The following is a 141,943-nucleotide window of genomic DNA, read 5'->3' as shown; positions in this document are numbered from 1 at the left end:
GGTATACATGGCACAAGGTAGCACGTTCTGTAGGTAACTCTGCTGTATTCGTGCAGTCATAGCGCTGACAATAGGGTCTATTACTCTAGGGCTGTGGCATTAACACAAGACAGTGGACTGGACGACATGTGTCCAAAGAGGGGACAGAAGACAGAGGGGAAGGAACACAGGGGCAGGCAGAGGGTGTCTAGTCATTGCTTTATTTCCAGCTTCTCTAGTCGGGATGATTTTCTCTTCGGTTTTTCAAACTCTGCTGTGTGAAGCTGGGGCACCTGGTCCTTACGTGACTGTAATGGATGTAGTGACCAGTCCCAGCTGGGTGGGGCGCAAACACTAAATGGCTTTGCTTTTCTCCACTCTCTGGCCCCATCTGGACAATGTCACATCTCCCCTGCCCTCTTTAACCCCTTGGCCCCTTGGGAAAAATCCAACGCAGCTGAGATCTCCAGTCTCATACCCAGTGCAGGGCTCCCCTCTCACTTGGTGGGATACTTGATGTCCCTTGGGTGGCCGGCCCTGTCCAGACACTGGCTTTCATGGGGGAATATGAGTGCAGGGATAGCCCCATGGCACAGCTCCCTGGCATGGTAGAGCTGGCTCTATTCAAGCCTGTCCAGCCCGAAGCTGGCCCCTGGGAGCAGGTCATCTTATGGCCTCTGGCTGCCTGCCAGCGTCCCCTCTCCTCCAAGGTGGCTGTCTCGGGTGAGGAGGCAGCCAGAGCTCAGCCCTCAACACCGTGCTCCGTGCCCTCCTGGCCTGTGGGTGACTTGCGCATGCCCCATCACGCACAGCTGGCTCTGCGTCCTCTCTCGGCCACTGTCTGCCCTCTTGTTCTCTTTCCCCTCCCCAGAGAGGCCTGGCTGGGGCAAGGCAGCCAGCCCGCTGCCCAAAAAGATGACCGACCAGGAGAGAGAAGCTGTGGCAGGCAGGTGGGGGAGGGAGGAGGTCACCTCCTGCTGTTGCCTGGGGTGAGGGTCAAGGGCAACCGGGCTGCTGCCAGCCTCTGCCTCCCCGAGGGGGGACTCTGGTCCTCGCCCAGCCAGGATCCTGCAGTAAGCAGCATCCCATGCAGGAAGGGAAAGTAACGCTGGGACGTTTCACAGAGGTGTGAGCCGGGTTAAAGGAACCCACAGGCACCTTGCCACACTGGGGGGCTGCAGCAGCGGGAAGCTGGGAGCCCCAGCTGCAGGGCGAAGGGGCTGCCTGACACAAGCTGCAGACATTCGAGGACAAAGCTGAGAAAGCCAAGAAACACCCCGGCCTCTCCCTCCACCCGTGCCCCCATCCCCAGTCGGGGCTTTCACTGGCTGGACCCGACAGGAAGTCAGAGGGTAAGACTGCCCAGAAAGTGCAGGCTGTTGTCCCCTGGGCCGCAGAGCAGGACAGAGAAGGGCAGAGAATGGACTGCAGCAGGGGCAGGTGGTGGCACATGGAGAAGGGTGAGCAGAGTCAGTCACCGAACCTCCGGATGGCTCTGGGCCTGGCTGCCAATACCACGGCATCAGGAAGAGCCCTATTCCGTATCCATGACCTTCCTACTTATTTCAGAAAGACCCTAGAGACGGAGGGCCTGAGGCCACCATGCCCACTGGCCTCTGGGGTGGTGTGAGGACCCTGCCGTGCTCAGCCCTTGGCTGGGAGCCACCGGTGGGAAGCCGGGCCTTGGCATTGTTGCAAATGCAGCAACGATGGATTCCACAGCACTGCAGGGAGTGACGGGAGGCGTAGATCGATTGAGCCCCCTGAGATTGGAGGCCTGCACGGTGCATTCCTGCAGGCCTCAGATAGTAAGGCACATCTCCAGGCCTGTTGCAAGGATTATGATGAGTAATGACAACATTCACTATTTATCTTGCACCTACTGTGTGCTACGAGCTCTTGTGGATGCTGCCAAGTTATTCACAAAAAGCACAGAGCACCTGTCACATGGTAGGCTCCAGATCCCCTTTCCAGCAGGATCCTTGCAGTCCAGTCGAATTTTACACTGAAAACGATGACCCCTGACAGCTCGCATGGTCCAAAGAGAGTGAGGTCCTTGCCCCACTTGGACCACCACCTGCAACGGAGGCTGCCCAGGCCTAGAAGAGACCATATTTTACCGGAAACATCTAGGGCCATACTGTTCAGCAGCTGAGGGAGGGGGCTGACTGGCCCAGGGCCTTCCAGCCTGTGGGCAGAGCCGGGGAGAGCCCCTCCATCCTGGGCTTCCCTTTGCCGGATGGCTCGGTTCCCGCTGTGTGGCCAGCACAGCTGTCGTTTCTGAAGCCAGTGGTGGACTCTGGGTGATCATTTACAGATCCAGAGGGGGAGATAAGGCTGTCGCTGATGCCTGTTTATGTGCCCTTTATGGGTCATAAAGAGAGGGCACCACCGGGGGCCACACTCTAGTGCCAGCCTCCCCCTCACTGTCTCCTTCTGCCTATCTTTTATTGTCCACTCTTATCTCTCTTCTTCCCCATGCCCCACCCTGGAGCGGGTCCCAAGACCATAACCTTCTCCGAACTGCTGCTGGCTTCTCCTGACCTTCTGCCCTAGGCACAGAAGGTAACTTTATTAGTAGGGCTGGTGAGGGCTTGGCTGGGGCCCCAGCCCAGGATGGCCAGAGAGGAGGAAATTCTGCCAGCACAGCAGAGACCTAGAGCTGCCCAGCTTTGTGGAGAAAGGGGATTAAGGAATCCGATCCAGACTAATAACATCCTGTCTACTTCTAGCGTATTCTCCCCCTGTCCACAGCCCCTGCCCCTTGCGGTTGGGAATGGGTGTTGAATTCTATCCATTCCTCCTTGTATGTCCTTTCCTTGCACAGAGACAGCTGCTTTGATCAGACAGCAAGGCCACTGACAGGGACAGGCACACCCACATCATCAGGCACTTTTGGGTCTTTGTCTTTGCACATTAAAATGGATTCAGGCCCTGGCTCTGTGTCTAAACCTTCTCATGATGGTGACAAGGATAGTTGCCCATGGATGTGGGCAGCCCTTCCCAGTTGGAGTGGAATCAAATGACTCAGGTGTAAACTGGAACCCACTGTTCACCTACACGGGGACCAAGCCTCATGCCCTCATCCTCCAAATGGAGCCATGATCCCTACCTCACAGCCACCATGAGCGGGATCAGTACATTTGCCAAGAGGACTCTTCACGTGCAGCCGAGTGGACAAAGGGCAGCTCGGGAATCACAGAGACCTGGGTTCAGATCTCGGCATCACCATTGGGCAAGTCCACCTCTCTGCACTCTGGTTTCCTGTTTGCAAAATGGGGGCAGCGAAGCCTACTTCTTGGGTGTTGTAAGAATTGAAGCAAAGCATGTCCTTGATGGTGGCAGTTGCTCAACAAGTGGCAGCAGCTGGTACCAATGCTGAGAGGAGATGTTAGTGTCCTCTTTTCACAATTGAGGAAACTGAGGCTCCAGGAGGATGGACAAATGGTGGGACTGGGTCAGCCCCAGCCTGTCCGATGCCCATGCATGCCTCGCTCTGTGGGCCAGTCTCAGCCACAGGCTGGGGGTGAGCATGGCTGGTGTGGCACCTGCCTTCTTTCCCTGAACCTTTAGTGACAAGGTTACAGCCATTACCCAGGAGTCCCACGTTTCACCGCCAGCAAGGGAGAGATGTTGATGGCATCCCAGGGGACAGGTCTCGGGCATTCTTCCCCCAGCATTCGGACCAGCTGTGTGGGCCTAGGGGTGTTGGGAGGGCACGGGGCGGGTGGAGGGGTGCATTGCCTCCCTCCAGCCCTGGTTCCCTTGAGTCACTCAACTCTGGTGCCCCACCCATGTTTGTTTTGTCTTTCTGGGTTTCAGCCCTTTGGCCAGCGGGAGGTTAAAGATTACTGAGGCGGCTGACAATAAAAGTGCCCGGCACACTGGCCTTTGACCGCCCACTCGAAGGCAGCGGGATCGCACTCGACAGCCGCTGCAACGGCGAAAGTGGCGAGGGTGTGGGCGAGGGGTGCGCCCTCCTCGTATTAATATTAAGAGGACAGTCACTCCTGCCTGGGCAAGCAGGCCAAGTTTCCCTTTCATCTGAAGCCAGGGCCACAATGTGGCATTGTTCTCTGTCTCAAAGGCCACTGTGTGGCCCCAGAGTGGACCCAGACGGACTCCACCTGGCAGAGTAAACACCCACCCAGAGGTGGCCGGTGGCACTTGGGGAGAGGAACTTTCTTTTCCTCCAGGAACAGATATTTTCCTTCCAAATGAGTCTGGGAATCAGAGACCTCGAAGTGTCATTAAACCTCCTTCTGGGCCTCAGTTTCCTCCTCTAGACCATGGTGGTCAGCTTACACTCCACACCCAGCCAAGGTTCCTAATCGTTTCTGTGCTGTGGAGCTGGGGACGTCAAAGGACCTTCTTCTCAGAACTATGTTTTCTTGAGGCATAAAATAGAACCAGAAGGTTATGAAGGAAACTGATAATATTGAAATATAGTTATCGAGATATTTAAAAACAAATTTGAGATAGAGAAATATGAGCGCTTCTTTATGAATGCATTTAAATAGCAAGATCTAGCCGGTTCCAAGGTCTACCAACTACAGTAATTTCAAAGTAGTGAGGAGTGGAATTAACTTGTAAGAGATCTATCACGGCAAAGTCGCAGGCACTTCCTGGATCTCTGAGGTTGTTTGTTTTGCTGTTGTTGCCAGTATTTATTTTTTTTTAATTTTTATTTTGAAATAATTATAGACTCACAAGAAATTGGGACAATAGTGGAGAGGTCCCATTTATCCATCACGCAGCTTCCTGCCGTGGTGAAATCCGACATACTCATGTAAGTAGCAAGACTGAGAAATTGGTTGGCACAATGTGGTGAAGTAGGCTAGAAACATTAACTTGGATTTCACCAGTTTTTGCATGCACTGGTCTTTTGGGCCTGTTTTTGAGTATAAACCTATGACATTTTGTCACACGTGCAGATTCGTATCACCACCATCACAGTCAAGATGCAGAACTCCGCTCGTGACCAAGGATCCCCTCATGCTGCATATTTATAGTCCTACACACCTCTTTCTTCAACCTCTCAATCCCACTAATCTGTTCTCCATCATGTACAAATAGTAACAGTTAAGGTGAGCCAGGCACCAACCAAGCCCTTTCCCATGCTCTAAAGCAGTGAAAACTGAGGCTCAGAGAGGTCGGGTGATTACCTGAGGTCGTTCAGCAGTAAGTGGCAGGTAGGTGTCACTTGCCTCCTGGTCTTCTCCCTTTGGCCTCACCCACGAACCTCACAGTCTCTAGAAGAAACATCTCAGATACAAATCGGGAAACCTGGACTCAGTTTCCAGCTCTATCTCCTGGTAGCTGTGTGATTTGGGGCACGTTCTGAACCTCTCTGAGCCTCGGGGTCTTCACTTGGAAGACAAGCATTTCAGTGTCCGGGTAACTCGAAGGGAAGGTGTGATAAGCTCACCTTGATGAGGATGCGCGCTGGGTGGACTCGGTGGGAACGGGCCTCCCACTTTGGTGGAGTTCCAAGTATGCCCTCAGGGTGAGCTACCACCACCCAGGTGTGTGTGCGTGTGTGTGTGTGTGCGCACGCCTGTGTGTGTGTGGTGGTGGTGATAGTGGGGGTTCAGAGCCAGAGCCTCCTGGAAAAGCTTAACTCTGCGCACACACATACAGGCGATGCTTGGGGGCAAGGTCATCCTTACTTTCCCATCATCTCACATGTCGCTTGCTGCCAGAGCACCTGGCCCGAGGTCCTGACAGTCACAGGAGGCTGGAAGAAGGGCCGGTGGAGATGATATCTGGCAAAATCTACCAGTTGCCTGAGGAAATTGGTGAAAAACTGCCTGTGTTTAGTCTACAATTGATTGAACAAATAAATGAATGAGTGAACTCGTATCTTCGAAGTAACACACCGCGAAGAGTTTTCTGAATTAGTTGAAATCCGTTTGATTGCAAATGACAGAATTCCAACTTCAGTTGCCTTATGGGGGAAAACAGTGTGATTTATTGGTTCCTATGATAAAACACCCTCCAGGGCAGGGGTACAGCTGACCTCAGGACCCCTGGAGAAGGAGGCTTGGACAACACCGCTGACTTTGTCTCTGTCTCTTTCATTCTCTCCATATTCTAATCTCTGTTCCACCTACACGCTGGGTGCAGAGCAGACCAGGAAGGAGTTTATGGCCTCAGGCAGTTCTGGAATCACATTCTTCCAGCTTAGCGACTTGAGAGCCAAGATGACTGTTCTTCATCAGGAAAACATTCTGGAGAAGGACTCCACTGGCCGCCTTGCATCCCACTGCCAAATCTGGACCAATCACGGTGACAGCAGGCTCTCCCTGGGCTGTGAGCTTGTCCCCATGGCTAGGGGGTGGGATCTGTTCCCCAAACACCTAACTGGGGAGCTGTGCTGGGCTGAAAAAGACAGCGGCAAGGCAAGAGTTGTCAAGAAGGCAGATGGGTGTCCAGGGAATAGGTTGGGAATGAAGCTCTTCAAGGACAAGGGGGGAATTCTGGGACCGCCAATGAGTAGCCAACAACAGCATGGATCCCTCAGGGAACTCTGAGTGCAAGCTTGGAAATGGTTGCTGAAGTTATTTAAGGTTTTGTCCAAATCGTAGCTATAAATCCAGACTAAACTAGCAAAGACGTATTATATGGCCTCAATTTAAAGAGGCCAGGCCAATAGACTTCATTCATTCATTCATTCATTCATCCATTCATTTGTTCATCAAATGTTTGTTGAGTATCTGTGATGTGCTAGGTGTTGGATATAAATTGATGAGTGAAACAGACATAGTTTCTGCCTCAATTTGCTTGATAGTGTCACTCTCCTGCTCAGGAACCTGCCAGGGCCTGAGGATAGAGTGGAAACTGCCCAGCCTGGCATTTAAGGCATCAACCGTCCAGCTCCAGCCTCTGGATGGCAAACCTCACCCATCGCTCCCCTCATGGATGACTCATGGTTCCCTGCATTCGTCATGCCTCTGCGGGCCTCCGTGCTTTTGTTCCTGTTGCTGGCTCTGCTTGGAACGCTCCCCCCAGTCTCTCCCTAACCCCACCTGAAGCCCTCTCCAAGGTCTGACTCATATGTCACCTCCTCTCTGAAGCCCGTGTTCCCCCAGCTCTTTGCTTATAGGGAATAGAGTGTCACGGCATGAAGATGCTAGGGGTCAAGTGGGCAGAGCACAGGGTCCATGTGGCACCGAACGATGGCCTTTCCTTGGAGCTGGATTCATTTTGAGCCCTGGAATGCGGGCCTTCATGTGTGTCCCCACTGCTTTCTGAGGTGTTTGACCCTGGTTCCTCACAGCAGAAACATTGGTTTACTGCTTATTTTCAAAACTGTTAGCGCATTTGGTCCTTCTAATAATCCTGAGGGGCAGGGATAGTAGCCAATTTTAAAGACAGGAAAACTGAGGCCCAGGAACTTCTATTTCTGGCAACACAGTGGACCAAAAGGACAATTCTCTTACTGGAAACAATTAAAATCTTGGATTGAAAAAATCTTAAAAGCATCCATGGGCTGGTGAGAAAATATTGTATACCCAGCCAGGAAATAAGTGAAGACGGAGACTCAGGAAGGTCAGCAGAGGACTAAAGCCAGCTTTTGACTTGGGGACATTTGTTGAACCAGGTGAAGTTCAGTATTGATTTTTTATATCCCGAGGCGAAGGAGTAAGAGGACTTAGCTCAGGACCTGCCCAAGATGAGAAGTTCGACATGAAGCTAGGAACACGAAGCTAGGTATACCCTCCATGTAAGAGTGAACTGGAGATTGACACCTGCCTCCTGAGACTGCGAGGAAAACTGCCTGTCCTGGACCTTGGGGCTGGCGAAAGGGGACATGAATGTTCCTCAGAGAATTTGTAACCAAGAATAGTTTGTAGCCTGAATTCATCCTGCCTGGGAGCCTGAAGAACTTCAAGACAAGACTTAGCTTAAAGTTGTCCCTCCTGGTAGTGAGCCCAGGTGCCTGACAGAAAAGAACTTAAATTCTCTCAGGAGGAAATCACTTTCATCCCAGGCTTTAAACACTTTCCACAGGGAAACTTCCATGGAAAATTAGCAACTCTGATTTAAAAATCGCTAGACACACAAGGAAACAGAAGAGAGAGAGGGAAAAGGAGAGAGACAGAGAGAGAGAGAGAGAGAGAAGAAGCAGATATTGCATAATAAGTCTTTCAAAAACTTCAGATATTAGGATTACATAAAGAATGCAAAAAATTATGTTTAATATATTTAAGAAATAAGAGGAGGATTACAATGAGCGGGAAGCAAGTAGATAAGAAAATGAACTCCTAGAAATGTAAAAAATATATAATAATTGGAGTTAGAAACTCAATGGATGGATTTATAGCTGTTTAGACAAAGCTTAAGAGAGAATTGGTTAATGTGAAAATAGAAACAAGGAAATTATTGATAATGAACCCAAAGACACAAAGATATGGAAAAGAAAGACAGGAGTTAAGAGGCCTAAAAGGTGGAGTGTGACAAGTTCAAATGTAGTCTAAGTGCAGCTGCAGAAGGAAAGGAGAGGAGAAAAGGGGACGATAGAAGGGGAGGAGTGATGGGAGACAGGGAGAGGGGAGGGAATGGAGCATAGCCAATAATGCGAAGAGATAACAGCTAAGAACTTTCCAGAACTGAGAAAAGAACAATCCTCAGAAGTCCCATAAATTCCAGGGAAGATAAATTAAAAAAATAATAACACATTGAAACTGCAGGGCACCAAAAATAGAAAAGCTTTTATAAGCAGGAGAGAAAAGATAAATTATACATAAAAGAAGGACAGACAGACGGTTGACTTCTCAACAGAAACACTAGGAGACGGAAGATGTGGAACAGTATCTTAAACGTGCTGAGAAAAAGTAATTGTCAACCTGGAATTCTATACCCAGTGAAAATATCTTTTAACAATGGGAATTAAGAACACTCATTTTCAGATAAACAAATTTCCACCAATAGACCCTTACTAAAGGAATTCTAAAGAATATACTTTAAGAAGACGGAAAATGATCCCAGATGGAAGGTCTCGGGTGCAGGAAGGAATGAAGAACGAAGGAAATGGTAAATTGTGAGCAAAAATAGTTTTTTATTGAATATATCCAACAGAGTAGGGGAGCACCTGGCATGTGCATATCGAGTAGGTTCTGATAAATGGTAGCGAGGATGATAATGATGATGATAATCATGACAGTGAACACAACTTGCAGGATGGGTATATAGAAAGAGCACAGTATTAATATCAGAAAAACTTAAGTTTGATCATAAAACTTCCATTTATTAGCTGAATAAGTTTGAGAAAATTACTTCAACTCTCTGTAGTTTTGTTATATATTAGGGATAAAAATAGGGTTTTAGGGTTTTTGTGAGAAATTAGATAATGCATACAAAACACTAATCACGGGGCTTGGCACATAGTTGGAACCTTGATCTCAAAATTAGAATCTCTACTTCTCAGACAAAGTCTGGAAAGGCTGAGGAAGGTGGGAAGGGGACCAAGTGCTCATGAATGTTACTAACAAACGCTACCATGCGTTGAACATCTACTATACACCAGGCTCCATGCCATGAACTTTGTATACATTTTCTTACCAAATCTTTACAATATCCTTGTGAATAGGAAGCAGCATACCTAGTGTATTTAACACCTGAAGCAGATGATTTTTAACACTTTTCCTCTCAATATAATAAATTATTTCCAGTAACGATCATACAATAATTAGTAATAATCATTGTTTCTTTGATTGTTATTTAGTTCAAAAATAACAATTAAAAGAGAAATAGCAATGTTAAATGTACAGTCATGTGCCGCATAACGACGTTTCAGTCAACGATGGACCACATACACAACGGTGGTCCCACAAGGTTAGTACAGTATAGCCTAGATGTGTAGCAGGCTATACCATCTAGGTTTGTGTAAGTACACTCCATGATTTTCACACAATGGCAAAATCACCTAAAACGCATTTCTCAGAACATATCCCTATCGCTAAGTGACACATGGCCGTTTAAATTTAGTAAAATATTTTTTTTTTTTTTTTGTGAGGAGATCAGCCCTGTGCTAACATCCGCCAATCCTCCTCTTTTTTTGCTGAGGAAGACGGCCCTGGGCTAACATCTGTGCCCATCTTCCTCCACTTTATATGGGACGCCGCCACAGCATGGCTTACCAAGCAGTGCGTCGGTGCGCGCCCGGGATCCGAACCAGCGAACCCCGGGCCGCCGCAGCGGAGCGCGCGCACCTAACCGCTTGCGCCACCGGGCCGGCCCCATAAATTTAGTAAAATATTTTATTTATAAACTAAAATTTGTACTTATCAAACAAAAATACTACACCTCTCAGTTTGCAAGCTTGAACGATTCCCAATCATTACGAACTTGTTTTCCAAATGAACACATGTAACTGAGTTCATGTATATTGGGTACAAGCCATTTAACTGGGAGTTCTTTGAATTAACTTCCCTAGGATACAGTATTCAATAAAGGGTGAGTAATGAAAATGTGCTAATTTGAAACTTGCCTCCATATTATTAAAACTCAAATGTAATAGCAGCATTTATTTAGAACTTAGACCAACAAAAGATTTTTTTTCCAGGAGGAGTATTTTATTGCTAGCATTATTTACAATGGCCAATGCATAGTGTTAATAAAAAGCATATCAACTTGTAGTTGGTTTTACTATTGTTTTAAAATTATCTCTAGACAATTGCCTGCACACAGGATGGATTACTCTCACGAGCCCACACTTGATATGCCAGGATACACCACTGCCTTAAATATTTCTTTTGAAATATTTCATCTTGGTTGGGACTCTCTCTTTTGAATTTCAAATTTATTGTATCTTTGTGCTTCCTTCAAAACTATCAATTTAATATCTATCTTTCTATCTATCATCCATCTAAAACGTATGTGTGTGTATACACACACACACTTAATGTATAATAAATAGATCGTTCTAAAATTTAATGTCATGCTATATGATTTTTTTTGTTATTTTCCCTTAAGGTGTCTTGAGGAGATTTTCAAATTAGTACATATAGGGAAAGTTATCTCATTAAAAAAATGGTTACATGGCATTTTATAGTGTACATGCACCATAATTTTTTAGGTAACTTAAAAGATTGAAGTGCAACATACATAAAAAATCATACACAGACTACAATTGTACAAATTAATGAATTTCTTGAAAGCCAGCCCATTTGTGTAACCACCACACATATTAGGCAATAGAAAATTATCAGCACCCCAGAAACTCCCTCCTGTCCCCACGTAGTCATTGCTGTCCCTCAAATGTAACCCCTATCCTGACTTCTGTCCCCATGGCTTATTTTGCTTGTATTTGAGCTTTGTATAAATGGACTCATACAGTGTGTGGGTGTTGTATCTGGCTTCGTGAGATTAATCCACATTGTTGCATATATCAATGGTTCATTTTTTTTTCTCATTGACCCATAGTATTCCATATTTTGACCATATCACAATTTAAGTATCCATTCTATGATTGATAAATATTTGTGTTGTTTTCAGTTTGGGGCCATAACGAAAAATGCAGCTATGCACAATCTTCATCCTGTCTTTTGGTGCCCATATAGTCACATTTCTGTTGAGGAGTGCATGACAGGGTATGCATATATTCAGTTTTAGTCAACATTCTTGCCTTGTTCCTAACCTTAGGGGGAAAGCATTCAGTCTTTTACCATTAAGTATGATGGAGGAGCTGTAGTTTTTTGTAGATACCCTTTATCAGGATGAGGAAGTTTCCTTCTGTTCCTAGTTTGCTGAGTTTTTAATCGTGAATGAGTGTTGAATTTTTTCAAATGCTTTTTTGCGTTTTTTGAGATGATCATGATCCTTTATTCTGCTAACATGGTAAATTTAATTGATTGATTTTCAACTCTTATACCAACTTTTCATTCCTCTAATAAACTCTACTATAACTGTGATGTATTCTCATTTTTTATATATTGCTAGATTTGATTTGCTAATATTTATTAGAGAATGTTGTGTATTTTTATAAGGGATTTGGTTTATAGTTCCTTTTTTTTTTTTTTAATTTTCCCCCCAAAGCCCCAGTAGATAGTTGTATGTCATAGCTGCACATTCTTCTAGTTGCTGTATGGGAGACGCGGCCTCAGCATGGCCGGAGAAGCGGTGCGTCTGTGCGCGCCTGGGATCCGAACCCCGGGCCGCCAGCAGCGGAGCGCGCGCACTTAACCGCTAAGCCACGGGGCCGGCCCTGGTTTATAGTTTCTTTTTCTTGTAATGTCTTTGTCTGATTTTGGCATCAGGGCCTCAGAAAATTAATTAGGGAGTATTTCTTCCTTCTCTATTTTCTGGAAAAGTTTGTGGAGGCCTGGTATTATTTATTCCTTAAAAGTTTGATGTTATATTTGCCTGGGCATTGTTTTGTGTGAGAGAGTTTTTAAATTACAAATTCAGTTTCTTTAATAGTTATTGGGTTACTTGTTTTCTCTTTCTTTTTGAGTTAGCTTTGGTAATTCATTTCTTTCAAAAAAATTGTTTATTTCACCCAAGTTGTTGAATTTATTGGCATAAAGTTATTTACAGTATTTTGCTAAGAATTTTTATGTCTGCTTTTGTGCGGGGTATTGATGTATGGAGCCGGGTCTTAAAGGCTCACTAGAGTCGACTGTGAACGTTTCTTCCCAACATTGCACAGCTTGAAAGCAGCCACAGAGGCAGTATTTACAACACGGAAACTGGCAAACGCTGCACATCAAACCATGATCCCCCTGCTAGAGAGAGCTGGTTTACCTGCGCGACACTGCTCGTTATCTTTTTAATGTCTATGGGATCTGTGGTTGTGCCCCCTCTTTCATTCCTGAAATTGATAATTATGTTCTTGATTACTCTAGCTAGAGGTTTATCAATTTTATTGATCTTTTCAAAGAACCAACTTTTAGTTTTACTTAGTTTCTCTATTGTTAGCTTTTTATTTCATTGATTTCTACTCTTGATTATTTCTTTGATTCTGCTTACTTTTGCCTTATTGATCCTTTTTTTTTTTTTTTTGCTTTTTAATATAGTAGCTTACAGCACAGGTTTTAGGCCTTTCTTTTCTACTATACGCATTTAAAACTATAACATTCCCTCTTAGCATCTCTTTATCTGTATCTCACACATTTTCCTGTGTTGTGTTTTTCTATCATTCAATTCAAAATAGTTTCTATTTTGATTGCAATTTCCTTTTTGACCCGTGGGTTATTTAGAAGTGTGTTGTTTAATTTCCAAATACCTGGGGCTTTTCTAGGCATCTCATTGTTATTGATAACTAATTTAATCCCATTTTAGCCAGAGCACATACTTCGTAAGATTTCAACCTTTTGAACTCTGTTGAGACTTATTCTAAGGCCTAGTATATGGTCTATCTTGGAGAACATTCCATATACACTTGAAAAGAATTTGTATTCTGCAGATGTTGAGGGAACTGTCCTATAAATAGCAATCAGTGAATGTGCTTGATAGTATTGTTAAATCTTCCCCATCTGTGTTGATTTTTTCTCTTGTTGTTTTATCAATTACTTTAAAACTATATTTTAACATCTCCAGTTGTGATTGTTGATTTCTCCCTTCCTCCCTTTAGTTCTATCAGTTTTTGCTTTATGTATTTTGAGGCCCTGTTTTTAAGTGCACATATATTTATAATTTTCACATCATCCAGCTCTATTGATTCTTTTATCATTATGAAATACCCCTTTTTCACTTAAGTAATACTTCTTTTTGTAAAGGCCATTTTGTGTAATATTAATATAGCCACTCCACATTTGTTACGCTCACTGTTTGCATGCTGTATCTTTCACCATCATTTTGCTTTCAAACTGCCCATATCTTTGTATTTAAAGTGCATCCATTGCAGACAGCATTTAGCTGGGTTTTGCATTTTTATCTAGTCTGACAATCTTTGCCTTTTGATTTTAGTGTGTGATCCATTTATATTTAACCTAATTACTGATTTGGAAGGATTTAGGTCTATCATTTTGATATTTGTTTTCTATGTGTCTCCTCTTTCTTTGTTGTTGTTCTGTTTCTCTTTTTCTGTCTTCTGTGTTAATCAATTTTTTGATGTTTTATTTAAATTAATCTATTGGCTCACAGCTATATATACTAGAATTATTTTTTAATGGTTGTTCTAGAGATTACAATAGACATTTTTACCACTATTTATCTACTTAGAATTTATCTACTTATTATCTACTTATCTATAATATACTTATATTTATTTACTTAGAATCTACATGGAAATGCTTCAGATAAAATGTAGGAGGCTTGCAACAGTGGTTTCATTTAATGCTATCATCGTATATATCATATCTATATTCGTTACAAACTCAGCAATACAATGCTGTAAGTTTTGCTTTAAACAGTCATATGCCTTTTAAAGACATTTAGTTAAGAAAAAATATATATTCTAAAATTTATCCACATATTTGCCATTTCTGATGCCCTGTATTCTTTCCTAAAGATCCAAATTACCATCTGGGGTCATTTCCCCCCAGCTTCCTTGGGCATTTCTTACAATGCAGGACTAATTAGCTCATTTTTTTTTGGTCTTTATTTTGCTTTCATTTTTAAAGGACAGTTTTTGGTTGACAGTTTTATTTTTCTTGGTATACTTTGAATATGTAATTTCAATACATTCTAGTCTTCACTGCTTCTGATGAGAAGTCAGTATTTAATATTATTCTTTTTCCTGTCTATGTAATGTGCCATTTTTCTGGACTGCTGTCAAGAATTTCTCTCTATCTTAGCTTTCTGTCTTTTGAGCATGGGGTGGTTAGGTGTGATTTTCTTTGTATTTGTCCTGCTTAGGGTTTGTTTAGCTTCTTGGTCTGTGCCTTAACATTTTTTGCCAAACATAGAAACTTTTAGACCCTTATTTCTTCAGATATTTTTTTCAGACCTTTTCTTTCTCTGCTTTTCTTCTGAACTCCAGCTATATGTATCTTGGACTTCTTGATATTTTCCCATAGTTGTCTGATGTTCATTTTCCTTCAATCTTTTTTCTCTCTGCTTTGGATTGGATAATTTCTATTCACTTATTTTCAAGTTTACTGACATTTTTCCTTCTGCCATCTCCAATCAGTTGTTAGGCACATTTAGTAAATTTTTCATTTCAGGTTTGTACTTTTCATTAATAGAATATTCATTTGACTTTTTAAATAGTTTTGTTTTCTCTGTTAACATTCCTTATTTGTTCACTCATTAAGACCCCATTTTGGGTTAATCTTTTAAAATACCACATTTCCTCTTGTTTCTCTTAAATATTTATAAGAGCTGCTTTGAAGTCTTTGTTTGCTAATCCAACTCCTGTGCCCCTTTGGAGTCAGATTCTATTGACTGCCTTTTTTCCTGAGTATGCATCACATTTTCCTGTTTATTTGCATGTCTAGTACTGTGGTTTGTTGAAAACTAGACATTGTAGACAATAAATTGTAATGATTCTGGATTCTGCTATGTTCTTCCTAAGAACTGTTGGTTTTTTGTTCTAGCAGGCCATTAGTTTGCCAGGACTCAATCTTCAAACACCACTTCTTCCATCTTTAGTTTTTCAACGTCTAGCTATTGTAGTTTTAGCTTGGATCTCTGCAGTATCCCCTGCACCAGCGTAGTTTGGTGGTTAGCCAAGGATTTGGATAGAGTTTATACCTACATTTTGGCATTCTCTCCTTTTCTGATGTTCCGGTTTCTATGGTTTCTCTCTTAAATTTCTGGCTGTTCTACCAACCCTGAGCTCTGATCTCTAAAGCCAATAAGGATTCAACTTCCTGCTGCCTGAGTCTGTATGCTGGGGAATGGCCCTTAGTCAGAAATGCAGCAAATTTACCAATCTCTTCCAGTTCAGTCTGTCTTTCAAAGGTAGAGTCTTCTCTGATTTCTTCCTGCTTTTTCTCTGGTCTCCCTGGATTCTCCTCTGTGCATGTACAAATTAGCAACTAGCCAGGGATTTGGGCAGAGTTTACACTCAGATTTTTGAGTCTTCTTCCTTCCGTTGCTCTCTTGTTTCCAGGATCTGCAGCCTGCGCCCCAGCTGCCCCCCCACCAATAAATTTCCAGCTACTCTGCTAGGCCTGAAATGTCTCCTCTACCTCCTCAAGCCTGAAAGTCTGAGGTTTTCTGCCATAGGATTTGTGAGGATTGGAGATCACCCTCGGTCACCTCAGGGAAAAAATCCAGGTATTTGCTATTTTTCCCATGGCAATGGCCATCTTTTATGACAAAAGTTTCCTCTGGTTTCTGCCTTCTTTTGATGGCTTTCCAATGCCTTTTGCATTATAAAACCAAAAAAATGGTCTTTCTTTGAATAAATTTTGTCCAGACTTTACAATTGTTATCTTTGCAAGTAGTTGCCCAAAAAATTTACTCTGCCAAGTTTAAGTGCTATCATTTTCAAAATTTTATTTTCTGCTTGTTTGCTGCTGTTACATAGAAATAAGAATGACAGTTTTATATTGAGCTAGTAGCTAGCAATCTTGCTAACTTCACTTATTAATTTTAATAGTTCGTCTGTGGATTATTTGGATTTTTACATATGCTGTTGTGTTGTCTGAGAAAATGATAATTTTATTTCATTTTTTTCCAATTCTTATATCCTTTATTTTTTTTTCATTCTTTATTGCACTGTCTAGGATCTTCAGAACAATGTTGATATAAATGGTGGTAGCAGGATCCTTGTCTTTTTTTCTATATTAAAGGGAAAGGATAAGGATGATGATAACTGTAGGTTTTTTTAATATATTCTCTTTATCAGAGTATGGAAGTTCATTTCTGTGTTTGCTAAGATTTTTTTTTTTTTTTAGGAAAGGATGTTCAATTTTATCAAATGATAATATAATTTTTCTGCATTTTCTGAGAATGTAGTGAATCAAATTGGTTGATTTTCAAATATTAAACCATCCTTGCATTTCTGAAATAGATCTTATATAGCTATGACATATTATCCTTTTAATAAATCACTTCATTCAATTTGCTTAAATTTAGTTTAGGATTTTAGCATCTATCTTTCTGAGAGGAATTGGCCTGTAGTTTTCCATTCTTATTATGTCTTTTGACACCAAGATTATGCTGGTATCATAAAATTAGTTGGGATGTATTCTCTCTTTTTTTATTCCCTGGAAAAGTTTGTGTAATGTGGATGTTACTTCTTACTTAAATATTTGAAAGAATTCACCAGGCAAACTGTATGTGCCTGAAAATTTCTTTTTAGGAATATTTTAAGTTACAACTTAATTTAAAAATATTTATACACTAGCTATATTTTTAATTTCTTCTTGTGTCAGTTTTGAAAAGTTGCATTATTTTTAGGACTTTACACATTTCATTTAAATGTTCAAATGCTTTGGAAAATGGTCATAGTGAGTCCATAGGATCTGTAGTGATGTCCACTTTTTGTTTCTAAATTGGTAATTCATTCTCTCTCTCTTTGTTTCTTGATTGATTTTTTTTCTCAATATTTGTCAGTTTTAACCATCTTTTCAAAGGAATAATTTTTATCTTTGCTAATTTTCTCTATTGCATTTTTTTTTCATTTATTTCTGCTTACTTCTTAGTTTATTAACTCCTATTTTGGTCTTTTAGCCTTTCTTCTTTTGTAACATCTGTTTGTAAGGCTATATATTTCCCTTTCATCACGGCTTTAGTCCTATATCATGTTATTATATGTTGCATTTTTATTATCATTTCATTCAAAATATTTTCTAATTTTGATTTATTCTTGACCAAATGGTTATTAGAAGTGTTTTGCTTCATTTCCAAACATTTGGAGATTTTTTTTGTTTTGTTTTCTTTTTGTTATTGATTTCTGCCTTAATTCCACCATGGTCCCAGAACAGACTTTGAGTGATTTCAGTCTTTTCAAATTCATTGAGAATTGCCTTATGGCCTAGATGCCTTAAAAAAATTTTTTTTTTAACTTTATCTAGATTTTCTACTTGTTCTTAACAGACACATTGGTCTCCTGAAAGCTATTCCATCTTAAATGAAAGCAGAATTCCACTACATCATAATTTAATTAATCATACTTCTACTGGTAAAAAATTCATTAATTTCCAGTCTTTTGTGATATTAAAGATCCTGCAGTGGACATCCTTGTAACGACTTTGTGTGTACTTTTGTGACTCTATCAGAGAATCAGAAGAGCATAGCATAGTGCTTGAGGACATGAGCTCTGAGCCAGAATCCTGAGTTTGAGTGCTGGCCCTTTATCTTGTTAAAAACGCACACTCCTGGGCTCCACCTCAGACCTGTGGAATCAGTATGCAGGAGATCCTCGGGATCCTACAAGTCTGAGAACCACTGCCCGAAATAACAGGTAGGAATGATGATGATACATTAACTGGAATTGCCAAAGCACAGCAGCTGATTCCAACTGTTTAAGGAGGGAGGAGAGAGAGAGAGAGGGAGAGAGAGAGAGAGAGAGAGAAAGAGAGAGAGAGAGAGAGGGAAGGGAGCAGGTATTTTCTCTGCTACCCTGATTTCCCTGGGTTCCTTTGCTTCTTCCCACATTGTTCTCAAACTTGTGGTATAAATCAGGCCTTCCTGGATCTTCCTTTGCCCTCCAGTCATGCCTACGGGGAAAAGCACTGAGTACACTCAGAGATAATATTTAAGGAGTTTTGACTCACAGTCTTGGGTCTTGGTGGGTTCTGGTGGATGCTGGAGAGTTTATTTCTATTTCGCCTTTGGGAACTAAGGAGACCCACGTCTCAGGCATTCCTCCTGGAGTCATGCCAATAGCTGCTTCATTCCTGTTGGAGGCGGGAATAAACTCATCAAAACCAGGTTGAATTAACAGCACAACAAAGCAGGTTCCAGGCACAGGCTGTGGGGAGCGCTCTGTCAGGCTCTCCCCACTAATGTTTGCCATCAAATGCTAATCTTGAGGTCCTCACTGAGAGATGTCTTTAGCTAGAGAGACCTCATTTTTCAGGCCCAGCTTAATATTCATTTTCTCCCAATAATTCACTCAACAAATATATATTGAGCACAACTCTGTGCAAATCACTTATTTAATAAATATTTATTGTTAAAATTCTGCAGCCATCACTGTTCTAGTTGCTGGGGAAGAAGCAGTGAACAAAATCGATCCGACTCTCTGATCTCATGGAGCTTATATTCTGGTAGGTGAAGGCAGACAACAAACAACATAAGTAAAATACGCTACACTGATATGTCAATACCTGCTCTAGAAGAAAATAAAGCACAGGGAGGAGCTAGTAAGGGCCAGGAATGGTATTGCAATTTACCACATTCATTGACAGATTATTTGGCATAATTTCAGATTACAAAAAAGCTACGAGAATAATACAAATACTTCCCAGGTACTCTTCATTCGGACTCCCCAAATGCTGTCGTCTTATTGTGTTTACTTCCTCTCTCTCTTTCCATCCTATCTCTGTTTCTATCTCTCTTTCTTTCTTCTCTCTCTCTCTCTCTCCTAACTATCTAAGACCGAGATGTAGATATGACGACACTTTTCCTCTAAATATTTCAGGGTCGGTACTTCCTAAAAACAAGGATTTCTCTTACATAATCACAGTTCAATCAACAAAATCAGGAAACTAATATTGGTACACAACTATTACCAAACCATAGTTCTTGTTTAGGACTATTGTCCTAAATAATGCCCTTTATACTAGAAGAAAAACCCAGGTCATCTGTTGTACTCATTTGTCACACCTCTTCAGTCTCTTATTTCCTGACACTGCCACTTTTGAAGAGCACAGACCAGTTATATTTTAGAAAGGGTTTGTTGATAGTTTCTCAAATGTAGATTCAGATCAGTCGCTTTTGGCAGGAACAGCATAGAAGTGATGTGTTCTTCTCGGTGCATCATATCAGGAGTCACCTGCTGTCTGTTGGTCCTACTGCTAGCGACGTCAACTTTGATCATTTGGTTAAGATGGCATCTGCCGGGTTTCTCCAGTGTAGTTACTATTTTACTTTTTGTAGTTAAAAAGTATCATGTGGGGAGATACTTTGAGACTATGCAAGTATTCTGTTATTCTTCAAAGTTTTATCCACTAATTTTAGCATCCTGTGATGATTCTTGCTTGAAATTTATTATTACTATTATTACTGCCAAATAGTGATTTTCTAATTATGTAATTCCTTCTACGTTTATTAGTTGGCTTTCTACTGTAAGGAAGAGCTTTTCTTCTCATTTATTCACTTATTTATGAGTCAGCATGGATTCATAGATCCTTACTTTATTCTGTAGGTTATAATCATTTGTTGTCATTATTTATTTTGATGGTCAAATTGCCCCAGATTGGTCCCAGGAAAGCCCCTTCAATCCGGCTCTTGTGCCTTTGTCATGCCTCCATCGTTTTTTTGAGTACTTCCTTATTTTTTGTCACAAGAAGATGTTCCAAGCTCATCTTGTACTTTCCCTGTCCCGGCCCTGGAATCAAACATTGACTCCTTTTAGTGGAGGATGGCATTTATAAACCAAGATGTTGTCTATACAATGCTCATTGCTACTCAGCTTTGTTAGCAGACAGAGCTGGGAAATTTTGCACACACACACACACGCTCATATACATATCCACACATATTTATATTTATATTTATTTCTATATCTAGCTATCTATGTGTATTAAAACCTATGAGTTTACACTAATAACTCCAATTCCAAACAATGTCTCATGGTCTATCTATCTTCCTCTCTTTCAATATCTGTAACTCACTTCTCGACAGTGAAAAACTTGGCTCCCACTATCAACAATACATTCAGTTATTTGTCCCTTCTTAGAATGTGCAGAGAGTAGTTTCAGAATTGCTAACCCATTTCTCTGCAAAAAGCAAGCCTACTAATTAGAATTCAATATTTGTTTAAAGTTCTTTTCTTCCATTGCCTGAGGGCATATAATGCAAATACTGTGTTCAAAAGTTACTGCGTTCTCTCCCTCTGTATAGCTATGTTATCTGTTTGGAATAGACTTCTGGATTCTGTATTCTAATTTAGTTCCCCTCCCCCATCACATTAATTTTGTTTGTTTGTTTGTTTTTTGAGTATGTGAAACATTAACATGGTCAGAATTATACAGAATATTAGAGTCAGAAAAGTGTTATTCCACCATTTCCCATCCCCTCCATTCTTCCCACCCTGTTCTCACTCAAGCCCTATAGGTAACTGTTATGGAGTGAATTGCATCCCCCCCAAATCCATATGTTGAAGTCCTAACCCCGGTACCTCAGAATGGGACTGTATTTGGAGACAGGGTCCTTGCAGAGGTGATGAATGTAAAATGAGGTCGTATGGGTGGGCCCTAATCCAATATGACTGATGTCCTTTTCAAAGAGGAGATTAGGACACAGACAAACACAGGGGGGAGATGACCACCTGCAAGCCAAGGAGAGAGGTCTCAGAGGAAACCAACCCTGCCGACACCTTGATCTCGGACTTCCAGCCTCCAGGCTGTGAGGACACAAATTTTAGCTGTTTAAGCCCCCAGTCTGTGGTACTTTGTGATGACAGCCCCACCAAACTGATAGAGTAACCAACCTCACTACTCCCCAGTTTATCTTTCCTGTTTCTTTTTTGTTCAAAAGAGCAGATGTATGTATGTTTTCATATTTCTCCTTTTCTCTTATACCAAATATAATATGCTATAGATACTCTTGCACTTTCTCACCTGGTGCTATATCCTAGAGATTGTCCACATCAGTCCATCAATTGCTGAATAATAAGTCAACCACACATTCCTAGAAAAAAACCCACTTGGTCATGATGTGTTATCCACTTAATACATTGTAGTATTAAATTTTCTAATAATTTGTTTAGGATTTTCACATATGTGAAAAGATAAAGGGATAAAAGTCTGTAATTTCCTTTTCTTGTAACATCCTTGTCAGGTTTTGGTATCAGTGTTATTTGTCCTCATAAAACAAGCTGAGAAGTATTCCCTCTTTCTCTATTTCCTGGAAGAGTTTGTGTAAGATTGGTGTCATTTCTTCCTTAAATGTTTGGAAGAATTCACCAGTGAAGTCATCTGGGTCTAAGATTTTTGGTTTTGTTTTGTTTTGGTTTGGTTGGGTGGAGGTGGGGAAAGAGGTAGGAGGGGAGAATGGTTTTAAATTGCGGATTCAATCTTTAACAGACACGACTGTTATGATTTTCTTTTTCTTCTTATGTCAGTTTTGATTAGTTGTGTTTTTCGGGAATTAACCCATTTTATCTAAGTTGTCGGTGTTTTAGTGTAAAATAGGTTGGTCCAGGAGAGCCTCATTGAGAAGGCAATATACAAGCAGAGACCTGAAAGAGGGGAGGAGGCACATCATGCAGATATCTGGGGGAAGAGCATAGCAGGGAGAAGAAACAGAAGGTGCAAAGGCCCTGAGGCCTGCGTGTGCCTGGTGTGTTGAAGAACAATAATGAGGCTGGTGGAGAGCAAGAGAGGTTGAGAGTGAGAGAGAGAGAGAGAATGATGGAGATGAGGTCAGTGAGGTACTGGAGCCCAGACCACCTAAGACCATCTAAACCATTGTAGGGTCTTTGGCTTTAACTCTGAGCAATTGAGGGTTTTGAGCAGAACAGTGCTGTGATCTGCCTTATGTTTCAAAATGTCAGACTGTCTGTTTGGAATAGACTCGAGGATGGAAGCAGAAAGACCAGAGAGGAGGCTCCTGGTCCAGGGAGGTGGCAGTGGAGGTGGTGAGAACTGGTCATGTCTGGAAAGACTTTTAAGGTAGAACCACCAGGAGGTACTGATGAATTGGATGTTGGGTGTGGGAGAAAAAGAAATGTCACGGATGACTCTGAGGGTTTTGGCCCGAGCAATGACCACTTACTGAGTTAGGCAATATTGTGGAGGGGCAGATTTGGGGGAGGAAATTCAGAACTCAGTTTTGGAGAGCTCAAGAGTGAGGTGCCTGTTAGGCACCCAGTGAGGAGGTCGAGCAGGTGGTTGGGTGAATGGAAGCAGAGTTCAGGGGATGGGGACATAAATTTGGGAGTTGTTGGCATGTAGATAGCATGTAAAGCCCCAAGGGGGTGACTGTAAATTGAGAAAAAGTCCAAGGGATGAGCCCTGGGGCCATCCTATGTGCAGAGGTTGAAAGATGGGGAGACACCAGAGAAGAGATTGCTGACAGGTGGGATGGGAGGAGTATGTGGCCTCCTCAGAGCCCCCGGAGAGGAGGGAGCGGTCAGCTGGACGCTAGGCTGCTGATGGGTCTCGTGCAGTGAGGACCGAGTGACCCTTGGACTTAGCAACATGGAGGTCACTGGTGACCTTGACAGGAGCAGTTGGGTGGAGCTGGAGAGCCAAAGCTGATCGGTGGCTTCAGGAGGGAATGGAAGACAGTAATTCAACAGAGTGAGTATAGACAACTCCTTCCAAGAATTTTCTCTTCTTGGAGAAATGGGGGGGGTGCATACCTGGGAGAGATGTGGGACAATCCTAGCGTGTTTTAATTACAGCCATTTACTCCATGCCTAGGATGTGTGACTCGTGTGGCAGCCGGGAGACTCAGAGGTGAAGGAGACACCATCCCTGCCCCCATGCATCTCAGCAGCAGTGATGGACCTATGGGGATTTATAGCCCAGTGAGTGATGCACTGTGATGGATGAAGTCCAGGGGCTGGCAGGAGCCCTGCAGAGGCTGACCCAGCTGAGCAGTCAGGGAAGACTTCCTGGAGGATGTGATGCCGGGCTGAGCCTTGCAAGGGAGGTGAAGGGGACTCCACTTCTGGGAAGCCTTCTATGATCTGCCTAGCCAGAGTGATCTTGCCTTGTTTTTGCACAACATCTTCCACCTTCATTTCCTTAGAACTTGCTTCATTCTGCTGGTATTGGTCATTTATCTGGATTCCATTTACATGTATCAGGCACCTTCCACACCTGGATGCTCGGCTTGGTACTTTCGCATGCATTACCTCGGTGAGTCCTCAGAGGTCCTGCTACAACTCCCACTTTACACGTGAGCAAACTGAGGCTCGGGGTGAAGTACCTCGCCCAAGGTCACACAGCAAGGAAGTATCAGAGCTCGGATTTGAATTTGGTTTGGTCTCTACCGAGCTACTCACATCCTCCACCTCACGGGCCTTTGCACACAGTAAGAGCCATGGAGACCCTCTCTGGGTGGCCTGTGTGCTAGGCAAGGCCCCTCTCCCGTGGGGATCCCCACGCTCATCCATGTGGTGCCGTGTGGAAGTGGACAGAGTTCTTTACCGCCTGGACGCCCACTTCCCTCCTCAGTCCCTGGTTTCCTGAGCACCAGTGGCCTTCCTGAAGGACATACCTTGTCCGAGGTGAAGGCTGACCTCTCTGGCCTTGTGCAGGGCATGTGTGGCACACGCAGGAACTCGTGTGGCAACGATACGAGGAGACTGGGAACAGACGGTACGGAAGGGGAGAAGCCCAGATTGCCCCTTCCTTCCCTGATGATTGAAGATTCCCCCCAGGTCCGCCATTTCCCTGTCGCCCAGGGTCGTCCTGGGTGACTGGGAGCCGTGAGCCTTGTCTAAGTCTTTGTCAGGCCTAATGGAGATGAAGTCTTATGGTTTCTCATTTGTTGATTGACAGATGGAAAAGGGATTTGGGGAATGTTTGGGGCCACGGCCATGGGCCTCAGAGTCAGGGGCAGCGACGTCCACCCCCAGGGCTCAGGCACTCCCCCGGGGCTTGTGCCTCCTCCTCTGGCCTCACACTCCCTCCTCAGGTAGGTGGACTGCATCATCTTCTGGCTCCTCCAGCTTAAAAGTTCTCTGTGCTAAATCCATCCATCAAATACTATTTTGAGGGTTTCGAAGTGAAACCTGGGTGTTTTACATTATCCCACACACCTACCTCTCACCTTCCAGAGTTCAAAAATCTCTTTTGATTGGCATGTTGAATGGACACGTTTCTGGACTGGAGAGGCCCCACCTGTGAGCCTCTTTTTCCAAGGAGCTGACTGGTCACCTCCAAATCCTGCAGGGTTTTTCACTCCTGATGGCAAGTTGCACAACCAGGAATAAAGTCTCCTGGATTAAGACCTGTGTATTACCCTGAAGGACCCAGACTTCTTCATGTGATGTGGGCAAGCACAGCGAGAGATGGTTGAAGAAACAGTGCGTCAGTAAACATCAGAGGATGGGGAAAAAACCCCAATGGCTCAGAATAAGAATCCTAAGTCCGGTTATGTAACAAATCAGGCGTGTTGTCACTGTCGTGCAGCCACACTGCTGCTCCCTACATTGACTGGTGAAGAAATTTCTAGTTAAGGCCCATTTGCCCCTTTAGTCAAGATGCTATATCTGAGTACGCACTGTTTCTGGATATGGTGGCCAATGTGCACAGCCTCCAACATTCCAGGCGCTGGTCCAGATTTCCCAGCCTCCCCTGCAGGTCAAGTCACATGACTAGCTCTGGCCAATGGGCTGTGAGTAGAAGTGATGTGTGTCACATGTCACTTCTGGGCTGAGGCAGTTAAGATCCAGTGTAACTCTTCCAGCTCCCTCTTCTGCTATGGCCCTGGAGGCCACGAGGTGTGGTTAGAGGAGCAGGAGGGCTGCCAGCAGGCAGAGCATAGGACATCAGTGAAACTGTACCCTCTCTCGTGTAAACCTCTTAGAGTTGGAGATGAGTTTGTTACTGCAGCACAGCCTGGCTCATCTTGACTAATTGACTATTAAACTAATTGTTTAATAGAAATGAAGAGGATCCACACTGCTGGAAAACTCTGCCACAACTTGCTGTGCAGCAGTGGGCAAGCTGTCTAATCTGGTTTCCCTTCCTGTAAAATGGGACACTGATAGCTAACCGACACGGTGGGCGTGTCAGAAGAGCCGATGTAGAATGTCGGGCCAGTGCCCGGCACGTAGTAGGGACACAGATGGTGTCAGTTCTCGTCTGGAGACTCAGCCCCGTGACTCCACTCCCTCTGGAGGCTCACAGTCCAACAGGGAGACAGTCCCCACGTCAGCTCAGTTACAGCCACTTGCCATATGTGGTCAAAGTTGCAGACTCCTGGGTCTGGGCGTGAACCCAGCACGTCTCAGAAGTGTGAATTCTTCCTTCGCCTCCCCTGCAGCTGCACACACGGGACCGAAGGTGGCAGAGCCATCCAGAGTCAGTCCTGCCGCAGGCCTCAGCTTTCTTAAAAGGGTACGTGGGGGAGACAGGTAAAGAGTTTTCTCTCTGACCTTCCACGTGCAGGAGCAGGGCTGGTTTTGTTTGCCTGAATGATTTCGGGGTGGGAGGGCGTGGAGAGTATTGCATCTTCCTTCTATTACACCCAAAATGATTTTCAGTAAAAACTCAAGAGATCGGGGCCGGGCCTGTGGCTTAGCGGTTAAGTGTGCTCGCTCCGCTACTGGCGGCCCGGGTTCAGATCCCGGGCGCCCACCGACGCACCCCTTGTTGGGCCATGCTGAGGTGGCGTCCCACACACAACAACTAGAAGGATGTGCAACTATGACATACAACTATCTACTGGGGCTTTGGGGAGAAAAAGGGAAAAAAAAGGAGGAAGATTGGCAATAGATGTTAGCTCAGGGCTGGTCTTCCTCAGCAAAAAGAGGAGGATTGGCATGGATGTTAGCACAGGGCTGATCTTCCTCACACACACACACAAAAACCCACAAAAAACTCAAGAGATTTGTCTTTCATCCAATTCCATTTCCCTCAGCACTGTAGGGTCGCTTGCTACCACGACTACAGAGTAGTCAGTTCTTTGTTGTCTGTTGTTTTTTATTCTGTGTTTGGTAAACCCAAAATGAAAATGAAACCCAACCATGCACCGAGCTGACACCTCAAGTGGCTGCAGAGTTTTGGAGGGATGCTGGCCTTATTTTGAGTCAACCTTGCATAGATGCTGAGTGTGTGCTAACTTGGGGGGTGTGATCTGAGGGCCACTGGGCAGGGTCTTCAGCCCCCCACTATTTCCTCCACTGAACTGTTGCTTTTCCTCCAGTTCTGTCATTATAATTGGAGTTAGAAATGTGTGCAAAGTAGCCAGCTAGGACGAGAGGTTGGCGTGGGGTTGCATGAGTGGGGGTTTAGGATGGAGGATGAACTTGCCGTTGTCTTGGCCTAGACATATTTATAGTCCTGTCATTACTTCTCCTTTCTAGGGTGACAAGGAGGGCCAACAGTTCTCGTCAACGTTCTCTTTGCGAATGTGAAACGCTTGGGAGACTTTTCTCAGTGTTTTACTGCCTTGCAGGAAAGGCCTGTGGCCTCTGAGCCCTGGAGGGCAGATCTTGCTCTGCTCCCCTGTGCCTCGCTCACGGCCAGGCACATGGCAGCAGTAGGCATTAGCTTCCTAGAGCCGCCGTAACAGAAGAGTCACAAACCGCGGGGCTTAAAACAACAGATATTTATTGTCTCCCAGTCTGGAGGCCAGAAGTCTGAAATCAAGCTGGTGGCCGGGCCACGCTCCTCTGAAGGCTCTAGGGGAGGATGCTTCCATGCCCTTTGTACTTCTGGTGGTTGCTGGGCATCCTTGGCATTCCTTGCAGCTGCATCAGTCCAATCTTTGTCTCTGGGGATGCATGGTCTTCTTCCCTGTGTTTCTCTCTATGTATCCTCTTCTTTTCTTATAGGGACCCAAGTCATATTGGATTAAGGGTTTACCCTAATCCAGTATAAAGTCACCTTAACTTAACTAATTATATCAGCAAAGACTCTGTTTCCAAATAAGTTTACATTCACAGGTACAGGGGATAGTACTTGAACATATTTTGGGGGGACACAATTCAACCCACCACAGAGCACAATCCTTATTTACCAAGTGAATGATCAGACGCTTGAGGAGCAGAGAGGGTACTGGAAAATGAAGGAGGGCTGGCCGCAGAGAGGAGGGCTTTGCATTTGAAAGGCGCTCATGTATCCAGGCATCGTGGTGCCCTGTGATGCGTGAGGAAGGCGTGGTTTTTAGACAGTTCACCACTTTGCCGATGCCCAGGGTCCTTCTCCTCTAAGGGCCATTGTGCACTTTTGCTGGCCATTCCTTCATTCCCTGGCTATCCTGAGGCCAGTCCCCATGCTGAGTTCTGATGAGACAGAGAAGGAAAAGATGCAGTTTCTGCCCCCAAGGAGCTCCCAGCCAAGCAGGGGAGACACCCGTGACAATGATAATTTTGCTGCCATAGACTAGTGGATGTAGGTGTAGAACTCTAAGAGGAACTTGGGGAAGATGTGACAGAGCAAGATAAAAAAAAAAATGCTGCCTTTTCCTTTTTTTTTTACTTTTATTTTATCCAGGTCAGGATCGCTGATCTGAACAATATTTGCCCTGACGACTGCTGCGGAAAATCCGGGCGCCCTGACTGGGGTTGGGATTTTCTTTGCAGATTCCGGGGCATGGGACCACTGACAAGAAGACTTCCCCATGATGCTCAGGGCTGGAAGCAACAGCATCTCAAACACTGGCTGTGAAGGTTCCAAGGAGAATGTCCTCTGCAGGGAGAACAAGAGCCACCCTGTAGCCTTCCCTGTTCCAGAAGGCTCCGTGGTGAATACATAATTAGGCCCTCTGTAATTACCAGTTTGAATCTGCCTAGGACACTAGGGCTCCCACCCCCTAATTTACCTTATAAATTTATTCTGCTAAAAAAGTCGAAAATGTCAGTCTTCTGTGAAAGCTGCATAAATGAATTATCTCCCCGGCTGACAGAAGGTGGGAAGGAGGGGGAAGCTTCAAGAGGACATTCTTCATTGTGAGTGTCTAAAAGTACCCCACACTGAGCACGTACCCCTCACAGAGCCCAGCCAGGCAGCTTCCAGAGGCCAAGGCCACGGCAGGAAGACTGAGCTCCACCAGGGAGAACAGAGTGAGCTCCCTGTCCCTGGCAGGTGGCGAGAGGTGGCATTTAAAACCAGCCCCTTTGGGCTTTAGAGAGTCCTGCCTCAGTGTGCAGTTTCAGGTGCATTCCCCAAACAGAAGGCACTGAAGAGATAAAACAAGGCAGCTTCTTACAAAAAGTCCCGTCCAACCTCATCCTGCAGTCCTCCTGCACCCAGGATGGTCCCGTATCAGAACAGTGTCCTCCTGTGATCGCATCTCGAGGCTGGATGCCCCCACGGAGCTCGTCACAGCCCAGGGATCGCTCCCTGGCTTCTTTTACAAAACTTCATAAAACATGTATGGCAAGTCTTTGATAACGTTTTAGGAGGTTTGGGAAATAAAGTTCTTTAAAAAGCCCCTTTAATCCCATAATCCTAACATACCAGTGGCCGTCATTTCTGTCCCTCCTTCGACTTTTCTTCATAGGTGGTCTGTTTATTTCATTCAGTGGCCCCCCAGAAGTACACCTACTACTTTTTTTAATTTTGGGGGGAGCTGATTATAAAAGCAATAAATGCTGACTCTGGCGAAATTGGAGACTAAGAGAAGGAAGTGGACAATGACCCTCTGGGCCCCATCTCCGAGAAGATGCCTGCTAACACAGCAATGGGCTTCTTCCTAGCCTTTTTTTCTGTGGGCTCAGCTTTTTCGGTGCCCCCACGCCAGTTTGCAGATTCATTAGCTCTTATAATGAGGTCTAGCTGGCTCATTCCTTGATAATCGACTATGTGCCTGCCACCAGCAGAGGAGAAAAGGCAGACCACGGACGGGATATAGGAGGACGTGGGCTGCAGAGAAAGGAAGCAGTTTGCCTGAGGTCTCCCAGCTAAGAGCAGGCACAGCAGGGACTTGAACCCCAAGCCTCTTGGAGGTGTGCATCAGGCTGTTTGTACCCTGTCCTGCATATCCCACAAGGTTGCCAGAAGGACACACTCGAGCCAGGGAAGTGAAAGGGCGTTGTCCTCTGTAACACTCTGTACCAATATTATTTACTTGTCTGTTCCAAAATTTAACCAGCAGATCCTTCTGTCTACCCCACTCCCTCTCCCTGCACAAGCCCATTTCTTCTGTTCAGCCCTCTCTGAGCCTCAGCATCTCCAGATCCTCTTTGTCTTTCCTCCTTCATCCCATTTCTCTCTGCCTCAATTATTTGATTTCAGAGCCATGGTCGTGTTTTCCTAGATTTTGCTGTTCCAGATGAAAAAAAATCTCTTCTAATCCCATTTTAGACCTTGTTTCTCTTTTGATTTTCTCTTTCTTCCTCGGTGTCCTGACTCTGCGCTGACTTTGTCTTTGCCATCCTAGTTCTACATCTAGTGGAGTCTCCAGCTGCCCACTGCTGCCCTGCAGGATGGCTGGAAATTGAACCTGGGTGGACACCGGTGTTGTGGCTGTAGCTGTAGCCAGAGATGAACCGGAGTGGATTCTAGCCTGGCCTCCTAGCGACTGGCCTTGGCTTCCTTGGGATGAAGGTCCTTCTCTCCCCAGGGTGAGATAAGATAAACTGCCTAACAGTGTCATTGGACCATCTCTCTTTGACCTAGCTGGCCTGGAGGGTCTTGGAAACGTTCTGTAATCTGTGACCAGGACCCCTGCCCCTTACCTCTTTGCTCCCACAGCACTTGGGACAGCACTGCTTTTGGTGGGCTGCATTATAACTACTATAGTCCCATAAGGGTGTCGTTGACTTCTGCTTTACCTTGCACGTTCCTTGGAGCGGGGGTGGTGTGGCAAATTCAGATTCGTCTGAACAAGGAAGCTGGGTACTAACCACCACACATACCGCCATCTTTGGAGGCCAGCACCCCACTTTGCTTGGCACGTAGCAGGCACCCCATCTGTGTGTGTTGTTGAAAGAGTGAGTCACAGTGACGTTAAGAAGTGACTGCTGTGTGCCAGAGACTGGCCTGGGCGCTTTACACAGGCCCACTTACCGCTGCTTAGGCAGTCAGCCCACAGGTGTTCGGAAGTTCGGAAGTCCCTTTTGACAAAGGAGATCACCGAGCCCGAGAAATGAGAGCCCTCTCTCCTCCTCTCGGACACCAGCCAGTGGGTGCCTTTTACAAAGCCTGAGACCCAGGTCTGAGCCCCTGGCTGCACACAGTGGCAGGATTTTGCTGGACAGGGAGAGAAGCTCTCATTGGAAGCAGCAGGCAGCCCTCATGGCTGACAACTGGCCTGGCTGTCAGTCCTGGCAGGCAGGATTTAGGGGACAGATGCCTCCTGCAGACCCAGCCTCCGTTTTTCATTTGGAGGAAACCCTTGATGGGCGCTATGGCTGCGGCTGAGGCTAATTGCACGGTGCTGGGAGCTAATGCAGCTGCCGTAATCCTTGCCACCTCTAACAACTCAGTGGGAGCTTCCGCTGGATTACGCGAGGCGTTTGGGGGCCGTGTACATCAGTGGCCGGTGTCACCATCAGAGGTCAGGCAGGGCACCGGTGCAGCTAGGGAGCGCAGCGCCACCTCGTCATGTCTTTAATTAAAGGAGGACCTATGTGACCACTACCCAGCCTAACGGGTCATTGCCAGTCACAGTGAAAGTTAGCGTTAAAAACCTTGATGGGAAGCAGCAACTCAAAACGGTCCAGCTCATCTCAGGAGGGGGCTGCGTCTCCTACCGGTTTCTGGGGAGAAATTGCCACCTGGCAAGAATATTCTAGCTTTGGGGGTCTCCCGGCAGCCCCCTTCTGGGAGTCTAGGTGCTCCCCTGCATTTGCCCCTTACTTGGGAACTGTAACCCTTAGAGATCAGAAGGAGCATGAGAATAAGACAATTCAATAAACTCACAATAAAACATCCTAAGCCTTTCATACTTTTTCACTTTCTTTAACTCAATTTATTTTTCATTTTGTGGACAGAGATTTAGTCAGGGTATTAGTTTGATTTTTTGCTGAAGGAATTACTCAACACACACACATATAAAAAGGAAATATTATTTTTATCATTTATTTTGTGCCATGTATACCATAGGAGAAAAAAATGGAGCGAAATCACTTCAGTACCGCTGTGTTTTTCATTACAACGTTATTACATATAGAAATTACTCCAAATTATCTGAAATGAATGGAAATTATGAGGTTTAAATTCCCCAGGTTACTGCAGGCACAGCTCTGGAAATTTATTTTGTCATCTTGCTGAACATAATTGCTACAACAAAATTTCTTCCATTTTACAACTGCAGCATAACTTATTTATACCGGCGTAGCTGTAATTTTACATCAATAAGTTGCATGGGAAGGAATACACAGGTGGTAATTGAAAACAATAATTTGTACTGAGGTCCAGGTGGAATGGTTGGCTGAGGAAAAGACTCCCGTCACCGTTGGCAGCAGCTTTGTGTCACTGTGGCCTCTTCCCATCCCGTCAGCCAACATTGGTCAAACCATCCAGACACCCTCACTCGAGTCCCCTGTGGCTGGCGCGTTTACTGCCAGGGCTTGTTGGCCTTCCCATCACGGCCTGTGCATCCCGGTCTGGAAACTGAGGCCACAGGGCCCTGAGGGGAGCCAGGGAGTCCCCTGCCACCTCGGTGCAGCTTCTGTCCTTTCCTTCTTATGCTTTTCGACTTGCCTCTGGGTTGGGTGCATTGAGGTACCGGGAGCTAATTAAGGTGTTTGATAGATTTCAATTGGAGTATGAGTTCTTGCCAGAAACATCGACAATTCGATTCCCCAAACACAACGTGGAGTGTTAAACCCACTAATGCTTTATACATTACTGTGTTCCTTCCCAGCCGGAATGTGTGGTCTGGGTACAATACCAAAATGGTCCCCAAACAGGCCTCCTCACTCTTCAGTTCTCTAATTGTTCCTGTTAAGCAGATACAAATAATGAAACTGCATTTCCAACTGAATCCCAACAGCTGAGGAATCCACCCATTTGAATCCGGAGGTCCAAATTCAGACGTTAAAAAATCGACCGTAAATCTGCCCTGTATTTAGATGGCAGACCATCGGAGACAGGTCAGAGATGGGCGTCTTCGCTCTCACCCACTGTTTCATTTCAGGACACATGTGGGAGAAAGGGAGAGAGAGAGAGAAGAGAGAGAGAGGCAGAGGGGCTTTGTCACAAGTTCAAATGGAAACGTTATTGCCACATCCATATTTTAGAAGCCATTGTTGTTTCAACGATCCCAAAGGCTTAAAAATCACAGTGAAATCATTTTTTTTAAAGGATTCAGATTAAACTAATACCAGAACGCACAGCAATTCAGCGTCTCGGTTTTCCCTGGGCAGCATTAATTATCTTTTGTTGTAGCAAATTGTTTGCCTTGTAAATTGAGCTGAAAGTGTGTCTTCACGCAGATGCAATGTTTTAATACGTGCACAATAGAGCAACTTTTATAATTTCCACGTACTATAGGTATACTATTCCATCTCCAATAATGCGCCCGTGGTTCAAACTTTGTGTTGCAGAAGCTTGTGTGCTTGTCATCTTGCAACATTAACCCTTCTCTATTAAATAGAGGGAACGCCACTTAAGTGTTTTCTAGGATACAAACTACCTTTGTTAATTCACTCGAAAGCATACGTGCCTGTTTCCAAAACTACGAAACAACAGATGAGATCTCCCAGATCCTTTTTTCTTTTCCAGCTCTGGAAGGCATTTGCGAAACAAGGTGTTGGCTGGTTTTTATTTTTATTTTTTGGTAAGTACCGCCTTGCAGCCTTCTCATTAGCCTGCCTTTTGGAGGGATGCTAGCCTGACTCGTGCTTCTCTCTCCTTCTCTGTTCTTCCCTAGGCCAGTACTTCCCCGGATTCTCTTTCCACTGCTTTCTTTGTGGAGCATCACAGCACAGACAGGAGTTCTCAGAGCCTGGGATTGGCGGTGGGGGCAGAGCTTGCAACTGAGTCAGACTTGTCTACAACTCCTGCTTAGCATTTACTGAAACTTCCTCTTTCTCAAACTGCTTAAGGATACAAACTAATTAATCCTCACAGCCTCATAAAACCCCTTGTTAGGAAGGTGATCATTATTGCCTCCATCTCGGCCGCTCCCCGTTTCCTATCACCAGACTCAATGCAGCGCCAGTTCTGACGGCAGCGCCTGACAGCCAGAGTCGGAACTGAAAATTCCCTTCTGCATCCCAGTTCTTTCCCCAAATGAACCATTTTAACTCTCTTTCTCTTCCTTGTCTGTGGTCTAAATAGGGTAGATTGACAGTCACTAGACCCCTGAATTTAAACTGGTGTGTGTGTGTGTGTTGCACTTTTAGTCATACAATTTGGAGACTCAGTGACAAGAGGGAAAGCAGCAGAGAGACTCTTTTGTACAACACACCACACACCACACACATACACGCATACACACTCCCCACAGCCACTCTGATCTCTGTGCACATGGTGGGGTGGGATCTGGTGGAGTCTGATTGTCTTGGTGAACAATATTTCTCCCAAGTCGACCAACTGGGTGATGCCAGTCCCTACCGAATTTGAATTGATGACTCAACTAAAGCATTAAAATTAGCAAGGCAAGAAAATTCCAAATGAGGTGAGAAAGCTGTAGAAATAGTTCCAGATCCCCTAGTACTGAGCCATTCAATATCATTTCTGATGACAGGGACAGAGCTAGGAACAGTCAATGTGGGTGTGAGTCTTTTTCATATACGGAGAGCTGGGTAAGTATTTTTTAAGGAAAATAATACATGAATCAGGAAGAGTGACTTTGATTTAACCCCTTGCAGGCTGCAGCTCTAAAGACAGCAGGCAACGATGCCTCTTAGTTTTTCTAGAGCTTGCCTATGCTTCCCGCAGTTAAGCAATGGTTGGAAATCTACTACTGTATCAAGCCCAAATATTACTTGCAGAAATAAGTAAGGTGCAAATGATGTCATGTTTTAACAAAAGCGATGTTACTAAATTCAGGACACGGAGAGAATCATCCAAACGATTATCAGAAGGCAAGTTTTGTGGTCCTGTCTCTGCTATAAGGTGACAATCCGAAAAACTCCTCCAAATGCAGCAAAGCCTGAATTGAGTGCTTACGGCATTTAGAAATTTGCCGTAATTTTCAGAAATGATATAAAACAATTTTATAAGATATGCCGGGAAGCCCAAAAGGCCTCTTTTGTCTTTTTATGCTTCTGGATTTGATAGCTCCTAGAGATTCTAGAACTGTAAGAAGAAGATAAGGACCATCTCGGGAGCCTTATTAATATGTACATAAATATGACTTGCTTAGTACCTCCATTGCGGTTTCTTTGAAAGTTAAAACAAGTCAATCCACTGATCAGAACGCTGCATTTTATTTATCCTCATTTTCACAGTCAATAGCGTTTATAGATCCTGAGGAGTAGAAATTAGCAGACACAGTTTGCTTCTGAGTCTGCCCTACACCTGTGAATACGAAAAGATTCGCCTTCTCTTTGCACGGATTTTTTTTTAAAGCACCATAGATGAACCGGTTCTGTAAGATGTGCTGTTAAGTTTGTATATTGCTACAAAGTTATTTGACTACATTTTAGAGGATGGATCCATGTTAAAAAAAAAACAGCAAATGAAAAGTCGATTTTTTTCCAGCATAAACGTTGGGAGTTCTCATTTCTACTGACACTACTTATCTTGATTCTTTCCAAATTTTTGTAAAGACGTCATAGAAAATCTAACAGCTCAGAAGGCAAAGATAACATTGTAGAATCGCAAATAGAGCCCACCTCAGCTAAGAGTTAAGGATTGAGAATCCTTCAGAGAATTTTAAACAAGAAGCCTGGCTAGGAAGTCACGTGTCTGTTTAATCTGCCCCCCCATGCGTGGCATGGTACGAGAAGCACACATAGGGAATCAGAGCCCCACACAAGGTTAATAAAAATGCACTCTGATTTGATGCAATGATTTCTGATTTCTGAACTATTCTTCTATAAAGAAATTTAAAGTGACTGAGAATATGGGGGATTATCTGCTGGAATGCACTCTGAAGCTAGAAAAAGAAAAGCAGGGAAATATTTGTGAGTTCAAAAAGCTTTTTGACATCTGCTGTTTTATCTTTTTTTTTTAAAGATAGTGCAGAAAATGTGGTATTTCTTTCCATCTGATTGCAGTCTGCACAAAGCCACAGCCCTGGGCCCAGCACCCAGTAGGTCTGCAGCAGGTGCTGGAGAAATGAGTCTGAAGGATTGTAATATGACTCAGGACCACGTTTGTACTTGTACTTTTTCCTCTTTTATTTTCATATGTTAAGCACCCGCTCCCCCTCACCCCCCCTTTTTTGGGGGACGGAGTGACTTTTATTCTAAACAAAGACTTGGTAGATGAAGTGGTGGGGTGGGGGGGTGTGTGCGCGCGCCGTGACCTTCTCTGAAGAGTACTGGGTCCCCTGTCTGCCTGGGGTTCTGAGGAAAGGGTAGGGACGGGGCTGTGTCCCGGGCTCCCCATCTCCTCCCGCCCCGCCCGCCTGTTGTCTGGGCATCCGGAGAGTGGGGAAACATTAGTGTGGGCCAGCTGCCTAAGCCGGGCGGGGTCGAGGGAGAGGTCAAGGTCGGCGGAGAAGCGGCTATTGATCCGGCTTGGAACGCGAGACAGGGAGCGCAGCAAGACTAAAGGGGGAGCTGTGAGACCAGACATTAACAGCTTCCACCGCTAATGATGCCCGTGCCAGACGGGCAGAGGGAAAAAAAGGAGACTGGAGCGGCAGCTGGGATCGCTTGCTGCCTGCGCCCGGCCGCCTTTCGGGAGAGAGGAGGAGGAGGAGGGCCAAGGGGCCAGCGCGGGCTGGGCAGGGGCAGGGCAGCCTCTCCCGGGCCGCCGCGAGGTGGAGCGCGCCGGCCGGCGGCGGCGTGTCCGGCCCTGCGCCGGCCCGCCCGCGCGTCCCTCTTCCCGCCGTCGGGGCAGCGCGGGGCCAATGAGGAAGTGCTCCCCGGGTCAGTCGCGGCCCGCGCCGCCCCCTGCCCGCTACTTCCTGCTGGGGGTGGGGCGGGGTGCCCCCTCCCCAGACTCCGCCGCCCGAGCGCGCGGGGGGCGGCAGCTGCAGCCGGGGCCCCTGGGCGCCCCGCGCAGTCCGCGGAGGGCCCCCTTTCTTGAAGGCGGCTGCCGCGTTCCCCGCAGCCACAGACCCGGTCCCCCTTCCTTGTTATCATCGCCCCGAGGGCGAGTGTCGCGTGTCGGGATTTCGGGTGCCGGAGCGCAGGCGGCGCGGGGCAGCAGGCACGCGGCGGCGATTGGAGTCCAGACTTGCCCCTTGCGCTGTGTAACCTTGGGCAAAACGCTAACCTTCTCTGGACTTCACACGGCCAGTTCTCGGAAAGAGACCTAACAGCTCTTCCAAATTTAAGAATCTGGGCGAGTTGGGATGACCGGTTTATGGTTTTCTTAAGAAGTTTATGAAAGGTGCGTGTGGGCATTTTTTCTTACTTAGGCCACTTTCCTGGAAAGATTTTCGCGGTGGGGCTAGATGAGAGGAGAGGGAGGCGCTTCTAGACTTTGGACCACGTGGAGGTGGAGTGTGGGTTAGGAGTAGTGGGCAGCGGCGTGCAGTGGTGGGGAGGGGGAGTGCCGACTTGCCCCCGCCCCTTCCACCGCCCAGTCTCCACCCGCTTGGCCGCCGACCCTGCAGCCCAGTCCGCAAAACTGCATGCTGGGGCACATTTTATTGTTATTATTTTTGGGGGGGTGGTTTAGGCAGGGAGCTCTTTCTGGCCTCGCTAATGGGCGCTGCGCTCTGTTGAGTTGCTGGTACGGTGACCCCACCCGAGACCTTGGAGGCGAACAAAAACCCCATGTGCCCCCCAAGGAAAAGGACCCGAGGGAGGCGGCGAGCCCGGAGGCGTCTCGGCCTAACCAGTCGCTCGGGTGAAGCCGCCGGAGCCGGGCCTGGGGGCGGGGTGGGGTGGGTGCAGCTGGGCTCGCCCGCGAAGCCCAGCCCTGAGCCAGGCCCCGACCCGCCCTGGCCGCTTCCCGGCCCAGACCAGGAAACCCTGAGAAGGGAGAGAGGTCCAACCGCGTGGCGCGTCCAGCCCGGGAGGTCAGGTCATCAAATAGACGAGTTGGCCACGGCCTGAGGAGGGACGAGGCTGGGGGCGGCGGAGTGTCCATGCAGACCGCGGCCTGGCCTTGTCCGCGGGCCACGGACAGGCCCCCACAACTCCTCTTGTCCTCGCCGGCTGGAGATCAAACGGCTGACAAGGCAGCTGTGTCCTTCCCAGTCTGACCGGAGATTTCAAGTCCTGCCCTGGGCGGAGGAGCACTGGGGGTGGGGGCGTCACTTTCAGGTTGCAATAATTGTCAGTGAGTGGGAGGGAACTGGGGGACCTGAGGGGATCATCCACAGGAGTGTCTTCAGAGTACCGGCCCCGCCTACTTCTGGGTCAGCGCCGACAACTCCCTCTCCCACGTGGAGCACCCCTGCCCCCTTAGCCCCCACTTCCTGCTGACTCTGGTGTTAGGGGGTGGGGCCCGGATTTGACCCGCAGGAGTTAATGGGGTGAAGTGGAGAGAGCTCACAGATTCCGGTGAGCATTCCTTCCGGAATGGGACTCAAACAAGGTCTCATGTCCCCCTCCCCCAAATGTGCTCTTAATTCTCTCCTCTGTATATCTTTTATTTTGTCCACTTCGCTCTCCCAGAGTTTGTAATATCAGGATTTATATGGAGGTACTTTTTGGAAGTTTAACCCCGACCCCCGAATAAAACAAAAGTAAAAACAACCAAGCTACTTTTCCAGGGAGATGAAGCGACTGACCATGTCCCCCATGTCGACTCCAACCCTCCTCAACGCCGGCCCCCCCCCGACGTCCAAAAGAGCTTTCGATGGGTGGGTGGGGACTTGCGTTAATTCAACTTACTTCCACGCACGCAGCACTCCGCCCCCCTTCTCAGGGGGTCCTACTCCCAGGAGGGGAGGAGGGATGAAGAGGGTTTTCTTTTATTTAAAAATATCCTGCCCACCGTCTCCCCCCTCTTTGCGCTGCCAGTGCACGGGGAGAAGAGGAGCGCACAAAAACGCTGTTTGCACGTGTGGCCGGCCTGGACTGCGGGTGTGCGCACGGGCGAGTGTGTGTGTGTGTATGTGTGTGCGCGCGCGCGCGAGTGTGGCTCTGTGTGTGTGTGTGTGCTTTCTTGTTCTCTTACAGGGTACAATGTTAAAAAGCCACCGCTAGTCGCCCCCAGTGCTCCGACTCTCTGGGTCTTTTTGTCTCTAGTGCAGATTAAACGTCACGTCCGCACTTGAACTTGAATTTTATCCCATTGTACAGAGGCAGCCCCAGCCATAGAGAGACCGAGAGCTCCCAGAGAACCCGGACTCCGCCATCTTCACGTTGCAATCTATAGCTCCCAGTCCGCGCCCGCACCGACCCAGGCGCACTGGGCGAGCCGCCCCTCAGCCCAGCTCCCCCCGGGCCCGCGGCGCCAGGGGAGCGCTGGGGAGCGCTCGCGGGGACCCGGCAGCCTCTCCGGCCGGCGCCAGCCTGCCAGGTGAACTGGGAAGGAGCCGCTCCTGGAGTCAGTCCCCCAGAGCCTCGGAAGGGTCAGTCTCCGAGAAAAAAAACAGGCAGCCCGCAGAAAACCCAGAAACCACCGAACCGGGGCAGCTTTACATTGCTGTGGGTTTTTTGAGGGGGCGGGGTGAGGGGATACGAGACAAGTCCTCAAGTTTTCTTTTCTTTTTTTCCTTTTCTTTTTCTTCTTTTCTTTTTTATTTGTTTGCATTTTTTCCCCTTTTCCCCCCTCCTGGTAGAAGTGCGCTTTCCACCTACCAGACCCTGAAAGAAAGTCTCAGGAGCCGGTGCAAAATCCGGTTTAAGTTCAAGAAGACATTTGGAAGTCCAGGAGGCCAAGCAGTTTGAAGAAGTGTAAGAGATTTTTTTTTCCTTCAGAAGAATATATTTTTAAAGAAACCGGCCACTCCGCGGCAAGCAACAGCATTTTTTTTTTTTGCCTCTTTCTCCTATTTTAGATCGAGAGGTTTTTCTTTTCTTTTTTGTCTTCTGTTTTTCTTTTTGCAAACAAAACAAAAAACAGCATAGAAGAAAGAGCAAAATAAAGAAGAAGAGGAGAAGGAAGAGAGGGCAAGAGAGGAAGGGAAAAAAAAACCAAAACACCAACCCGGGCAGAGGAGGAGGCGCGGCGGCGGCGGCGGCGGCAGCGGCAGCGGCAGCGGCAGCGGCGCGGCGGCGGCTGGACCCCCTCCCCCGGTTCCCCCCATCAGTGCAGCTCTCCGGGCGATGCCAGAATAGATGCCGGGGCAATGTCCCGCCGCAAACAGGGCAACCCGCAGCACTTGTCCCAGAGGGAGCTCATCACCCGTAAGTGTCTGCGGCGTGCGCGCGAGGGGCCGGAGGATGGGGCTCCGGGCGCCCGGGGCTGGGGACGCCGAGCGAGGCGCAACCCGGCCGGGCGCCGAGGCAGCCCGCGGGCTCGCTGAGGCAGCGGCGTCGGCCCAGAGCATGGTGGGGGGCGGGGGGCCATAGGAAAGTTTCTTTGCAGCCCGGGGAGTCGGGGTGCTGCGCAGTCAGATGCGCCTCGGGCTCGGGGGCCTGCGGAGCGGGCTCCCGGCCGGGGAGGGGGCGCGCAGGCTGGAGGAGGTGTGTGTGTGCGCGCGGAGCCCGGCTGGACGCTCGCCCCTCCGAGCGGCGTGTGTGGCGGCGGCGGCGCTGGTGGCGGGGTTTGGAGAGGAGGGGGAGGGGGCTGGGGGAGCGGAGGGGGAGGGGGAGCCGGGAAGTGGGGAAAAGTTGGCTAGCGCGTGGGTCCGCGCTGACGGCGCGGGCGGAGGAGAGCGGGGTGCGCTGAGGGCTGGGGGAGATGCGGGGCGAGGGGCGGCCGCCGGCTTCGAGTACCCGGTCGCTGCACCCGGCCGGGCAGGGCGCCGGCCACGCCGGTCCTGGGATTCCGCAGCCGCCTTTCTCTCCCTTCCTCTTGCTATTTGCAAAAGAATCCAGCTGCGCGGCTGTTTGCCGGGCTCTTGCTCCCCCCCCCCCCCCACTTCCCCACCTCCGACTGTCTCCTGGGATGATCTTGTCTTCTTTCCCCCACTCCAAAAAAAGGTGGGGGGATTGGGGGCTGGTGAAAAATCCCCGCCACGGGGAAAAAAAAAAAGGTTGTCAGCTAGAAGTGCCGAGAGGGATGTGCTTGTAAAATAGTGGGGGGAAAAAAAAAAAGAAAGAAAAGAAAAAAGGAGAGAGTCCTGTCAATCTCTTACCCATCTTTCTATCTCAGTATCTTTCATCTCTATCTAAATAAACAAGGCAGGTCGCAGTGGAAATCCACCGGCTGAAATCGTGTGGATTTCAAGCAAGTGGCAGGGCGGGCAAAGTCAGGCAGCGGGGCAGAGACGCAGCAGCTTCCAGCGCCCCGGTTGGGTTTATGTAGAAAAGGGAAGAGCGAGCGCGAGCGGGCCAGGTACGGTGTTTGCAGGGGAGCTCGCCCCGGGTGCCCGCACAGTTGCCGGGGAAGGTCGGCTCCCAGCGCTCCCCGCCCGCAGCCCGGGGCCGCTGCTTCGCGGCGCGCGAACCTTTCCCCGCGGTCCTTTCTCTCGCGGTGCCTAGGTCGCTCTTGCTTTTTCCTCCTTTTTATTGCAATAGAAATAAAACATCCTCTGGGTGCCATCGAGACTACGGGCAGGTTGTGTTCCTGCGGTCCTCCGAGCACCTCGTCGGGCTGGGGCCGGGCTGCCCGCGCGGGGCTGGAGAGGGCTGCGCGCCCGGCCGCCGCCGAGGACTGGCTGCGGGGCGGCCGAGAGCCGAATATTTATGTTATATTTTAAAAAATTTAAATAAATAAATAAATATATAAAGGGGTTCTCCCCTCCCCTGAAAACCCAGCATAGGAGCCATCTGCTCGGAGCATTTGCTGCTGCCATCTCTTTGTTACCACAGACACATTAGTAAGAATTTGTGGATTTATTATTATTTTTTGGGGGAGTGGAATAGATATGAAAGTGGGGTTCGCCTTGGGAGAGGGATGCCTTTTTGGGGGCAGGGAAGAGGACTTCTTTTTTATTTTTCACCATTGTAACATCAAGAAAGACTCGCTGGTTGCATTTAAAATAAAATGTTTTGCAACCAGCTTTGAGCCTGGGTTGATCAAGGTCCTTTTTGCCAGTTGACATTTTGTCCTTTACCAAGCCATAGGAATTGCTTATCCTACATCCCACCCACCCCCCTTTAGGTGATGGAGTGGTGGTTTGAAGGTCTATACTTGGAGACACCTAATTTCTTCAGGAGGCAATTTGCCCCACATAGCCTCTGTATAATTGCAAGGGTTATTTTTGAGGAGGGGGGATGTTGGGGGGGGGGGTCAGGGAAGGGGGAGTTGTCCGGGGTGCGTTGCCAAGCTGGCAGCAGCGACAGGAGCCAGGAGTGTTTGCAGTTGTGTGTAAGGGGAAAGATGCAGGTAGGTTTCCTTTCTTAGGCTCTCTCCTCTTCTGGCATTCCTGGGGCATCAGGAGAAAGCCCTGGCCAGAAGGACTGGTGGCAGCTGGGTGTGGGGGGCGAGGGGTGCCTGATGCGACATCCTTCCATCCTTCATTTGTTCCACATCTCTCAGCCTTGCTCGAGCGGTGCTGGGGAAAGCCGGCTGACGCTGGAGCAGTGGCGGGGAGGGAAGAGAGAGGCAAAGGAGAAGAGAGGTGGAGAGAAGGAGCCAAGGGGACAGAGGATATCCCACCTGCCTTTCAGGGGCACCCGGAGCCCAGAGCATGTGCAGGGGTTTCAACAGGGAGAGTGGTCCAACCAGTTTCAGCCAAGGCTATTTATTATCAAAAAGCAGCTGGCTTTTCTGTCTGTCCCATGTCACCCGGAGGTGGGAGTGCAGGCAGAGGAAAGGCAGGAACTGGATGCAATTTAGGCTGCATGGCCTGTGGAAGTGCCTCTTTGCAGGGATGCAGGACTCATGGGTTTAGGGTGCCCTGGAGCCCTGGCCAGCAAAATGGGTGCTGTCACAGCCCTGACCCGGGGTTCACATTTTAGATTTTAAATGTGAAAGGAACCACCTAAAACGTGCGTCTTCAGTTGGGTGGCAGCTCGCCGGCCTGTGGAGTAGCAGCCTCTGGTTCCTTAGGGCTGATGCAACTTAGGATAACTGATGGTCTGGGAAACTCAAAGAGCACACAAATAGCATCGATAATCTTGGTGGTGGTGGGGGGGGGGGGTTGGAGAAGGGCTCCATAAGGGGCTAGTTAAATTTACTGACAGAGGCAGCGAGAAGAGGACTGAGGTACCAAAGGGAGTCTGGGAGACAGCTGTGGATGAAAACCTGGGCTTCTGGTTTGTTTCAAAATGTTTGACCCAGATGGAAGTGGCTTCTAAAACCGGAGGACAGACACAGCTATTAATAAACACAAACACAAAACAACACAGTGACAATAGTGAGGAGAGGAGGAAGAGGGGCCAGGACTGACCAGGCAGAGGGAAGGGCCGTGAGTCGGCTGTGCCAGGCGGGGTGAGTGAGGAGGGAGATGAACTCCAGTCCACCAAGGAGCTCTGAGGCTCTCCGAAGAAAATAAGATGTCCATGGTAAATTACACAACCCCAATGAAGGTGATTTTTCAACAACTGACCAACAGGTTTCCTTGGAAGATCAGTAATTTTCCGTGTGAATTCATGATTTTGCAAAACAACTAGAGACCCAAGATTTGACGCGGAAGTTAGCCTGTGTTAATTCCATGGTTGCCTTTTAAATTAGGTTTTGCTGTCGCTGTGTGTTTTGAAGGTGGCTGTGCTCGCAATTATCTTAACTCCCCACGGTATTGTACATCTCCAGTTGTCCAGGTATCTTTCAAAATTGGGCCTCTGATAAATTTCATAAGATGTGGGCCCCTCTTTTTTTTTTTTTGGTAGTTGGTGGGGGGAAGTTTGTCTCCCTTCTGCACAGAAGGGAACCCCATATCATTAGAAGTGTGATATAAGTCAGCTGCTCTGATTCCACGGGAGAATAAAAATGTGTTCATCAAAGGTGTTATGCCAGGCTGATTTTATTCATTTGTAATTCACACCTGAGAGAAAACAGCCGTGAGCATATTTTAACAACCCCTAATATTTTTAAAGGCTATTCCTCCCCTCCCTGAATATTATGTACATATGCATATTTCTTTTTTTGAGGTGGGGGAGGTTGCTATCTGCCTGTGCTTTGGCCTTTCGCAGTTTTTGGCCTTCAAAGTATTTTGTAACTGAAAACGAGTCATTTCTCAAATGCTGGGGTGCATGCCGTTGCTTTGGTAAAGCTGGCCTTAGGAACAGGGACTGAGGCTGAGGTCAGGTTGGATGTGACTCTTTGCTGACCACTGAAGGACTAAATGGGTCTTATTGATGGAAGAGAAGGCCACGTTTGGGTGCATTTGACAATAATTAGCATTATGTCTCAGGTGAGATGGAAGCACGCGGAACAGCCCCTTTACAGATATCAGTTTCCATCCGACTGTCGAATGCACCAGTTTCTAGCTCCTTATCAGAATCCAGCTCTTGGCACTATCTATTAGCTTAGAATACAGCTTGCACCAGCCTTTCCTTTTTCCTTTTCATCTCCTTTCTTGATTGCTTTGCATTCTCTGTTGCTTGTTGTGATAAAATACTTTCCAAAATAAACTTTCAGTTGAATTGGCTTTTGGTGGATGGCAAGGCTGAAGCGCCCAGCCGTGCCTGGCGCCGCTTGGCAGCTAGGGGGAGCCCAGTGCCTGTGTCATGGCTTGGCGCCTTCGCTACGATGGGCCAGGAGCGTCTTCCATCAGCCGCCGCAGCAGTTTACGTTGCTGCAAAATGTCTTAAGTGTGAAGTTGTAATATTGATTTTCCTGCAGAGATTCGAGCAGGGCAAAATGAGAATATAAGTTTGCGAAATCTATTTTCAAGCTATCGGCATTGATTTACGAGCCCTCGTTAGGCAGAGGGGGGCATTTTTCTTTTTCTTTTTTCTTTTTAAACAATTAAAATCATTAGTTTTGAATGGAAGTGTTTCCCCCCATTAGTCTGTGGTCTTGACTTTTTGAAAATTCCATTGGGCTGTTAAGGCATTCGTGATGAGGCGAGAGGGTCTGGGAAGAGTGTCCATCAATTTGGCCGTTTTTGTGCTGCCTGTCACAGACCCAGGGAACAGCTGAGAATAGCTGCATTTGGGAGTACCTAAAACAGCTTGATGAATGGAAATCCTTTTAGCTCAGATTTTATAACACTTGGATTCTCAATTCCATTTGTTAGGTAATGTTCCCACTGTACTAAGGGAAATAGCACCATTCCCCAAAGATATAAAATGCCAACTCAAATAACATGTAAAACTTTGTTTGGAAGGAGTACATGATTGTGAGACCCAGCGTGGCTAATACCCTTCACCCCAAACAGGGCCCTCCATGGATGGTTTTTAACGAGACTATTTCTCCCTTACACGTGTAATTTAGTGCTGGGGAACATGTGCGCTTTTGATCACAGGATTTCTGGATCTATAATGTCTTCTTCTCCAAGTGCAAGAAAGCTGCAGACAGCACAGTTAGCCCTGAGTCTTATGCTCAGGTTCAGTATATGGGCAGAGGAGGTTACCCTGCGACAGGAAAGAGTGCTGTATTCTAACCTGAAAGAGAAATAAATTAGGTCAGACAAAAGCCTCGCGCTGTCATCAGCTGGAGGAAGAACCTTCAGTCTCCATACAGAGGGCCAGCAATTTATCTGATGATTTCTCGACTTCATTTAATGTTTGAATTGAGCCTATTGTAAGCATACCTCGGCAGCGAGCTCGTTTGACAACTCAGAGATGCCACTTCCCAGCCTTGGGCTGGGCAGTGGCCTCTGGCCTGCAGAAAACTGTTAAAAAAATCCACTTTAGAAATCTCCAATCCTTTTCCTTGGAACTTGGGGGAGTTTCATAAGCTGTAACTAAACGTAGACCACAGATAGGACAATGCTTAAAAAATATATATATACATGGGGGAGGGTAAAGATGGGGTTCCTTACCCTTGGGGTTTGTTTCCTGCATCTCCTAAGGCTTAAGGAAGGACCCTCAGGCTGTCTGATTAGGTTTTACCTTTAGCTGAAACTCGCCAAGGTCTTTGGATTCTAGGTTTAATGCTGGTGTCACATCTGGGAGGACAAGGGAAAATAAATGCTCTTTGGGGGCAGTGCCCGACACCACACAGTCAAGTTATTGACGCTGGCTGAGCATCCTTCTCTGAAGGTGGTGTTAGCTGTAGGCACACCGACATATTTTTTAACGGGCAGAGGGCACCGAAGAATGCCGGGAATGAATGTCTGTGTCATCCAGCTGCTCTGAGGATGGCTTTGTCACTTTGCAGTTCAGTTTACTTACTCAGTGACCGGGCCTGGGGTCCTGTGTGTTCTGTCCTCCCCCGCCCCGTTGCTCCCCGCTCCCACAAATCTTCCTTCCATCCCAGGAAGCCAGACGGCGGTGAGATCTGCTCCCTTCTCTCCGCGGTGTCTCCACCCCTCCCCAAGCAAAGCCGTTTGTTGACTGCCTCCCTTGAGTACTCCTTTTCCCAAGGCGTGTGTAAAAAGTGCCGAGAGCAGCCTATTTGGAGGTGGCGTGAAAGCAGAGGGACACACTTCCTGCGTCTTCTGCACGAGCCAGTGAGGGGGGCGAGGGGAACAGCATCATTTTTTACTGGCAGGAGTGACATCAGATCGAGGTTTGATGAATGGGGCTGGCTTTACAGAGTCTTTCGTCCGGCATTTTGACATATGCACGTCTTTTGTGTAGTTGCTGAAATTCAAGAAATTCATTCTTTATTTCTTTTTCTGAGGCAGCTGATCATCTGCTTGGGTGTTGAATTAGCCAGACCGAGCTATTTTACTAGAATGAAATCCCAGACCACACAAAATTAAGTGACTTCAAAGTGAAAAAAAAACACCCTCTGTTTTACACAACTTTTTGACGACCCCTTCCACTGAACTGGCGAAATAGAAATATATTTGTGAAAGTTCTAATGGGTTCTCGACTAAAACAACAGGCAAAAATGACTCAAGAAAGTTGAATGCCAATGTTATTGTGATTAACATGTGCCTCAGAAATGAAAGAGCTGCTAAGATTAAAAAAAAAAAATGGGGTCATGTTTAAATTTCTACCCTGGAAATGAGACGTTGAAAGTAGCTTCTGCTCTTTTGCTGTTTTGCTGTCAGCCTCAGTGAATGTCCTCCAGCTAAAGGCTCGCAGTCCCTGTCCTGTGTGGAGGGTCCTTCTCTTCTCCTGCTTAGCACCTTCGAAAAAGCCTAGCATTAAATAAAACAAATCTCTTCATTTGGCTGCAAAGAATGCTTTTATATCCCATCGTGATGAGCCCTGTTGTGGCTCTGAAGATTTAAGGCATTTGCAGTTTTATAGAATCTTCTGAATGTGTTGAGAAGGATTTCTATAGTGATAAATCTTTTTTTTTCTTTAAAGAATTATTTTATTTGTCAAAACAGGTCATCCCATTCTTTGGTATTGTGGATTTGACGTTTTATTAGTAACGTTTTAGTAATGGACAGGGTCTGTGAGTACATCTGAATGCTGCTTTCCTTATTCATTTGGTCTTTTTTCTGCTTTGGAATGTTGGAGACCCGGCCTCCTGAGCTCAGTTTTTGGGGTTCTGGAGAGGTGGATGCAGTTGGGGGAGGGGGACAGGTTGGACTAAGTCTGTAGAACAAGGTAGGATATTTTTCAGGGAGCTTTTAATATGCTGAAGTATCCTGAAACCGGGCTGGGGGTGTGTAGGGCAATGCGTGTATATGGGGGTCCTCCTCACATCCTCAGAACTTCCCATGTCGAGTCTGCCGGCTGGCGGCTGTGTGACTCAGGTTATTCCTGCCCCTCAAACCTCTTCTCGGATCAGGAATCCCTGCCTTCCTGGAATGCAGGCCAGGTCCAGGCTTCCCCCCGAGGGCCCCTCCAGCCAGACCCCTGATCATTTTCATGGGAGGGAAACCCACATTGCAGATAAGGTGGTACACTGGCAGCCTTCTCTCTGTCTTCCGCCCAAATGTCAGAAATCTCAGAAATTTCACTTTTGAGGCATGTGCTGTGGCTGGCATGGAGCAGACAGGGCCCTGTGGGGTGGTGGCCCTGGTGTGCACCCATCCTTCCAGCCAATTTGAAGGCGGTAGGGAGGTGGTCTTTAGAGGGTCTCAGGGAGGCACAGGGCCTGGGCCGCCAGTGCTGCGACACGTGGAACAGGCTGGACTCCTCACATCTCCTCCAGAGAGGGCAGGTGGTCAGGGGAGAGAGAGTTCATCTGTATGGTGCGACCTGCCTCGGACCTGGCCTGGCTGTGCCCTCCCAAGGTTCAGCAGCAGCAGCCGAAGCCTTGCTGGCTGCAGGCATTCGGTGGGCAAATGGGGCTGGGACCCGGACCCTAGGATTGTCCTAACTCTTCGTGGCCCTGTGAGGATGCTCCTCCTAGAGCGGGCCTGGCTGGGCTGAGGCTCCCCTCTTATCTCTCCCCTGCTGGGCACTTCATTATTCCCTCTGTTCTGAGAACTTCATAAAACCTCTCATTGTGCCTTTAAGCATCATCTAGTCATAGATTATTTTCTCCACCAAGAATTGATTCTTTCTCTCTCCCATCCACCCCTCTCCCTCCCTCCTCCCCACGGTTGTTATTTTCTCTTGGATTCAATAAATTAAAAATTGATGGCAGCTCAGAAAGTGTTGTGCTCCGTCGAGTGTGCTTGTTGGTGGTGTTTCCGTGTCGCCTGGAGTCTCAGCCCCTCCCTGAATGTTTTCGGGGAGGAGAATGAAAAGATCCCCTCGCAGATTATTGGTGAGCATGGGCTTGCTGGCAAAGGCTCTGTCTTCGTAGGAAGCAGGTGTAAAGTCTCCAGTCGGATGCAGACTCTGGTGGATGGATGCTGAACGTTTCTTGTAAACACGCGTACACATCATGATGGCGGCTGTGACGTTGGTGGCACACGATTTTAAGAGCCTGGCACCCCTCCCCCCACATCCTTCCCCTACCACCCCCCGATCACTGAGACAATAATTCTGTGTATGTTTCTCCCGGACTGTGGCTTAGCCATTAAAGACAGAGGTTTGGATTTGAGTCAAGGCAGGGTAAGGGGGCACAGGCCTGTGTGCTGGGTGTGCAGCAATGCATACGCACTGCGCCCTGGGGACAGCAGGCGGCCGGCCCCTTGGCTGGAATTCCCCGAAGGGCAGGTGCAGGGGCAGTTGTTAGAGATGGACCCGGGCAGGCGGGGCCCTTGGAACCCTGTGTGGGGGGAATCGCTGGCCAGGTAAGGCCCTGCTAAGCCTTTGCAGCTGCCGGGGGGCGTGTTGGCTGCCTGGCTGGGCCGGTGTTAACGACGTCTTTCCATTCCTGTCTTCTGCCCCAAATTCCTTCCCTGCTGAGCTAGACATGGGGGAGTTTGTCTTAAGATCAAGTGCTTCCCTGTCTACTTAACAACAATGTCCATTATTACTTGTGAACCCTGATTTCATTGCTTCTAAATGCATTTACCAGCTGGGAAGAGGCCCAGCCTTGTAAATAAAATGTGGTTTTGTTGTAAAAGAAAATTAACTCTGTGTGTGTGTAAATATATACTTGTCCATGCTCTTTAGGATTTCACATTTCAGAACCCACCCCGATCTGATATCTGACGTTTGAACAGGTTGCCTGCTACATCCATTCATTTTTCCTCTTAATGAGTCAAAGATTTTAGCCATCCCTCGACTTTATTCGGCTCATCATAGTGAGAGCAGCAATATTTTCCAAGGCTGCCTGACACTTGGGGAGCTTTTCATGAAAGCAGAAATCATCACAGAGGAAAACCGTGTCCTTGGCTTCTTTTTTTAAGGCCTGAGTTTGCCGGACAAGGCAGCCTCAGGGGCTGGTTTGTAGGGTCTGGGAATTGGAAAGGCGGTTTTTGATTTTATGTGTCTTTTCTTTTTCTGGTGCTTTCTCGTCTCTGGGTGGCAGTTTGGGCCACTCTGCCTGTCACGGCAGAGGCCTGGTTCTCTCAGGCTGTGCGGGGCTGTGAGGCTCCGGGTGCCCGCAGGACATAGGAGGGAGGGTTCTAGAAGGGCCAGACACAACCTCTCTTGGCTCTTCTCTGAGCTTGGCCAAGTGGCTCGTTCTCCTTTTATTTCTTCCATTATTGATACAGTTCTAAGAAGGGACACACACACACGCACCCCACACGCCCAGCTTGGTATCCGCCTGCCAGCGGAAATGAAACCACAGCCCGTCTTTGGGGGTGTCTCCGAAGGCCTCGAGCGTGAGCTTTCAGGCTCAGCAAGCTGTCTTGGTCCACCTGCTCTGACCCAGCAGTTTGACAGTCTGGGAGTTCGGGGTGACTCTGCTGCCTGAATGTTGGGGGTGATGTTGCCACCTTCCTGGGAATTATCTCACGCAGCCAGTCAGAGCCCAGAGCTCACACCCCAGGGGGTGGGGAGAGGGAATCCCATTCTTGGAGTTGGGTGAACACCCTCTGTCATCTTGAGTTTTACTTTCAACACTGCAAGTGGGAGGGGAAGGAGATTTTTTCTGTTTGTTTCTTTAGCTCCTGGACTCCCTTAGAGGCAGTGGGCTGGATCCTGGGTCTGGGAGGTGGAGACGCGAGCTCAGAGCTATCTGCGGGACGCCAGCGGGGCCTGGCTGCCCAGGCGGGTTGGCTGCGAGGGGACTGGAGGCCGAAATCTGAACTGCAGCACAGTGAACGGCTTCGGATACTTTCAAACTCAATTACTGGGCCTCACAGGGCTTGCTGCACGAGGAAAGTGAAAAGGCAGAGACTGCCAAATAAAGGAAAGAATACCAGATGTTACCAAAAAAAAAAAGAAGAAAAGGAAAAAAGTGCTGGTACTGAGTCCTCAGCAAAAGATGGAAGCGGGTGGGGGAAATGCTTGGGAGCTGGAGTGTGTGACCTTCGGTAATTTTTAAATTAGTCTGTGTTTCTTTTGTGTTAGAAAATGAATTTGAAATCATGTAGCTTAAAACCTCGTCACTGGGAGGAGATATTGGATGGGCCGGACGCGGCCGAAAAAGTTAATGAAAAGCAAAACAAAACCAAAAAAAGGAAACCAAAGATGAAATTAAACGACAGAAAACACCTCCCCACCCTCAGAATGATCACCCTCAGGATGATCAAGTTGGGAATGTGGATGGATTAGCTGTTGTCATTTATTTTTATCAGACGCCCTTGTTGACGCAGCCGGGCGCCAGGCCTGCTCAGGAGTGGCATTTAAAACGGTACCAGGTACCACCACCCTCCCCACCGCAGAACTCGCCCGTTTCATTTGAATTCTCAATTTCATTTTGTCCTTTTTTTGCTTTTCAGCTCATTTCCTTTGTGTCTCTCTCTCTCTTTTTTTTTTAACAAAACAATATTTTGACATCCTCTTCCCATTTATTAGAGTTCCTTCTCTAGAAATGGTGCACAATACATCCTTATATTTCTAAAGAACTGTTTTCACAACTCTCTCCTTTGGCTCTGAAATTATGTATATGTAATTGGTAATTAAAGGTGTGAGCTTTTCAATATAAACAGTATTGCTCAATGTTAGATCATTAAAGGGAAGAGAGGCCCCGAATAATTACCTTTTACATTCTGACAAACCGTTCGCAGGCATCCAGTTCCCCCTAGAACCAGTGTTGGGTGGGAGGGTTGTGATTACATTTTAACCATCGCAAAGCTTCTTTTCATAAAATAAATTGGTAAATTAATTATGTAGCATTGTCTTCAAACTCCTTTTTAAGTAAACTCCGATTTCTTTTTAAAGTGTAATTAATGGTTTCTGGGGCCGGCTTTGTGAAAACTGTTTCTCTTACCTTTTGTTAGAGGGCTTCAGACAACAGATTTAGGATTTCCTCATCTGCGGGGTCTTGTAGTACCACCACATTTCTAACGCGTGTCTACATGTCAGTCATCGAGGGCTCGGTCTGCTTTTCTGTAACCACAGGCGGGATCTTACATTGTAACCTCCTCCCTCAGGGATACCTATGTGTCGACCTATACATGCGTGGTTCCTATGTGTGATATGTCATCTACTGTCCATTCTAGAGCCAGTCTTACACATAGACTCTCACAGGCCCCGAAGAAGCTTGTGTTCAGAAAACACAGAACAGTGATTTATGTGTAGGATGGAAGATGCCACAGAATTTTTTCCTTAAATTATCTGTTCTTTGGCACTGGCCTGTCAATAACTTCACTGCCACGGAATGTGTTTTCCTGCCTTCCACTCCTTCTCTCTGGTCTTCTGTGGTTTTCATTATCCCTTACTAAATACCATGCAACTTAAAATTTACCTGCCTCCTCGGGTTGCAGACCTCTGGCTGCCCCTTGCCTTCTCTGAAGACCCCGCCGCTTGTACGTCTACACAACTACTGACGTTTGCTCTCAAAAAACTCCAACCCGAATTTGCTCAGACCCGAGGGGATATGCAACCTCATTGTCCACTTCCCTTATTTACGACACTTTCAGCCGAGTCTTCCAATGTTTCCCTGAGGGGGTTGCTGCTTTTTGAGGCATTTATTAGCTTCAAACTATTTAGGTGCCATGTTCCCTACCAAAAAAAAAAAAAGAAATATATTGGCTGCTAAAGAAATATGAAAATGTACAGCCCATTGCACACAAGTGTGGTTTGTCCTCTGCCAAAAAATGCTTTTGGAGTCTGAAGAATTTTTTTTCTCTTTGCTTTTTCTGGGAGTGAAAATAAAATCAACGCACAAAAAAGGGCAGTGGGGAGTTGATGAGTACTGGGAAGTCGACAGAGCATTGGAAGTCTGAGCAGGAGCAGGGCGTCTGGCAGGAAAGCCAGCTTCCTCATGCAGCGAGCCGACCTGCAGCTCATCCCTTCTCCCACGTTGTTTCTTCCTTCCATCTTTCTTTTTGAACCGACACTCACTTGTTGCTCTCTGAGCACATGGGCTTCTTTCTCTCGGAAGGACTGGCCCTCTGACGCCCGTCTGGATTTCTGTTTTCTTGTCTGGTGTGCAGCCAGGTCTCAGGTCGAGGAAAGCAAGTGGGACCCACATGAATGGGGAGGACATGAATGAGAGGTGGGAGGGGAGGGAGGGGCGGCCGATGGAGCCGGAGCCGGGTGACCGGCTCTGCTTCGGCTCTGGCTCTCGGTTCTCAGCCTTGGCTGCCCATCGGAGTCACCTGGGGAGTCTTAAAAACAACAACAACGTGATGTTTGTATCCTAGCGTAATTGGTCTGGGGTGCTGCCTGGGCATCGAGGGTTTTCCAAGCTCCCAGGTGATGCTCAGATGTTGCCAAGTTTGAGAAGCACGTCTCAGCTGAGACTGCCAGGTCCGTGATGGCCGAGTCTCTTGTGAAACCAGGATGCGTGTGTATGTGCATGTGGACATGTGTGTGTTCCTGTGCTATGTTGGCGGGGAGGAATTGGCAGAGAATAAACTAGAAAGCAGTAAGATCAGCATTACTTAAGTGACAACCTCTGGGAGCCGTGACATTGCTCCTGTAGCCTCAGTTTGCCCATCTGTATCCCGAGGGATGGTGAACCCACTGTCTCCCGGAGTTGTGGGGAGGACTCGGTGAACTCTAGCATCCCACAGCGGAGGGGGCCTGCCTCTTGGTGGGGAAGGGATGGAATGAACAATGGGTCTTGTGATTGCCTAAGTCCATCTCTATCTTCTTTGCCCCCCCTTTCTCCTTTCTCTCTCCAGCAGAGGCTGACCATGTGGAGGCCGCCATCCTCGAAGAAGACGAGGGTCTGGAGATAGAGGAGCCCAGCGGCCTGGGGCTGATGGTGGGTGGCCCCGACCCTGACCTGCTCACCTGTGGACAGTGTCAGATGAACTTCCCCCTGGGGGACATCCTGGTTTTTATAGAGCACAAGAAGAAGCAGTGTGGCGGCAGCCTGGGTGCCTGCTATGACAAAGGCCTGGACAAGGGCAGCCCGCCGCCCTCCTCACGCTCCGAGCTCAGGAAAGTGTCCGAGCCGGTGGAGATCGGGATCCAGGTCACCCCCGATGAAGACGACCACCTGCTCTCGCCCACTAAAGGCATCTGCCCCAAGCAGGAGAACATTGCAGGTATGGAATGTGGCACTCGCCTGGCCGCTGCCGAAGCCACCTCCTGGGTCCCACGCCCGCCTTCCCTCCTCGCTGTGTCAGGGCGCTCGCCCTCTGTCTGAGGGCATTGGTGCAGGGAGGGCCCGGGGCTACCAGGACGGCCTCTGGGCCACCAGCCAGAGCTCGCCCTTTCCGAGGGCCCACCATCCAGGCGACCCTCAGGAGGAGACAGGCCTGGGGCTCAGGGAGGCCCTACTGGCCGACGGCTGCTTTGCTTTTGGCAATGGGGCTCTGTTGTGGGGCCTATTGCATAGGTGGCCAGGAGTACAGAACGGAAATTCGGAAGTCCAGATGGCCCTCGCTTTGCTGGGGTTCTTGGCTTAGTCTCTGGCTTTAGAGCTAGAGGGTCTGGGGTTGGAATCTATTCTTCACGACTTGGACAGGTCAGTTTCCCCATCTGTGAAATGGAGCTGATGAAACCCGTTTCATTCAGGTTGTCGTGAGGCTTAAGGAGGTGTTGTGTGTGGGCAGTACCTGGTGGGCACTCATGAACCGGAGCACTCATTCTCTCCCCTCCTCTCTCTGGCCTCAGTTTCCTGTCTGGAAAGAGAGGGGTTAGGTCTTCTGATCTCAGAGGCCCCTCTGACGCTGCCTGATCCTACTTTAGGTCTGGGGAAGGGCTTGTGAGAACTTGCTGGAGTACGGTGCCCCTTGGGGGAGGCTGGACATGTCCTTTGGCACGTCCACTCGGCCGGCCACCTGGACAGCTGGTTTTTACCACTTGTAAAACAGGCATGGGGCTCACATCCTCCAGCCGGGTCTGCTTGCTACAGTGAGTTTGCATCAAGTCCCTCTCTCCAGGCCATGGCCATGGCATGCCGGAGCCTTCTCCAGGGAGCCCGTGCTCTGTGCAACCAGAGTGTTTGCTTCTGGTTCGTACTTCTGAACCCAAGAGGCCTGAGGGGAAAGGCGGGCCCTGGCTGGCCTGTGTTCTCTAGAAGGGACAGCCTGTCCTGCAGCAAGACAGGCATCAGAGTGCATGCAGGTGAGGGTTTGAATCCTGTCAGTTGGCTTTGGACAAGCCACTACACGGGTCCAAGTCTCAGTTTCCCCATCTTTCAAGAGGCAGTGATAATACTGGCAGGCCTGGCATGAGGATTCAACGAGCAGGGCCTCCATAAACGCTTTGCCAGTGGAACTTTCCTCTCGGGGGTCCCTTCTGGCGTCACAGGGTACAAGTAGGTGGCTGGCTGGGAAAATGTGCGTATCCCTCTCCACCGTGTTTTGGTCGTGGAAGCTAGCAGGGATGCTGGAGGGACTGAGGCTTTGGGTGCTCCTTGGAAGGTGAGCCTGGTATAGTCAGGGCACCCCACTTCCGCAGTGAGACGGATGGGCGTGGGCAGAGACTCCCCATCACCCAGGAGGCAGTCAGGGTAATGCGGCAAGCCTGGCTGCTCTGTGGCAGCCAGGTGGCAGCTCTGTGACCTTGGGCCTCACTTTACTCGTCTGTAAAATGGGATAAATGAGATCTCTCTCTTGTAGAGAGACTGGTGGCAAGCAGATTCCTGCAGGCACATGCTAGGCCCTGGGGAACCAGACTGGCCTGCGGGCCTTGCCCCTGCTGTGTGTCCTAGCATGAAGTCTCTCACATTCCTGAGATGCCGAGGGCATTGAGAAAAATGTCCGGCACATCTAGGCCACAGTGATGTACACTCTGGCTTCTTGGAGTGCCGGGCAGATCTGAGTGGCATTTCCTTGGGTAGGGCTGGACGTCAGGTGAGAAAGGTGCTGGGTCCCTTGTGTGTGTGTGGTTGGGGTCTCCACCCTTCCTTTTCTTCGCCTGATGCTCGAGGGATGGTTTTCACTGGCGGTATAAACGCCTAGCATCAGTGTACACAGACCTTTCAGGGGTGGCTTGTGCTCATGAGATGTGGGCCCCTATTTATGTTCCAATGGAAAAGCTTTCTGCTTTCACCCAAAACCCATCCGAATCCTCATTTCACGTCAAAGGTCTTTCCCAATGAGAGGCTGCGGATCATGGTGGGTAGGTTTGTTTAAAAAAGCGACTAAATATGATTTCATAAAAGGCAAAGTTAATCTCCAAGACAGCTCTGTCCTCATCCTTCCTCCCCCCGGCCCCCCTCTTTTTGGGTTGTAATACTGCGGCAGCCTACAGTATTTTTATTTTATGTGTGACGAAAGATATTTTTGGCTTTTTCTGTTCAGCAACAGGACGAATGGATTTCTTCATTCTCGAAGAAATATGTAAAATAATCCCTTAGAAGTCTAAAGAGATATGTTTGGTCAAAGCATTTAAAATGTTATTTTAATCAAAGGCACAAAACAGTCTCCATGCTGTGTCAGCTGAAGACGATCATTCCATTTTCACAGCACATCCTGCTCTGTCCTTCCTGGTCCCTCTTTTCTCTTTTTCCGCCCGACTTTGGCGCCAACTTTTCTTTTTTTTTTTCATTTAATAAAAAGGGAAGATTAAAGAATAAAACTTCAGTGGCTCAAATGTATAAAGTAATTTAATATGGTGGGAGCATTAATTATTTTAGCTTAATTGAATTCTGAGGACTGCAGTGGTTGCATTTCTGTAGACAAGCCCTGTTTATTATTTCTCTGTGTAGATTAACAGTAAAGGAAACACAGATAACTTTCAGTTATTTATTGTAAAATAAATGTGTCAATTCACGTGTAAAACAAGCTGCTCAAAGATAATTGAGTCTTTATATTTTAAGAGGGGGACGAGGAATCACAGGCGTGTCCCCGCCTGGGCTTCCGGAAATCCGCACAGCTGCTGCCCAGGCCACGGACACTGCTGGCCTCGAGGGCCCAGGCCTCTCCTGTTCCTGCGAGGGGCTGCTCCAGCTTTTCTATGCCCTGCTGCTGTCCCCAGGGCTGGCCCTGGTCCGTAGCTGGCGAGCAGGTGGCTGGTAATTCTTGGGACTTTGCCTCTGGCTTGGTGACCGGGGTGAGGTGGCTGCAGTGGCCATGAGGGTCCAGCCTTTCTGGAACCAGCAATCTGTGTGTTGTCCTCCGGGCTGCCAGGTGCTTCTAGAGGTGAGGCTCCAAAGATGGATGGGCAGGGTTGGCCTGTAAATATGTGGGATCCCTTCTACCCTTAAGGGCGTCCCCCTGGTGAGCACGGAGTTGGAATTCTATTAGTCATAGCACCAAGGTTGGACCCTGGATCGCCCTTCCCTTGGGACAGTAATTTTAGAGACGGACATAAAAGGAGTAGTTACTATTCCTTCTTTTTTTAATGATAGAGAAGTAGGAGAGTAGAAGGAGGAAGTTTCTGAAGCTTTGTCTCCTGGAGGGCATTCATTCATTCATTCATTCATCAGCAACTGAACGCCTATCGCCCTTCCCCTGCCCTGGGCATCCCCATCGGGCCTTCGAGGTGACAGAGGCCCCAGGGGCGGGAGGATGGCCCTCAGGGCTGCTGCTCTGTCCTGCACTGGGGACACGGCCAGAGAGTGAGCAGGGTGCAGCCTTGCGCTTGATGTGTGCGGTGAGGTCCGGGCCCTGCTCCCTGAGCGTCTGCTGTGGGCAGAGGAGGGCCGTGGAGCTTGTGTCCGAAGCCCATCTGGGGACAGAGCGGTGGAGTGGGTCAGAGATAGGAGCTTTGGTCTGGAGATCTGACTGAGGGGCAGGCATCTGCCTCTGATATACGTCCACCTATATAGGAGTTCGTCACATTTCTTAAGATCCCTTCCTACTGCATCCTCCCTGGCCCCGTGGAGGGTCCTGATGGAGCTCGGGGACCATCCATCACGAGACAGGAGCAGTAAACCTTGAGAGGAGAGATGAGAGGCGTTTCAGGGTTTGTCAAGAGCACGAGTTGTTGAGCTGTTATCTGGGCGTCTTGAGGAGCAAGGGGGCTTAGGGGTGTCTGGGGTTTGCGGCCTGCCCTGGGGAGGCCACGTGCTGCTGTGGGAAAGGACCCAGCCCAAGTCTGCACCCCGCCCTGCTGCCTGCCAGCCTCGGGCAGCGTGACTTGCCTTCTGAGCTGCAGTTTCCTCGTGTGGGGGACCTGACGACTCTTGTGATCTTTAAGTGACAAGTGCCTGGTGCACGTGCTCCAGATCTGAGCGCCTCCCCTCTCCCTCCTGGGCACTTGGCTTTCCCTGGCTCCGTCATCTCCTGGTGATGGAGGTGTGGACGGAGGTCTCCCTGGAATTGGGGAAGACTTCCAGTGGGTTCTGAGAATCCCGCCATCAGAAACAATGACAGAATGACTGTCATGCGTACCCCCATCTTTGGTCACATTCCTGTCATATGGTGACAGTTCTGATGGCAAGTCCCCCTGGGGAGGGGTCTGGGGGGTCGAAGGAGCACGGGCTTTGGCGTCAGGTGGCCGGGGTTGAATTCCACTGCCCACTCAGGCAAATCATTTCACTTTTCTGGGCCTCACTTTCCTCGTCAGCACCTACTTTTCAGCATTACGCTGAGTTTTAAAGCATCCTCCTGGCACAGGGTCCCGTCCGAGGTGGACGGCTGAGAAGCAGAAGCTTCTGGAAAGCCAGGGTCGGGAGTGCGTGGACCCCGCTCGGCAGCACAAGGTGCTAGCCTTTCTCAGTGAAAATCTTGAAGAGTGATCGTGGGTCTCTCTCTCAGCTGTTTCCTCCTTAGAATCCCCGTTTTCTAGCCACTGGAGGGAAGGCCCTTGATCACAGGTAATTCGTTTTTGTGTGTTATCGCCCCTTCCATAACCAAATGAAGTTATAACGGGAGGAATGAGCCATCAGCTGTCAGTCAGAAGCTTGCCTTTTGCCTTTTCTTCCTCCTCCCCCCAAACCCTGAATGTCAGTTTTTGGGAGAAATGTGGGAGACAGGAAGCGGGTGACAGGAGGTGGCAGGTCCCCTTGGGCTCGGAGGTGGCAGGCAGTTCCCTGCTGAGAGGGCCCCGCCCGCTCCACACGTCTGCATCTGGAACCCGGAAGGGCCAGGGATGCTCCTGGGGGTGGGGGTGGGTGTCCCGTAGCAAGCAGGGCACAGACAGGGGTTTGGTTTTGGCCCCAGGGACCCATTGCTGGGCAAAATGCATTGGAGAAAAGGGCTTCTGATCAGTCGGAGGATTTACATGCTGTTCTGACTTTAAAAAATAAATAAAATAAATGTGAAAAAAAAGACTATTAGCTTGGCCGTTGGGAGAAACGAAATAACTTGCTTGTGCTGGAAACTGGAGATAAACTCCCTTTGCAGGTTGTCTTAAAAAACTTGCATTTGATATATTTAGAGTTGTTATTTTCCCTCCAAATTAAGATTAGTTAAATCCATGTGTGTTGTGGCATGGATTATCTTTTTTTATTATTAAATCGTGACAGCTAATTATGAGTTCTGTCTGCACCGAGGAATAGTGGAGTGTTCTGTCTGAGCGACATGGCTCTGGGCTCAGGCTGGGGTGTGGGGCGTTGCAGAGCTGACCCCAGGCTTGGGCAGGGCTGGCGGGTAGAGGAGAAGAAGAGAGCCCCCTTGGTAACCTGCACTGTGCTAGGTGCTTTTCTTGGGTTATCTCACCTTGAAATAGATATCAACCTTGAAACAGATCCTCTAACCCCACTTTGAAATAGGTATTTCTAATCCCACTTTGAGCTGGGGCTCAGAGAGGTTGAGAGACTTGCCCAAGGTCACACAGCATAGTGGAGTCAGACCTTGGTCTGCCTGGCTTCCTCAGACAGCATAATGTATGGAGGCTTTTAGAGGAAGGCATTCTATCTCTGCGTGGCCGGCAGAGCCATTGGTGGTAGGCACTGCCTCTAGACCCCATCCAAAGTGGTCTTTGAAGCCAGTCCCAGGTGTGACCCTTGCTGATATGGCCAGGAGCCTGAGGCCCCCAGAGACCTTGACTTTCAGTCTATGGCATCCTCATATAGTTGCCTCTACTTCCTGGTGAAGGTTTTGGAGAGGTGGGTGGCAGGAAAAAAAGCAATAAAACGTAAATTCAGACAGACCTGGGCTGGAATTTTGGTTTTGCCAGTGGCTTGTGTGACTTTCAGCCAGATGTCCACCTCTCCAAATTTCGGTTTCCTGTAAAATAGAGGTAATCTTTCTGTCTTATCTTTCAGGCTTGGTATAAGGTTTGATTTAGACAATATGCATATGCTAGGTCACTGTGGATTGTGAGCTGTTGTTAATAATAGAGAGCCCCCCGTGGTACCCAAAGGGGGTTCTGGCCTCCTGGCCTGAGCTGGAAGGATCTGGTTGCCCACCCTCCCATTCTTCCCTGTTAAGGGACTTGTCTGAGCTTATGTAACTGGTGGCTGACTGGCAGGGCAGAGTCCAGACCCCAATTACCTTGAGTCAGGACGGGGGACCCTTTGCCACATGAGGCTGCCCGGCTCTGTGGCTTGAGTCAGGACGGGGGACCCTTTGCCACATGAGGCTGCCCGGCTCTGTGGCTTGAGTCAGGACGGGGGACCCTTTGCCACATCAGGCTGCCCGGCCCTGTGGCTTGAGGCAAGCCGTTCCCCCTTGTCAAGTCCCGGTCTCCTCACCTGCAACTGGGGGTGAGCAAGTCCTGTCCTGCCCCCTCCCAGGGAGGCGGGAGGTGCTGTGTGAACTGCCGGACCACAGCAAGAGGGTCGGTGGCCACACGATGTGACTGTGGCATTGAGCCGTGGTCGACAACTTTACCGAATTAGAAAAAAGACAAAAAATACCGGTCAGCTAAAGGATAATAATGGTTTTTCCTTTTTAAGTTTGGGGCCTTATTCTCTGTGATTTATATAGGTGCTTCCATGCTTCCAGCATCGATTCAGGAAAGAGGAAGGAAAGGACGACGGGAGGAGTGAGAGGGAAGGGCACTGGGCTCCGGAGCAGAGAACTTAACCCTCATTCAGCCTCAGTTATTATTATTATTATTAGGTTTTTTATTTGGCAGTAAATAGTTAGCAGTTGACTGAAGTTTTTTATTAGGCACTTGACAGCTTTTTTTTTGCTAATTTTCATGCCTGACTGATGCATAAGCACCAGCTCCAGGACCTGTTAGGAGTGGGCTCCGTGTCAGCAAGCTATATAAATAAGGCAGGCTGCTGTCTCCCCTGTGCCCTTGGGTTCATCTTTTCACTGGGGACACAAAAAGATGGAGTTTTTTGTATTTGGATTTTTACTTTAACACATACTTATTAGAGCTTACTATATGCCTATCACTGTTTGAAGGGTTTTACAAATATTAACTGATTTAATCCTCCTAACAACCTCAGGAGGTAGGTGCTAGTCTCAACCCCACTTTACAGAAGAGGAAACTGAAGCACAGAGACGTTAAGTCACTTGCCCAAGGTCACACAGCGGGTGAGTAGGGGTCCAGAGTGTAAACTCCGGCAGGCAGTCAGGCTCTTTCCTGTGGCGAGGCGGTGCTGCCTGTGGTCGTATTTCATCCTACGTTCCCATCCACTGTCTCCACCCCACGAAGGCAGTATATCAGATATTACTTTCATTTTGTAGATGAGCAAACCAAGTCATAGAGAGGTTAAGTGCCTTGCACAGTCACTCTGCGATCAGCGGCACGGTTGTGCCTAGAAACCAGGCTCCTGACTTCCAGCCAGTGACCTTCACAGGGTGGCATTGGGTCTTCATTGGGTCATCTCCAGGAAGCCCAGGTCCCATGGGATCGTGGGGTTCAGTGGCTGGCACCGGCCCCTTCTGCTCCTAGCAGGCGATGAGTGATTTCCAGTCCGAGGGTGAAGCTCCGTGATGGGACTGGGGACTAGTGTGGGGTGAATGAATCAGGACAGTGGGCCTCCCCCGTCCTACCCACATCTATAGATTGCATGTCGACCGCCGTCTGTGCAAAACTCGTCTTGTTAGAAGCTGGCTCACTCAGTTGGGTAGGAAGAGGCAGGTGGGCCTACTGGATGCAGGGTGGTGGACTCTGGCCCAAGACCTGGGGTGGCATCCTTGCCCTGTGGCTGCCATGCTGTGTGACCTTGGGCAGACCCTCCCCCTCTCTGGGCCTGAGCCTCCTAAGCTGAAATAAGAGAGGGAGCTACCAGTGGTTTCTAACAGCTCCAAGATCCTGGTGGGGGGTCGGGGTGTTGACTCCAGCTTTCCACCTAAATCCCCTTGCCATCCAGGGGCCCTGACTTTTCCCAGTTGTTACATCTTGGGCTTAGGAAGTAAATTTTCTTTGAAGAAATTGGTGGCTGAAAATGAAAACTGTGTGTCCTGAAGGATAAACAGGGTCTTTCTGTGCTCCAGGCTGTAAAGATCCTTCTGGGAGGGTCTGGTGCACTCGCTGTGAGGCCCACCAAGTTTTGGTTCAGTGCCCCTCGAGTGGCCAGGCCTTTTCCAGGCCCTGTCCCTAATGTTGTAGATGTGGTTTGGTATTTGTCTTTTGTTAAGACGGCCCCCCGAGTTGTATAAACCTCAGGCCCCACGGAATCTGGACCCCTCCTCGCCTAGGCACTGCTAGATGGCGGCCAGTGACCTAAGCGGGCAGGGGTGTAGGCCTTGCCTGAAATGAGCCCAGATGGTGGGACTTGGAGGCCCCCAGGTGGACCCGGGGAAGCGGGGGCCTCTCTGCAGAAGGCAAGGCTCCATAGGCTTCGTTGTGTTTTGTTTTTAAGTGGGTTTCCTTGGCTCCTCCTGCTGGTCTGCTGGTTTTGGTCTGGAGGGCCCCTTGACGAGGGACAGGTCTGGGAAAGCGGCAGCCTGCTGCTGCTCAGACAGCATGGAAACTAGGACCCCAGGTTCCTTGGGGTGGAAAAAGAGCAACAAAATGGCCTTTCGTTGGAGGTGAGAAGTCAACCTCCCACTCCTGGTGTGGAGAGGAGAAGGCGGCTATTCAGATGCAGCGCCAAGGGCAGTGTCCGCCCTCCAAGCCCGGGACAGCCAGCTAGTTCTCCAAGCCCAGGCAGGGTTTGTCAGGGCTGTTGACGGCCCAGGGGCTGAATACCTGGCAGCTTCCATGTCCTGCAGGTTGCAGGTGTGGACACAGCCTTAAAGGCAGGCAGATAAACCCAGACTCAAAGGTGCAAACGGGTGTGTGGGTCAGCGCCCACCCATGATGAACCCGCATGCGCAGAACCCTGGGCCCCGGCAGCCCCAGTGCCTGGACCGTGATGGATGTACAACCTAGGAGTGTCCAGAAAACACATCCCCTTTCCTCACTTCGGTAGCAAAGGGATCATTGAAAGTAGTAGAGGAAGCACTGGCTTTGTTTCAAAGGCTTTTTGGGGCAGAACATGCCTTCTGGAGAGTGTAGCCCCCCAACTGTGTTCTAGGGGTCCTCCCGTGGGGCTGGGGGCCAGGGACTGCCTGTCCTGGGCTCAGCATATGACAGCAACGGTCTAGGGTTTTCCCCTGCGTTAAGGGGAAAACAGGACAAACCTTTGATGACCTCGTCCCACCCCAGCAACTGGCTAAAATGGTTGAGGTCGGTAGACCCCACAAAACTTAAGTTCTCCGAGGGAGCGGGAGTGGATTCTTTCCTCTTCCACCGCGAGTTCAAAGCCAGCCAATTAAGAAACCTAAACAGTGTGGTCTTCTTCCTCATCGCTGACATCATTGGCTTGTAAAACTTTCCCTGCAAACAGGCGAATTTATTCGCTGGGAAAAAGAAGTGTGTAATTTTCCTGACCTGGCCTTTGATTTGGAGAGAAGGGGAAAGAGAGAGTACTCATTTCCAGAAACAGACGGGGCCCAAGACAGCAAACAAGGTCCACATTGCGCTGTCGAGGCCGTGCTGTACCGTGCGCGGCAACCCGGGACACCGAAAACGGCGGGCTGTGGGGACGCGGAGGCTCGGAGAGCGCTCCGGGGCCTGGGTCGTCGGCGCGTTTTAAGACCATGTGGGCGGGTTGGGGAGATGGACATCAAAATCTTCCCATCTCAGTGACTGAAGCTCTTCTCCCGCTCGCAAGAAGCCAGGCGCCACCTGGCTCGCCACTAATGCAACTTCCCGTGTGCCCCGACGGTTGCAACTTGCAAGACTCGTCTGGCCCCTTCTTGGGATCTCCAGCGACCCCTCCTCCCGCCTGGCCCCCTCCCCTCCCCGCGACGGTGCCCACCTCCAGCAGATCATCCCCTCCCCCCATGGGAGGGGGCAGGGACTGAGCTCCTCCTGGCACGCCGGCGGGGACTTCAGGCTCCGCCCCCTGGGGGCTCCAAGGTTGGGGTCCATTAGTCTCCCCTCACTGCCAAGCCTAGGCACACAATGGCCTTTTTTGAGGCGGGTGGTGCAGAGCTCGGCGGGGGCGCGGAGGCGGCAAGCACCTCCAGGCCCCGCACGGTTAACGGCGTAGACACTCTGGCAACTTCGTGATTGCGCCGGGGGCCTCCCCTGAGGTCGGTGCCCCTCCCCCTGCCGGTCCCGGTCCCGCCTGGGGCTCCGAGGCGCTGCTCCGGGGCCTTTGGGCGCGCCTGGTCCCCACTGGGCAGCCGGCCTCGCCAACTTCCCGCGGCCTCTCCAGCCTGCGCCCCGGACGCGCGGCTATGCGACCATCGGCCACCTCCTTCCTGCTCTCCCGGACTCGGGCCCGCCGCGCACGTTGATTGTGTCTTCCTGGGGCGGGAGGGCCGAGGGGGCTCCAGGCCCATGCATAATTCGGGGGCTTAATGGGCCAGCTGCCCGAGCGGGGCGGCGAGGGGCGGGCGGAGGCGCAGCTGACCCTGCCCGCGTCTGGCCTCGCCGGGAAGGCGCGCTCCTTTCTTCCTCCCGTGACAGCTCCCCTCCCCCTCTCGGCCCGGGTCCGAGGAGGGCGGGGGCGGGCGAGGTTAGCCAAGGGGAGGGGGCTTCCTTCGTGCATCCGTGCAACTTTTGCTTTTGGGGGCGGGAGGCATGCAGTGAGTTGGAGCCGCCCCGGGACCCGGCTCCCCGAGCAGGGGGAGTTGGAATGCAGGTTTCCTCCTTGAGTCTTTTTTTCCAAGCCCCTTCCCCCCGCCCTCCGGCGGCCCCCTGTCGGCCCCCAGCTCCGCAGCCGCCCGGCGAGTTCGCCCCTGGCCCGGGGCCAGCCCCCTTCCCTGGCAGCCGGCGGAGATGGATGGAGGCGGAGACCCAAGGTCAAGGGCGGGAGCCCGCGGGCCAGGGGCCCCTTTGTGCGCGCGGGGCCGCCCCTCCTCCACCCGCCGCCCGCTCCCCGGCTGGTGGGCGCGCGCCCGGGCTAGTGACCTTCCCGGGAGTGGGGGTTGCATTTCAAGACCCCAGAAAACTCCTGCTAGTGGCCCCCTCCCCGAAACTGCCGCGCGCGAGCGGCGGGGCGCCTCGCTGTGGTGGCATTCCTTTTCAGACGTTTGTCCCAGGTCCTGGGGGCGCCCGGGGATCCCCCCTCCGCCCACCGCCATCGCTCTGAAGGGTCGCGCCGCCCTCATCAGCCCATGTTGGCCCGACAGAGCCCTGAGGTCTCTGAATCTAGGTGAGGCCCGGATGGGCCTCCAAGAGCCCCCTTGTACATTTCGTGTCCATGCAGGGCAAACAGTCCTGTCCAAAAGTGGTTGTCTTTGGAGCTTTTTTTTTTTCCTTCTCCTTTCGAGGAGGAGAGGGAGCCTGCTTTTCTACAGGGAATTCCTGGGGCTGGGATTTTAAAACACTCAAGAACAGGAGTGTTTTCCCAATTGTGTGGGAATGGAACCCTCCACTAGAGTGGGGCACAAAGCCTCGTGGAATTACAGGGAATTAATGTCAGTCCTTCCTCCAGCCCCAACTTCTCTTACAATGACCCCCTTGAAGAGAATTTGTATGCAAATGGTCACCTTGCTAGGAGTCTCTTTTTATTTTTGTTTCTTAAAAATTGGCCTCCAATTGTTTAAACCACTCCAGCAGGCCCTTAAAGACCCAGAAAAGCAGTGGTTGGACGCCCAGTCTATTTACCACAAAGCTCTTAAAATGTTCAAACATTTTCCCAAAGCTGTTACTCCGGAAATAAAAATGTATGCTGTTTGCCTATGGAAGATTAAAAGTTTACCTTTGCTGTGACAGCTTTTCTGGGCTAGAATTGGAACCATGTCTCTGTTTTCCATTATTCGGAAATAGGTTTGAACCAAACAGGATATATTTGCTGTAACAAGAGTCAAGGTAATTAAAAAAAAATATGTATATACATATATATTTATGATTTGGGCTGACCCAAATCATAACAGAATCTCGCACTTTCTGTGCACTCCAAAGCTAAAGTATTTTGTAAACAATGCCTTCATGGCATTTTGAGTGAGAGTTGATCTTAAAAAATCTCAGATTTGCCTTGCCCCAACTTTGAGCAGCTCGCTTTTCTGCTGGAGGAATCTGAAGGTATTTGTCAATTTGTTTTTTTTTGAAAGACCTACGGAAAAGGTAACAAATTCAACACTCGGGAACTGAAAGCTGCTGCCAGTTCTGGACAGGAAGGTTTTCATATCTGCCTGAACTTGCTCGTCGATTTCTCAGACGTCCATTTATAACAGTTCCAACAAGATAGAATCTGCCTTTGAATATCTGTAAATACGGCTAAAGATTACAATCCAGCACTCATAATAGGCCAAGACTGAAAGGGCAGATTCTCCTGTTTGATTAATATTTATGTTACCGGATTCCTTTATAGAAAGAGAGATGAAACACTAATTATGTGTGTGTGTTCGAGGGGCCCCATCCTAGGTCTCTGCAGTTCCCTTAGAGGGATGGACATTTTAGGATTTTTGGAGACAAGATGTGTGTGGAGGTGATTGTTTTTGCTTGAAAGACAGGTAATGTGTGGTTGGCTGACTTAATGGCTGTTACACGGAGGAGGAGGCCAACTTATCTGTTTTCTTTATTTTGACGCCTCAACAGTGATAAAAATTGTTTATCTAGTTTTAGGTTAAGGCTTGGGGCAGAATTCTCCTCCAAGAGAGCCTGCAGCCCCTCTGGGTGCTCTCGTTCCTTCAGAGGGTACATTCCTTTCTTGTGTCCGAGTGGCAGGTGGGCTGCCTGGCGATGTGTTGTTCCGAGCCGTGGGACGAGTCTGCAGGGCACAGGTGACTTGCCTGGCTTTGTTCAGGAGCCATGTGTGGGAGATTTGCTTGGGAATGGGGGATTTTGTCAGCTGGATCATGTTGAAATACCGGTGGAATTGGTAGCCAAAGGGACCCTGGGGAGGCCTCCTTGGGAGGTGCTCTTAAGCATCTTCAATTTCGTTACTTTGGGAAATCTAGATTTTCTTACAGGATTTTCTAGAAGCGTGGTCTCTTTGGCAGCACCTGAGCCCTGGTTAGACTTTCGATCAATATTTGTTGTTGCTGGAGCGCTAGGGGCCATCTCAGTGTTGAAGCACCAGGATCGAGATGTTGGCATGCAGTTGCACAGTCTCAAATGTGCTTGTTCCTCCCTAGTCCAGGGAAACCCGTTCGTCTCTTAGCTTCTTCACCTATAGAGTAGGGAGACCCAATTGTTTACGTTCCCGCCACAGTCCAGATAGGAAAGCAAACCGTTCCTTAGAAGTCAAGTAATTGCTGATTTCAAAGACATCATAAAAGTGTAGAATGTTATTGTTCTGTCCACTGGGGCAGGGTGACTAATTTGCAAAAGGGAAAGGAATCCAATAGCTACTTGTGTAGTCTGTCATTTTCAATGCAAGGGGGAAAAATTAAGGGATTTAGGGGGGAGTGGAAGGGGAGGATTTGAATTTTCAATTTAGTAACCTAATGCCAGTAGGAAACACCTCTGCCCCAATCCCCCCCCCAGCTCCTTGTTATTGGTGGGGACTGTCACGTGATTCAGAATCCTGACACAGAGTGGGTTTGTTGTTGCCCTTGACCTGAATATACCAGAAAAGGTATCTTTCCTGACATTTGGTGTCTGGCCCCAGGAGAGGAGTTGGGCAGAGGGAGTGTAGACTTGGGTTGGGGAGGAATGCATACAGCAGGCAGCCTTTAAGTGCACAGTCTTGCTAGGTGCAGGTGAGGAGAATCTTGTTTTGCTTTTGCGCCGCCTCTGGAAGCTAACAAAAATTGGCATTTATGCCTGCAGAGCACACAGCTGGCTGCTCTGAAATGGTACCTTCGCTGGGGAAATGGGAGGCCCCAAGTGTCCTGTTGGGGTTTCATCTGACTTTTTTGTTGTTTTTCTTTCGAAGAGGTTTGGACTCTTTTTTTTTTCCAGGCAATGCTGAGGGAACCGAAATAGATTTTTAATAGGAATCACCTCTGGCAGAGCCCAAAACCTCTGGTTTAGTCTTGCTAGTTAGAAAATACAGATGCTGTCTTTATGAATTGGTTCGGTTCACCCTGGCAGGCCAAGACCTCAGGCTTGAGTTTTGGGGTGGGGCTGGGGAGTGTGGGACTCTTGTCTTCTCAAAGCGGGACTTGATGGAACCCCAGCTCCCTGGCGTCGGAGCTAGAGGTGGGGCACGGCAGATCCCCGTAGCCTGCGTTGATGCAGGCGTGGAGCCAGAAGCGGTCTGGTGCTCCTTAATTGAATACAGATCTCAGTCAATTCCACGCGGGCATGCGAAGACGGGCAGGGAAGGCAGTGATAGTCCCTCCTACCCCCATGCCTGGACTTGGAACCTCAGAACCCTCCAACCTCAGGGGCCTCCCGTGCCTGTCCCCGCACCCAGCCCACATGGTTTGCACAAGAGGAAGAAGAGTGGGCAAGATCGAGCAACGCCCATGTAAATATTGTTTGTATGAACTGGGTCTTCCATCTTTTGTTAGTGGCAGCTCGTTAATTAACCGGCAGATTAGTGCAGCCTTCTTTTGACAAATGCATATATTTTGGGGCAGAAGATTCTTGTTCTCCTGAAACTCTGAATGGAACCGTTCAGGAAGTCCTCGTGCAGAGCCGCCCGCCTCTCCTCTCTGTCCCCTCTGTCCTCCCTGCTCCCACTTTCCTGTCTCCTCCTCCCTACCCTTCCTTCAACCCAAGTGGGCTCGTAGTTGCGTGGAGGACAGACACGTTAAACACAGCTAAATAAATCATGTTTACGCTTGGTGTTCTTGGTAGTGAAAAATCTGTTGGCTGTTTTTACTTCCTTATTTCTCAGCATTTGCTTCCTACCTGTTTTTGAGCACATGCCCAGAAATAGTAGTTTTGTCAAATGAGGGGATAATGCCAGCCAGCCTTTCTCGCTGCCAAGGAAGCTGCTGGATTTTGCAAAACAGTGACGTTTTTTTAGTGACACTGATTTTTTTTTCTTTTCTTCCAAAGAAATTAGGATGTAGAATAAGAGTATTAAAATGCACTTAGGGAAGGAAAAAAACCCACCAGTCACCCCGACAGCACAGGGACATGTGGCGGGCAGGTTTAAGAGACAGGTCTCACTTTCGTTTGCACTTGGCGGCTCCAGGGGCAGGAGGTGGCTGTCAGATGGAGGAGAGGCTGCTTCGGGCCTGAGAGCTTGAGACAGGTCCCTTCCTTTCAGCCCAAGACTTATTTGTCTCGGCCATTTTGGATGATGTGGTGCAAAGATTTTTTTCTTTTTTCTGGTTGGTTTTGTGTCTGTTTAGTTTCTGCAGCCTTCTGAGCAATGCTTGCTGGATTCTTCCTCTGAGGTTCCACTGAGATTCTAGTCCGAGGGATTTGAAGTGTGTTGGGATTCTAGACACACTATCATTGTTTATATAGAAGAACCGCCGCGGAGGCCTCTCTTCCTCTGCCTTTTGATCCACCATGTTGTTTGGGGATGTCTGAAAAGTCATTTTCATGATGGGGTGCTGTTTGCTGGACAGAGAATTACAGCGGAATATAGACTGCAGATTAAGAAAAAGATGTTTTTGACAGTATCAAAAACAAATAGATGGCAAATAAACATTGGGCGCTTCTGCCGGGAGACTAGGCTCGCCTTATCAGGGCATCTTTGCAGGGCGTCTGCAGTGAGGTTATTCTGAGGTCCAGCCCATCAGCTCTGTTTCAAAGATAGCCAAGGGAAAAAAAAAACTACAACAAAATCAAAGTCAGTGTGCTCTGATTTCCCCCAGTTTCTAATGGGAATACTGCAATAGAAATGATATTTCCATTCTCCTGGTTTCTTTAATTACATTAAATAGCGGTATAAACCTCAGTTGAACGTAAGCCCCTGTTACAGCGGCACCCGGAGCGGGGCTGGGTTGAATCGTAAGGAGCAATGTTACCCGTGTTAATGTGCTAACAATCTTTATTAAATTAATCCCTCGAAGTGTTAATTTTTACAAATTTTGTTGTGCACACGCCGTACGTCACCGTGGGTGTGTTAGGAGATGAAAATGGGTTTCACGTCAGAAAACAAGTAAGAAGGTGGCTGTCAGACTGCTACCTTAGAAGAAAATTTGTGATTTTCGCCATCAAATGCTACCTGTGCTGAAAGGAAGGCTCACAATATGTATATTAAATGCCATCTACGTACAGAAAACTCAGTTCAGGGAACTACTTTGTTGAAAGTAATTACAGCCTGTTCAGTGTTTTAGTCAGTGACATTTCAGACTTGGCTTAGACACATAAAGAGGCCAGAAAGATTTTGTTCTTCTCTGATGCAAAGCATTGAACCTTAATATTCTATATGTCCATTAGTAAAAGGTAAAAAGAGATGAAAAGGGAAAAAAAGACTCAATCAACAACCAAATCCAGGGAGAGCTGGATTTTTTTTTATTACAGTTGTAGAAATCAATTGCATATAACGCGAATAAATGCAACTAAAAGCGAAAAACGATTTTAAACTGTAGCAGGGCCCCCTTTTTCACAATTTGATTTTTTTTTCCACCTTCCACTAACCAAGTTAATTTTTCTATTCCATCTAAAACAAGGAACCCTGCCAGCCCTTGTGGCTGCACTTCCCTTACTGCCCAGGTAGAATTTTATGGTCTGATCTTAAGGTTGATGACACCTACATTCCTGAAATCCACAACTGCCTCTGCACCTGGAGTTGTAGCCTCTTTCCCTGGCCGCTCCCGGCTTGAGTCATCGAAATCACCTCCGTGCTGGGCATCCCGTTTTCCTGATGTTCTTTTTATTGGCTGTGCTGTGTTATTTTCATTCTCGATTCTCTGGGATTCTCCGAGTTCAGACTTCCCCCTTCTGTTTTATTCCCTTGTGCCCTCTGTGCGTGGCGGTGGAGGCAAAGCCGGTGTTGGAGTTTGTGGGACCTGTGAACCACGACAACTTCCTGAACTCATCAGTTTTTAAACATGTTCTGTAGAGGACCAGATTTTTAACAAGAGTCGGGAGTCAGTGTTTGCAGGCCATTCTTCAGATGTCAGGCATAGTAAATGCTAATGAGAAAGAACACTGTGTTGTTAGTTTAAAACTCACTGTAGGCACCAAACTGAAGAGTCATCTCCTGGTTTATTTCCATCAGGTGATATGTGACTTCTGTCTTGACTAGAGTCCCTCCCACTGCCTGCCCGCCCCAGCTCTAAACTATTGCACCCGTGGGGAGTGTCCATGAGGACGTGTCTAAGGGATGCCTGGCCGAGCTGGTCATTGGAGTCTGGCCCCTAAGTTCCGTCTGGGAAAGGGCCACGGGGTCCTGACCTCAAGTGCCAAGTTCTTCATATCATACTTGGAATCCAAATGACTTACCCAGCTTTTTATTTCAGTTTATAGACAGCACTTTTCATCGATAGGCATATTTAGTGTACTGTTCGTGGCTTCTGATGCAACCTAAGAGAAAATCACTGGAGAGTCTTGGATACGTTATATTTTAGGGCAGAAACTGCTAAAGTGTGAAGCAGCTACCCAGCTTGAATCAAAAGGCTTGAATCAGGGGACGAAGGGGAAATTCCTCTGCTAGGTATTGGCCAGCTGTTTTTGCTGGTGAGATTCAGAGAATCTGTCAACTCCAGTTTGTTCTCGATCTCTATAGATTCCGGGAGATGCATGCAGACATTTTAACGTGTGCACGTTGCTGATATATGCGTGTGTGTATGTGTCTGTGCGCATATATCTGTAATCTCTGTATACTAGATGTGTATGCACACATTTTTCTAGCTAGCGAGACACATGGTTTCACCTTCTGTTGTCCCCAGGCCTGCCCATTCCGGGATCGTGGGCCCCAATTTGGTGGACGCTGCCTGCTGAGGTCACCCCAGAGGACCCATATCTGTTCTGTGTGCGTCCCGAAGCCATGGTGCATAGGTTACAGCGTCCCAGCTGGAGGACAAGTGGTTGTGTTTATTCGCATTCCAGCAGTTCTGAGAGCTTCAGGGATTTTCCTGAGAGATGAGCAAAAGAAAAGAGTGGAAGCTTTGTGTTTTCTCCTGAAGATGCCTGCTTAGGGGTTGGAATGGTCAGCTCTGAGCAGTTGGTCAGCTCCTTCACCTGACCCTGAATAGTTAACAGAATATGGTTTAGACACATCCTTCGTCCCCAGCAGCACCTGAAATTTCCTCTGCCATCTCCCCGGGCCTTTTGGAAGGGCCGTAGAAGGTTTTGGAATTTGTGAGGTAACCTCGCCAATCCTTGGCTCGGGGTGCAGAAAGGGGCTCTGTTGCCCCAGAGTATTTCAGCTGCTTGCATCTTGAGGAAATTGGGGTCGGCAGCCATTGAAACAGGTGCTTTTGGACCTGGCACAGGAGTGTGCCTGCGTGTCTGCTTCTAATTGCAAGATGCAGCTGCTGGGAAGGATGTTCCCTTTCCACGGCCTGGTGGAAGGAGGCAAACAGATTTTGGTGGCGTTGTTGGGGGGCACGATTGTTTCTTTGCCTCGAGTCTCCCTTCTTGGGGATGCATTAAGTGTGCAGCTTGCTGGGGAGCAAAAATAGTTCAGGCGGTGATTCACCGTGACAGATCTCAGGAGCGTGCGAGGAGGGAGGTGCCAGGAGGAAGGCGGCCTGGCTCAGGGGGCCGGAAGGGATGTGCTTCTCGCCTCCTCTCGGTGGCTAAGCCTTCTTGAGAAGATGCGGGAAGATGCCCTGGTGTCCACACAAGGCTGTGGGCGGTGTGTGGGGGGTCTCTGGATGGTCACTGGGCATGTAGCAGTAGAGCCAGTCTCGAGCCCAGAGATGGAGCCCCTGGCAAGCCCACCTCTCACCTGGCCCTCCTCCCTGCTGCCTGGCACCCCGCAGTGGTCCTCTCTGAGTCCAGCCAGGCCCCGGAGGCGATGAGGGAAGCCAAGCAGGCTCTTTGACCTGCATGGGAATCCCCACCCTTCCAGCCACGTGAAAGGGCTGCTGTTTTCAGCAGGCAGCCCCAGGAAAGGCTGGACGTGGATTGGAGCTGTGTTTTTATGTCTCCCGTGTAATGACCCTGAGGGAACTCTTTAAACACAGCTGTGCAAACCCCTGTGAGACCTCATTTCCCCTTTTATTCCTCCTCTTTTAACGGGCACTTAACACATGCGCCCCCAAACTCAAAAGCATTGCAGCACGGGACCCTGAGACCCGTGATGGGCACTCAGACTTGCCTGGCTTAGAATGAGAATCCTGAAGTGGGAAGTGGGACTTAGGGGGCCCCAGTCCCCCGCAGAGAATTTCTAGGTCCCCCAAATGCTCCGGTGCTGTGAGCTGAGCCACACCGCACACCCATTTGCTCTCTGTGCCTGCCTTGGGGACCCGTTCTGGGCTTGCAGTTTTCACGGTGACTGATGGCGTTCACTTAAAGGCTTAGGTTCCCTTTCTGCTTTGTTTTATTATTATATATATTTTTATAATGAAATGAAAAACAAGTTCTAGTCTTTGCTGGTTCCTAGATCTTGGTAATTAAACACAAAGAAAAAGACATGAAATAATACCTGTGGAGTGAAGGAATGTATTTTTTGAGTACCCCCTCCCAGCAAGACCCATGTAGCTCTGAAACTGAGTAACAAAGAAGGCTCCTTAGAATTCTTCTTTATTCCTGCTGTCTCAGCCACTCCCTCCTCCCTATCCCCCTCCCCCCAAAAAAGGGAGAGAGAGAGACAAATGATGGGAAGGCTAGGTCTTGGTGGGTGAGTACCCACTGCCTGTCTCATTTAAGGTAGCACTTCACTTTTTTCGAATAGGAAATTGCCAAAATGGATGTCATCGGCTGCTAATTAGATGTATTTTAACTGCAGGATCATTCTACTGGCTAATACTGTTATTATGTGCTCCAACGTGAACCCATGGTGGAGCTGTGAAAATATGAGCATGCATCCCTAGCCCACAGCCAAAGGAGCCTGTGGGATCGGTGGAGGCTCTTACCCTCCATGGCAGCTGGTCCCCATGTGGTTGGCCCTGAAGATGCCCGGGCTCCGGGCAGAAGTCTAAGTCCTTTCAACGTCTCAAGATGCTCCCTCTTTTTACCCTGTGACTACCTTTATGTGTTTCAACCAGGGCCTGAGTGCAGAGGAGGTGCTGAGCTCTGCAGATTGGGGACCCCAAGAATCACACCCGCCCCAGCAGTCACGATCCCTAGGTCTCTGGGCCTCTGGACCAGCCTAGAAGCCACAAATGACCACGCCCTGTGGATGTGCCAACCCGGGCCGTTATCACCGCCAGGAGAGGCAGCAAACAGGCAGGCCTGAACCTCAAGCATTGGGTTTTCAAGCCTGAGCTGGCTTCCCTCCATCTTTTCTCTCTAGCAAACGGGAAAAAGAGTTCTGATTTCCTGTCGGGGTGGGGGGAGGTAGGCTAGAATCTGAATAATGATTCTTAAATGTGAGCAATGCATTTCTCTCTCTCTCTTCCCTCCCTTAATACATAGCATTTTTATCATCCTTAAGACAAAGTAGCTGGCAAAATATTTAAGCGATACGAAAGAAATGTTTTTATTTGTCCGCGTGCGAATTAGGTTATCTGCCTATCTTGTTTATGAAATTTGGGGCTGCCTCTCCTGCAGTCTGTTCTGCTCTCAAATCTTTCCCGGCCCCCATTTCCATATTTCTGCGTGCATGTTCTTTGTTAATCACTTGGCAAGCGCTTATTTGAATATTAAAAATTTCTTTAATCATCAAAGGCAGGAGCACAGTCTCATGAATATTCATATTTTTCCCCCTCCTCAGACTGGATTCTAGTTCATTACCCTGCAGTAAAAGCCAAACAGCCATCAATCGCCCTCATTACAGGCTCTGGCGTTTTGATTGGCTGCCTGCTGCCCAGAGCTTTTTTTTTTTTAATTTTTATTTTTTCCTCTTCTCCTATGAGCTGTCTTGTACCTGCCAACAACCAAAAAAAAAAAAAAAAAAAAATCAACAATGCAAGAATAAATTTCTCTGCTTGAAAAACAACTTTGCAAACTTGTCAAACAGTCCTCGCAGCTCGCTGCTGCCGAAGCGGCCATCAGTGCTACCTGCCCCCCTACAAAAAAAAAACACAAAACAAAACCCAGGAAAAAACAGGGTGGGGGGAGAGAAAAAATTAAATAAATAAATAAAAAGGGAGAAACTTGAGCCTCAGAGATGAATATTTGTCAAGAGAGTTGACGTAAGTTTCATTTGCATAATGACTTTGTACTTCTGCATTAATAAAATTTGCATATGAAGCCATGTTAATTACTCCTGATCATGCTTTTTGCATTCATGCATAGTAATTTTCTCCGACTTGTGAGAATTAATGTCTTGGCATGGGGGGAGGGGGCGCGCGGATTGTCAGGATTCCTTGCCAGTGGCCCTCACTCACAGGCGCTCGCTCCCTGTCTGTCTCCCTCCTTGATCTATGACTCATTTTTTGCACTATCAGTAGGAGGTCTTGGCTTAAAAAATGTATCAATTGAAAGACACCAGTAGGGAGAAAAATATACATCTCCTGCACAGTGTATTCCAGGCTCCTCTCTCTAGCTAGGAGTCTGTAACCCTCCCATGTGGGAGGGGACGCCCGAGGATTCAGCGTCGGGAAAGGCTTACATTCCCCTCAAAACCAGGCTGGGGCTTTTCCAGGCGTGTTTTTGTGTCTCCACGCCAGTCAGTGTGGGCGTGCTCGCCAGGGTAGTGCGCATGTGTGGGGAATGGAGCAGACACATCTGCAGGACCCATCCAGAAGGGAGACAGGTTACAGACCCCCTCCGAACGAATGCATTAAAAATTACCTGATACCCTGATTTGGAGCTTAAGAAACATTTCAGGGGTCTTATTTTTGCACTTTTTTGTACCTCCTTGTACTAGATGCATAGAGTGAGATTCTGACCCCGATGAGCCAGCCGTGTGGTCCTGGGCCCCAGCCTCAGTTTCCTCATTTGTGAGAGGGGAGTCGTATTACCTACCTTGTGGGAAGGCTGCTGGGCTGCAATGAGATGATATATGTATTCATCGTTTATTTCTTTTTCCCTAATGAAAGTGAACTTCCATGTTAAGGAATCGAGCCAACCAGGGTTTTATTTTTAAGCCACCTGGATCCCGCATAAAGCTGAGATGGCGTCTTGGCGTCCCTCTGCCACATACCTCGCTGCACGTGCGTCTGTTCCGATTCCAGAGGGGAACCTGCCTAGAGCTCAAAAGAAAGTATTTTTTAAAGGAGTGCCTTGCTGGGCTTTATCAGGTGCCTTCCTGAGCTCAGAGCCCCGGATGGCCATTTGACGTTCGTGGTCAGGCTGTGATGCCTTGGGGAGGACCCTTAGGGAGTAGGAAAAGTTCCAGAATGGAAAGTGAATGAATGACGGTGACCCGTTATTGAGTGTTTACTAGAAGCCAGGTTCGTCCTGACCTTCCTTTACAGGCGAGGCTCTGAGAACGGGACTCACTCCAGGTCCGAAGCCAGGAAGTGGCAGAGGGGAGATTCGAACCCAGGCCTCTGGCTCCAAGGCTGCGTCTGGGCTCCAGACTTCCTGTGCATGTATAAGTCTCTCCTCACAGGGTCGCAAGTGCTCTGTCAAGTGTGTTCTGGATGCCCTGGCTGCACTTTTGAAGGCAGACACCCCTTTCTTAAGGAGGAGTAAGGGCTGGGAGGTAGCCTGGGATAGTCAGAGACCTTGAGCTTTTTTAGAAAAAAAATTGAGATAAGATTCACATAATGTAAAATTCACCATTTTAACCAGTTTTAAAGTGTACAATTAGTGGTTTTGAGTATATTTACAATGTTGTGCAGCCATCACCACTACCTAATGCCAGAACCTTTTCATCACCCTAAAAGAAACCCTGTACCCATCAGCCCTCATTCCCACTCCCCCAGCCCCTGGCAGCCATTCATGTGCCTTCTGTGTCTCTGGATTTGCCTGATCTGGACACTTCCTGCGCATGGAATCCTACAATAGGTGGCTTTTGTCATTCCCTTCGGCCTCTGCACTAGCTTCAGAAGAGGGTTTCTGGAGTTCCACCCTTGGACAGAGCTCCAGGTTTAAGCTGCTAGGGATGCTGCTCCCCAGGGCAGAGGGTCCTCTGAGAGCACCCTGGAGAGGCCTCTGCAGGCAGCTTGGTACTGGAAGCCTCTCACCCTTGCTGCCCCCTCCGCTGCCTCCATTGAGCCTGCCCCTGGAGCAGGTGGACTTCAGCCGGGTCAGAATTCCTAATGAGGCACATGGAAGCCCCTCCAGGGGGTGGCCCGGCCTCCCACCCCTACTCGAGTTAAGGGATGACTCTGCCTTTACAGACAGTGGCCTAAGCCTGGCCTTTCCAGAAGGAGAGGGGTGAGGCCGGACCTGCCAGGTTCTGCTCTCTTCTGGCTCGGGATAACGCTTACCAGGTCCCTGCGCTCCTGTTGGTTTTCTCAGCCGTGGTACATAGTGGTGGCTGTGTCGGGGCCTCACACAGAACCCGGGCGCCTGATTTGGTCTTTTGCAACCTCCTATGCCTGCCTGAGCCTCAGGATCCTCAGGCTTCCCGCCACCCCGCACGGCCTTTCCTCTCAGGATCCCGGGGCACCCTGGTCACTCCACCCCAGCTGCAGCCCCAGGGGAAGCAGGGCATGTCCAGGCTGTGGGTTGAAGTCCCAGACCTCCCTGAGCCTGTTTCCCCTTGTGGAATGGGGATGGTCTTTGCTGCCGAGCGTGTTGTTTGTGGTGAACTATGCCCAGCTCTTTGTGATAGGCCCTCACCACAAAGCCACTGTCACAGTTACAATGATCAGGAGCCTTCCGTGGTCTGAAGGCAGGGCTGACGTGTGCACAGTGTCAAATGGGCAGTGTTCAGTGCTGAGGGGTTTCAGGCAAGGGCTGGCCAGGGCAGGCTTCTGGGAGGAGGCAGGTGACAGTGACCTCACTTGCCGACCTTCCTTGGGGACCTATGCTAAGTCTGGGGCATTGCCTTCCACCTAGCATCTGTAGCTGGAACTGCTCATGGGGTCCTTGGCCACGCCCTTCTGGGCCTGGGGTGGGCTCAGAAACGCTCCAGGCCCTGGGCTTAGCCTGGTAGGAGGGCTTCATTGGCCCAGAGGGGCCCACGTGGTGATGGTGTTAGCTTTGGCCTCTTCGCAGGACATTTGCAGGTATTCCCAAGTGCCCTGATGCCTGCAGTCCTGGATAGCACAGGTTTTGGAGAGGCAGGGGCACAGAGAAAGGACCCTGGATCTGGAGCCGGCAGCGGGGGTTTGGGTGGGGCTGGCTGCTGGTGCCTGCAGTTCTCCATGGTCACGTCGTCAGTGTCGTGGTCTGTGCAATGGGCATGCTGGGAATCTCCTCCAGATGAAGACTCACAGGCTCCTGGCTTGCAGTGGATGGGGAATCCCGCGTGGGGGCCTCGGAGTGGGCAGATCCCTCCCTGGCCGACCTGTGTGGGGCGGTAGGCGGTGTCGGGTGGCCTCCCTGGCAGAGCCGGCCCGGGGCCCAGCTGCCAGTCATCTTGTTGATGTTTTCTTTTTGTCTCTGATGCTTCCCCGCTCAATTATTTACCCAGGGAATTTGGGCTTCTTCACTTGTGGTTTTGGCAAGGGCTTCACATAAATGTTTTGCCCTGGTGGTCTCTTAGCCATTTAAGATAAACGGCCAAATCAAACGCAGGCCTTGCCGGGGAGCCGAGGCGAGCCGTGGGGCTGGGCGGAGGCCAGGCAGGCCCTTGGCCCTGTGTCGTGGCTGTTAGACCCGGGGAGGCACTTAGAGGGTGCTAGGGTTTTCTTGGGGGGTTGTTCAGAGCCTTCTGAAAGGCCTTGGGGCTTGGGTGCTACATGCTCAGTGCTCAGGTCGCTGAGGTGGACTGTGGGCTGGAGAGAGGCACCAGTGGGCCATCAGCCAGGCTGGAGGTTAGCCAGTGCCCAGGTGCTCAGAGGTGGAGGTGTCTGAGGCCTGTGCAGACAGCCCGTCCTGATGGAGCAAACAGTGGTGGCTTGGAGCTTCCCGGCTCTTCTAGAGGGGGGTGGCCCAGATATTTGGGAACAAATCCCTAAATGGAGTCTGCTCCAGAACACTCCAGAAACCCTCACATGGAGATGACTTTGTGGGAGCCGGGGCCCTGACAGCCCTCGTTTGCCCCAGCCCCTTGCCTTAGGCCCCAGGGATGGGAGTCTGGCCCCAAGACAGCCCCATCTGGCAGCTGTGGAAGTAGGACCCCCTCAGGCTCCTGCCCGCTTCCCTGGCCCCAGCCCCTGTCTGTGTCCTGGTTGCCTTCCCTGCGGGGCCTGGCACCCCTGGGCCTTCCACCCTGGAAGGGTGGCCTGCAGCCCTCTGCCCTGGGCCCCTGTTCTGCACCCTGAGCCCCTTGTACAGTCTAGGGTCCGACTGACCAGTCTTTTCTATTGTTTTTTCTCCAGGGCCGTGCAGGCCTGCCCAGCTGCCAGCGATGGCCCCCATAGCTGCCTCCTCCTCCCACCCTCACGCATCCGTGATTACTTCACCTCTGCGCGCCCTGGGCGCTCTGCCGCCCTGCCTCCCCCTGCCGTGCTGCAGCGCGCGCCCTGTCTCGGGTGACGGGACTCAGGGTGAGGGTCAGACGGAGGCTCCCTTTGGATGCCAGTGTCAGTTGTCAGGTAACAGACGGCCGCGGTGGGGGGTGGGCTCCCGTGGATGGTGGGGTGTGCCCTGGGCAGAGCTGGCGGCTGCCTCTCCCAGGTGGGCTGGGGCAAGGTGGGGACCCAGGGATGACGTGTTCCCCCACCCCAAAACGCATTTTTGGGGGGCGCAAGAGGAAGTGGTGAAGGTTGTCAACAGAACTGTACACCGGTGCCCTGGTCCCCATCCGTCCGGAGGTCCCCCTGCCCCTCCGCCCATTCTGAGTCTCACTCCCAGGATGCGTTCCCCCAGCCTCCAAATTTCGTCTCTGAGCTGTTTAGCTAAAACTTAATTGGATAACGCTTAACATCTGAGGTTTTCTTCTGCCCTCGCCACTGCCACCCGCTCTTCCCCGCCCCAGCCACCACCCCCCACCCGCAAGACATGGCTAGGAGAAGATTCCTTGGTTGTCTGTGTGCATCGTTGGAGCCGTCCAAAATGCTGAGTTTCTCTGGGAGAATGTGTTGCCCATTAACTTGAAGAAAAAAAAAGTCCCTCTAAAGGAGCCTTTTAGCTGTGGCCACCCCAGGGAGTCAAACCTTGTGGGGTATGTTTGGGGGTAGCGGCAGGGGGCGGGGCCATGCAGCCTACCCCAGGGGCTGAACACCTACTGTGCGCCTGGCACCAGGTTGGTGCGGCTGCCCATTATACAGTTGGGCAGACACGGGGAGTGCGGTGACACAGTCTGTCCTCCATTACGTCCCTCCTCTGTCCCCAAACAAAACCCAAACTCCTGCTCTGGCCTGGGGTCCCTGGAATGTGCGGGCAGGGGCCTTTCATCCCAGCCCCTCCTGCCCAGTATCTCGGCAGGGCCTGGTGTGAAACGCACTGAGGCTGCAGGAGCCGAGATGCTGCCGCACACAGGTGGTGGTGAGCGCCCTGTGGTCTGGTTTCTGGGCAGGGGCCCCGAAAAGACAGAGGGTGGTGCAGAGCTGGGCAGATTCAGTTTGTCCCAGCTTGGTCATCAGGCTTTCTCTTGACTTGGGTAGTGAAAGGAAAACTATTTGTATTGGGCAGGTTTTGCTTTTAATTGAAGCTGTCCCAAGGGACGGTCGCTGTTGGAGCCACAGCTCTGCAGAGGGCCACAGGAGGCCCCAGCTCCAGGGTGAAGAGCCCCCTGGGCCTTCCTGCTGGTGGGCTGGCCTGCCCTGCAGCCTTCAGCACCCCTGCTATGACAGATGGTGACGTCATAGGTCCTGGGCTTATGCCGTGAACGTACAAAGGAAAGACTAAAATTGCCCAGGAAGGAGGTGGCCGCCACTTGCAGAGAAGCCGGCCCCCTGTCCCGGGCCGGCCTGGTGCCCAGGGTGGTTGGGGCTTGCGTCGCGGCTCCCTGGGTCTGTGCTGTGATCCCTGCTGGCTGAGGGAGGGATGCCTGCTCCGTCTGGGCGGCTGCCCTGCTCCTATGGCTTCCTGTAATTAGTGCTGCAGTCCTCGCAGCCACTCGGGGGGCCGTGCTATCAAAGATCAGCCTGAGTGTTTATGACTGGACTCGGTCAAGTTCTGCGGTGCAGAAACACGATCTCCCTGGCGGAGGGAGACGGCTTAACCCTCTGTTGGCTCTGGCTGTGCTTAGAAGCTACCGTGCTGAGCGGAGCTGTTACATTCCCATTTTGCAGATGGGGAAGTAAAAGCTCGAGGAGGGTGAGTGGCTCACGGAACTGGGATTTGTCATCAGGATGCCTCCTGACGAGACCACCCCTCTTCCCACTGAGCCACATGCCTCTGCCTACATCGGTGGGGGGACAGTCCCACCTCTGGGCTCTGGAGCAGCTCCTCACAGACCCGCTCTCAGCCACACTGCTCCTGCTTCCTACTAGACACTGTGTACTGAGAGCCCACTGTGTGCTGTCTTGTGCTAGGCACTTGTGTGCATTCTTGAATTCAATCCTCACAGCAGCCTTAGGAGGGAGGTGTACTCTCCCACTTTACAGATGAGAACATGAGGCTCGGAGACAGTGAGGTCTCACAGGTCACTTTCATTCATTTGCTCATTCATTCATTCATTCTTTCACTAACAGCCATTTCTCGGGCACCTGTTTTGTAGGCAGGGAGCAAACCAAGGGGGAGGCAGGCGCAGTGGATGCCTGTCCTCCTGAAGCTTGCAGTCTGTGGGGGTGGGGAGGAGCGGGAATGGGGACCTGCAGAGTGGACGCTTTGAAGGGGACGGAGGAGCGGAGGTGGGATTTGGTCCTGGGCTGGTGATCCAGCGCCTGCTTCATCTTGGGCGTTGGCTCAGCCTTCTTGGACTTTAGAACCTGATGCCACGAGGGCTCAGAGCCCGTGAGCAGCCCCCACATTTGATGGCAGGGCCGGGGAGGGGAGTGAGGCGGGGCGGTCTGTTCCTGGGGTCCCTGGGACCTCTCCTCCTGACCCTCCTCGGGGGCCTGCTCTCAGCCTCTGATGCTCTGCCCTGATTTCCAGCACTGTTCCCTTTCATCGTTGGTCCCCATTAATTAGCCTGCACCAGGTTGCGCTGCCATATTTTTTGATCAATTTCAATACCTGAAAATATCCTATTCCAGTGGTTTTTGTCCCTTTGTGGCTTCTGTCCCTGGCACTGGGCTGTTTGCTTAAGTGTTTTTAGTGCTTGTTTAATCAGTAGTTGGAATGGAGTCATTACATTCCCGGTAACCCGTTAGGAAGAAGCAGTCCTCTGTAAGGAAGGAAAGGGGCTGCCGTCCTTACTCTGTGCCGTCCCTTTTCGGATCAGGATGCACTGAACCCACCTCTTCAAATTAATACGGAAAACCCCGATGTAACCGTGTTTCACGCAGATTAATTGCATGCCGGTGAACGCATTCAGTTATTTATAGAAGGGTGTGATTTTATGGGGGAGAGAACCACACAGGTATGAGTGTTTGTGGACCTCTTGGCTGGCAGCATCCCAAACAGCCCCGCCTCCCAGGACCCCAACCCCAGACCTTCTGATGGTCACAGTGGGAGGAAGGACGTGGGGTCTCCGTTGCTTTTTGACTCTGCTGAAATAATGCGGGGCTTTGAGCCTGGGCGTTCCTGGAAACTGAAGTTTCTTCCCTGAGAAATTCCAGGTGGGAACTTCTCCAAGGTGCCCGTGGAGTCAAGAGGCTCAGGCTGTGGTCCTGGCCGTTATTCCCAACTGGCCAGTGACCTTGAATAAGTCATTCCCCCTCTATGGGGCTCAGTTTCCCCTTCTGTAAAAAAAAATATATATACATACACACACATACATATATATCTGATATATATGTAACATTTAAAGATGAGGCTCCTCATATTGGTCTCTGAACTGGATCATATTGATCTGTTTCGATTGCTGAGATGCTATGGATGACTGGGCATGGGGCTTGGCTAGGGTTCCCAGGGCGGGGGTGGGGTGTTCAGAGAACAGTTTGAAAACCATTGGGCTTTGGCCCCCCCAAACCCTTTCTGATTCTGTGGTTTCCACGACTGGGAGGCAGTGCTGAGTGTATCAGACTCCCAGAGGGAAGGCTGCTCTGTCCTGGATGGCTGTGTGACCTTGGATGAGTCATTTCCTACCCTCTTCCTCAGTTTCCCCACCTATAAAATGGGAGTGATGACAGTACATGCTTTGAAGGATTGTTCTGAGGACTGAGTGAGATCACAGACGCCAGGTGCTGAGAATAACTCCTCACGCTGAGCAAGCCCTTTAGAAGTTATGACTCACGCATGAAACACATAAGCTCACATGGTGACGTGGTGGGCACCGTGTGGAATCTGACTTCAAGCCGATCCCCAGTCTCCATTCTTGAAGTCATTTAGCGTCTTGGCTGGCTCAGATCATGTACCAGCCTTGGGAAGTGGAAAGGGAACCGAGAAACTTCATTTCATATTTAAAAGCCGCAAATGGTCATCAGCCACAGTGATTAATACATGTGCTCGGTGAAGTTCAAGGTCTCACACAACAGCACGCAGGATCCCAGCTCGGAGAAGTGGAAGTGTTTGGATTTAATAGAAGGAGTCAGTTGTAGTCATTGGTATATGCTGAAATCACAGGGCAATCTTGTAAAGTTAAATTCAATTTACTTTTCTACTGAAATGGTGCTTGCTGTGTTATTTAACTAGTCTGGGGTTTCTTGGCATGGGTTAAAGGGACAGTAAAGATAAAAGAATACCTGTAAGTAAATAGTAGGTTTAACAGTAGAATCTATCGTTTTCCCCTCCTTCAATTATATCCCAGTGTTCATTTTGTGTTGGTTTTTATAACCAGGGCCATCCAATGGGACGCTGTGGATTAGACCACCCGAGCTGTGGAAGCTTGATGCAATTAATACAGTCTGTCTGGAAAGTGGCCTTATTTCTGGAAGTTTTATGTTAATGATATGGTCTGTGCTTTGCACATTTCATACCAGAACAACAAGCAAGCTGTAGTTTCATTCTGGACTGGGTTTGATTAACACCGAGAATCAGTGGGAAGGCAAAGGGCGATGCGGACCAAGATGGCAGCGCCTGCCAGGCCCCCGCGGGCGCACTGCCTCGATTCTGGTGCAGGGGGTGCAGAGGGGCGTGAGAGCCTCCACTGAGACTCTGGAGGGAGGGGTGAGTATGGGGGTGGGGGAAAAGGGAAGCGAGCGTGGGTGAGCGTGTGTGGACAGAAGTGCTCCATCAGGGGAAGGTTTGAGGCGTGCTCTTTGCGATTCCCTTTGCAAAAGGTGCATTTGTTGTAGGGTCTTGCTGGGCTAACCAGGTCCCAGTGTCCATGGGGGTGACTCACTGTAGAAAAAGGCTCTCAGAGGAGTTATGAAAAATTTAAAGGGTCATTTGTACGCCTTGCGTCTGCATCGCTGATGGGGCTGGTGGTCCAGCATTTCCAGCCCGTTGGCGACTCGTGCCTGCTAGTTTGTGGATTCTACTCTGGTGTCTGCCTGCTTCTTGGGATCACACCACTGCAGAGCCTGCCCTTGCCCGTCTGCCTTTAGCATCCAGATGCCTCCTTCCGTAACGGGAGGCAGTGCCAGGAGAAGCCGGGGAGAGATGCAAGGCCCTCAGGATGGAAGAAGCCAACTCCCTAGGCTGGTGGGGGTGGCCGAGGGAGGGAGGGGTTGGACGGACTACCAGAAAGGCACATCTCCTCTAGCACCAACAGGGCCCAAAGGAGCCCGGGCGCAGCGGCCAGAAGAGGGAGTGCAGTGCTGCCTAGTGGGGGGCAGGGGCACCTAGCCGTGAGACCGTCCTTAGATAAAAGGGGTCCCAGCAATGTCCCAGAGCAGAGACCGCTGCAGCCGCGCCAGCTTCCATTTCACTCTCTGAGCCGGCCCTTCAGACCTTCTGAAGGCAGAGCTAAATCAAAGAATTCTGTTCAAATCCGTACAAGATGTTGCTGTTTCTCTACTCTGACAGGAGAGGCATTTGGAAGTGCAGTTTTCTTTCTGTCTTTCTTTTTTTTTTTTTATAGCTGTCTTAAAAAGGAGTTTGGCTGTTTAGCACAGCTGGTGCTCATTACATTATGCACTGGCAATAAAATAGCATGTGTAATTAATTTTTAATGCAGCACTGGTTGCAGGCTTTAAAGCAGTTAGTGGATGTGAAGAACCAGCACTGGCCGCCGACATCAGGGATCTCAGAGCATGGCGGCCACGCTCTGCAGCTTGAAAGGGAATCTGCAAGTGGCAGAGGAGGCTGGACGCCCTCCATGTGGAGCAGACAGGTCTAGAAGTGGGTTCACCTTGCGTGACCTGAAGGCTTGAGTCAGTCTTCAGCTATTGAGGATTGGGGGTCCAGAGAGGTCATCTCAGCCAATGCTTTCATTATCTAGATGGAAAAACTGAGGCAGAGAGAGGGGCAGAGGCCACAAGACGTGTGTGGCAGAGCTGACTCAGACGGCGTCCCTTAGGCTCTGCCCACTAGACCATACTGCCCCTCTTGAGTTCATAATGAAAACTAGAGAAGGAAATTCATCTAGCTGAGGCCACGGGTAATGTGCAGTTAGATTTGGCAGCAGATAGAGTTTTTGCTTTGAGGATCCCTGAGCGTTTAGCCTCTTGGAGCCTCAGTTTTGCCATCTGTGGTTGGAACACACCTCCATGCCCCTTAGGCTGGAGACATTCTGTGGTTGTGCTTTGATTGCTGGCTGCCTCATCTCTTCTCAGGGCTCTGTGGCATGGATTCGTGTTTGAAAGTAAATGCCATTATGGACACATAATCAGCGGAGGAGTGCAGGCATTGTGGGAAGCTCCAGAGATGGGACCATGCTCGGTCCTTGTTCTCAGGGTACATGGATGTGAATATGTGACCCTGGACTAGCCACTTCCTCTCTCCAAGCCTCAGTTTCTTGACCTGTGAAATGGGGGCACTAGAAGTCCCCACTCATCATCCCTGCATTGGAGGGTCTACTGATTAGCTGCCATCTTGGAGTGGCCATAGCTGGTTACCAGCATGTGGGGAAGCAGAGGCGAAGGGAAGTGTGACGGGGCGGAAGGAGGAAGCCGGGCTGTTGAATAGCCTTGGGTACCCCGTGCCCCTATGGTGACTTGGCCGCCATCTCTTTGAAAGTCTCTGGCTGGGAGATTTTCTTAGCATGAATGAAAGAGGAAGAAGGCCCACCACCATCACTGCTCCTATGACTTGCTGGTGTACTCTAAGGACCTACTGTGTGCCGGCACTGCCCTAGTCGCTTTGCACACTTCGCTCAGGCACCGCATCCTCATAATGCCCCTCAGAAGAGGCAGCCCCCTCCTTTTGCTCATGAGGATACTGGGGCTCAGAGAGGCCAAGCAACATGCCCAGGGTCACACAGCACACAGACAGCAGAACTGAGATTGGGACTCAGTTGTGGTTGGCCCTGAAGTTGAGCTCCCAGCTCTCCCCTCCTGCTGCTGCTTGGGCTGCAGTGGCGGCTCACCCACGGGCAACGGAAATGCAGCTCGAGGTGGGAAACCAGACCACATTCGGACATCGTCCAGGGAGGGTCCCCCAGGTTGTCCTTCATTCGCTGGCCATGCTGAGGCCTGATCCTGGGCTAGATGCAGGGGTCCAGAAGTGAGTTCAAGGAGCTTCTTGCCCTAGAGGAGCTCACGGTGGTGAGGCTTTAGGGCAAAGGTGAAATACACGCCCCATGATGCATTTCTCTGCTTAAGAAAAAGGAAAGCACTGGGTTTATGGGAGCTGGGAGGGCCTGGAGGTGTGCTGGGGTTTACCTGATGGGGTAGGTGAGGCCGGAGGTGGGGACAGGCTTCTTGCAGTGCATGGGTCAGTGACGGATGCAGACGTGGGCGTCTTCCCGGGGGCATCCCGCTGACCCAACGAGACTCCTCCAGCCCTGACTCGCCCCTGAGGGGTCCAAGTTGTTAGTGACTTATGGGGACACAGAGTAACCGACCTTTGGACCACCGGAGCGATGTTTTGACATTGAAGAAGAAGCCTGGGGTGTGGGAAAAGATTTTCTTGTCACATTGCCCTCAAATTGGATTTCTGGGGCCTGGGTGGGAGTCAGGGACTCGGCAGCTGGTGTCACTGCAGCCTGTACCAGGTCGACTTATGTCCCCGTCACGCTCTTTCCAGTGCCCCAAGCAGGGCCTGGCCCTCTACGTCCTCAGGGAACGCTGGTGGACGATGAAGACCCAGAGAAGGCCGGGTTCACGTCTGTGGGAGAAAGCAAAAGAAACACAGAGAAAGCTCTTCGTACTGCCTCATTTTCATACACAGTCCCCTAGAAGCAATTTCTCTTCGCTGGAGAGAAACCAGCTTTCGTCCTTCTTAAAGCTTGAGGTGTTCTCGGTCGTTTTTTTTCTTGGTGGAGGGAACAAAATGTACTCGACTTTTCAAACCCAAGGGTCAGGCAGGGCGCAGGGGCTGTGTACTGTACATATTTCACAATCAAACCCAAATAGTCGAAACCATGAAATATAGTTTATCCAAACATAATCAAGGCTGGCCAATTTAATCCAGAAAGCAGTGGGAAGAAATCCTTGGTGGGCAGGGGTCCCTCTGTGTGGGGTTCCGCCGCCCGGCATTACCCCTGAGGGGAATTGCAGCTGCCCCTCACTCCAGCCCCCTCCTTGGGCGTTATTTAATAATAACCAACAGCTGGGGGGTGGCGTGTGACCGCGGTGTGTGGTCAGTGAGGGCGGAAGCATCAACCATGATTTCCTCTCCCATCGGGGTCCTTCTTACACTCAGCAATGGGGCCACCAGGTCATGATCAAGTCACCATTTCTGTGCCCCTACTGTGTGTCAGGCCCTCAGCAGGGGCCTTCCCAGACATTTAAGCTTCCCGGAAGCTTCTCTCTCAGGAAGATAACCTATTCTGTAGTTCACAAGTGTGGAGCCTGAGATCAGAGAGGTGATGCGACTTGCCCAAAATTGCACAGCTGGTAGACAGCAGAGGTGGGATTTGAACCTGGGTCTCCTTGGGTCTGGGGGCCACAGCCTGCTCCTCTCCTTGCTTTCTGGCCCCCAGGTTTCCCTCCTGCTGGCCTTCCACCTGGCAGGTGTGAGTGGGAGCAGCCGAGGCAGAGGAGCGAGCTAATGATTCACGGAGCTGCCACAGGGCTGGTGCGAGCCCTGGGTAATAAGAACGCTTGTATTTTATGATTTCAGAGGAAGGGATCAGAGGGCTTGAGACTTCTTGAAGGAGGTTAATGCAAAAACGGGTCAATACCTGCAGAGGCAGGGGCAGTTGGAATCTTTTCATAAATCCAGACATTTTTAATTACTGCCTTTGTTAATAAGAGGTGAAGAGTGGCTGGTGGGACGAGGCCCACGGGTGCGTGAGTCGTTCCTCGGAGCTGTATTTAACCAGTCCTTCCTGATGCTGGCTCCCTCTTCTCGAATCTCGAATTTCTTTGTGCTTCATTAACAGGCTTCTCATTTTATTCTTGATTTAATAGTAAAAGGAACCATTGCGTGAGGGCCCACTGTGTGCCATGGGCTCCACATGCATCATCTCCACTGATTCTTTCTCACAATGGTACGAGGATATGTCTGTTGGAATTTTTTTCTTAATTTGGTAAACTATACAAACATAAAATTTACGATTTTAGCCTTTTTTAGGTGGACGGTTCAGTGACATTGTGTGCATTCACATTGTTGTGCTACCATCACCACCATCCATCTCCAGAACTTTTTCGCATCCCAAACTGAAACTTTGTCTCCATTAAACACTAACTCCCCATCCCCTCCTGCCCCAGCCCCTGGTACCCTCCATTCTTTCTGTCTCTCTGAGTTTGACTACTCTGGGTATCTCACAGAAGTGCAGTCATATAGTATTTGCCCTTCTGTGACTGGCTTGTTTCATTTAACATGATATTCTCAAGGTTCGTCCCTGTGGTAGCCTGTGTCAGAGTTGCCTTCGTGTTTATGGCTGAGTAATACTCCATTGTGTGGATGGACCATGTCTTGTTTATCCATTCATCCTGTGATGGACACTTGGTTGTGTCCACCTCTGGACTATTGTGAATAACGCTGCCGTGAACGTGGGTGTGCACATTATGGTTCGAGACCTTGCTTTCAGTTCTTTTGGGTTTATACCCAGAAGTGGAGTTGCTAGATCACATGGCAATTCTATGTTTACCTCATTGAGGAACTGCCCACCTGTTTTCCACGGTAGCCACACGATTTTACTTTCCCACCAGCAGTGCTCACGGGTCCCAGTTTCTCCACATCCTCCCCTGACCATTGGAGTTTATAGTTAAGGACCCCAAGTCTCTGGGATGTGGTGAACAACTGGCCCAAGTTGTGTGGTTAGTAAACTTGAGAGGCTGGGATGGAACCAGCTCCCACTGCTCTAGGCTGGGTGCCTGCAGCCCTGGTCATGGGCCAGTCCCTTCAGTAAGTGGCGTTTGAGGGTCTCTAACCCATTTCTCTTATAAATGCTTCCCCATGACGGCCCTGTCTCCCAGGCTGGCTGATTTTTAGCAGTCAGCTAAACATTTCGCTAGCTTGAGAGTTTAGGGAAGAAAATTCTGCAAGTGGACAATTTTCACTTTTCTTTCTGCTGTGTCTTCAGGGTGTTGATTTGGGTTCGGTTTAGCAGAAAGAGCCACATAGTGTATGTAGAGTGGACCGCCTGGGAGCAAGGTAGAGCTGGCTGGTGTCCTGGGGCCCACGCTGCCCCTCTCTGAGTCTCCTGGGGTCTCCCCGTCTCCTGGGATCATCGTGCAGCCTTGCTTCCCCGGCTGGCCTGGGAGGAATTGAAGAGGGGCATCCTGAATTGGACCACAGGGCAACTTACTGGGTCTGCTGCTCTGATCCAGTAGCCACAGGTCCTTTGTTGATGGGGGATATAATCGTGGGGCTGAGTGAGGATTACTGGGTGGAGCTGTGATTTCTCTCTGTTGCCCTGTGTTAGTGACCTAGGGCTGCTGCAGCGAATGACCACATGCTAGGTGGCTTCAAACAACAGAAATTTATTCTCTCGCTGTTCTGGAGGTCACAAGTCCAAACTCAGGGTGACGGCAGGGCTGTGCTCCCTCCGAAGGCTCTAGGGGAGAGTCTGTTCCTGCCTCTTCCAGCTTCTGGTGGCTCCAGGTGTTCCTTGGTTTGTGGCCTCATCCCTCGTCTCTGCCTCCGTGGTCACGTGGCCTCCCTTGGGGCCTGTCTTCTCCTCTCCTGGACAATTAGAAGGACAATTGTCATTCCAAATAAGGTCACCTTCACAGATTATATGGATTTGGTTATGGACATTTTGTTTCGGGGGCTATCATTCAACCCACGACATACCGCTTGCTGGATTGTAGGGCCCTCCAGGGCAGGAACCCCGGTTTGGTGTCCTGTGTGAACTCCCAGGGTCTGGGACAGGTTCATGCATGTGTGGGGTCTCCTCCACATGTGTGCTACGTTGAACCTGAGATGCTGTCCACACGTTCTTCCCCCAGGAATTCGGTGACTCTCAGACGCCGTCCTCTCTGGGCAGCACTCAGACCTCCACGGTTTATGGGAGGTTGTGTGGCCCCCCAGTCTGCCCCCGTGCCACGTCAGAACACAGTTATTAACAGAGAGGGGGGTGCCTTTAAAAACAAGTCTGCAATGATTATTATGAGAAAAAATTAGCAGAGTTGAATAGGAGCTAAAAATAGCGGGACACGTAGTTGCCTATAATCTATTTTTTTTAAGAAAATATAATTATTTTTGTAAACCAACTCTGAGAAGCCAGGAGTATTTTTAGTCTGTGTCTTCTACGACATTGTGCGTCTTTTCAGGAACAGCAGCTCGGAGCCCGCTGGAGTGTGATGTCACGAAGTCAGGCTGCAGAGCGGGGATAGGGGGTGGGATGGGATGGGGTCGAGGGTCAGGAGCCCAGGCCTGGGCCCCATTCTGCTGAGCATGTATCTGGTGGGAGGATAGTCCATGAGCAGCCTGACCGTGGCCTCTGGGGTGCTGGTGGCCTGGGGTGTCCCGGCCACACCTTGGTAGGTGGCCGGTAGCATTGGGCGGACTGCAGCTCATTCAGCTCGGGGGGCCAGAAGGATTGGGGGTTCCCTTGGGCAATGCTGACCTGACCCACCACCCCGGGATGACCCAGGTCTGAGCGGAGCTGCAGGAAGTAACCAAGACTTGAGGGAAAACATTCCATGGCATTTTCATTTGGAGCCAAACATTGCCTCGTAATTTTCTCCCTGGTTTTCCCGTTGCCTCTGCCGGGGTCCTTGGGCCTGGCACAGACCCCGTAATAAAAGGCCCTATGTGTTTGTGTGTTTGTATGTGCATATGTGTGTATGTACATATGTGTGTGTGTGCATGTGAGTGTATGTGGGCATGTGAGTGTGTATGTGCATATGCGTGTGTGCATACGTATGTATATATGCAAATGTATGTGTGTATGTGCACATGTGTGTATGTGAGTGTGTATTTGGGTATGTGAGTGTGTGTGTGTGTGTGAGTGTATGTGGGTAGGTGCATATGCATGTGTGTATGTATGTATGTGAGTGTATGTGTGTGTGTATTTGTGTGTGTATGTGCACATGTGTGTATGTGTATATGAGTGTGTGTATGGGTATATGTGGGTGGGTGCGTATGCATACATATGTGTATATATGTGAGTGTATGTGTGTGTGTATTTGTGCTGTATGTGCACATGTGTGTATGTGTATATGTGAATGTGTATATGGGTGTATGTATGTAGGTGCATATGCATGCGTGTGCATACATATGTGTATATATGTGAGTATGTGTGTGTGTATTTGTGCTGTATGTGCACATGCGTGTATGTGTATATGTGAGTGTGTGTATGGGTGTATGTGGGTAGGTGCATATGCATGCATATGTGTATATATGTGAGTGTGTATTTGTGCTGTATGTGCACATGTGTGTATGTGTATATGTGAGTGTGTACATGGGTGTATGTGTGTAGGTGCGTATGCATGTGTGTGCATACATATGTGTATATATGTGAGTGTATGTGTGTGTATTTGTGCTGTACGTGCACATGCATGTATGTGTATATGTGAGTGTGTGTATGGGTGTATGTGGGTAGGTGCGTACGCATGTGTGTGCATACATATGTGTATATATGTGAGTGTGCGTGTATTTGTGCTGTATGTGCACATGCGTGTATGTGTATATGTGAGTGTGTGTATGGGTGTATGTGGGTAGGTGCGTATGCATGTGTGTGCATACATATGTGAGTGTATGTGAGTGCGTATGGTGTATGTGTATACATGTGCATATGTGCAGGCACACGTGTGTGGTGGCGTGGGGAAACTCTCAGCACAGAACGGGTCATCTCCCGCCGCCTGATGCCGGGTGTTTATGGTGGAGGCACTTTTGATTATTTTTCCTCCCTGAACTTCGTGATTCTTTCTGGACTGCGGTGTGTGTGGTTGTGTTTCAGCACCGAGGCCCGAGGAGGCCTTGGAGGGCGAGTCTCTCTCTGGGGATGAATCTGCCTTCTCAGTACCTTCTGGGGAGGACCACATCCTCCAGCCTGCTCCAGCCTCAGTGGGAGCCCGCAGTTCACGTCCTGGAAAACGTGGCCAGTCCCGTGTGTGACCCACCCAGGAGTGTGTGCTGGGGGAAGCCAGCTTTGGAGATGGACAGCCGGGTTCAAATCCTGGCTCTGACACTTCCGAGCTCTTTGACCTTGGCGAGTGCCCTATCCTTTAGGAGCCTCAGTTTCCTCGTCTGTAAAAGGATGGCAGCAACTCAGTGGGAGGGGTAGCCATGACAATGGGGCGCTTTCCTAACATCCTCAACGTCCCTCACCTCAGCTCTGTGAGGAAGGCACTGCTATTATCCCCATTTTACAGATGTGGAAACTGAGGCAGGCTGATTCCAGAGCCCTTACTGCTTTATTATACCTTAAAACCCATCCCTATTACACTATCCTGCCTTCCGTGACAGCTGGTATATGAAAGGTGGTGAAGAGTAGCAGGTATTACAATAATATTTTTATTGTTGTTATAGCTATAATTATTATTATCACAATCATTATCCTTGCTGTATCTGTGGGTGGAGGTATTCCAGCATCCACATGGCTCTTTCCCCTGTGGCTGGGTCCCGCCTCCTGACATCTTGACATCTCTGGTTTCTGGGGCCGTTTCCATCCTTCTGATAGGGTGGGCATTCTTACCTTTCCTTCCTCCGCCCTCTCCCCCATCTGCCCTCCTCCCTTTTGGGTCCGTGTGTATTTGAGGTCTCAGATAGTCCTTCTCCCCTAATTGAGATAATGAACACAGTATTTCCAGAACCATTGCACTAAAAGTCAAGTGCAAAGTGATGGTTTTCATTTGTCGTTCTCTCTCTTTCTCTCTCTCTCTTAACATGCATCTCTTTAAGGGGGGATTGGCTGAAAGCAAACAGCTAATAACCTATGGATTTATGGAGCCAGCGCGAGCCGGCTTAATAAGCTTTTATACCTGGAACCAGCGTTCTGTCCCTTTAAGTTGAGATTCCAAATTGCCTGGTATTTTACAGTGCCTGGTTTCATTTACGCTGGAGCCAGACTTACTATGTGAGAGCCGTCCGCATGCTGGAATTAGTCTTAAGCTTGCTTCTGTGGCGTTGCCAAATTCCATGTTTGTGTTTTATTTAGAATTCTTTTCACGGCCAGCCGATTCTGTTCCGGCACACACAGGCGCTGTTGCGCCCCATGGAGAAAATAAGCAAGCTTGCGTTTTCTTTGGCAGAGGCCGCGGCCACAATAGACTGCGGTCTCCGAAACATTTTTTAAAAGCTATTTTAACCCATAACAGATGCATAAAGTCGGCACAGGCATGCCAGTTTTCTTAGTTTTAATTAAAAAATAATTATAGTCTAATGGGATGTTAGTGACACATTTGGATGAATGGTGGGTGACATTATCTGCAACTTATAAATGAGTGCCTCTCCCCTGGCCGGAGCAGAGGTGGGGACAACTTGGGGAGGGGATCTGGGTATATGTTCCTCATTGCGGGGTGGGGGCTGGGGTGGTGGGTGCCGTCCTGGCCACTATGGGGTCCTGTGGAAGCCTTTGTGAATGGTGTGCAGTGCTCAGAAGGGACATCCTGCCGTGGCCAGCCAGGTAACAGAACTGCCAGGATGTGGCGATGAGCATCTGAGGACTGGTGGTATCTGGGAGCATCCTCCATCCCAACACGCTCAATGGGAAATTCTCGCCTGCGGAGCTCTTCAGCGGCGTGATGGTGGTACCCGGGTGCCGCTGCCTCAAGCCAGCACTTGCTTCTTTTCCCCCACGATCTCTCCTCCCCTTTAGGAACCACCCATCAGCTAGAAGCGTGTGGGCACTGGGGACCTGCTGGGGGCCGTGTTAATAAGGAGAGACATCCAGGAAGGTAAAGAGGCAGAAAAACTGGCTTGCCAGGTACCGCTGCCTGCAAGAGGTCTCCACCCTAGGTGCTCCTACTGGGTTCACTTTTTACATAAAACCACACAGTCATCGGAATCCAGAGTGGAGTGGGGTGGCCTAGGAAGTCCCCAGGAGGAAGGGTCTCTGTGGAGACTCGGGGCAGGGATGTGGATGTGGGCATGCCTGTGCTGTAGGGAGGGGTCTGGGAAGGGACTGGCGTTTCTAGAGCTTCTGTGATGTCTCAGCATGGAGATGGGGAACGTTACCTCCACTAGTTACGCAGCTGGTGGGTTGTCTGACCTCTGAGCCCTGGTTCCTTTGGCCCCCGCCTGGTGTGAGGACCTGGCTCTGGACAGAGGGAGGAGTCAGTGTCCTGGGGTCAGTCTCCCGGGAGCCAGCTCCACTGGGAGGAGGACGCCTTAGGGTGGGGATAAGGGGGCTGCCCCTCTCCGATAGGCACCAGGAGCTGCGTTATCTGGAGCCTTCCGGGATCAGGAGGAAGCTGCCTGGCCGAGCTGTGCCCTTGTGCCCTTCATGCTGGTGGACAGCCTTATGTCCTGCCACACAGCACACCCTGCCTGGGCCCCTGTGCAGCGTTGCAAGATGCCCTTTGAGTGGGCACGGCCCGAGCAGTGCCCCAGAGACGGGGAGGAGCTGGCCCCAGGCCACCATGCTGAGTTAGGACCTGCCTAACCTTGACCTCAAGACCACACGCTTTCGCCTGAGACCTCATGCTCTGTCCAGGCCCGTGGAGGATCCGTCCTGCATTCTGGGCGACAAGAGACAGGCTGGGGGCTCTGTCTGGGGTGGTGGTACTTGTTGTTGGTGGAGTAAAATGAGTGTTTCTTAGACAATGTTTCCCTGAGCCCAGATTCCTCAGAAGTGAAAATTAAGTTCCTCTATTAAAAACATGAGTCATACCAGCCCAGATGAGAGTCGTTTCGGCGTTCCTCAAATTTTTGGAAGGGAAACATCGCATTCATGTTAATCCTTTCAATTATACCTTATTGCTGAATAATCCACCAGGCGTTTTGCATCGCAACCCTATGAAGTCTGATTCCAGTTGCGGCTTTGATGCAGTACCTGAGAGGCAGCAAACGCAGGCCTTTAATTCCCTGTAAGTCGGCACACCTAGGTCGGCAGAGCCTTGCTGTTGGGTGCTTCGGGGCGTTCTTCATTCCTGGAGTTCCCTCCACCAGGTCTCGGGTATCTAATTGATGTGGGTGATTAATGTCCAGTTGAAAGGTTCCATGTCTGTCTGCTCATGGGAATTGGAAGCAGATGGGAGCGGGGTGGAGTGGGTTCCCCACTCCATGCCTGCCCCTGGCACAGAATCCCAGGATCCTCCCTTTCTGGTGGGTTTCCTGCTAGAAACACACAGGCTAGGTTTTGTTCCCTCAAAGAAACTGGTCTGTAGACTTGGAGTTACTGTATCCTTCCCAGAAGTCTCCAATGACCAAGTCGGGGACAAGGCAGGGAGGTGTCACTGGATGGGAAGGGGGCAGACCCAGAGACTTCTGTCTGAAGGCTGTGCATCCTGCTTTGGGGGAAAGCAGCCAGGCAGGTTGGGGAGGGAGGCAAGCGCAGCGAGGTGGGGTCAGCCCCCGTGCGCCCCCCAGGGCCTGGGCTGCAGGTGAGCTGACCGTTGGCTTCAGATGCAGCTTGCAGGGGACAGGGAGGGAGGAAGTGTCCTCTGGGCAGTCTTTGCTCAGGCCGGGGGACACTGCAGCTTTGCACATTTAAGAAATATGAGACCTGAGGCTCTGTCAGACGCAGCTGTCAGACCAACCACGAGTTCCATCTCTCTGGCTTTGGGTGCTCTACTCGATTTTTGGAAATTTAGCCTTTATTGGGGGTCCGTTTTGCTTTTGCTTCTCTTTATTCAGCAAGATGCTCCAACCTGCCCACCACGCAGGTGGGTCCTCTGGTGGGAGGAGCCGTGCCTGTGGATGCTCTGAGAAGGACGGAAGATGTGGGGGGATCAGGACGGGTAGAAGTCGGCGCCCAGGATGGGAGAAGGCTGTCGGGCTTGGAACCTGATACAAAGTGTGGTTTCTGAGTTTGGGAGTGTCACATCTTTTTTGGGATGTGTGTGGGGGAGTGGGCAGGGGTTCAAGTTCATTTACTTCTATTAAGTTGAAGTTTCCTCTTTTTATGAATAAGAAGGAAAAGCCCCTGTGGATGATGAGAAGCACAGGCTGGAAATGCAGTTTGTTTACTCATTAAATTTCCCAGGAAATAAACAAGGGTTTAGAAGAGAGGAAGCAGCAGTAGGGGCTCTGGAGAGTGGGGAGGAGTTTGAAGAGAACCTCTGGGTGGGAGACAGGCCAGCATGGCAGAGCCATGGGACCCCCCCCCCCCACATCAGCACGTTCATTTATGTTAAGGAGATCGGCTGTCGCCCTGGGAGTGAGGGCAACGGATATGAGTGTCCGTGTGTGTGTGCATGTGTGTGCACATGCATGGGCATACGTATGCGTGTATGGGTGTACCTGCATGTGTGTGTGCATGTGTGTACGTTTGTAGGCATGTGTGTGTGTGCACCTGTGCATGTACGTGCGTGTGTGTGCATGAACAGTGCTTGTCCATCCTGAGGACCAGGCTCCGTGGCTAGCTGCTCTGACGCTTTGTGAAGGGCCAGGGAGCGACGAAAGGTGCACAGGACCAGGAGGGAGTGAGGCGCGGAAAAGATGCCCAAGTGCACGGCTGCAGGCTCTCCTGAGGACCCCAGCCCTTACCCTCCTGGGTGCACGCTGGCTGCCCTGATGGTGCTTTCAGCAGCAGAGCTGGCTGGGCAGAGAGCCCTGCAGGGAAGCTGCCAGGCCTGGGCCTGCCCTGGCTCTGCCCCTTCCTAACTGGGTGACCGCGGCCCTTCACCTCCGTCTTGGAGCCTGGATTCCTCACTCCCTGAAAGGAGGTGACGGTGTTACTTAGGTGCCAGTGTGTTCCCAGGGCTTAGTACAAGGCCTGTCACATGGAAGGCCCCAGCAAGGGGACTGTTGCTGATCTTAGTATGACAATAGTCATTGTAGGTAGAAGGGACGGCGTCTTCTCCTTGGTGGTGACCCAGGGGGTCTGCAACACCGTGTGCAGCTGAGCTGAGGGGTGGTGGTAAGGGCTGGGCTCCCACCTCAGGGTCATCCCCTGTCCTAGGTGTGGAGACCCCAGGCTCGGGAGTGTCTAGGTCACCCCTGTTAGACCAGTGAGCTGCTCTCTGGGGCTGCAGTGCTCTCCTGGGTCCGGCTTTGGGGACATCCTCGTCCCCAGTGGGAAGCCCTGCCCTCCGTTTCCCTGCCGGGTCACCTGGCGCCCCCTGCCCTGTGCTGGCCTCCCGATTTTCCTGGGCTATGTCTCTCTTTCCTCGAGTGGCCTCCACACCTCGCCATGGACTCAGACTTCAGGATGTTGGTTTCTTGGTTCTCGGGCGTGAGCTGCTTGGGCTCCTCTGGGAGCCTGTTCCAGACCCGGAACAAAGGGGCTGGGGCCAGGGAGATGGCCAGCTGAGTAGAGAGATCTATTCTCAGTTATTTCTCCCTGGAGAAAACCTTCTCAGTAAACACCTCTGCAGTCAAGATGGACTGGAAAACCTGTGGCCTTGTGTTTATTGTTGCTGATAAAGCCCAGAGATTTATGGGAATTCTGGGCAACTTTTTTTCCTCCCCTCCCTGGTTTTGGTCATTCTTTCGGACCAGCTGTCCCAGCTTTCCTATTTTCCACAGTCCTTGTTCTGTATATTTTTGTTTCTTTCTCCCAGAAGGAATGGGATGCTGTTGTCCAGAGTTGCGTTAGCTTCGGGTGTGGATATAGCATGTGCACCTCCACTGCTCCCTCCTGTACCTGTGGCAGACATCACTAGTTGATTGCAGCACCTCTTTCCTCTCGGCCTCTGCCTGGACGCCTCAAGTTGATAGACGAGGCAGCCACTACTAATCAATCATGTCAGCCAGAAGTTGAAATTTTGTTTCCATCCTGGCATGACTTTCCTCTGGGGCAATTGTGGGAGAGGACACACCACCTCACAGCATTTCCTTGGTCCTTGAGGAGAGCGTCTGGGGGCTTGTGGGTCTTTCTGGGTCATTGGACCATTGGAGAGAGTTAGTTGCGAGGCCTTGGCTTAAGTGTTGCCGTTGTAAGATGACGGCTGACCCACGGAGGGCTAGTATGTGCCAGGGTCAGCCTGACCCCCTCGGGCAGACCGCGTTTGCACAGTTTTGCAGTTGAGGTGCAGAGAAGGTAAGGCTCCGGCCTGAGGTCACAGTGTTAGAAACACAGAGAGGGTGGTTGACCCGGCCAGTTCAACCCCAGGGCTCTCGCCTCTCGTCCGAGTATCGCCCTTTGGGGCCCTGCCCCAGCCGCCCCCTCCCAGGTCTTCCTCGGGCTTGGCTGCCTGGAGCAGTGGGCCCCGGCCCAGCCTGAGGCTGAGGTTCCCGCCGTGCAGGCTGTCCGGGGACGCGTGTCCTCTGGCACCTCATGGACACCGCTGTGAGCCCTAAAGTGTGAGTGTGGGACTGTGGCCACCCGCTTCTCTTCCCTGCTTGTCCCAGGTGCCACAGGCAGCTCTGTGGTTGCTCGCAGCTCCGGGCTGGGGAGCCCTCGCACTGACCTCGTGCTGGCCGGGGACCGGCTTGTTCCATCACGTGGCCTCGTGGTCTCCATGGATTTCCACCCCAGGGCCGTGGCCTGCTCTCCAGTCGCCTGAGAGTTCCTGCTGATGTCAGTGGAGGCTGTGTGTTTTGATCAACAGGAAGTGGAGTGTTGGGTCCAGTAGGAATGTGAGCGGAGAGAGATTGGGGTGGGAGTTGCCTTCCCACCCCGACCCCATGGACCTGGTCTTTCCCCCTTTACCTCCTGAATCCTCATCACAGCTCCCGGAGGAGTGATGGCCACTCTCATCTCACAGAAGAGGAATCCGAGGCTCAGTGAGTCAAGGCTCTCCCGTAGAACTGCACGGCTGTGAATCAGCAGAGGGAGGATTGTACCCAGGTTTCCAAGACCCCGGCCCTTCTTTTCTTTTTTTTTTTTTTTTGCGAGGAGATCAGCCCTGTGCTAACATCTGTCCATCCTCCTCTTTTTTTGCTGAGGAAGACTGGCCCTGGGCTAACATCCATGCTCATCTTCCTCCACTTTATATGGGACGCCGCCAGAGCATGGCTTGCCAAGCAGTGCGTCGGTGCACGCCCAGATCCGAACCAACAAACCCCGGGCCGCCGCAGCGGAGCGTGTGCACTTAACTGCTTGTGCCACTGGGCTGGCCCCCCAAGACCCTGGCCCTTCTTTTCCTCTCTCTAGACTCTGTGTGAAGTACAGTCCCTCCCTCCTGTGCAGCTCGTTGGAGTCCCATGTGCTGTCACTGCTCTGTCCCCCCAGACGCGTCCTGGCTTCCGGTATGGGGCCGCTTTCCCCCTCCTGGCCCTGGCTGCAGTGTATGTGTCCGTCAGCCTGCCCCCTCCAGCCTGGACCTTGGCTGAGTCAGGGACTGGGTCTCGTGACCTCTGTGTCTCTGACATGAGCATCGTGCCTGGCCCCCTAAAGGGGCCTGGTGATGTCTGGGGAATGGACGGATGGGTACCAGACCAATTCTTCCAGTGAACCCACCTTCATGCTACCCCATTGTGCCTTGGCCAGCACTGCCTCAAAGAAGGGGCCCAGTCGAATTCTGGGAAGGGGCTCTGCCCCCTGGTCTCCCTGGACACGGTGGAGGCAGCTGGGCGCGTCGCCTCCGAGATGGGCCTTATTAACCGGAATCATGAAGTCTCAAGCCAAAGGGAGCCTGAAAACCCCCCTTCCTCTTGTTAAACGCAACCCCGCACTTGGTCTTGCTTTGGTTGGTCTGCCGGTCTGCAGTGCGAAGGAATGGCCCTTTCGTTACTTCTGTGTTTCAGGAGGCCCCGAGAAGGCTGGGTGTAAATATTAGAGCCAGCAGCCGGTGGCAGCAACTGCTAATCAACTCCCAGTGACGAACGTGGCGATTAGCGGATGGCAGCCCCGGAGACGCTGGTCCCTCATCCACACCTGGAACCCAGGGCTCAGGGAAGTCCCACCCTGTGGCCTGGGCTGACACCCGGGCTTTTCTGTAGCCGGGAAGGGACGCAGGCTCTGGCGAGCTCGAGTTCAGACTGCGCTGCTCAGAATGATGAAGGACAAGATCCTTCAGCGCTTGCTGTAAGACGCCTGGGCTCTCAGGGACCCCATGGGAAAGGAAGCTCCTCCCTGCTGCATTCATGGCCTTGAGGGCCTTCTGGACTCTTCTCCCAGGGCTGCCCCGTGTGCCCCACCACCCTAACCAGGCTGCCTGTCGTAGCTTCCATTTACAAAATACCCGCTCTGTGCCCGGCCTGGCGCACTTGTCATCTCGAGTCCTCCCAAGGCTGCTGCTGCGATGTTGGGACGAGGAGACAGAGACCCAGGAGCCTCTGTAATTCACTCAGGGTCAACCCGGCTCATATGCGGCTCATTTCCAGGTGGAGCTGTGGAACACGGCTCGGCCAGAACCCCGTCACTCAGGGCTGGTTGTTGTCAGGCGACTGAGCTCGGCCTCCTGGCTCTTTGTGGGGCCCTGGGTACCTCCGCCCTTGGGCCTAGCCAGACTCTACCCAGCAAGCTCCCCGGTCTCTCCGGGCAGCCGGGATCCTGCTTAATCCCAAAGAGCCAGCTCTCTGCCGCGTCTCTGGGAGGAGCTCCCCCAGGCAGCACTCAGTGCACACCTCTGGGCTGAGCCCATTGCGGTGTATCCTTCTTGTGTGGACCCGAAGGGCCCCCAGGGCACAGTTGTGCTTTGCGCATCTGTCTCTTGGTCTCTGTACTCAGTGCCGGCCTTGGCGTCCAGGAGAGTCTGAGTGAGTGAGCGTGACTTTGGAGTTCTCTTGCCCACCAGGAGTAGGTAGGGCCCTGGAAGTGACCAGAGTGAGGGCCTAAGCTCGCCCAGCTTCATGCAGGAATTCCCAGTCCAGAGGACTCAGCTGGAGGGAGGTTAGATTGGAAAGCAAGGAATGGGGGGGCCCTTGCCCAGGAGAATTCTGAGAGTGGAGTCTGCCAAGGCTTATCCTGAGGCAGAGGGACCCCTGAGCTTGAGCATCATCCTATCTTTGTGCTCTTTTTCTTTCTTTATTATCTATACCATAGCTACTTCCATAATAAAGGAATTTGAAGTCTCTTAACTTTAAGTAAACCCGTTACTGAAGTATTAAAATGATGGTGAATACAAACCAGGGATGGGAAAGGTTTTTCCAGTAAGCTGCACTGTGGTGGAGTTCATAATTTAGCTCTGAGCTTCCTGGTAGCCTAGGCAAAAAGAGAAACATGCTGAGTTCTGATTTGCTTATGAAAGAAAGAGTAATGCTTCAGGATAGAGAGATTTATGCATCAATCTCAAGCCTGGGAGACTTCCTGTCATGGTTTTTAGATAAGATAGGGCCTTTATCTAAGGTGAAGGTCCAGATGGTAAATATTTTAGGCTCTGTGGGCCCAAAGGTCTCTATTGCAACTATTCAGTTCTGCCATTGCAGAGCAAGAGCATCCACGGACAATGCTTACCGAATGGGTGTGGCTGTTGTTTCAATAAAACTTTATTAACTAAAACAGGTGGCCAGTCTATGGCCTGTAGTTTGTGGATCTCCGAGATAAGGAATAGTGAATATCACAGTGACAGGTCACTCTGGCCTCAGCACACAAAAATGCAGACGTGTTCGTGTACTGACCCTGGCAGAAGTTGAGACAAAACATGAAGTGGAGGGTCTGGTCCTCTTATTCTGCACCCCGAGACCTCACTCTGCCTCTTTGTCCCCAGAGAGAGGGAGAATCGGGTCAAGGGGACCACTGGCCCCGGACTTGGCCAGATGAACCTCACCAGCTTGGTGTCCCCCTCCCAAAGCCTCAGCCTTCAGCTGGAAAGGCAGCGCTGGCCCTCGCTGTAAAGGGCTGCCCTTGCCCTTCCCTTAGCAACTTGTTCTGCAAAGGAAAAGTATTTGAAGGAAGACCTGGGGGCTGGCTTTATGGCTCCACGATGGTTAAGAAGTGAACTGCTCCGGGGAACAGATAGTTGTGCTGATATTTCCTTTTAATTGTTGGAGGCAAAATATGGGAATAAGAAATTTCTGTGAATTCAGCTCATTACCACTGACTTTCAGTTTGTTTCTTTACTTACTCTCCTGACCTCACGCCACAAAGGCTGGGGAGGGGCGAGGACTGCAGAGACGTATGTTTGACTTCTTTTTCCTCTTCTGGAAGATGGAGGTTCGTAAAGCCTGCCGGATGGGGCCTGGTGCACAGGAGGTGCAGGGACCCGATGTTCCCCTTTTCTTAGATGCTAGTGTGGCTGATGCCTTGTAGTATGGCTGCATTTAGTGACAATTGTCAGAGGTGGGCGGTGCGACCTTTGGGAGAATTCTTGAATTTTCTCAAACTGTATAAAACACGGATGAGGGCACCAGAGTGGACGGGAGTTCTCTGTGGACCCAGCTGGCCCTGGTGTCTTAGTTAGGGTTGTCCCTGAACCCCCATTTCTAGGCAATGGCCAAGGATAGAGGCCTTGTTGCTACCAACCCTAGAACTCTTTCTCGACTGCCCAGGATGGTCCCACCGTTCCTTCAAGGACCTATTTTATTTTAATTCCCCCTTCCCGCTGCTGTGAAAGATCGTGTTTCTGTTCAGTAATGATCATCTCATCCTCCCTTTAGAGGTGATTTAACTGGAGGTGCATCTTCTGAACAGCTGACAGGTGATCTGGGACCTGGCCCACCTGTCCCGTCCCAGGTACCCCTTGGTGAGGCAGCGCCAGTGACCGTCTTGTCACACCAGGTAGACTTAATTTAGGCCCCAAGCCAAGCAACCATGTTTTACTTTGCCCCTGTGGCCTTAGTGTGGATAAGTTCACAAATGTCTTTAGGTTTCTAATATTTTTAACATTTTTGAACAAGGCATGTCCTTCATGATGACCTCCATGGACCCAAGGTTGGAATTAGGATCTGGTGCTCAGTTTATCTGAAACATTCCTTCCACCACTTGGGCTCAAGCTCCCGCTCCGCCTGGGTGCAGGGAAAGAGGGAAGTGACCGGGAAGGAGAAGGTTCTAGACTCTTGTTGGGCACATGTCTGTGCCCAGCTCCCAGCTGCCCGGCACTGCCTCCACACTGAGGACGTGCTCAGTGTCTGTCTGTTGGGTGAGCAGCACCCAACAGTGTTGGGTCACTGTTGGGCACTGCCAGGACATCCGTGGAGCAATGCCGGGGAGCATCGCTGAGTCCCCCTCCCACCTACCTGTGCACTGCTGGGGTGAAATGCTGGGGTGGGGGAGCAAAGTTCTGAGTCCTCCCTACCCCAGGCCAGCCCCCTCCCCTCCCCTTTGTGCTGTCGGGTGAAATGCCTGTGGTCACTGCAGACAGGAGGACCTCAAGGTACCCAGGTACAGGCCAGTGGGTACTTACAGATGCCTCACTCTCTGTGCTCAGGCCAGGGAGAGACACCTTCACTCCAGACCCCCTGGTCCCCACAGTTCAGCAGGAGCTCACCACACAGCTCAAGTCTGGATGCTGTCTGTAACAACTGCCCAGGACAGTGACCGTCCCCCTGGGCAGAGCCCAGCAGTCTGGGGCAGAGGAGTGGCCGCGAGACCACAAGGAGAAAGCCTTTATACAGTTCCCGGGGCCTCTCTGTGCTGTCTGTTGGCTTGAAGGTGGGGGTGAGAGGGGCTGGTGTGGGGGTGCTGTAAAGGGATTTATTAGGCCCAGACAGGCAGAGGTGGTTGCTTCCTGCTGCGCTGGGCTGTCATGGTGCCTTCAGATGTTTGTGGGGGAGTTCCCTTCATAACTGCATCCCCCTGCCCAGCACAGAGCCTGGCACAGAAGACCCACGTGGTAAACCCATTCGTGGAATGAAAGAGCAAAGAATGAATGAATGAATGAACAAGTGAATGCATGAGCTCCTTGAAGGCAGGGGACCTTGGCAGGATCCCCATAGTGTCTGGCATGTAGTATGTGCTTGTTCAATAAATGAACCCCTGAAGAACCCACCTAAGAAATTAAAGCCATGAATACAGCATTGTGTGTTTTGTTCATCCCAGACACGTGGGTCAGCGTCCCTGCTACTTGAAAGGTTTCTGTGGTCGAGAGAGATCTTTTCCTCTGGGAAGCATCTCTCTGTCCTGAGGATGTGTATCTGAACTGTTTCCGCCCGAGATGGTACAGGTGTGGTCCTGAGCCGGGTGGGGACCCTCTGTTTGGTGCTTGCCATCGAGGCCTGCTCTGCCCACCCGAGGCCACAGGGGATGAGACCACGGCTGGTGGGTGGTGCAGTGGCCCCTGCCTTCCTGCTCTGTGGCTGGGGAAGCCTCCTTCTCATCTCTCAGCCTCAGTTTCTTCCTCCAGAAACTGAGTGTAAGTTGAGATAAGGTGTGGAAGAGCCCAGCCTCGTGCCTGGGCATGCTGGGGGCTTGGAAAAGGCAGCTGCCATTTATTCTGTCCAAGTGGGCTGTGGGTGTTGAACGGCTGAGGATGGGGACCAGGGCCCCGGTGTGAATCTCCATGGACGTAGCTTTTCAGTGGCTGCCCCTCCCGCAGAGCACTTGGGCTGGGAGGCCCTGGATTCTGGGTGGAGAGCGGGGAGCTATCTGGCCTGACGCCCTCCCAGACCAGAGACCCAGACCCAGAGAAGGGAAGGGTCTTGTTCGGGTCACTGAGCAAGGGCAGAGCTGCGTCAGACCCCAGGCTTGTCCCACCCAGCTGCCTTGCTGTCCCCATTGTGAGCTGGCCTGAGTGAGGTTGGACCCAGGAGGTCACATAGCCCTGCAGCCTCAAGTGCTGTTGGACATGCATGCCAATGGACAAGCAGTGGCCTCTCCTGTCTCCTCAGGGTTCTAGAAGGGTGTGGGCCCTGCCAGGGGCCGGGGGAACCTGTGGGGGGCTGCTGCTTTCCCTCAAGCCCTGTGAGTCCTTAGCCCCACCCCCTGAGTTGTCACGTGGTACTATGGTCTGAATATTTGTGTCCCCCCAAATTCAGATGTTCAGTCCTAACTCCCAAGGTGATGGTGTTAGGAGGCGGGGCCTTAGGGAGGTGATTCGGTCACGAGGATTAGTGCCCTTATGACGGAGACCCCAGAGGGCTCCCTGGCCCCTTCTGCCACGTGAGGACACAGCAAGAAGCTGGCCGACTGTGAACTAGGAAGTGGGCTCTCACCAGACACCAAATTTGCAAGAACCTTGATTTTGGACTTCCCAGCCAGGAAGTGTGAGGTGTAAATGCTTGTTGTTGATGAGCCCCGCAGTCGATGGTGTTTTCTCGCAGCCCGAGTGGACTAAGACACACGGCTTCAGGAGGCAGCTGTTGGGCTTCCTCTTCTACTCCAAGGGACATTTTCAGCTGATCACCAAATTGCCACCCAGCCCCTTCTCTGATCAAAATACCGACTGACTTGGGGAGCTGAGGGAGGAGTGTCTGTTTCTCCTCCTGGGGTGGATTAAAAAAGAACCCTCCTGGGCTCCCACCATATACAAAGCTTTCACAAGAAAAAAACAAGTGACTGTGGGTTCTTGTCAAGAGTCTGGGGGCTCTGATCGATGCTGTCGACGCAGTCCTGCGGGGGTAGTGCTTGAGGAGCCTTGGAGCCCAGCACTGTTCCAGGCACCAGGACGCAGACCAGGGATGCAGCCCCTGGAGGACACCAGGTAGAGAGCCAGGGGACAGTGCGACGCATCCAGGGACGGTTCAGGGAGGCCGGGTGCTCTGGAAGGGGGTCTGAGCTGGGACGTGAAGGAGGCAAAGACATTCCCCAGTGAGCATGGAGGATGTGGGGCCATGTGAGGCAGAGGGAATGCCAGTGCGAAGAGAATGAAAGAGGAGACTCTTCTGGGACCTGCAAGTATCCCTCGATGGCTCGGTGTCAGGGTGCCTGGGAGAGGGTGCCCAGAAGGTGGACCAGGCCGCTGGCGGCAGATGAAGACGAGCACAGGTGCCAGGCTTGAGGGGGCTTTTCCCAGGGGGTAGCCGTGTAATGAGAGACCGAGGGCTCCCAGCTGTGTGACCTTGGGTACTTCACTCCGCCTCTCTGAACCTTAGGTTCTCATCTGTAAGCTGGAGGAGGCACCCCAGAGGGCTGCTGCCGCTGCTCCTGATGGGGATGAGGATGCTGCTGAGTCATCTGGTTGCTACAAGGCTTAAAGAAGGGTCTGGATGTGAGCATACCTAGTACATAGTGGGCTTGCTCTCTTACCCTTGTAGCCCCCCTATCAAAAAACCCCGGTATTTCAAGAGTTAATTGTGCATGACAGCTTTTCAACTACTGATCAGTTTTAAGCAGCTGATGGTCAATTTGTTTTTCAGGCTTTCTTGAAATGAGGCTTGGTTTGGCTTCCAGGGATAGAAATCCCTGGCTCAAGCTGCTTTTTCCTCTGTAGAAATATTTGCCTGGGCCACTGGCCACTTCTCTTGGGGAACTAGGATGCTCTGTGGCTTTGATCTCACTCTTAGGAAAATACTGGAGGCCTGGAAAGTTGGGGTGATGTGTGTCCACTCTCTGACCTGCTTCGATGCCCAGGCTTCTGCCCACCACACAGGGCTTGGCTGTGCCCACTTTTCTATGTCAGCAAAGTCTGTTCTGGGAGGAAAAGGCCCAAGGGCTTCCTGAGGCAGCTGGCCGTGGATGGGGAGGCTGGGTTCCCTCTGCCCAGCTCCTGGACTGCTGGGAGACTGCTTCTCATTCAGTTTGGGCCAGCAAATATTGACCGAGGGCTGCTGTGTGCCAGGCCTGGGGGAGGGTCCCAGAGGTGAACTGCACGCAGGCTCTGTCCTCGAGGAGCTCCCAGTCCGGATCTCCCTGCTTCTGATTCCATTCTGGGTTGGCCTGGGAGTGGCTGTGCCAGCCTTCTGCCCTGTGCCAGGAGCATGTGGCCCTGGCAGGCTGTGGTCTAGGCCCTGGAGCAGGCATTTGCTGGGGAGGCCAGGGCCCTGGCCGTGGCCTTGGCTGGAGGTGAGGGCCAAGTGGTGTGCACACAGATGCCCTCACCCCAGTGTCATGGGCAAGGTGGTTCCCTGGGCCCGGGCAGAGATTCCCCCACCTTTCTGGGGAGCAGATGAAAGTCTGCTGAGTTGCCGCTGAGTCCGCTGGCTCTGGCTTGTGGGTACCAGCCTTTCAGTGCTTGGCACTGGCTCAGCTGTGGGCTTTTGGAGCAGGGATGACAAAGCTCCAAATGGGATTCTAGCCGGGCCCCTTCCCCTGCCCACTGGGGTAGAATTGGCCCTCCCCTCCAGTCTGACCAGTCCTGGGCTTGGGGGCCAGGGAAGGGGCGGGCTCTCTTCTCCATGACTTGACTTGGACCCCTGCAGTATCCCAGATTTCTGAACACTCATGGGTGGGCCTAATGGGGTTTCACCGCTCACCCGCGCTGTGTGTTAAGAAGATTGTTTAAAAAAAAAAAGCAAGTCCCCGTCAGTGGTGGAATTTGGTGCCTTTAGAAGCAGAGGGATGGAGAAGTAAGGGGGAGCTCTTTCACAAGAAATAGACTCTCATATCTTGGGATTTGGGGAAACAGAACAGGGGAGGTTTTTTCCTTCCCAGGCACTCCATATTATTAAGACACTCTGTCTTATAAAGAATGCCAGATAATTAATCCTGTGGTGAAGCAACAGCAACAAGCATTCAAATATATTTAAATAATGAGGAAGCTCTTTAATGTGGACCCGTAAAATAATTGTGGGCCGGTGGCATGAAGGAGAGAGGGTCTGGATTTATTAAAATGTACTTTTCCCCTTCAGAAGAAGGGGGTTTTTCTTTTGTGTAAGAACACACACACACGCACGCACACGCACACAGAGCGTTTAGCCAGAACCCTGCTAAGTCTTTTCCCTTTTCAGTCGAAAAGAATCAATTATGCCTTGTGGTCGTTTTCCAAAAACCACTTTTGATAGTGTGATTTTGTTTCATTCGAGAGTGCTCCAATCAGCCCCTCAGAAACGAGCAGGGGTGGAAAAAAAAACCCTCTCACCAAATATCTGGGCGTCTGTGTGGATTCTCGGCACATGAGAATATTGACAGCAATCAGAATTCCGCGGCTGTTGAAACTTCGCCTCTAATTGAACTGGGAAAGGTAAACCCAGATTCAGGCTCTGCACGCTGTAATTGCAATAATTTAATTTAGCTATTTAACCTGTAATTCAGTGGTATTTATTAAGGAACATGGGAGAAAATGAAGCCATTAGGAGCCAGAGATGAATACATTGAAATGAAAATGAACGCTTCTAACTGCCAGTTGACCTTCGGTGTGTAGTGGTTTTTATTAGGCTGGTCACGGTAATTACCAGGACGTGAATCAGGGAGGAAAGTGAATAATTCCGTAATGAGCATTTTTATTCACTATCTCGCATTTTCAGGAAGCGCACAAGTATCTCGCAAAAGTATCGGCGATGTGCTTTTTCTGTTTGTTTTTTAAAAAATGATTGTGGGCAATGGCCCGTGCACACCGTCATTCCGTGGGGAGGGGGGTGGCGCCCGGCGAGTTGGAGGGGGCTCGCTGGTGTGTCATCGGGGCTGGGCGTGCTTCCGGGGCGCACTGGGGGAGATGGCTGTCCAGACGAAGTAGGTGTCAGGCTAGCAGGGACCAGCAGAGCCGCATGCCTGCCAGCCCAGCAGGGAAAGGTTTTTCCAAGATTATTGATCACATGGAAAGCTTTCTTGGCGTGTGCTAACCAAGGGTGAGGTCACACAGTATTCTTGTGCGCCCTGGATGAGACACCAGGTGACTTGTAACGTGGGGCAGTGTTTGGAGGACTGGAGGCGTAACTGGGAACATGTAGCGAGGTCCTTCATACCCTTGGACCCAGGAATTCTACTTCTGGGACGCCAGCCTGAAGACTGACCGGGGATGTGCATGAAAACATAGGCACACACCTGTGGTGTCCTTGTGATAGTGGAAAGTTTTGGAAGCAATAGGTTCCAATAGGAGGAGGACGGTTAAATGAACAGTGTCCTGGCCGTATGATGGAATGTCACATAGCAGTTAAAAATAGTGATTTCACGATGTTTCCAGCAATATGGGAAAATACTCCCAACGTAATATCAAGAGGAAAAAGCACACACCAAAACTGTATGCAGTAAGAGCTCAATTGGTGGATGTGTCTGAGTCCATAGGAAAGTGCACGAAAGGAAACACCAAAATTTCAACAGAAGCTACGTTGGTGGTTTCTATTTTCTTCTGCATCCTGGTCTGGATCTAAAGTTTTCTACAAGAAGACCGTGTTCCTTTAAAAATCGGAAGACACAGTAACATTGATTTCAGAAGTTATGGTGACTTTTGCTGATTGGAAAGAGAAGTTTCTAGCCGGGCACCCTGCCTCGGGCTCTTCTAAGCTTGTGGTTATTCAGCTCCTCCTTCCGCTTCCCAGAAAGCTATTCAGCCCTTAGCTGTAGCAGGGGCATACGGGCGAAAACACCGCATCAGCAGACTGTGATGGATAGCTTCCCAACACCCAGGGTCCCTTTGCGTGTGGGAGGCATCTTTTTATTGGCCTTATTTCCATCCCCTGCTGGTGGCTCCAGATGGGGAGTCAGGGGCCCTCCTCCTCTGGGGCTGGGGGTGCCTGTCCAGAAGTGGGGACACTTGGTGAGGACATTGGTTGAGTTGATAGCCCCAGTCTCTGTGCCTCCTCCACTTCAGCCGTCCACCTAGTCGCTAGCTGTGGTCGTTTCCATTCAGATAGAGACGTTAGGAGGAATCATATTCTATGCACGCAGGTGGAAGAACGAGTGGTGTGTGTGTGTATCTTGGTGTTGTCAGAAGAACCTTATTAGATATGTGGATGATATCCCCTCCCCTGCAACAAGGTCTTCATTTCCTCCCCGGAGTGCCCCTCGCTCACCCTCTGACACCCGCAGGAACCTCCTGGAGGCTTGCCTCCTGGAAAAATAATTATTCTCTTTCCAGTTTTCAATTTTCCAACTTCACTCATTTTCTTTATTAAGTGCACTATGGTTATTGGAGAGAAAGAAAGAAAATGACAGCTCTACCCTGAGTTCAGAATGTCTGGAAGAAGGGGCCAGGGGTTCTCTAGGCCCTGGGGCGGTGCTGGCACCCACTGGGCCTTCTGCAGACGGGCTCGTCTGCCCGTGTCCTCGCCTCACTCATCTGCTCATTGCCTCCAACCCGCTGCCGCCAACTGTAGTCCTATCCAGTGCCCTAAAACGAGATGACTGTTGGCAAAAGGCCCTGTACCCTAAGAAGGTCGCAGGGTAGGGAGATGCAGAGACATCAATTGGTTTCTGGTTCTGGATCTGGGAGTCTGGGTAGACTCCCAGGTGTGAGAATAAATTTCATGAGACTGGGTATGTGAAACCTTTGGGCCAAGTTCCTGCACATAGTAGGCTCTTGGTAAATGTTCCTTCTCCCCGCTCCAGCCCCGAGCCTCACTGTTACCAGGATCAGCGTGATAATCACACACCCACCTCACCGCTGAGGACCCAATATCACCTTGGATGTGAAAACACCTCTTACGCCAAATGCCCAATGACAGAGCTCGGCTTTCGAGCTGGCTAAGACGGCCTCGAAAGTGTTCTGATTGTTCAGAGCGGATGGGTGCGCATGTTCACCGCACACAGAGCTTCTGTTTCATGGGTCAAGAACCCCAAGATCCTCTTTCCGTTTCCCCTGCTCCCGTGGATACAAGGCATTCTCTTTGACTGTAGGCACATATTCCCCCAAAGTGCAGCTGACCCTCAGAGGCCTCGTCCCCTGGAATCTCGGGAGCATTTGTCAAAACAGCTGCAGATGGCGCATAGTCAAGGGGGATGGGCCGCTGCAGAGTGAGAGCCTTTCTGGAAAGGCTGTGCCTGGGACCTCTCGTTGTTCGCTGGATGATAGCAATGGTTGTTGTGGACAGGCCGTGGAGCTGTCTCCCTGCAGAGCTGGCTGCTGGCTGCTGGCCTGGCCGGGGAGGGGGGGGGGGGGCGTGGCGTGGGGGGGGCGGGCAGGGGCAGGGGGAAGGAGGAACACCCGTGCACCCCACCCCCCATTTTTTAAGGTTCAGAAGGTGTCACGGCGCTGCGTCCCAGTAGCCACCATGAGCAGAACACAGCCATCCCCTGTCCTGTGGAGGAACTTCGGAACCTCTCCTCCGCCTGGTTGCCTGGTTACGAGATCATCTGTCACGAGTTCCCAAGAAGGGGGCTTGGCTGGGGAGACACGGGCGGGGGAGTGGGGAGATAGTGTCTGCTGTTGGGAATGCATTGAGTACATTCGATCATATCTAATTCCCATTCATATTACGCCGGACAGCTCCACTGCCCAGCTGCCCTCTCGAAGCCTCGGACCGCTGGGGTTTTTTTGATGCATGAATGAAGACTGGGAAATGGGCCAGGACTTGGCTCATGGGCTTCTTCATCATTTATTAGCTTCTAGTTTTAATTGTTTCCCGACTTCTTTCCAGATATTTATCTAGGAAGAATTGTCAGTTCTCGCTGCGCCGTGCAGACGCGCGGGGCAGGCGCCGACTGCAGAATTTTAACAGCTCTTCTGGGCGCAGGCAGGGGGGCATTTCGGTTCAGTCCAGCAGGTGTTGGTAGGATACCTACTATGTGTCAGACAGTGCCATGTGGTGCGGCATACGGGGATGGACGGGACGAGGCTTCCACTCCAGAGAGGCCTGTTGTCCCTAGGGGGTGGGGTGCTATCACGGGGGAACTTATTTACATTCAATTTTGAGCACCACCTGGGCTACAGGCCCCAGGATGGGTTTGAGCTGTGTGGCCTCAGGCAGGTTGCTTTACCTCTCTGAGCCTTGGATTCTCCATCTGGAGATACTGAGACACACAGGCCATTGTTTTTGGTGTGCTGTGTCCCAGGGAAGTGTCCCAGGTCTCAAAGGGTGTGGAGTGGGCTGGAGTGAAGACAGGATGCTGGCCTGGGAATTGTAGGCCGTGGGCGTGCCATTGCTGTTCTGGTGTCATGGAGGAGGCGCATATAATATCAGGGGAGCCGCTGGCAGCTTCTCTTCCTTTTCTTCCAGAAGGAGCCTTGGGTCAGAGCAGACTGGCCATGTTGGTGCCTGTGGTGGGTTTGGCGAGGGGACTCAGAAGGCTGGATCAGGAACCAGGCCTTGGCTCCCTCAACACATGTGCGACCTTGGGAAGTCCTTTCTCCATGCTTAGCAGCCTCAGTTTCCCCATCTGGTACTGTGGGGAGGGCTGGACGACCTTGCTTATTGCCTGCCCTTAATTACACGCTTTGGGTGGCCTCAGGCAAATGGGATTAAATCCTCAGCCTCAGGTTCTCATCCATGAGCAGCAGTAAAAGTACGTACCTCGTGGGATTGCCGTAAGGATAAGGCGAGATCCTGCCGACCTGGTGTCCGTAGTGCGGGTCCGTCAGCTTCCTGGGGATTGCTGTCATTGAGGACAGTCGGCTGTGTGGTTAAGGAGATGGGCTCTTGAGCCAAATCATCCAGGCCTGGGTCTCGGCTCCTTCACATCCTACGGGACCTCTTGCGAGCCACGGAAACCCTTTGAATCTCACTTTTCTCCCCATAAGACAGAGACAAATTAGCTTCCTCTTGGGGCCATTTTATAGATGAGGGGTGTCACACTGAACAACAGATTCCGAGAAGTCGAGCACCTTGCCCAGGGTCGCCCACCTAATAACCACTGAGTCTGGTATAGAAACCCGTAGTGTTGCGTCCATTGCTCAAGGAGCGTGGGGCAGCAGTGCTGGGGTGCTGGCCATGCTTGCCAGGCCTCGGGCTCTAGCCCCACTGTGGAACGTTTGTCCAGAAGCCCCAGCTCCTAGGCAGGCCCATCCACCAGACCCGGGCATGTTTTCTGAGCCAGTGCAGGCTGGATGGGGTTTTGGCCGTTCACTGACTATTACCTCTGCTGCTGGGGACAGTCTGGGGCCAGGAGCATTTGCTTTGTGCTAAGGTTGGAGGAGGGAGGACAGGTGCCCAGTGTGGCAGCCCTGCCACCAGCCCTGAGCTTCCCAATTGTTTTTCTTCTCCATCATGCCTGGGAGAATTATGCTGAAGACCAGATGCTCCGTGTGGGGGGACATCCGTGTTTTCCCCAGAATTCCCATTTCCTTGGTAACTCACTGACTTTCCAGTTTGCTGCGGGGCCATATTGATTGGCAGAAACCATCAAAAACTACGGTGCCCTCATTCATGTTGACAAGCATTTGGGCCCATAAAATGGCTAGATCTCATTGGCATGAGGAGTTGATTTGGGGTGCTGCAGGAAGAGGGGGCAAATAACAAAATCCTTCCATAAGTCAGCTTGGTTCTTGAACATGAGGTTAAAAAGCCATTTTACATTTGAGGTTTTTAAAGACAGATCCCTTCTGAAATTTGGCCAAAATGATTTGAAACAAGATGATCCCAGACTTGATTACAAAGTGGTGACATGGTCTCCCCATGGTCTGGTCTAGAACATCTGTTAACAGTGGAGTTTGGAGATGTGGGCATTGGGCGATCCTTCTTCACTCAGTTACACTTATTATCTTAGGTTTGAGTTAAGTCACTTATTTTATTTTTTAGAAGAGAAGCATTTTTACAGAACGGAGTGGTAAGAGAATTGGGGGAGGTCACCCCTCTGCAGCCGGAATCGGAGTTCTCTGGCTTGTTGTGCCAAGTTGATGGTTATTATTCCCCCAGAAAATAACGTCCTTTTCTGACTCGCTGTTAACATCCTGCCCTTGGCATCTGTTCCAGGCACTGTGGACGAGCGTAGACCGTGTTCTGACAATGGGTTAAAGCAAGCACTTACTGAAAAGCATTCTCTACGTAATTACATTTCCTTCTTCTGGAAGCTATTTTAATTTTTTTTTATAATCACATGTTAATTGTGTATTAGCGGGGCCTTTCTGATTACTTGAAAACATAATGAAACCTTTGTAAACAACACAGAGAGAAAGAAAGAGGAACGTGTGAAGCAGAGACAGTGGTGATGAGCCAGTTCTAAGAGGCCAAAATAACTACATCTCTTGACGCTGGGGAGGGCCGGAAATGGTACCTGGAAGTCCCTTTTTTGAGTGACAACTCCCCTGATGGGGAGGGCAGGACCATGGCTACTGATCAGTGAGGAGAGGGGTAGGCTTGTGAGTGGTCTGTCTCCTCCTCCCTCCTAGCCCCTTCCTGCTGTCATTCATTCACTCACTCGTTTATTCATTCACTCATTCGTTCACTCACTCATTTATTCATTCACTCATTCATTCACTCACTCGTTCACTCACTCATTCATTCACTCACTCGTTCACTCACTCATTTATTCATTCACTCATTCATTCACTCACTCATTCGCATTCTTACGAATAAATAGCATTCTCTACTGAGCACTGACCAGATGCAAGGTTCTTTACCTACATGCTCTAGACCCTCAATACACGTATTAACCCCATTTGTGGAGAAGGGAAGAGGAGCTCAGAGTCGGGTTCACTCATTCATGTTCAGCCAAGGCTAGGAAGAGGAGAATCGGATCTGTCAGGCCCAAGGAGCCAGCCCCAGTGTGGTTCTGAAGTTGCCATGTCCCTTCCCATCCAAACTTTAGCCGGTTCGGAGACAACCTGATACCTATGGAGGCAGCAGGAGGGAAGGAGGAGCCAGCCAGGTGTAGGCCTCTGTGTGTGTGTGTGTGTGTGTGTGTGTGTGTGTGTGTGTGGCAGGGGGCGAAGTGAAAGGTGGCACGCTGTCCCCAGAACGTGCTGGCATTGTTTTATTTTCCGCCTTTTAACCGCTTTATTGAAAGTACCAGCTCTGGTTTACAATCCCTCTTGTGGCGAGAGCTGCCCCGAAAGCCGAGCTCTGTTCCCCATTTAAAGGGCTGGGCTTGCAGTTCCCAGGCTGTTATTAGGGAAGCGTGGCTGGGGCGCTTATAATGAGAGTGCTACTGTGTGCGGGCGCCAGGTTCGCCGTGCGCGCTCCAAGGAAACCCTGCCGAGACGGCGCTGTGAACAGCCGCCAAGCAAAACACGCGCATTCCGTCCAGTGGAGCCAGCTCGCTCCTGCAAAGAGAGGAAAAATTGACTTTCTGATTGGAGTGTTTCTACAACTAAGAAGAATCACTCCAGTGATTGTTCTAAAAATATTCCAGAGGCAGCACGTTCTCGAAGGCCTTGGGATTTGGAGCGGTCCTTAATTGTACTTTTTATGTAATCTCTCCAGATCGTGTTTTAAAAAAATAAAATGTACGTAAGCTTGCATGGTCATCCTCCCCGCTCCCCCCGCCCCCCCTCGCATGAGTATCGCGGCAGCGCGAAAGAGTGGCGGACGCAGCAGAAATTGTATTTTTATCTCTCTGACTTCAGGAAGTATATTTGGGTTTTCATGTCCTGCAGCCGCTGTTGCAAGGCTCACATCTGAGCAGCTGAATCTAGGGCAGCCTCTGCCGTCCCTGCACTGGTGGCCGAGCCCGGTTCTGGAGGGAGGCGTCTGTCGTTGCAAGAACGGTTTTTGGTGGCGGGCTGGGGGGAAGGGGTGCTGAGGCATTGAATGCCCCAGTTCCCTCCGCCTGTTCAGGCTGGCATTCCCCTTTACGAGGCGCAGAGCTCCCCAGGAGCCCCCGATCCGCAGCTCCAGGCAGCTCTGGAATTCAGATGGTTTCTAGAATGATGAAATTGAGTGGGATTCCACAAGTTTGGTTATTGCCAGAAGTAAATGCTGTCGGCCCCTCCTCCTCCTCTCTCTCGGAGTTTCTCTCCACCCTCAGTCTCCTCCCCTCCTCACTCTCCGCCTTCGCCTCTATTCCCCACTTTTCTCCTGCAGACAGTCTGTTTTGTTAGGTTTAGCCACAGTGCCTGCAGGAAAGCCAGTCCTTAAACTGAAGGGTCTGGCCCAGGACTGAGCCACCTTGGCACCGGGGACGTTTGGGGCTGGACCATTTTTTGCTGCAGAATGTTGAGCATCATCCCTCCTCCACTCCACCCACTAGATGCCATAAGCACCCCCACACCCTCTGTCATGGCAATCAAAAATGTCTCCAGACATGGCCAGAAGTCCCAGAGGAAGGCAAAACAGTCCTCAGTGGAGAACCACTGGTCTAGCCTGTTTTTTTTTTTCCTAAACCTCCAACTAGAAGAAAACCTGGAGAATATGAGTATCTATTTTTAGGTTTACAAATAACCAATAAAAATGATGAAATCCGGCCATTTGTGACAACATGGATGGACATTGAGGGTATAATGCAAAGTGAAATAAGTCAGAGGGAGAAGGTCATATACCGTATGATTTCCTTCATTAAGTAGTAGATAATAACAACAATAAACAAACACATAGAGACAGAGATTGGATTGGTGGTTACCAAAGGGGAAGGGGGGAGGGAGGAGGGTGAAAGGGATAATTCGGTACGTGTGTGGTGATGGGTTGTAATTAGTATTTGGGTGGTGAACATGAGGTAATCTATGCAGAAATAGAAGTATAATGATGTACACCTGAAATTTTTACAATGTTATAAACCAATGTTACTGCAATAAACAAAAAATAAAAAAAAAAAAAACAAATAACCAATAATAATAGCATGGAATCAAAGGCCTTGGAAATTGAGGTTGAATTCCCACTGTTGAATTTTACCCCCAAAGTGTTTTTTAAAAAGAAGTCGCAGGAGGGTCCTAGTTTGAGGGGCGACCCCGGTGTGTGGCTGATGTGCGATAGTGAGCTGTCTGTCATAGTCACACCTGCAGGAGTTGGAATGACCAGGCAGGCCAGAGGCTGTATCTTTGATAATCAAGCAGTTTTTCTCTAAAAAATTTCCCATGCTGAGCTTATAAGACAACTCTGCTGGAATTAGGTAACTGATAATCTTAACGGTGAATGGACAGTTTTGAGGAATTTGCCAGTGTTTTTGGCAAGGTATGCTACAACTTTCTCAATTTTATTGCCCTTCCTTCCTTCTTTTCTCCTTTCCTCCCTCTCTGTGTCTCTTCACCTCCCTCCTTCCAGTAGAAGTGTTTTACTGTGTTAGGTGTTGGACCCAGCCTGCTCACAGGCAGGCCCCTCATTTTGATCACATACTCTGTAACCGTTTACGAGAATCGTATTCTGTGGCTTTAAATGTTGACTCATTACTGGGGCACCCAATAGCTTCAGGTGCTGGGTGTCACTTCGTCCATCTGCAAACCCATCTCTGAGAAATCCAGAATGGGGTGGCCAGTGGGTTTTGTGCTGGGCCGCCTTGGATCACCGTGAGGCCAAGTACGCGTGTGACAGCGTGAGAGTGATTTCCTGGGCTCAGCCAAAACCTGTGCTTCCGCTGGCTTCTCTCTGCCAGCTGGCCCGCCAAGCCAGCCTTGAGGTGCTGGAGCCATTTGGAGTTCACAGGACTCCACCTCCCCCGGGCCTGGGCTTCTCCGCTTCAGGTTCTCCGGTGCAAACCCCACAGCACTGTCCTGGGGGCCTCCTGGCTCCAGGTCGCATAGTCAGCGTGGGCTGCAGCTCCCCCCACCACAGCACCCCACTTCACCTCGTGCTGTTGCCACCTCCTTTGTCACCAGCACAGCCTCCACGGCCCCCGCACATTTCCTCCTGCCCCTTGGCGTCGCTGCTGCTTTCCTTTGCCCTCATGGAGTGGGTGGGCAGAGGGCCATGAGAACCAGCTGGCACAGCCTCTGTGGGCCCATGGGCAGGAGCCACGTTTCGCCTGGCCCAGTGCCATGGCCGGATCTAGCCACTGGGCCACCCAGCCACCACGCTGGGGCTGCTGGTGTTTGGAGAGGGGGCGTCTTGTGAGCATGGGTGTAATTCTCTCCCCCTACCTGGTTTGTGTGTGTGTGCGCGCACACACACACACTCCCCTGCATTTTCACGTGAACCTGTGTGTGGGGTGGGGGCGCTAGGTTTCTCTTTCCCATAACTTCCGTGGCGTTTGTACATCTCTGAAGCCTCTGGTTTTCCGATCATGCTGGGCAGCTTGGCCGTGCAACGGGGTACCCGGATGCTCGGGCACCATGAGCCGTGCCTGGAGAGGATGACCATCTCCCCGGCTGCCGGCGGGTCGGAGGAAGCTGGCACCGTGGCAGAGGCAGAGCGCTGCAGAAGTGCCGCAGGTTTTTCATATGGAAATGTGAAATAATGGGGTGATTAAATAGAGCTGTATATTAAAGTACATCTGACATTAGAATTACCATAATGTGCTGTAGCCTTAGGCTGAGTACTTTATTTGCCATCTGCGTCGGCCCAAAATCCCCCGGGGAAGCGCTAAAATATTCTGAATAAACTCAGCTCGAGTTCTTATTGAGAGTAAAATACCATTTGTGGCACGTCGTATTGATTCGTCTTAATTGTGGTGCAGAAAAGAACATTCACTCGCTGATGACTTTTGTGCTTGGTGACAAGCTGGCTGGAGTTACTCTAACAGTGCAGTTGGTTAACCTGGATGGGGCCAGCCGGGCATCTCGGCTCCAGCGGGGGAGCTGTGGTGCCACCACTGGCGCAGCACAGCTGGGGCTCCCTGCCAGCCTCCCTGCTCTCCTGAGGGAGGGCGTTGGGGAGAAGGGCGCTGCATTGAGGGGCAGAGGAAATTCACACTCTGCTCGCAGACCCCTTCCTGTGCCTGGCCTCGTCTCCCCACTGCACAGAAGCACTGACCAGCTGGGGAAGGAGGGTGTGTGGTGGGTTGCCCTTGAGGGGCCACGGCTTCAGTCTCAGCCCTTGCTTGGAGAGATGTACTACGCATATTTAAGAAAACAAAACTAAAAAAAGAAAAGGAAAAGGAAAAGAACCCACGGACCCAGGCAAACCCCAGCTCGGTTGGTTACTGGTTAGTAGCGTGGGACCAGGTAATGATCCCAGCAGCCCTTTGGGGGCTGGAGGGACGGCTTGCGCACTGCATTAAAGATAAATGAGTCGTCAGTGGGAAAACACTTGGTGATCCAGACAGCGCTCCCCCATTCACGAGCTTCAATTTTTACCCTATAATTGCCTATCATTATACACAATTTAAATATTCAAACATACTCCACAAACCTTGGGCTAGCATGTTTTTATTACAAATTCAGAACAAGGGAATAACCTTTAACTTCAGAGACAAATGAGACAAATTTACAAGTGCATGTCTGCTGTTTTCTTGTGTTTTATCAATCCCCACAGACCGGAACACTTTTGCTATAACGCCACTCAGAACAATATACATATATTACTACTTGTTTGCAGTGTGTCGGTAATGAGTCCCCTCTGCATTAGCTAACCTATATAACTCGGCGTTCGGGCTCTCCATAACGTCAATTATCTCCTCAGAGCTAAACGTACACTCCATTAAAACCAGATTTACTACCCCTGCCATACTTTTGGGGTGGAATGTGGCAGATTTTTGTGGATTTAAGGAGAGGAAGGCTGGAGGCAGGCCTTGTGAAGGAAGTGGAATTATGGAGAAGGGAGACTTCCTGTGAGGCGTGAGGAGGAAGGCCTGCTCTCTCGTGTGCTTGGGAGGGGGCTCGGCCAGAACACGTGTGAGAAACACGCGTGAGGTGTGCACACGTGTGCGCGCACCACCTCTGGCACACGCCGGCAGCCCACTTTTTGCTTTTCTTGCCTATTTCTTAATTCACTGCTTATTTTTCCATTAAGTGATAAGGATGGTTTGCTCTGTGCTTCTCCTTCCTGTACTTTGCTAAATTCCTGTCCCCAGAGTTGTAGAATCCTTTCAGAAAACCTCACATTTGGGGGAATGGGGTGAGGGGAACAACGCCCCCCCAATAGTTCCTTTATCAGCCCACCAAAACCCACTGAAAAAGTGTGGGCCCTTTTCAGAGAAGTCTACAGAAAGCAGATTTCAAAGGAGCCTGACGAAGCATTATTTGTTTTGGGGAAGACGTTATTTCCAGCGGATTTGAGTGCCTTATGCAAAGGAGGGAAACTCTAGAAAGATGATCTTGAGGAATGTGCTGTAGTTTTTCGAGAATGCCCTAAGTGGGTTGCCACGTATAAAGTCACTCCGCGTGTCCTGCCTCCGGCTCTTCTATCTTACTAGCCAACACCGCTGTTCTCACCCTGCCCCAAAATGCCCCCGCGGTCAGCGATGTCGCTTTGTTGCAGGGCTGGGTGGCTGTTTCCTGAGCCTGAACTGCACACCTGGTCTGACCACAGAATTGAGCAGTTGAAATCGAGACTGTTTCGGGAAGTCTGGGGTGTATGGTGCCTGCAGGTGTAGTTCAATTTTAATACTTCCCTGTTCCACTAAGAACCTGGACGGCCCTGTTCCCGAAGGTGCCTTCACAGGCCTAGGGAGTTCGGATGAGAGGCTTGATGTAACAATAGAACTCCTGCTGGAGAGGGTGATTTAGAAGCTTACTTGTTAAGGTAGTGATCCTCAGACTGGATTTTAAGTCACCTCCATGGTTTTATTTCTTTATAGCTTATGATTTCGTAGTTTGGGAAGGGTGGATCTGGTCTGAAACAAAACTCTCCAAGGGGTTCACCTACATCCTTTTGTTGTATTGAGATTTTGTTATACTGAACAGTTCATGACTCAAGTAGGCCTTGAGTATGGGCTTAAAAATCTTCATTATTTTTTTCATGTGAAAGTTTTCACTGTGATGGAATTTACAGCAATGGAATTTGATCTATATCCAGCTAAGTTTCTTTGCGTGTTTTCAGAGCCTCCTCAGACTGATCCCAAACCTCCTTTTCAGTTGCACCTCCAGGTCCTCCCCTCTGTGAATTGAGGGTCCCACCTCCATGCCTTTGAGCATGTAGTTTCCTCTGCCAGGCACACCTTTTTTCTGCATGACAGACTCATTCTGCCTTATGAACTCAGCTCCAGGGTCTCCTCCTCAGAGAAGTCTTCCTGATCCTCCCAGGCTGTCGGTGTCTCCCTCCTCTGGGTCCTAAGCTGCGTGTCACACCCTTCATTAGTGACCTAGTGGCCTGAGCCCTTACTAGATGTTTGTGGAATCATTAGCCTCTTGCACTAGACTGCAGGCTCCCTGCGTTCATTTCTGTGTCCTCCGTGCACAGGGCCTGGCATGGAGCAGACGCTTTGTGCATTTGTGGACTAAAGAGAGGAAGGGAGGAAGGGGCACAAGAATAAATGGTGTTAGAAGGTCATTTCACCTTTTGCTACAGCAGTACAGTTTCTGGGCTGCCAGATGTAGCGTGACCTTGGGTGTTGTCCCGTTGCGCTTCTTGGCTTCCTTAGGAGAGGAATAAGAACACCTGAGCTCAGGGCATTTTCTTAATGTCCAATATTTAGCCCAGGGTTTGGGTGGTGAGTGTGGGTGAGTGAGAACAGCGGTGCATGGGAAACCCTGCAGAACGCGCAGGGGCCTGCATCACATGGAAACACCTCTTGCGGAATTATCTGTAGATATTTGCCTCTCCAGTGCATCTCCCATTTCCCCTCACTTGCCTCATTCTGCAGCAAACAGAACAACTTTCTCTTTTGTGCAGCCCAGGCATCCCAGCCCCCTGAGTGTGCTCATGCCATGCCCCCCATCCTGCATGCCTTTCCCTCCTTGATCTGGGCACGTCTGGTTCTCCCCGTGTCCAGCTCAAACTCACCTCCATGCCGTGTTTCCTGCCTAACTCCTCCTAGGAGCTCCAAAGTCACTCAGCAGGTTCTACTCTGCTTTAGAATCCTTTGTGTCCACAGCTTAACCCACCCCCACTCCCTGACTCCCACCTGTGGTCCCCTGGAGGGGAGGAGTCATGGCCAGTCTCTCTGACTGGTCCCTACTGTGGCCGCACCTGGTACATGGTGACTGGATGGATGAGTGAAGGAATGAATGAACGAATGAGAAATGCATGTCCCCAGAGCATTTGGGACAGGATGAGATTTCCTTGGGTTCAGTAACTTCCTAGGAATGCCTCTTTTGCTGGAAGCAAGATTCACCGGCACGTTTGTGCACACCTAGCACAAAAGTTTACCTCTGCTGCTCGGACGCTGTTGGGGCGATTGGACTGTCCCCAAACACTTTGAGGCTGAGTGAGGTTTTCTCACTGTGTAAGGCCCCTTTATTCTTGGCCGAGGTGCACGTGGCATTTCCTGCACAAAGGCTGCAGCTTGCTGTCACCGGCCCACTCGCTGGTGCTCATGGGGGCAGGGGGAAGGATTTGACGTGGCTGGTTCGGGCCCTTCCTCAGGGCCAGTTATGGCAGAGTTTGCAGTCCCTGTGGAGGGGGGAGCCAGGTCTGTGTCCAGACACAGCACAGGCCATGGGCTCAGCCGGGGTGTGAATCGGGCTCTGTGACCCACGAGCTGTGTGACCTTGTGCCCCTCACTTAACTGTGATGAGACTTAGTTTCCTTTTTATTATAAAACCTGAATTAAAACCCACTTTCCAAAGTCGCCGTGAGCATCTACCTGAAAGCACAAGTCCAGCATTGGCACGTGCAGGTTGTATGCACATTGAACACACCAAAGTCAAGGGCAAATAATGACGATGCGTATGGTGAGCAGTATCAAGCAGCATTCCCAAAATTCTGGGGGAGGACGGAGGGGGTTATACTTGGGCTGGGTCTAAAAAGATGTTTTGCAGGTAGAGAAGGAAAGACAGGTATTGCAGGTGTCAGGAATTGCCCGTGCAAGGGCGTGGAGGTGTGAAAATGCACGGCCCCAAGGAGAGGACCAGGAGGGTGGGTGGCCAGTGCACAGGCGGGCGACGAGTCCGCCAGATCCTGAAGGCTGAGTGCCTGGTGCTTCCGCCAGAGTAGCAGGGGCTGTCAGCTCTGTGATTTTGGAAAATTGCTGGCCTACTTAGCCCCTCTGCAGACAGCGGCTTAGAGGTGGGCGGCGGCAGTGGCGTAGTGTCTCAGTTCTGTTCGGAGTCACCTGGATCCCAGCATGCCCCGGCGGTTGGAATGCAGCTGGTGGACAGGCGTGGGTGTGCTGGGTGGGGCCTCTGCCTGGCGTGCCTGGGAAGTGGGGCCATTTGTTGCTGGGCTGAGCCCAGCTCTGGAGGCGGCCCAGCCTGGAGGGCAGATTGTGGAGCCAGACGGGTTCACCCAGACCTGGGCAGACACCCTTGTCCTGGTGGTGGTGACCTCAGCGACACCGACCATGGGGAAGCAGACAGACAGAACACAGCATTAACCCAGGCCACCGACAGTTCTGAAGCACAGGTGTGTTAGTCGCTGTGCTGGCGGCCGGAGTCACAACAGTGGACGCGACCAGCTTGGTTCCTGTCCTCAGGGAGGTTGGAATCCAGCCCAGATGATGAACTTTAGATAAATAACCCAAGGCCAATAATGTGGGCTTGAGCAACTTACTCAAGTTCTCTGAGCCTCCTTTATTGCTCCTGTAAATGGTCACGGTGCACAGAGTTATCTTGAGGCTAAATGGGGTGATGTAGGTGAGAGGCGGGCATCATGCAGCTTCTCAACCCCAAAATTCAGCCAAGCCCTTGGCTTCTCTCTCCCAGTGCCCTGAACTTCTCCCTGGCAGCACTGATACTTTTCATTAAATAATTGAGAGGGTTGTTAGGTGTTCCCTTCTCCCCCTGAAAAGCAAGCTGTTTCCCTGACTGCCAGTAGAGTACCTAGTGGAAAAAGGATGCCCAGCTCCTTCTTGTTCAGTGAATGAGTGAAGGGCAGGTGTGGTCATTGCTCTCAGCAGCATGTAAACTGCTACCTAGTTTATTCAGCCCTGTCTATCCTGGTCCCCCATTTACTGGGCTTAAGTGCCCTGCATCCAGGGATGGCAAAGTGGCAGAGGTACACTGTGTGGTGATGCCTGCCTGGAGCGCGGGGTTAAAGAGGATTCTGAGGCCTGGGGGAGAGTGCAGGGATGGACTGGGAATATCTGCCACAGACACTGGTGGAGGGGCCTGAGCTCTGTTAGATGAGGCTGGCTCAGCACTTCCTCACCAGGGAGACCATTTGTGAGCAGTAGCAGGACCACTGCTTTCCCCACCAGCACCAACACCCAACAAAGTGCATCTATTCCTTTCTCATGAGATAATCAGCATGATTTCACCGAGTTATTGCAATTCTAGCCAAAAGCAACACATCTCCACGTTTTAGTTAGCACATGGGCTACGCCATCCCCTCCCCTGGGCCCCTTGGCTTGGGGGCCCCAGGTCTGCACACTTTTCTCTTTTGTCCAGGCTTCTATCAGTCAGTATCACACTCAAGAGCACAGCTGGCTGTGTGGCCTCAGGCGGACTGCCTCATCTCTTCCAATCCTCAGTTTCCTCATCTGTAAAACGGTGCTGATGACAGTTCTTACCTGGGGGTTGTTGGGAGCCTCATGTGAGGTCAGTTCTACTTAGCTGTGGTCCGGCTCCTGTAAGGATTTAATAATGGCTTATTGTTGCTGCTGTTATTATTATTCCCTAGCTCCACCTCCTCTCTCGGAGAGGCTGAGGTTTGATAGAACAAGCAAGGAGGGTTATAGATTTCCTAGATGACCAAGCTCAGAAATCATACAAACACGAAACTTACAAAGACCCCTGAGGTCACCAGTTGACGCTTTCTTTCTGAGATCATGAAAGGGGGGACAGTTTTTAAACTAGTAAGGGGTCTGCACATCTAAGGGATAGTCGCAATAATTATCATCATTTTGGAACTGTGGAGACAGCATCGCTAGTGGTCAGAGATTCTGGAAGGGATTGGGTGGTTGGCCAGTGAATTCAGCCCTCTCCTTGGGCTCTGGGCACCCTGAAGTCCAGACAGGGGAAGGGGCCTGCCCCAGGGGCCCTGGGATCCAGCTTCCTGCCCCTGGATCAGGCTGCCTCGCATCTTTTGACCCCGTCACCAGGCGCTGAGTGGCATGTTGTCCTCAGTGGGCTCACTCGCTTCGTGAAACGTCTCCCCTGCAGGGACCAGGCCCTTCACTGGGAGGACATATACTGTGTGGTAGGAGCACCTCTTTCTTGGCTGTTTTCATTGCAAAACAGGCCCTGACAAGGGTAACGAGAAGGATCAATCCCTCAGGTGGTGCTGTGTGCCGGGGAGGCAGCTGGATGGAGCCTGGGGGGTCGCCTTCCCCTTGTGGCTGTGGGACTTTGCTTCTCTGAACTTCATTTTCATCCCGCGCCAGCAAGGATGCAGTCCTTGCCTGGCCTCCCTCAGAGGCCATGTGAGTAACGATGAAACGCCCTACTGCGTGTGAAAATGCCAAACCAACTGTAAAGTGCTTTGCAAACTATAGAACGCCATGTGAAGCCAAGACCCAGCTCTTACTTCGGTGTCCAAGTGTCAGGACTCTGATTTTGGCCTCTAGCTTTTGGAGAACAGCCCGGGGAGGATATCACGCCAGGCCCTGCTTGAGCTGGGAGGTGGGCTCTCCTTGATGCTCCCTCCTGAGCAGCAGTGAACCGCTAAATCTCCTGCAGGCAGGAGTGCCCTTCCATTTGGTATCGCTCAGCCTTAGGAGGAGACCTGTTCAACTAGCGCTCTTGATTATGGCCTTTTCATTGAATAATAACTCAATTAAAGGTATTTTTTTTATTGAACATCCCTGATAACCTTTATTGGTATTATTAGAGTAACTTGGCATAATAAGGAGGAACAATTATTTAAATGCTCATTTAAAAAAAAAACCAAAACAACACCTAATGGCAGAAGGAGAGCAACATTTCATTGCAGGAGTCAGTTGCATGTTGGTTCCCAAGTGTCACAATAAAAAATGATGTTTTCTCAACGTTTGCAAGTTTCTACTTCCCTGGAACCTCCAATGCATTAGGCAGACAGCATTAAAATTCCTCCAGGGTTTTATTACTGCTAGAGTTACAGAGAAAGCCATCCTTGGAACATCCATGGCCAGGTACAGGGATGAATAATAAAAAACGAAACGTACAGAGCCCATTGGTAATGTCTGCATGGTGATATGTGGTTTTATCGAGTGTGTCCATGTACAGGATCTCATGGGGTCCCCCCAGCCCTCCTGGGAGGCAGGAGTATTATTCCCATTCTACTGATGAGGAAGTCGAGGCTCAGAAGGGTTAAGTGACTTGATTGACTTCACTCTGCTGGGAACGTCAAGGCAGAGGGATGAACCTGCCCCGCCACCCGGAGATCACAGGGAGGGTTTTGCATTTGAGAAAAACATAAAGGGCTCCCTTTAGTGCTAGTAGAGCAAAGAAGATCGAGTGTGGGTTTTTGCCAACTGATACTAAAAATGTCTGAAGGAGGAAGCAAGCAAGCAAGGAAAGACATGGGCCCTGGGTTCTGAGTCGAAAGCCTGACTTAGCAATTGATACGCAGCTGACGTTTCTAGGTCTGCAGGCCAGGTTTGATGTTGCTGGGTAAGTGGCTTCAGAATAATCTAGGCATCAACCTCTCCGTCAGAACCTCAGCAGCCGCAGTAGCAGCGTGGTGGGAAGTGGATCTGGTCTGGGCCACTGGCAAAGTTGTCCCCTCCCGGAGCCTCCAGCTCACCTCTGGGCAGATTGCTCTGAGCTCCAGGAGACGGTGACAGCGAGGAAACCTCTGGTCCCGAGACGGGGAGAGAGCCAGCCCTGAGTCAGAAGCAGCCTGCTCACCGAGGGTCTTCCACTGCGCTTAAAAATGGAGCCCTCCCTGGCTGCGTGTGCCACGCGTTTAAAATATTTATCGTTTTTGAATAGAAAAATGTTCCGAGTGGCTCTCCAAAGACTTTTTGACGTTGTTCAGTTCTTGAAAGTGAGCAGCCCCAGTGCTCAAGGCTACTTTTAGGCAAGAGATAACCATGAAGTGGTAATATGAAAATGAACATTTTATTAAAAAAAGAAAGGCAGGGGAGGGGAGAGTGGAAAAAGAGTAGTCTAGGGAGGGCCTTTGGGGGCTGGGAGATTTTTTAAAAATCGGAAGCTGTCAGATCCCTGGAAGGCCGTTGCAGTGAATCTTGCCATCACATGGAGGGAAGTGTGGGAACCAAAAATAAAGAGCTTACCCTGGCCTGACGGGTGGCCCTGAAATCCGATTTAATGGATTCACATAGCCTTTCCCTACCTGATGGTGAATTACAGACAGGTAACTTCCTCCCTGGCTGCTCCATGTCAGAGTCTTAGAAGTGTCTTTTTTTCCTTTTTTTTTTTAAACAAGAAGTGGAAACATCTGAGCACTTTAGAACATGTAGCTACATGCTTCCCAGCTGCGGTGATTTTGAATTAAAAAAAATGTTTTAATCGGCCATGTCGGGTGCAGAGCAGTCTTCATTCCTGGCCTGCCTAGGAGTTCTTGCATTTTCTTCTGATAGCCGCGTTCCTCACTGGCGGTAGAACTTTCTAGAAAATATACGGCCGTCAGAACAAGAAACAGGAAGTGCTCTGGAGATACCCAAGGAAATGAAGATGATGAAAAAAAGAGGTTGGGGGAAGGGAGGTGGTCCGATGGTCTGACTTAAAAACAAGAACCGGAGAAGCTGTGCGCCATAAATTGATTAATTAGAGTGGCTGAAGCTGAGGTGAAGGGTACAGAAACACTCTTTAATTGGAAGATATATGACCTTGTGGGAGGTGGCACTTCAATTTGTGTTATTAGCTTGTGTCAGAAAAGGATTTTTATTTATCTTCTTCTTCTTTATTACTTATTTATTCTGGCTTGCTCCAGGAAAGGGTTTGAGGAGGACTCTAACTATGGCTTCTGGCCAGCTCTCCTGTGAGGCTGTCTGAGGTGGAGTTCTGTTTCCCATGTACCTTAACTAATAAGCTAGGAAAGGAGATGGTGCCACCAAAGAAGCCGGCGCTTTCTATGCCAGCTGTGGGGTGCAGGGAGGGAAGGCTGGGGTGTTGGTGTGGCCTTAGGGCTCCCACATGAGAAACTTGGCCGCCCAGGGCCTCAGGAAGGCATCCCTACTATTTTCCAGGCGGAGAAAATTCCCCTCGGGGGCTCCAGAGTGGACAGCCACATCACCCAGACATCCTGGGAGATAGAAATTACCCAGAGCCCCCAGAGAGAGAAATCACCTCAGAAGTTCTCCTCGATCGGTTTTGAAAAGCAAGGCGAGGCTGAACTTCAACATTCTTTTCTTCTTTCTGTCATTTCCCCTACCCTCTGGTCTCCTCACCACCAAACACGCAGACAAAACAGGAGACCAGAGTGAAACGATCCCCCTAGAACACCAAACTTGTAAAGCATGTCGTGGTTTCTGGTGGTGGGTGTTCTGGTCCACTTGGTTCTGGGAGACTCTCCACCCTGCTCCCTGGACGGCACGGCCCCTTTCTGTGACATCGCACACCTGGCATGGCTCCGGGAGGTCCTGGCCCCTCGGAAACTGTGGAGTCTAACCTGTACGGAATTGAGGATATTTGGTATTTACTGCTAAGAGTGAAGCCCCTGAAACATAATTCGTGGGTGGAAAACAAAATAAATCCCTGCACGGGATTTCAAGAGTCCTTAAGTCTTTTGGGGAGAGGCTGGGATGGGGGACTGTCTTCCCCACTCGCACTCCACTGTACTCTCACATCGCCATACTGAGACTGGGTATGAAATGCATCTGCACGTTTGCCTTCACCAAGGAGTCTGCTGCGACCATACTTTATCAGCAACGAAATCTTCCAGGTACGCGAAAGTGTGAAAAAACGAAAGGGGTTTTTCAAGATCGAGGCTGTGATGTCTTCTTCCCTTTTCCTTCCCTGGCCAGTGCGCGAATCCGATGGTGAAAGGCAGGGCCTGCCGGCACCTGTCGCTTTTATGTAAAGCATTGGGAGAGGCTCAGACTGGAAGATCAGTGAGCTTCACCGGCAGGTGGAGGAGGGCGCCCCAAGACAGGTTCTAGATGAAACGTTCAGCCTCCATTTTGTGACTGCCCCAGTGACAGATACTGTGACATTCTGGCTCAGTGCCACCGGTGTCCACTAAGATTTGTTTCTGATGTCACCAGAGCCTCTTTGTAACAAATCCACACTTGCCGCCATTCATGCTCACCGCCCTGTCGGATATGACATTCTTTCATTCAGTTAGTACTCTGGCAAAGGGCTTCGTGTAGGCCAGTGGCCCCCTCCCCTCCTGGGGGGGGTCTCCCCATATTCCACACTGTGGTTAGGGGTGTGTGTGTGAGGCCATGGGGGGCTTGAGGGGGGAGCAGCCGTCACACTGTAGTGACCTTGGTAACATGCTAAATTCCTTCTGCTCCTACATATCCCTGTGTAAATTTGACAGTGCTTTCTGCACAGGCACTGGTGTGTGAAACCCTAGAATTTCCTATAGCTAAAAGCCCAAGTGATGCAGAGGTATCAGCCATTTCTCTTAAAAAAATATTTGTGAGGTGATTCAGTTTGACTCGTGGTTTTTAGAACTTCCTTGGATCAAATATTGCCTAATTAGTGGCTCTCAAGGGGGAGGGGGAGGGGGAGGGGCGGTTTTGCCCCCACCCCAGGGGACATTGTTGGCAATGCCTGGAGAGATTTTTGGTCCTCAGGACTGGGAGAGGGAGTAGTCCTGGCTTCTAGTGGGTAGAGGCCAGGGATGCTGCTGAACATCTTGTGATGCAGGCGCCCCCCGCCCCCCCAAAGAATTATCTGGGTCTAAATGTCAATGGTGCCTTGGTTGACAAACCCTGGTTCACAGGGTTGTGGGTATCCCAGCTATCCTATTATTGGGGTCAGGCATTCTCACAGACGCCATTGCATTTGGCCTCCGAGATATCAGGGGTAAGAACACCTATTTTAGGGGCACAACCCACGGGCTACAGAATTGGAGTAACTTGCTGAGGGCGTGTGGCTGATGTGGGCTTTGCCGGGGCCGCCTGCCCACAGAGCTGGCTTCTTCAGCCCTCCAGCCAGGTGGAGTCACGGCCGGAGGGTCCGCCACGTCGCGGGCGTGGGCCTGCTCGGAAGTGGGCGCGCAGCCGCCTTTCAAACCGCAGATCCCGGGACGCGCTCCCGCCCCGCGCGCCTCCAGGTCAGTGGCCCCGCGGTGCGTGCGCCCCGTCCGCTTCTCACGCTCTCTCTGCCTTTCTGTCCGTGTGTCTCCCCAGGTAAAGATGAGCCTTCCAGCTACATTTGCACAACATGCAAGCAGCCCTTCAACAGCGCGTGGTTCCTGCTGCAGCACGCGCAGAACACGCACGGCTTCCGCATCTACCTGGAGCCCGGGCCGGCCAGCAGCTCGCTCACGCCGCGGCTCACCATCCCACCGCCGCTCGGGCCCGAGGCCGTGGCCCAGTCCCCGCTCATGAATTTCCTTGGCGACAGCAACCCCTTCAACCTGCTGCGCATGACGGGCCCCATCCTGCGAGACCACCCGGGCTTCGGCGAGGGCCGCCTGCCCGGCACGCCGCCCCTCTTCAGCCCGCCGCCGCGCCACCACCTGGACCCGCACCGCCTCAGTGCCGAGGAGATGGGGCTCGTCGCCCAGCACCCCAGTGCCTTTGACCGAGTCATGCGCCTGAACCCCATGGCCATCGACTCGCCCGCCATGGACTTCTCGCGGCGGCTCCGCGAGCTGGCGGGCAACAGCTCCACACCGCCGCCCGTGTCGCCGGGCCGCGGGAACCCTATGCACCGGCTCCTGAACCCCTTCCAGCCCAGCCCCAAGTCCCCGTTCCTGAGCACGCCGCCGCTGCCGCCCATGCCCCCCGGCGGCACGCCGCCGCCGCAGCCGCCCGCCAAGAGCAAGTCGTGCGAGTTCTGCGGCAAGACCTTCAAGTTCCAGAGCAATCTCATCGTGCACCGGCGCAGCCACACGGGCGAGAAGCCCTACAAGTGCCAGCTGTGCGACCACGCGTGCTCGCAGGCCAGCAAGCTCAAGCGCCACATGAAGACGCACATGCACAAGGCCGGCTCGCTGGCCGGCCGCTCCGACGACGGCCTCTCGGCCGCCAGCTCCCCGGAGCCCGGCACCAGCGAGCTGGCCGGCGAGGGCCTCAAGGCGGCCGACGGCGACTTCCGCCACCACGAGAGCGACCCGTCGCTGGGCCACGAGCCCGAGGAGGAGGACGAGGAGGAGGAGGAGGAGGAGGAGGAGCTGCTGCTGGAGAACGAGAGCCGGCCCGAGTCGAGCTTCAGCATGGACTCGGAGCTCAGCCGCAACCGTGAGAACGGCGGCGGCGGGGTGCCCGGGGTCCCGGGCGCGGGCGGCGGCGTGGGCGGCGCGGCCAAGGCGCTGGCCGACGAGAAGGCGCTGGTGCTGGGCAAGGTGATGGAGAACGTGGGCCTGGGCGCGCTGCCGCAGTACGGCGAGCTGCTGGCCGACAAGCAGAAGCGCGGCGCCTTCCTGAAGCGCGCGGCGGGCGGCGGCGACGCGGGCGACGACGACGACGCGGGCGGCTGCGGGGACGCGGGCCCGGGCGGCGCGGTCAACGGGCGCGGCGGGGGCTTCGCGCCGGGCGCCGACCCCTTCCCGGGCCTCTTCCCGCGCAAGCCGGCGCCGCTGCCCAGCCCCGGGCTCAACAGCGCGGCCAAGCGCATCAAGGTGGAGAAGGACCTGGAGCTGCCGCCCGCCGCGCTCATCCCGTCCGAGAACGTGTACTCGCAGTGGCTCGTGGGCTACGCGGCGTCGCGGCACTTCATGAAGGACCCCTTCCTGGGCTTCACGGACGCGCGCCAGTCGCCCTTCGCCACGTCGTCCGAGCACTCGTCCGAGAACGGCAGCCTGCGCTTCTCCACGCCGCCCGGGGACCTGCTGGACGGCGGCCTGTCGGGCCGCAGTGGCACGGCCAGCGGCGGCAGCACGCCGCACCTGGGCGGCCCGGGGCCCGGGCGGCCGAGCTCCAAGGAGGGCCGCCGCAGCGACACGTGCGAGTACTGCGGCAAGGTGTTCAAGAACTGCAGCAACCTCACGGTGCACCGGCGGAGCCACACCGGCGAGCGGCCTTACAAGTGCGAGCTGTGCAACTACGCGTGCGCGCAGAGCAGCAAGCTCACGCGCCACATGAAGACGCACGGGCAGATCGGCAAGGAGGTGTACCGCTGCGACATCTGCCAGATGCCCTTCAGCGTCTACAGCACCCTGGAGAAACACATGAAAAAGTGGCACGGCGAGCACTTGCTGACTAACGACGTCAAAATCGAGCAGGCCGAGAGGAGCTAAGCGCGCGCGCGCGGGCCCGGGCACCCCGCACCTGTACAGTGGAACCGTTGCCAACCGAGAGAATGCTGACCTGACACTTGCCTCCGTGTCACCGCCACTTAGCACCCCGCGGGTCCCCGGGGCCCAGGGGAGGCAGCGCTCCAACCTAACCTGTGTCTGCGAAGTCCTATGGAAACCCGAGGGTTGATTAAGGCAGTCAAAATTGTGGAGCCTTTTAACTGTGCAATAATTTCTGTATTTATTGGGTTTTGTATTTTTTTTTTTTGGCATGTGCAGGTACTTTTTATTATTATTCTTTCTGTTTAAATTCCTTTAAAAGATTTTGTTGGGTATCCATCCCTTCTTCAGTTGTGTTTTTTTTTTTTTTAAACCCAGTAGTAACCTGAGCAATGACTCCTGAGCAATGTAGAGGGGAAGCATATCTTTTAAATTATAATTTGGGGGGGAGGGCGCTGCTTTTTTGAAATTTAAGCTAAGCATGTGTAATTTCTTGTGAAGAAGCCAACACTTAAATGACTTTTAAAGTTGTTTACTTTTTTATTCCTTTTTTTTTTTGGTCCTGAGATAAAAAGTGGCATGCGTGTTTTTTTTTTTGTGGGGGGGTGTACAGCGGATAACAATCTTTAAAGTTGTAGCACTTTGTTTCAGAATTGGAATGGAGATGTAGCACTGACATGTCCTGAGTAACAGAGGCCTTTTCTGTGTTAACTTCAACCTTTACATTATATAAGGGAAACTTGGAGTGGTGGGGGAGAGGCTCCCCGAAAACTCAGCACTGCCAGAGAACTAGGAGCCTTTGAGAGCTGCCCTGGGACATGGCCCAAGAGCATTCTAAAATTGTACATTACCAGCAGAAACTGTCCTTTCCTTGGAATGTTGGTGTGCCCTGCAGTGCCATCTTTGTTTGGCATTTGCTGTAGATTAGGCTAAATAAAATGGGCTGAGGGTACTTTTTTTTGGGTAGATGGTGGTGGCCTGCAGTGACACAGAGAGGAAGAAACCAGCGGTGTTCTTTGGGCTTCTTCTGGCTTGACGGCTTCTCTCTCTCTCTTTGTTGCCCCCACCACAAAAATCCCTGGTCACATGTTGCTACTAGTGATAATTGATCATGTCTAAAGCAGACAAGTGCCCTGATGGAGAAGGGAGAGAAGTTACTGATCTCTCCTTTAATGCACACTGATGACATTGTACGGACGGGGGGAAAAATCTTGCAAATTTCTGTTCCCTTTTACTGGAAAAGCAGGGAAAGAGTTCCATCCGAAGGTGCCCAGCGCTACTTCCCAATTTTTTTTCTATCCCATTAGGTTGGAAGGTACTAAACATTGGACTGTTAAGATTAGACTTTTGAATTCTGTTGACCCGCACTTTAAAGCTTTTGTTTGCATTTAAATTAAATGGCTTCTAAACAAGAAATTGCAGCATATTCTTCTCTTTGGCCCAGAGGTGGGTTAAACTGTAAGGGACGGCTGAGATTGAGTGTCAGTGTTGCTAAGCGTGGCATTCACAATACTGGCACTATAAAGAACAAAATAAAATAATAATTTATTGGACAGTTTTTCTACTGCCATTCAATTTGATCTGAGTGCCTTGAAAACTGATCTTCCTATTTGAGTCTCTTGAGACAAATGCAAAACTTTTTTTTTTGACATGAAAAGACTTTTTTAAAAAGTAAAACAAGAAAAGTACAGTCTTTAGAAACAAACAAAGCCACATTTACTTTAAATAAATTTTAAAAAATTCTGGTTGAAGATAGAGGACATGGAAATGCCATAAGACCCAATTAAATGAAGAAATAAACCCAGCACAACCTTGGACATCCATTAGCTGAATTATCCTCAGCCCCTTTTGTTTGTGGGACAACGCTGCTTAGATATGGAGTGGAGGTGATTTACTGCTGAATTAAAACTCAAGTGACACAAGTTACAAGTTGATATCGTTGAATGAAAAACAAAACAAAAACGATTCAGGAACAACGGCTAATTTTTTCTAAAGTTAAATTTAGTGCACTCTGTCTTAAAAATACGTTTACAGTATTGGATACATACAAGGGTAAAAAAAATTGTGTGTATGTGTGTTGGAGCGATCATTTTTTTTCAAAGTTTGCTTAATAGGTTATAAAAAAATGCCACAGTGGCTGCGTGTATATTGTTTTCTTTTGGTGATGGGGTTTTAGTATATATTATATATATTAAAATTTCTTGATTACTGTAAAAGTGGACCAGTATTTGTAATAATCAAGAATGCCTGGGCATTTTACAAAACAAGAAAAAAAAACCCTTTTCTTTTCCTTGAAAATGTTGCAGTAAAATTTAAATGGTGGGTCTATAAATTTGTTCTTGTCACAGTAACTGTAAAGTCGGAGTTTTAGTAAATTTTTTTCTGCCTTGGGTGTTGAATTTTTATTTCAAAAAAAAATGTATAGAAACTTGTATTTGGGGATTAAAAGGGGATTGCTACACCATGTAGAAAAAGTATGTAGAAAAAAAGTGCTTAATATTGTTATTGCTTTGCAGAAAAAAAAAATCACATTTCTGACCTGTACTTATTTTTCTCTTCCCACCTCCCTCTGGAATGGATATATTGGTTGGTTAATATGATGTAGGCACTTGCTGTATTTTTACTGAAGCTTGTAATTTTTTAACTGTAAGCTTGTCCTTTTAAAGGGATTTAATGTACCTTTTTGTTAGTGAATTTGGAAATAAAAAGAAAAAAAAAACAAAAACAAACAGGCTGCCATAATATATTTTTTTAATTTGGCAGGATAAAATATTGCAAAAAAAAAAAATTTGTATGTTAAGTCCTATTGTACAGGAGAAAAAAAAAAGGTTGTTTGACAACCTTTGGGGAAAAGAAACAAAAGGAAGTAGTTAAATGCTTTGGTTCACAAATCATTTTAGTTGTATATATTTTTGTCGGAATTGGCCTCTACAAAGGACCGTTGGAGGAGGGCTTCATTCCGAACGCCCCGAACCTTGCATCAAGGCTCCCTGGTATGGCCACAACAGACCAGATGGGAAATTCTTTTATTCGTGTTGAGTGGAAGAATTAGTTTTTGTAACAATGTCAGTAACATTTCAGAGTCCTCCCTTTCTCTAAGAGGCCATCTGTAAGATGTCAGGTGTGGAGGAGAGAGAGGGAGAGAGCATCTTCCTCCTCTACTGTCGCCACCTCTCCCGCCCTTAAGAGCAGAGAGAAATGCAAACCGAGCTTTCTTTAGTCCTTGAGAAAACATTAAACAAACAAAAAATGTCATAAAAGGAGCTGGCCTGTCAGCTAGGCACAGGTGACGCGATCTTCTACTGAGACCGGCGAAAATCGGATGTCAGGAAGGAGTCCCCATCACAACCACGACCTTTCATTCCATGGAGAGTGTTGGCCTCTTGTCTTTCTTACCTGCTTTGCTGCCTTTCTCTCCAAAACCTACATTCCGTCAGTTTCCGAATGCCTAGGGCCTGGGATGAATTCGGTGCCTTTCCATATCTCTTTCTCTCTCCTTCCTCTGCATTTCCCCTCTGTCCTCCAGCTTCTGTCCATCCTTTATTTGTTTTCATTTTTATTTCTTTCTCCCTCTCTGTCCCTCCGCTCCTCTTCCTTTTTTTTTTTTTTTGTAAAGCCAAGTAGCTTTAAGATAATAAAGTGGTGGTTTTTTGGATGAGGGAATAATACATTTTTAAAAAATACCTATATCAGGAAGCCATTTTTTATTTCAGGAACTATAAGAAACCATTATTTCAGGTTATGAAAGTATAACCAAGCATCCTTTTGGGCAATTCTTGACCAAATGCAGGAATCTTGATTCTGGGAGCTTTTCTGTTGAACACGCTCTTTCCTCCTTGCCACTTGTCTTTGCAAAGTGAAAAGAAAGAGGGAGGGAGTGGGAGATTAAGCTGAGATGTCAGTTGTCTACCTGCTTGATCTGAAGACCCAGGGCTGCCCTGTTAAGGTACTTGAGAGCCTCCAAGGTGGTCCTCCTGTAGTTACAACAGCAAGCCAGCTCTCACCAGCTTCCGCAAAGTCACCAGAATGCCAGGACTAAGCCATCCTAAAGCACAAAGATTGTGTCTCTGCCGACTGCAGAGAAAAGAGAATTTTGCTTCTCTTTCATGTTTAAAAAGCCAACACTGAAGCAGATGACCCAGTGAGAGAGGCTCCCGCGCATGGGTGACCCCGCCGACCTCAGGCCGGTTTCCACACTGCCACAACTTTGTTCAAAGTTGCTCCAAATTGGAACCTGCCACTTGCCATTAGAGGGTCTTTCATGGGGAGAGGAGGAGGCTGAATTACTCTAAGCAAAATGTGAAAAGGAAGTCAGCCTTTCATCCTGGTCCTAAGTGACAGTCAGTCGAAGGTTCTGTTGAACACAGGCAAATCCGAGATTTTGGTGCTCTTTGTATCTTAGCCCTGCAAAGCAAAGTTACATTGATTTAAGTTGTTTGCATTTGTACTGGCAAGGAGAAATATTTTTATTACCTTTTCTATTACTTATTGTATGAGCTTTTGTTGTTTACTTGGAGGTTCTGTCTTTTACTACAAGTTTGGAACTATTTATTATTGCTTGGTATTTGTGCTCCGTTTAAAAAACGGGCACTTTTTTTTTTTTATTGTGGATAAAATGTTGAGATGACAGGAGGTCATTTCAATATGGCTTAGTAAAATATTTATTGTTCCTTTTATTCTCTGTACAAGATTTTGGGCCTCTTTTTTCCCTTAATGTCACAATGTTGAGTTCAGCATGTGTCTGCCATTTCATTTGTACGCTTGTTCAAAACCAAGTTTGTTCTGGTTTCAAGTTATAAAAATAAATTGGACATTTAACTTGATCTCCAAACCTTGTCCTTTTCTGTGTCTTTTAAGCTTGGGGGATGGACAGCTTATTTCCAAGGGTGAATTGAAGGTCTTTCTCCATTTTCCATCTGACCCAAACCCTTGCGCCCATATCTGAGAAGACAGGAAAAATAATGAAAGACTAGTAGTTCTCTTCATTTACCCCTGTGAAGCAGTGTGATTTAGAACAGGGGTTCTCAGTGCTGTTTGCACATTGGAACCACTTGGGAGCTTTTAAACATCCCAGGCCCTACCCCAGACCAGTTCTTTCACAATCTTTGGAGGTAGGATCTGGGCATCAGTATTTCAAAGTGATCCAAGTGATTCTTATATACAGTCAAGTCTGAGAATAAGTCGTTTAGAAGAAAAAGTACTTGTTTGGGAAAGGCAAGTCTCGGGTCTAGTTTAATTCAGCTAACATTTCCTGAATACCCAGTGAGAGCCATTGGGTGAAGCATTGAGGTATCAGAAATGAGTGAGACAGAGGCCCTACTGCAAGCCTTTGAAGGGCTCCGTGCCCTTGGCCAGGTCCAGTTGGATTTCCCATGCATGAAGTGAAGTCGTTGGACTAGACAGCCTCTCTGACCATCATGAGTGTTAACAAAATCATGCAGGAGGACCACCTTCCCTTCCCGTGTGCTAGATGTCTTCAGATTTGAGGAAATGTTCTCTGGGGCAATCTCACAGATCCAGAGAAGGAAGCAAGGTCTTTTAGAAGGAAATAGCCTTTAACTTGGCTTTTCACAGTGTTGGGCCCAGAGCAGCTGACAAGGCTTCCTTGGAAGCCTTGGAAGGAGATGGAAGAAGGTAGTGTTCTGTTGGGTTTCAGCCACTCAGACACACAGGAACCTTTGGTTTCCTCCTTGTGAGTGAGAGTCAGAGCCCACCCGTGAATGAAAAGCGATCAAAGACCCACTGGGTTCTTGGCCACTCTTCTTATGTTTCCTGCTCTTAAAGGCACAAAGAACATTCCACTCAAGTCACTTTCTGCAAACTCATCAGACACCAACCATGAACCAGGTACCAGGCTAGGCAGCCCAAGAATCTTCGCAAGGAGACTTTGCAAAAATGACAACACCAAGCCATGCCTACTAAGATGCTTTGTGGGTTCTGCCCACAGAGATGATAGGAGAAACAAGGGTAGTATGTTCCTCTGTGTTCTGTCTTCACCCCAAACAGTCACCATTCTGCCAAGGTCATGTCTAACCACTGGAGGAAAAGAAGTGGGATTTGAATTTCAATACCAAAAATGGAGTTAGTAGCCATTCAGGAGAAGACCTGCCCTGCTTTCCAGGGGCTTAAGGAATAAGAATTCCCAGGGAGGAATTTTCTTCTTCTTTTCCACAGGTCTTGGGCCCCAAGTCTTTCCCCAGCTGGCTTTAAAACACAGATGTCCCAGATGTTGCTTTTTTCCCAGCCAGAAAACTGTGCAAATAGCAGAATTGGAATGCTCAGTTGCTTTCCGATTGGAATACACAGGGACATGCTCATTTTGGGAAGACTCTCCATCTTAGAATTGGGGAACAAACACCTAGCCTGAGGGTCAAAAACTGCTTGGGATGAGTGTGTTAACACTCAAGCATGCTTGTCGTTCACACAGCCTGTCCCTTCCCGCATCCTTATAAGAAAGCTAAATTTGGGGATTGCCAGTGGGTCAAAGGAGAGGCTCAATTCAGTTCTCACCATTGTCCCATCAGTAGCTCTGTGGCCTTGGGTCAGTCCTTTCCCTTTTCTGGGTCTTAGTTTCCCCATCCGTAAAATGGAGAGTTAGGTTATCTGGAAGAACCCATTCTGCCTTCAAATGGTTGGACTCTGATGGGAGTGCGACGCATGCACAGAGTAACAAAATTTGATGGGAGTGTCAGCGTCAGAAATGTTCCCTGTTCAGATTACTATGTTCTCAGGAACAGAAAGTCTCATGTTGTTGTTGGTCATGAGTTGGAGTCTTCAGCCACTTTGGAAGTCACAGGGTCTCCACATTTTCCAAGCCATCCCAATCATGATTGGGGCTCAGAGCTGGCCTCTGAACACCTCACTTTTCAGCTATAGGTCAAGCAATTAAAGCTAGAAAACATCTTGTGCTTTGGAGATAAAACTAGATGAATAGAACTTTAAAAAAATATTAACTTGATGAAATATATAATGAAGCTCATGTACGTTCAAACCCCAAAGGATGAAAATTCTGACATTCTTGTGTGCAGGTGTGGTTTTAGTCACTATTTGCCTGCCCTACATTACCTTCAAAACAGGTTTATAGGATTCTGGTTACGGACCATCTAGGACGCTCTGAAGAAGTCAAAACAGGTTGAGCTTGGAAATCTACTGATTTTCAAAGCACAGACAGAGCCAGATGTCAGGCCTTGGTACACAGGAAAGTCTCAGGCCTGGTCTTTGCCCTCAAGGAGCAACTTGTTCAATGAGGGAAGTGCATTATGCAGCAAGACTGTAGGACAGGGTAATGTGGCCAGTGAGAGGCCTGGATGAGGAAGCAGTTAATCAACTGAGGAGAGGGAGGACTAGGGAAATTATACTGCTCCTTGAAAGATAAGTAAGGACTCACTAGGAAGATGAAGACAGGTGAGGGAGAAAAGACATGTCTTGCAGAGGGTATGACATGAAAAAAATGCATGAATGTTGGAAATGCACAGTCAAGCCCAAGAAGCAGCAATATCCTAGAGTTGGCTGGGCCCTTAAAAGTCATCTAGTACAACCTCGTCTAACACAGGAATCCTCTCCCAAACTCTAAAGTATAGTAGATACATCCGTATATCCATCCATCCATCCGTTTACCCTTCTATCCATCCATCCATCCATCCACCCATCCATCCATCCATTTACCCATCCATCCATGCATGCATCCATCCATGCATGCATCCATCCATCCATCTATCCACCCATCCATCCATCCATTTACCCATCCATCCATGCATCCGTGCATCCATCCATTTACCCTTCCATCCATCCATCCATCCATCTATCCACCCATCCATCCATCCATTTACCCATCCATCCATGCATGCATCCATCCATGCATGCATCCATCCATCCATCTATCCACCCATCCATCCATCCATTTACCCATCCATCCATGCATCCATGCATCCATCCATTTACCCTTCCATCCATCCATCCATCCATCTATCCACCCATCCATCCATCCATTTACCCATCCATCCATGCATCCATGCATCCATCCATTTACCCTTCCTTCCATCCATCCATCCATCCATCCATCCATCCATTTACCCATCCATCCATGCATCCATCCATGCATCCATCCATCCATCTATCCACCCATCCATCCCTCCGTCTATCCACCCATCCATCCATCCATTTACCCATGCATCCATCCATGCATCCATCCATGCATCCATCCATCCATCCATCTATCCACTCATCCATCCATCCACCCATCTATCCACCCATCCATCCATCCATCCATTTACCCATCCATCCATCCACCCATCCATCCATCCACAAGTTTTCTCATTTAATAAACATTTATCAAAGGCCTGTGCTGTGCCACAGACTCTTCTGGGAAGTTACAGATCAATAAGACTCACCCCTGCCTTCCAAGGGTTTACCTTTCAGTGGGGAGGATGGAACATCTATCCATCTATTCAGTTATTTATTCCCTTAACTCCCTTTGAGCACCTACCGAGTGTCCCACACTCATGGGCCCTGATGATGCAGTCTATACCTCAGAATGATTCTGTATTAGCTGGGGAGGCAGAGAGTGGACTGACAATCAAGGTTCAGTCTTTTGGATGGGAGCACAGGGTCCAGCAGGAGGCTGGAGAAAATGTTCATGTCCTCCATCACAGATGAGGAAAACCAGCTTCCCCACACTGTGTTACTATGGTTTATTCCTCACAGGTCATCATGAGAATATACTTGTGTTTCTGTGACCTTTTATAATCAAAATTTTTTCTTTCTTTCTCTTTTTTTTTTTTTAAGAGCGCTGGTTCCTTACAAACATTCTTTTGTCTTTGCATGGGAAGAGTTACCCTATGCTAGCATCTGTGCCAATCTTCCTCCTTCCCCCGCCCAAGGCCCCAGTATATACTTGTGTGTTTAGTTGTAAGTTCTAGTTCTACGTGAACTGCCACCGCAGCATGGCTACTGACAGACAAGTAGTGTGGTTCTGTGACTGGGAACAGAACCCAGGCTGCCGAAGCAGAGTGCGCTGAACTTCAACTGCTGGCTATCAGCGCTGGCTCCAAAATTTTTTAAAATAAGAAATGTGCAACTTAGGACACATCTTAGGATATCCTGTCTAGAGGAAGAGGGTGGTCACTCTCCCTGTCCAAATCCCAAGAAAAGACAGTGATGCTGGCATGTCACTGATGGGACAGGCAATATGAAACTTTTTTGGCTCAAAATGCACTGCAGGCTAAGGTTTCCATGAGGAGGCCAGCCTTGCAGCAAAGCACGGAGCTACTGAGGGTCAAAGATGTTGCCTCCCTCCCCCTCTTTCTTCCTAGGCCTTCCTCTCGCTTCCATCAACAAGATTGTACTGAGCATCTACTCCATGTCCTACAGGACAGCATGGAAGCAGTTGTACAGAACTAAAGAGTTGGTAAGTGAGAGACAGAAATTGAGAGGTAGACCACAGGTGACAGACCCCCTACCACCTTCGGCACTCAGCATGACCCAGCCCTTTCACCTGTGTTTGGAGGTATAATTGAGGTTTCAGTTTGGTTACCTATATCATGTTTCAACTACATTCCCCTTTTACCTTTGGAAAGCACTGAGTAGTGTATATCAAGGGGCCTAATGATATTCTGACTATTGGATCTGGTCATGTCATTCTCAGAAACTATGCTAAGTATACTGGTTAGCCATTCCTAGAGAGAGTAAAAGCTATATGTCTTTGGATGGTCTCTTAGCATTTCTTTAAATTCTTTACTAATGATTTGCATCCTTCCTCATTCCACAAGTCTCTGAGGAGGCCAATAGGGAACATAATAAAATATAAATAAGTAATAAAACATCAGGATCAGAGAGATGAGTAGATAGAGTAAAATGTATACACCTATGTAAAAATACAGCCTGGAGAAGCAGGCTACATGTTGCTACACTGAAATCGTATATTTGAGTCTAAGCTTCTTGGTAGCCAAAGGGGAAAGAAGACACACTGCTTATCATCCATGAGGAGAAACACGCCAGTGAATGAGACACGTGATAGCAAAATTTTAGAAGCAGCCTCTCTGTTCAACAATAAAGGAGTGGAAGAGAGAAGAAGAGTTT

At 50.0% G+C, this 141,943-nt stretch overlaps 1 protein-coding gene across 7 annotated transcripts; it reads left to right on the top strand.

Annotated features, from left to right (window-relative positions):
- The first annotated feature begins 36,753 nt into the window (after window positions 1-36,753).
- Window positions 36,754-136,689, top strand: BCL11B (BCL11 transcription factor B). 7 transcript variants are annotated; one of them, XM_058567672.1, is made up of 5 exons: window positions 36,754-37,067; window positions 39,415-39,982; window positions 53,278-53,646; window positions 79,066-79,281; window positions 129,816-136,689. In XM_058567672.1, exons 2-5 carry the CDS (start codon window positions 39,925-39,927, stop codon window positions 131,867-131,869), a joined length of 2,697 nt encoding a protein of 898 aa, XP_058423655.1. In that variant the 5' UTR covers window positions 36,754-37,067; window positions 39,415-39,924; the 3' UTR covers window positions 131,870-136,689. The 7 variants fall into 7 exon arrangements, with proteins under 7 accessions (XP_058423655.1, XP_058423654.1, XP_058423656.1 ...); XM_058567671.1 differs by lacking the exon at window positions 36,754-37,067 and adding an exon at window positions 38,042-39,204; XM_058567673.1 differs by lacking the exon at window positions 36,754-37,067 and having other exon boundaries at window positions 38,042-39,982; window positions 53,281-53,646.
- The last annotated feature ends 5,254 nt before the right edge of the window (window positions 136,690-141,943 follow it).

Source organism: Diceros bicornis, chromosome 24 (assembly GCF_020826845.1).
Source record: "Diceros bicornis minor isolate mBicDic1 chromosome 24, mDicBic1.mat.cur, whole genome shotgun sequence".
Taxonomy (NCBI): domain Eukaryota; kingdom Metazoa; phylum Chordata; class Mammalia; order Perissodactyla; family Rhinocerotidae; genus Diceros; species Diceros bicornis.
Note: the sequence above shows the minus strand (reverse complement) of the source record. Positions and strands in the feature narration are given on the sequence as shown.

Coding starts and splice junctions, on each gene's coding strand:
- BCL11B (XM_058567672.1), top strand. CDS start 39,925: ATGTCCCGCCGCAAACAGGGCAACCCGCAGCACTTGTCCCAGAGGGAG. Junction 39,983..53,277: donor CCAGAGGGAGCTCATCACCC/GTAAGTGTCTGC, acceptor TTCTCTCTCCAG/CAGAGGCTGACCATGTGGAG. Junction 79,282..129,815: donor ATGCCAGTGTCAGTTGTCAG/GTAACAGACGGC, acceptor GTGTCTCCCCAG/GTAAAGATGAGCCTTCCAGC.